Raw genomic sequence first — 144,179 nt, 5'->3', positions numbered from 1 at the left:
TGTGTGGAGTGTGTGTATGTATGTGGTGTGTGTGTGTATGTATGTGGTGTGTGTGTATGTGTGTGAGGTGTGTGTATGTGTGTGGGGTTGGTGTGGGGTGTGGGTGTGTGAGGGGGGTGTGGGTGTGTGAGGGGCGTGTGGGGTGAGATGGGTGTGTATGTACATTCACACATGAGCTCACACACTCAACTGTATACAGCGCTGACCTGCTTGGTGGGAGCAGAAAGGATTACAAGCCTAGGGTGTGCCCCACTGTCCTGCCCCAACCTAACTGGGCAGTGTTAAAGGATCCAGAAAGAGGTGTGACAGCCCCCTCTCTCCAGTTGCCCTCTGTAGCAAGGTTAACAAAGTATTCTGCCTAATACTTAGCTAGAAAGAATTCCTTCCCCCTCCCAAGCCTCCTCCCTTTTCTCTCTCTCCTCCCCTCCCTCCTCACTTTCTTCTTTACTTCATTTGTTTCCTTGCTTCCCTCCTTCCAATAATTTCTTAAAATTTTATTTTCTTATTTTTAATTAGATTTTTTATCTTTCACCCCTTTTCTGATTTTTCTTTTCTCTTCCTTCTAAACACCTTGCTTCTTTTATCATTTTTTCTTTCCCAATCCCCTTTGTTAATGTGTCATTCTTTTTAATTTTACTTTTATTAGTTTTAAACTTTTATGTACTCTCTGTATGCTTTGCTCCTTCTTTCTGTTGTTGCTGGGGCCATGCAGTAGCCTTTAACCAGCTTTTGCTCTATTTCTGCATCTCATTTGCTTTGTGCTATTGTTAAAACATCTTGTTTTCTTCTCTGTAAAGCGTCCTGGGGATTAAGCCCCCAAGAGCAGGCTGCTCTCTGGGAGGACCCTCACATGAAAGTGGAAGAGAGATCCGTTGCTACAGATGTGCAAATATTGGCACTGAAAACACAAGAAGTATGAAAAAATAAAAAGGACATCCAACTCCGTCAAGAGTTTCTAACTCTTCTATGACTGAACCTCAAGATGTCAAAGAGGAGGAAATGGCAGACAGAGATAAAAACATTAAGTTTTAAAATGGTCAGTGATTCAAAAGAGGACACAAATAAATGCCTAAATCAGTTAGGGCCTCAGATCCCCTTATAGGTGACTGTGAGCCACCATATGGTTGCTGGGAACTGAACTCAGGCCTCTGGAAGAGCAGCTGGTGCTCTTACCGCTGAGCCATCTCTGTGGCCCTGAACTAAGGAAGACAGTGGCAAGAGAAGACAGTCGTGGGTCTGGAGAGACGGCTCAGCCGTTAAGAGCATTTTCTGTTCTTGCAGAGGACCCATGTTGGTTCCCAGCACCCACATGACAGCCCACAAACATCTGTAACTCCACTTCCAGGAAGTCTAGTGCTGCTTCTGGCGGTCACAGGCACTGGGCATGCAGGTGGCACACATGTAAACATACATGCACACATGTAAACATACATGCACACAACTCATGCACTTAAATTCACTAGGAAGACTGACACAGAAGTGGGAGAGAGATTCATTTCGACAGATGTTCAAACATCTGCACGGAAACACAAGAAACAAAAAAAGAAGGCGTGGCGACTCCATCAAGAGCTTCTCACTCATTTGTAACTCTGAGGGCACAGCTGACAGAGCTGTAGAGCATGGGAGGTCACCATGGGTCCAGAGGCTAGCGGGGAGAGCCACGTGACTTGGAGAGTTGGGGGTCATGCTGGCCTGGGGGTCTGATGGTGCGGTGGGCTACGGGAGGGAAGCTTTTCTCTCTTCTAGTTCTCTCCAGGTTAGAGAGTAGTCAGTCACAGTGGTGAGGGTGCACAAAGAAGGAGGTAGGGAGGCAATCACCGCTGCATATCCAGGTCCTACGAAGAAGCAGCTGTCAGTCAGAAGTCCGCTGCTCCAGGGGGCATCGATGGTTTGAAAAACTGTTTTACCCCCAAAGAAATAATAATTTGATCAGCAAATGGGCAAATGCACTGAAGAGGCAGGTCTCAGAATAAGTATAAGTGGCTAACAAACACACTTGCAAAGGCGTTGGCCTTTAGTCATCAAGAAATACAAAACCCGAACCTCACTGAGATTCTTCCCACCTCCCTCAGACTGGCTATTGGCAAGAAAATAACAAAAGCAGCGAGAATGGGGGAGGGGTATTTAAATGAGTCTAGTAACCATGGAAATCAGTATGAAGGTTCCTCAAAAAAAACAAAAACCTAAAAATATAATCACCATATGATCAGCTATCCCACTCCTGACACATGGACAAAGGCACCAAACAATGTAGCGGAGATCCCTGCAGACCCTTGCTTCGTGTGGTTACACAGTCAGACTAAGTGTCGTCCAGAGGGGAATGTGTAGAGAAAACGTGGCACAAAGCAGCATTCGGCCATAAAGAGAATAAAAGCCTATCATCGGAGAAGACAATGGAGCTGCAGATCATCAAACTGAAAGAAATGATTGAGCTCCAAAAAGACAGAAACCATGTTTTCTCTAATATATGGAATCCAGAGTCTTCAAACAGATGGGGAGGTGCGGGGGGAGTGATGGGGGCAGAAGACAGTGTAGTGGCCGTGTGTATGAAGAGGCCAGGGCGAAATGCATGGCTTTTCCTGCCTACCTAAAAAAGGCCATGAAAGTAGAAGGTGGACTTTATTCTGAGGGGAGAAGGACCCAATTGTGGAGGATGACGCAGAGGGCTTGGAGTAAAGCTGTTCAAAACACAAAGAGACCCATTATCTTATTCAAGTAATATACTCTAATAGAAATCGAAGCTAATTTGTTTAAATTCTAGATTATATCATTTTGCTTTTCAGGACCTGATATTAGTGACTCCTGGTGTCAGTTTGCCTCCTCCTGTGTGGGACTTAAGTGACAGACACAGGAGAACGTCTACAAACCACCTTCAAACTCAGACTTTGAGTTTCGTGAATCAGAGCCACGGGTTTAAAGGAGAGCACTGGATCTTTTAGGGTGAGAGGAATCCAGCCTGAGTCTGATGTGGGGTTTCTTTGTGCCATTTAAGTGATGGGATAGTAGTCCTTTATGAAACAGAACATGAAGGACTTTGGCCAGATGTTGTCATTTTATCTGTCTATCCATCCATCCATCTGTCCATCCGTCCGTCCGTCTGTCTGTCCATCTGTCTGTCTATCTATCTATCTATTTTTGGTTTTTCAAGATAGGGTTTTGCTGTAGCTTTGGAGCCTGTTCTGGAACTAGCTCTGTAGACCAGGCTGGCCTCGAACTCACAGAGATCCGCCTGCCTCTGCCTCCTGAGTGCTGGGATGAAAGGTGTGCACCACAACCACCTGGCTTTGTAATTTTAATAATAATAATAACAATAATAGCAACCATAATAATTTATTTTGTGCGTCATAAATGTTATGAAGAGTCTGGGGACAGGAGAGATGGTTCAGCGGTGAAGAGCAGGTGCTTCAGAAGACTTGGGTTTGCTTTCCAGCACTCAGGTCAGGCAGCTCACAACCAAAGGTTGTTGTCCCTGTATGTACATACCATGCCCACATACACATGCAGGCATGCATGCACACACCCTCACACACATATGCATACACACACACTCGCACATTTAAAAATACAATAAATCTTAAAAGAGAGAGAGATTCTAGAACAGAGAGTGGTGATGCACCCCTTCAATCCCAGTCCTTGGGAGGAGGAGTTCAGGGTCAGCCTGGGACACATTCTGAGTTCCAGACCAGCCTGGCTACAATCTGTCAGTCTGTAGTGTCAATGGCTTTTTAGTTTACAGTCCTGCGGGAGTAGGTTTTAAAAGGTTACATCTAAAGTCTTAAAAAAGAAATCTAATCCATTCTAGGCCCCCAAAGCCTAGTTCTATAAACGTTATAAGGAAAAGCTCCATGAGAAATAGTAATCTAGCCCAAATCCTCAAATGAGGTCAGGACATCCTCAGGTTGTTCCTGTTCCCGCAGCCACGCAGAGAGCTCCTGAGAGAGTACTGTCCACCGGGGTCGATACCGCTCCTGAAGACTGTTAAGGATCACACACTTTAACTTAGATACCCTACCTCTAGAAACACGGTCCCAAGAAAGCCATCAGTTCCTCCAAGACTGCCGCCCCTTGCTATTTATAGCAGCATTGTTTGCACAGATGCGAAGGGATGGTGGCTGGGAGGTCCAATTACAGAGATTCTGACAAGACAAACGATGGAATGGTGAAGAGCCATGCAAATGTTATTTCAAAGAATACCTAATATTGTGGAAAACTACAATATAACCTTACTGGAGAAAAAGACATAAAACCACACACATACAAATATGTATATAATGAACTTTTAACTATGAATTTACATATTCATTTTAAAATGCTCTCAGAGAATCTGGAGAAAAGCAACCTCAAATTAAAATATGAAATAATCAAAATGTTAATAGCATGTGTCTCCCGGTAGCAGGATTATGCGCCCTTTAATGTTTTCTTTTTATTCATCTTTCTAATTTTTAGTAATGCTTATGTGTTACTAATGTAACCAGGAAAACGTCTATTTAAACCATACTAAAATATCACTTGAACTAGTCATTATCTAGAAAAAAAGATTATATTCAGAAAATAAAGATCGGAGACCAAGACGTCGCTGCCCTCGACCTACTGACACACTTACAGGGACAAGCAGGTGACCTGATTTGCTCTTTGCTCTTTTTTCCAATTCACGCCTCAGGGAGCTGACAAAGGCAAGCCAGAAGTCAAGGCTACTGGAACGTGTCCGGTGGTCCTGTCATTCTCCCCGTTCGGGGGCCAGGGACTGTTGGAAGAGGGTTATGCATATTGTAATTAATCCATATGGCGAGCCGTTTGAGGCTATTTCTCATATTATGTAGAAGAATAAATTAAAGAAGCGAGCACACTCCCGCACTCTCTCCCCACACCCAGTCCCGGCTCAGGACCACACAGCAGGGGGTACCCCTGAGTGCAGACTCTAGGCAGCTTTCCCGATGCTCTAAAGGGGGGCTCAGTGCTCCGCAGCCTCCCAAACCACACAGAAAGCAGGAATTGGAAGCAGAGATTACACAATCTTTGGCTTCCAGCAAAGAAATGTTCATGTTTTTCCACAGCAAACCCGATGCCCAGTTCCAACATCGGAAGGAGATTTTGTAGGAGGATCGGCGGTCTCCGGAGGAGCAGGTAGCTCTTTCCCGACTTCTCACCCCGTCGCTGTGGAGGCTTAGCTTGTGACAACCACGTGATCGGTGGGGCCGCAGAAGCCAGCATTTAAAGGAGGCCCAAAGGAAGGCACCCAGTTAGTGTCCCCACCTTTCTATCACTGCCCCTTAGTAACTCGTGTGTCAGGAACAGAAACCAGCTCACTGTTGCCTGGGCAGAAAAGGAATTTGTTGTTTAAATAACTGGGCAACTCAAGGAGCCATTGCTGGGTGCAGCCTGACCCGGGAGCCATTTTCAGTTGAGTTGCTTGTTTTCCTAATGCAAGATTACAGAGCTTGGTAAGCACGTGTTTTAAAACAGATTTCCCTCAGCGTGCAACTTTCTTCTCATTTTCTTATCTGGGCCCTTTGAAAAGCATGTTCTTAATGTTATAAAGTCCAACTAAATTGTTTTTCCTTTTAAATTTTGGACTTTACAAATTTTTAAGATTTTTTTTTTTTGCTCTGTGTGTGTGTGTGTGTGTGTGTGTGTGTGTGTGTTGTGTGTGTGTCCCTGAGGAGGACTTTGGATCCCCTTTAGCTAGAGTTACACTGTTAGCTGCCTACGCCTAGGAAGGAACCCTAACCTGACCCTCTGGAAGAGCAGATCCTATGACTGCACAAGCCAGTCAGGAGGGTTCCTCCATGGCCTCCTCTGCTTCAGTTCCTGCCTCCAGAGTTCCTCCTTACATTCTGCCTGGGCTTCTTTCAGGGTTGGACTGGGACCTGGAAGCTGTAAAACAAAATAAACCCTTTCTTCCCCAAGTTGGTTTTGGCAAGTGGTTTACTAGAGCCAGAGAAAACAAGCCAGCAGACATGTCTGGGAGAGCTCGACACTCCTGCACTTCCCACCTCAGCCGGGGCTACAGACCAGTGCCACGGTACCCAGCCAACATCATAAATATACCACTAGGAAATTAATGTGACCAAAATTAACTTTTCCCTCTTAACGTTTACACTGGAGTTAAAAATGGTGAGCGCCAGTGTGTCCTTACCTTTGTGTGGGTTTAAGGTTCACTGACCTCAGGTTAGCAAGTTTGTTTCAACTTGGAAAGCACTGAACAGCATTTCTCCCTCTGCTCTTATTTTTCTGGGGAAGTCTTTATCTTGCCCGTCTGTCTGTCTGTCTGTCTGTCTGTCTGTCTGTTCTTCTCTCCCTCCCTCCAGGATCTCACTATGTAGGCCTAACTGGCCTCAAATTTGCAGAGATCCACCTGTCTCTGCCTCTGAATGCTGGGATCAAGGGTGCGCACCCCCATGCCTGGCCTATGCCTGTAGCTTTGCCTGGTGTGGTATTCTAGGTTGGGCATTTTATTATTTTGTTTATTAATTATTTTCCCCTCCCTTGCATCATGCCACTCTCTCCTGGTCTGCAGACTGTCTGCTGTCAAAACTACAGAGGATTGCATCGGGTTCCCTTGTATCCACAGGGCCATGTCCTTTGTTGCATTGGGTTCCCTTGTATCCACAGGGCGATGTCCTTTGTTGCATTCGGTTCCCTTGTATCCAGATACAGGGCAATCTCCTTTGTTGTGCTGGGTTCCCTTGTATCCACAGGGCCATCTTTTTTTGATGCTTTTAAAACCCTGTCTTTGACTTTTGAGCCTCTGGTTATATTGTGTCTTATTTGAGAACTGGGCTTAAAGATTTGAGGCTATTGGAGTTCATTTCTCCTACACATTTGGGGTATGATGTGCCAGAATTTCTTTATCACCTCTCAATTCATTTTCTCCATTCCTTTTGGGCCTTTATAACATACATTGTGATTCACTGGATGGCACCTCTCTCTCTCTCTCTCTCTCTCTCTCTCTCTCTCTCTCTCTCTCTCTCTCTCCTCCCCCCCTGACCTTGAGCTGAGCTCCCTGTCTGTCTGTCTGCTCAGATACTACAACTCTGTATGGGCCCTCACTTCGATCATGTGGTCTCCAGCTCTAAAGTGTGGCTCTTTTGCAAGATCTGTTTCCTTGTTGAATTGCTCATTTTGGTAAGGCATTTCCTGATGTTTAGTTGTCTCTTATTTTCTAGCTTACTAGGTGTCTTTAAAGTTGAGTTTGTCGGGCAGTTTACACATTTCTGTTTCTCTGTGGATGGTGTTGTAGGTCCCTGATGTCTTATGATCCTTGCCTTCACACTGATGTCTGCTCATCTGAAGGAGCTAGCTTCCATGCCAAGATTTTTGTAGGTTCTGGGGACTCGAACTCCTCATGCTTGTGCAAGCAGGTGTCTTACCACCAGGTGTTCCATCACCCCAATTACGCCAATCTTTTGGAGACATTAGGACCTTATTTAAAATATTTTTATAGTACCTATTTCCATCACCACAGTATCCACTGAGATAAACATAAATATACAACTTAGAATTGTCTTTCTTCTTCCTTCTGTCCTGGGGATTACTCCCTGGGCAAGCACTCCGCTGGCTTTATAACTGGATAAATGGGTTGGCTTTCTCTAGAATGCTGGGTTTCTCTCCCTGTCTGCCTGGCACAAAGGCTTGCAGGCAACTTTACTTGAAAACATGGTTCTGAGGTCAGAATGAGGGACCAGACGGAGTAAAACAGAGAGGAAGGGAACTCAACCTAGACATGTCGGTGGGTTGGCCACAGACTGGCCTTGTGGAAGTTCCCACAGAGCGCCATGAGTTTTGGGGAATGTCCATCATGGGGAGAGCAGGGCACGTTTATTCTCAGTACACACACAACACTGGTCATGAGTGGCCCCAAGCTTAATTCTACATGGTTGAGGTGAACACTGTGCTGTAGTGTGGCCTGGTATGATTTCCAAAAGCCAAAAGGCAGGAAACATGAGACACAAACTCAAGCTGAGGTGAACCATTACTGAAGTTGATTATGATGAAGCCTGCAAAACCTTCACCAAATGAGAGACCTTTTGGGTGGCTGGAGGAGCAGGTGGGGCTGAAGGGATTTGAAGTGTATGAACCCATTTTAGTGAAACACCATGAAGAACCAGACAGAGGGCCTGGAGAGATTGCTCAGTGATTAAGAGCACCACCTGCTCTTCCAAAGGTCCTGGGTTCAATTCCCAGCAACCACATGGTGGCTCACAACCATCTGTAATGAGGTTTGGTGCCCTCTTCTGGCCTGCAGGCAGAGTACTGAGAATACTGTATACATAATAAATAAATAAATCTTTTTAAAAAAAGAAAAAAAAAAAAGAACCAGACCGGCTGCTATTATCCTCTTTGTCTTAGCCGGTTGTGGGGGGACACAGTTAGCAACTGTGATTTTGACCTCTGCCAGTCTTGGGTCTGAACCTGGGCTCTGCTCAAGGTGAGTTTTCAGTTTCCTGGGGAAACCACTTAGCTTCACTGAGCTTTGGGTTAGTTTTGTCTGAAAATTAAGACAGCGTAGCCATCTTAAGGAGCTGGGAAAAGCGTGCCAAATTCTCGGCCCACGACACTTGCTAGGACTAAGGAAATGAAGGTTTATATCCCTGAGATGACTCTGACGTCACAGCAGGGGTCACGGTGAAAGCATACCGTGGGAAGGGTTGGGTGGGGGAGCACAAGGTAGCACGGAAAGGGGCTAAGTTCTGGCACTTGAAGAAGAGCCAGCCAAGGGTGTGGGGTGCCATTACTTGTATCATTACCATGTGGGAACATGTGTGCAGGAGCTGGAGACATTTCTCTTTCCACCTGGTCACGCTGGGCCGGTTTTTCTTCCGCCCACTGGTCCCCACAGCTGTTTATAAAACAATCATTTGAAGACCTAATATTAATGATAATTGTTTGGCTAAAGGCTCAGGGTTTTTACTGGCTAGCTCTACATACAAATCAACCCATTTCTAATAATCTGTATATCACCATGTGCCCCGTGGCTTAACAGAATGTCCTGGCATCTTACTCCTCTGGCAGCTGTAGGTGTCTCTCCATCTCCATCTTCTTTCTCCCTGGATCTCTGATTGGACTTCCCACCTAGCTACATTCTGCCCTGTCTTAGGTCAAAGCAGCTTCTTTATTAACCAATGGTAACAAAAAGATATTCACAGCATATAGAGGGGCATCTCACACCATACAATGAAGTACATCTTTTTCCCAAATAAACTGAATAGAGGAACTTTGAGTTAGGTTTGGATATATGGAGTTGGTATGGTATAAGGGTTGGTCTGGGGGTCACAAAATTAGAGACTTGTTTGGGTCTGAGTTCAGTTTCAACTGAGCAGGTTGTCCCTGCCATTGAGTTACCCCGTGCCCAGTCTACAGTCCACCCCCCTCAGGCTACAGGGGAGCTGACCTCCTTGGTTAGCATGACTGAGGAGCTTACTCCCTTGTAGTTAGTATTCAACCCCTGAGACCTAGACTAACCTCCAAGCCAGTGCAAGTAGCTCACTGGACCAAGTCTATGATGCCATAGACTTCATTACAACTGACCAAGATTTTCATCTCTTGTTCATGCATACTAAAATGGTAACGATTTAGCCAACTTTTTTTCCACCAATTTTCTATTTTAAGCTACTTAAAATTGACACTTTTCTTTTATGTTGTTCAAAGAATTCTCTCAGATTCCTTAAGTTCTCATGAAGAAAATATGATTAAAGTCCACACATTGAATTGATGTTTGATGGAAATAAATCTATCTGGAAAGCAAATTTAAATTAGACACTCTGTGTCACATGTCTTTGGATATGTGTAACAATCGATCGGTAAACATACCTTGATTCCCCCCCTCCATGGGGAAAAATTCCAATTGAGTGGAATTTTCCAATTTGAAAATAGCTAGCTGGGAGTGTGATGGACCCCTTCGGAAGCTGAGGTGACAATGAAAGTCAAGACTGCACACGCTCATGCGTTCCCTAGGAAAAATAAACCTCCAATCTAAAGAGATGTGGGCGCTGCTGTGATTTCTTCAGATATAATATACCAGAGTGGAAAAGATGGTTTTCCTCAAGGAAACATTATATGTAAATTGAAGAAAAATGAGTATAAAAAGTGAGATTGATGTTTTTTCTTAACTCATGATTTTTCTCCTCTTTCTTCACAGTTTTATCGTGCAGCGATTTGATGTTGATGTCTTTAGGTCTGGGCCTGAGCACACTTGTTTTTCCTGTCACACTTGGGACATTAAATTGCTGTCTCTTCAGACACAGCCTGACCTGATGTGGTCCCTCATCCTTGGTCTGATGGCGTTGCCTGGAGTCCCCCACCCTGTCCTGTGACCTATTCTCTGTCCTGTGCACTTTCATTGGAACTCCACACTGCCTGAGAGGCATCCTTCTGTCTCCTTTCTTATTTCCTGGTTGTCTATTCCCCAAATTTCACAATTAATCACAGACCCACCTTGAAGAGTCCAAGTTCCTGACATGGGTTACCTTTGGGTGGAGGTGGATATTGCAGCTGTTGGACTGCTGAGATATAGGACAGAAATGAGAAATTCCCATCAAACTCCCTCCAGCAGACGTAATTCTGGACACCAGGATAAAATCAGCAAAGCTCCTCTAAGCAGTGATTAAATTTAACATCGTCGTTGAGCCGTTCCTGCCTGCCAGACGTTGTCCAGGTGGTATGAATATTGAGATGAATAATTTATTTCTTTTTTGCTTTGGTTCAGGAAGGATCTGAGGCAGATTGTGACAGAAACATATAAAATAAAAATCCAAGTGCAAGTGTGTAAAACTCAGAACAAGGGAATATAAATGAAATGGGTCAAGTCCAGATGGAAAGGAGAGCACAGATGCACAGCCAGTGGGAGCCACCATGATGGCTGCACTTGAGCCCTGTGTGGGACTCTCAGCATATTAGGTCACCTTGGGGAAGGGACACATAGTCAGGCACCAACTCCTTTGGTAGAAACAGACAGTCCACAGAGCTGCTTGGGAAAGAAAGATGGCTAAGGCATGGTTTCTAATAACTAGGAAACGGGAACTCTGAAGAAAGACAGGACCCTGTTAAAACCGTGCTGTGAGGGTGAGCCCCATGGGAAGAAAGTGGATGTGAATGCTACCTCAGACAGGACTGGAGAGGGCGTGCCAGAGACAGAAGGGCCCTGGCTACTGCCCCTAGCCACAGTGCACACAAAAAGTGCTTTGGATAGCTGCAAACGGAGTCTGAATTAGGAGACCACATTGTTTTCTCGGTACCACAAGTGACGCTAATTCTCGTAGTCAGCTGCCATGATCAGGGTTCAACTATATAGCTGCTTCGTGTGTGGAGCCGTGAACAGACACTGGAAACACAGGCTGGACCCTTGTGCTGTGGGGCAGTGAACAGGGACGCTGGAAACACAGGCTGGACCCGTGTGCCGTGGAGCCGTGAACAAGGACACTGGAAACACAGGCTGGACTTCTTGGTCGGAGGCAGTCTCTGATGTTTTTAAGCCTGAGGTGGCGAAGGGGGTTCCAGATCTCTCATGGGCTGCTTTAACCTTCCGGTTAGAGGATCAAAGCTGGAAGCAAGCGGCTGAGGACAGTGAAGCATCCAGGACGCCCTGTGGCACCATCCAATGTGAAGAGAATCTGGACTCAAGTCGGACAGTGCGCTGCTATGGGACATGGAACTGGGGGGTTGGGGGACAAGTACAACCCTGTTACTTAATTATCAACCACAGGTTTATTTTTCTGTGCTGTTCTTCCTGTCTCAGCAACCGTCACTCAGTCTCTGTTGTCTAAACCAATATGCAGCCTGGGGCCTGTGGATGAGAGGGTCCCCATTCGGCTCTCACAGGTCCACCTACGGGTGATGGTGCTATTTCCAAAAGCTGTGAGAGATCCTTGCTTGCGTTAACAGATAAACCCCTCACCTCATAGGCTAACACTATACATGAGTTTGAATTTATTCTAGGAAGTAACTATCAATGCCCACTGGATTCTTCTCATAAACAAAGAGAATACCATCACATTTCATTGTAGTTTATAAGTCCTGAGACTGGTCAGTGTTTACATACAAACACCAGCTATGTGGAGTCTGCCTTTGTGCTGACAGGCTTCGTGTAGCAATAGGCCGACATTTCATCTGGGGTCAGGCATGTTCACATGCAACCACATGCAACCCAGTCCAGCTATAAATCCAGCCCACTACACAATTTAAACATGCTTAGAATGTTGTGAAGCTGTGGGGAGTAGTTTTTAAAACTCCGTTGGGCAGTTTCCAGCTGGACTTCGTAGATGACGAGGTTGTGTTGCGAATGCCAGCAGGTTAGACATCCCCGAAAGTGCGCCATTTCACAGAACTGAGATGAACCAAGTGAGCCTACGCTAAGGATCCACTGTCTAACCTTCTAACAGGCAGCCAGACAGTCTTCTCTACACAAGACAATGCAGGCCCCAGAGTCTGTGAATGTGTTACCTCACACCATACCGCAGTGTTCATTTGATAAGAACACTGCTACAAAGTACCACCACAAAGTGGGTGACGTACATGAGACTCCGAAGTATTATCTGACTGCTCTAGGGACTTGAAGTCTAAAATCTAGGAGTTAGCAGCGTCAGCTCCTTCTGAGGGCTCCGAGTAAGGAACTCCACTTCCTGATGCTGGTGTGTAATAGGCATTGACTTCCTTCTGCACGTCTGTCTCTGGGCTTGTGTCTAAACTCCCCTTTCCTTAAGAACATCAGAGACACTTGCTCAGGGGCCACTTTATGATCTCATCCTAACTAACTGCGCCTGCAAAACCTATTGTGGAATAAGATCACAGTGTGCAGCGGGAGGGTGAGGAACTCACAGGGTCACGGTTCGACCCCAAACAATGACTTTGCGGGCATAATCAAAGCTAATAATTTTGAAGTGGGGTGGTTATCCTGGCTATAATGCCTAGGCTCAGTCCGGTCACACGCACTGTCTGTGGTCAGCCAGAGAAAGCCAGGGAGACAGCGACATCAGAGACAGGAAACACTGCTCTTGGCTTTGACAAGGAAAGAGGGTGCCAGCGTCTAAGGGCTGTTGGTGGGCTTAGAAGCTGGAAAAAGCAACAGAAAGATTCTTCTTTGGTGCCTCCCAGCCTGCCAATATCTCAGTTCCAGGAGGCCTGTGGCACACTTCTTATGTATTGTTCTAAGGCATCGAGTTTGTGGTTATTTGTTACAAAAGTAACAGGAAACTTATGAGTTACCTTCCAACCGCCAGCTCTAAAAACAAACCCTGTGCTCCCTCACCACAGTGCAGCACATTCCTCTGTTGGAAGCAACTCCACAGAACAATGTGTACCCTGAGCAGACACTAATCTGGACCAAGTCTTGTTAAGTGACAGGTTGAGTGGGAACTGGGATTGGTGAGTAAAATGAAAAAAAAGATTGTTTTCTTTTTTTAAAAAAATAAAGTGACAGGATGGGCCAGGTCTTCGTCGTGCCAGGTGAATGCTCTCCTTGTGCCCAGCTAAGCCAGCATGGGATGTCTTGCCAAGGAGCCACCCGCTCACACTCTCTAAGCTGGAAAGAGCTATCAGAGTGAGGGAAGGGTCAGAGGAGACAAAGGTCCAGCAAAGGCCCAAACGGGATGCCATGTGGAGTTTCTGTCAACATGAGAAGGCTGATACTCATGACAGAAAGAAGTTCGTCATGAGAAAGCCTCGCCAAGGGACTGCCATTTTTCTGTGATGCCAGCAGCCAGTTTCAGAGGCCTTCTCGCTCTCTAGAAGAACGGAACAGCACAGCCTGTGTTAGGTGGACGTTGGCTCCTATGAGAGGCTGCCTCTCTCTGTTTTTGCTCTGTGTTGCTTTAACATGTTTGATTTCTTTAAGCTGTTAAGCCCCAGCCTGGAAGTTCACAGATGTTCAGCTTTTCCCAGGTCTCAGGATGCAAACACACTGGTCCCACTGACACAGACTAGCTTTTCCTGTATCGATTCCGTCCCTGCGAGAACTGCAGCAGATAGAAGTGAATGTCTCAGGGGTCAGGTGTGTCACCTGGTTCACTGTCAGGGGAAGTCACTCCCTGCCAGTGGACCTGAAACCTGCTACTCTGCAAATTTGTTTGGTTTTTAGCCTCTCACCTTTCTGACTTCTGCTCACTGCCTGTCTTGAATTCTTTCTCAGTATCAAGATGTTACTAATGAGACCTGGTTGATACGAGTTTTGAGGTGACTGGTGAGAAAAGCATTTGTAAAAAGGGTGGAAGAAAAGATCCCCAGAAGCCAAACCTCAGGAGAGGAGGGAAGTGGATGGTGTTGTTATAGTACCCTCCTAGTACCAGGCCAAGCACCCGTGGGGTGTGTGTGTGTGGGGGGGGGTGTGTGGGTGTGTGTGTATGTGTGTGTTCGGTGTGCCTGTGGTATGTGTGTTGTTTGTATATGTGTGTGTGTGTGTGTGTAGTGTGTGTGTAGCATATGTGTGTGTATGTGTGGGGCTGTGTGATGTGTGCATGTGTGTAGTGTATGTATGTATGTATGTGTGTGTGGTGTGTGTAAATGTGTGTATGGTGTATACGGTTTGTGGGGGGTATGTATGTGTATATGTGATGTGTCTGTGGTGTGTGTGTGGTTTGTGTATATGTGTGTATAGTATATTGGGGTGTGTATGTAGCATATGGGTGAGTGTGGTATGTATGTATATATGTGGAGTGTGTGTGTGTGATTTGTGTATATGTGTGTGTGTGGTGTGTGTAGCATATGGGTGTGTGTGATGTGCATTGTGCATGTGTGTAGTGTATGTGTGTGGTGTATGTGGTGTGTGTAAATGTGCGTATGGTGTGTGGGTATGTGGTATGTGGTGTGTGTATGTATGTGTGTGTGTTGCATTATATGTATAAACCTGATGGATGTAGAGGCCAGAGATCAACCTCTGGAGTCAAACCATAGGAGCTATTCATCTTGGGTTTCAAGACACAGTATTTCACTGGCCTAGAACTCAGTGAGCAGCTAAGCTGACTGAGCAGCAAACCCCAGGGACCTGCCTGTCTCCATCCCCAGCCCGGGGATTACCAACGCATGTCACCATGCCTGGCATTTTACTATGTGTTCTGGGCATTGACCTCAGGCCCACATGCTCCTGCTGCAAGCATCTACCAGTCTCTGCTTCTGGTTTTAATGTCTGGAAAATGGGTGGTACAGGTGATTGTTGCTGATGTAGTTGATGAGACAGGCTCTCTACACATACCCGTGCCTATCCTGGAACTCACTCTACAGGCCAGGTTAGCCTCAAACTCACAGAAATCCTCCTGCCTCCAGAGTACTAGGATTAAAGGAGTGTGCTACCACCACCTACTCCGGACCAGCTTCCAACTCAATATCTTCCTGCCTCGGCCTCCTGAGAGTTGGGATTACAAGTGCATGACACGGTGCAGTTTTGTCAAGGGATGAGATGCTTGGGGGTCCCTGCTCAAGGTGTCTGCACAATTGTCAGAAGTTGCTGGGGCGTGGGCTTATCTGCTCTCAACACCACTATACCACGACAAAAACTTATCAAAAGCCGAGGTGATTGAAGGTGCCTGGTAGCCAGCTGCCTGCGCTGACCCCCAGGTGTGTCTGACATGCCCAGATCTGAAGTCTTTCCAGGTGAGTATTCAAAGCACAGGACCCAGAGGAGCCAATGTGCGAACAACGGTTTCGGATGTGCTGGAAACTGAATGGTGTTAGTCAGGAGCAGTCATCCAATCAGCACAGAGCACTGCCTTCTACCCATGGGTCCAAAGTTACCAGAGCTGTCTATTCTTCAAGAGAAACCAGAAGACAGGTTTTGAGGGAGGAGTAGAGCGGGCTTTTATGAAGTTATTAGAAACTAGAAATGTTTTGAGGTCCTGGGCCACGTATTGTGGCCTTGTCCTGTTTCTCCGCCAGGTGCAACTTCTGCACCTGTTCAGGCACCATGCGGCGTGTCGGGGGACAAGGATAGTCTTTGGGAGGATGAAGGACCCTTCTGGGGGCTTCTTCGCTCATGGGCACTGACCCCACTGTGATTCATTTCTGTTCCTGATCCTGTGCTGGCTGCCAAGGGACACAAAGACGCGTGACATCATCATCGTCTTTGAGACCTGCTGTGACTGACTCCACGAGACTCTGCATCTGAAAACTGGCAAGTAGTTGCTACTGGGGGAGGGAAGGGTAATCTTCTTCAGGGTTTCAAGACAGGGCCTGGGTATCTTCTCAAACACCCCAGGGGCAGAGAAGAAAACACCAGACTCTACATGGAAGCTGATGGGTGAAAGTGGGTGAACCTTGAAATAGTGAGAAGACTGGCAGATTCTCCACATAGCGCTGTAGACTTCGGGTAAGTTACTGACTGTCTCTGAGTTCCTGCAGCCCTTCTGTGAAGTGGTCTTGTCGAGGTGTCTGCACCCTAGGATTGCTGTGGAGCTATTTCCTCGCCGCTTTACCCTCCCAATTTCTTGTGCCTGTGTTTTTAAAACCCAGTGTCTATTAGTGCTGGCTGTCCGTCCAGTAGATGGAGCATGAGACGTGGTCACCTGATATGCTCTGGAGAGAGCCTGCCAAGTGCCCTGCCAGTTCCAGGATGAGGGGGCCGGCCGCATTGGGTGGGTATCAGGCCTCGGTGAGTTTCAGAGCTTACAGGGACGGAAGCCAAAACCGTGTGATAGATTTAACACTGGCGGGTGGAAAGCGGGATTGAGCAAGATGAGGGTCCTGCATGGGCCTCAGGCGCGATCCGGGCGGAGCAGGCAACGCGGCGCCACCTGCCGGTGGGATCAGACCATTGCCGCTATCCTGGCTCGCCCGCCGCAGCCCGAGGCCAGAGGGAATTTGGCAGTATTTGTTATCCTGAAAGACCTGACTCTGGGTTGTGGCGTGACTCTAAAAGACGCCAGATTCCAAAGCGGCCGAACTCAGTATTGTCTGAATTAGGACAGACATTCCGAAAATCCTTAAACACTAGGAAAAGTCAAAGAGGGTTTCCAAAGAGAATTTCCAAAGACGGTCAAGCCTACCCTTGCGGAGGTTGATGGGGGACTCGAAGGACACAGGACGAGTCCATCAGTGAATGACCGGAGACCGCAGGACCGGATCTCAGTGGTTGTGGGTGTTACTTCTCAAGAAAACGTCAGACATTCATTCATATGTCCAAACCAGTTTTTTTTTTTTTAAAGCCAATGACACAAGATACGAAATACTGTTTCTAAAGTGAGATATGTATTTTTTTTTTCTGATTATAAAGGTAACCTACTAACTGGCCGAGATGGTGCTCGGAGGTAGGAGGATCAGACGTTCAAGTCAGCCTCGGCTGTAGAGCAGTTAGAGCCTAGTCTGGGTTAGGTTGCACGAGACCAGGGTATAAACGCTCAAAAAACCACATTAACAGAGACTCGTCCTAGGAACCCTGCTAGGTGTTCACCGGGCGTTCACTCTCAGGCGGCTTTCTGGGGCCCGTTCTGCTCTGAGGCCAGCAGGTGGCAGCGCGCCGCTGCGGTAGGGGGACCAGGGAGGACGAGGCCTCGTCCCGTGCAGAGCTTCCACAGTTTTTTTTTTAACAATGATGTCAGCCAATCCCTTAGAGGCCTTTAAAGCCAAGCTTAGAAGCGGCCAACAAGATGTTATTCCCTGTGAGTTTCTGAGCCAGAAACGTGTTTGCTCCTGCAGTTGAACAGTCAGATGACTTCGGGGAAAGTTCACCTAGTTTCTGAGTCTTGCTTTCTCTCGTTCTCCCCTTCCTGTCTGTAGGTCAGCTTTGTCCTGGGGCAGCCTTTCCTCGTGTTACCAAGCAGCTGCAGCTGCTCCCTAGTCATTTAGCTCACTTTTCAGCTCCTAGTAACACACTTCCAGGGACCTGGATGGAATCCTTGGCTTCCTTCCTTCCTTCCTTCCTTCCTTCCTTCCTTCCTTCCTTCCTTCCTTCCTTCCTTCCTTCCTTTCTTCCTTACTTCGTTCTTTTTTCTTTTTTTAATGAGACAGGGTTTCTGTGTGGTCTGGCTGTCCTCAAACTCACTCTGTAGACCACAGGCTGGACTGGAACTCAGAGTTCCACCTGCCTCTGCCTCCTGAGCGGTTGGGGTTAAAGGCATGTGCCATCACTATCCAGCTCGCCTTTCTCAAAAAAAAAAAAAAAAAAAAAAACCATTCACAGAAGCCAAGTTAGCTGGGCATCTTGACTTGAGGTTCCTAGAACAGAGCTGGGCCATTTTCTATGGGTTTTGCCACCAAGGAGATCAAATTCTAGTCAAACCCGAAACAGCCTCAGCAGGAACACAAGATGGAGGAACCTCTGTCCTGTCTTGCTCTCTCACTCCCTCTTGGCCTCTTTCAAATCCACTGCCTCTTCTTCCATTAATTGTTGTGATAAGCATCTATGTACATACATGTATATTGTTAATTCTATGTATATTTTCAGGGCTGATCATTTGGTTGGATAAACAACCGGAGTGCTCTTCCCCGGGGGAAATTGCTCCTTCTGTCCACTCTCAGTACCCTTTAGTGGTCTGCGTTCCTTGTGCACGACTGAAGCCATCCCTTTCTACTCCAGTGTGTCCGTTGGTGTTGGCCTTGTCCAGCTCACGTTTGAATAGTCTTATGGGCGAGACTCAAGGGATGTAGCTTCTGACATTACTAGGTGTAGGTACACAGGTTCCCCATTTTTCCCGAGGTGCTATGCAGGGCTGTTCTGCTTCCTGGTTCCACTGCATCAGCTTGAGGGTGTAGCATAGAACTGCCCTCTCCTGTTATGATAATTTCACCTAGGCCCAAGGGTGTAGCTTAGAGAGAATTCTCCCTCTACTGTTACGGTAATTCCACCTGCAAGCAAGGTTCTCGCCGCAGGCAAGGTTCCCGGGTCAGCTTTTCTCTAAACCTGAACACGCCCACCTAGCTTCCTCTTTTCTCTGTTCAGCTGCTCTCCGACCTTGGGTGTGGATCCCTGACTTCTCCTTTCCCTTGATCCTGGTGGGGGCTGGTGTCCTTTTGCCCCACAGTATATATATCCGACTGATGCTTAATAAAGCTGCCATTTGCCACTTGCTCTTTGGCAGATGAGCCGGTCTCTTTGTGTATGTGTTGTCTGTTCAAACCCCTAGGACAGCCGTCCGTTCTCGAGTCAGGAAAAGCGCGCGCCTGTTTCGAGGTTCGGGTATCCACAGAAAAGTGCGGAAGCTTACAACTAGGAGACACCATGTCATAGCAAATTCCCTGATCCTGTGGTTCTCACAATCTTTCCACTCCTCTTCCATAGTGTTTGATGTGGTTGGGTGTGGGAGTGTTTGATGTGGTTGGGTGTGGGAGTGTTTGTAGCTGTATCGTGTGGGTCCACACTCATCCTGCATGTTGACTGGTGGTTGTTTTCTGTAACAATCTCTACTTAGTGCAAAGAGAAGTTCCCTGACGAGGACCGAGACGACATTTATCTGTGGGTATCGTTTGGTTAAGTGGCAGCTGTCAGTCCTCCAAGGTCCATGGCTTCACCAGCCCTGGGTAGTTGGTTGGGTTTCCAGGACCAAGCACGATGTCCATCTTGTTGACCAGGTCTTAAGTTAAATTGGAGAACTGGTGGTCACCACCACAGTGTGTGTGCCACTGCAGCAACCTTAGTGGTACCATGCCGTGCTGTCACGGGTCGGGTTCACAGACGTCACAGCTGGCTAGTGCTGCGGGTGACCTCCTCCTTTGGAAGCTTGCATGATGCCTTCTGGGACCATGAAAGCTGGTCCTCAGGGAGGGGGCATTCAGGTCAGTTCCAGTTCAGAAGCCTCTGGGCCCTGTGTCTGCAGTGCACGGTGTCTTTATCACTAGGGACTTCTCTTCTGCGTGTGGGGGAACCACGGGCACTAACAATAGCCTGTAATGTTTGGGGAGTCTAATGGACATCCCTGACCAACAACTCCAAAGAAGGTTTTTCATGCACGGTGTTGGAGTTCTTGTGAGTTGGTCTCTGGTCCTTGGAGGGAGCACCATCAGCCCAGATGAAAGTGCTGTGGGAGTGCCTTCCGCTCTGTCAGTCAATAGCCGCTGAAATACCAGCCCACTGGGGCATGGTATATTTCTCTTTAAAAGAAGAGCAGCAAACTTGGCTCGGCCTCTTGGTTCCGGCTCCTGCTCCAGCGACTAGGCTCCCTTCCTGACGGTTTATGGTGTATGTAAGTTTTACCCCCCAAAATAAATACCCCTTTAAAACATAACTGGTGTGGGATTGATTCGCCATTATGAAACAAATTTATTTAAGCTATATATGCATATTTTATGCAGCATTATGTGTATTATGGGTGTTTTCGGGTAGATAATTAATAGTATGATTGTTTAAGACTTTTCCAAACATCCTCGCTGTTACTTTACCCTCCTTTTGAATTTATCTCCCTTCCTCCTTAGCCCTTTCTCAAAGCAAATACTAGGACCCGGCACACTCAGTTGTCTGTCATAGGTGAGGAAAAGTCTCTTGTCCCAGGGGTGCGTCCAGTGTTGCCCTGAAGTGCATGGCTACGTTGGAATTGGTGGGTTCAAGTAGCTAAGGAGAATTGTTCTGCCTGGGTTTGGATGCTGGTAGCCCTGTGTGCACTGTCATCTTGACTCTGGTACCATGGTCTCTGGGAAACCCTGCTGTTTGCCAAGGAACCAGTGAAATCTAACTTGAAGTAGCTCCCTAGAAAACCCCTCTAGACCTGTTCACCAGCCCTTCCTCTTCACAGCCAGACCCTGAATCCCTTCTCCAAATTCTTGCAAACACCAGTGACGTCTCCCATTCCCCAAATGCAAGTTCTGTTTGTACACTTCGGTCCACCCCTCCTACCCCTGGCGTCCCCAGCCTGGAGCACTCCTGGCACACCGACCTCTGGCCACACTGGTAGACCGGCTCATTGACTCCATCCTCTTAGGAGTGCCCTGCCCTCCTCTCCTCTACTCAATGTCTCCTCCCTTTCTTCCTCCAAACGTACAGCAGCAGCCCAGAGGCCCATTCTGCTCATGCTTCCGGGCTGGCTTGACACCCCTGCCCTGAGTTCTCACACAGATGCCCATGCGCGGCTCTATGTACAGGATGTGGAGATGGTATATTCAACGTTCACCTTTGGCAGCGTGGGCCCCAGGCCCCAGGACTTACCACAATGCTGGAGCCAGCAGCCTTCTCCAAACCACGCAGGGGATGGCTCTGCCTGCACACGGTGGTGAGGAGCTACTACACATTTCCCCCTTCCTTCTTGGGCCTGTGACCTCTGTTGACCTTGGAGTCTGAGGTACTACCCAAGGTCAGGCTCCTCAGGACCCACAGAAGGACTCATGGGAGAGGTCCTGGGAGGAGGGGCGGGTGAAAGCTGCTTTGAGTTTTTCATGTACGAAACAATGATTAAATGATGTGATTCGGTCAATTAAACTCCAGAGAAAGGTCACTGCGGGAGGAACAAGAGCAAAACAAATCTTTTCCTTGACCCCAGAAAACTACTTCGGTGAGTAATCTCAATAGCCCTGACTTATTTACAAGATGACCTGGTCTATAGCAGGGACCCACTGGAGTCAGAGCATTTAAAATTACATCATAATGACAAACGAGAGTTAACTGTGATCCATGACCCTGTGAGTAGCGCAAGGTGTCTATAATATTAATATATGCTTAGGCTGTTAAGACTTCACAACGCCCTATAAGAAAGTCATCATTATCAGCCACGTTTTATAGATAAGGCCTGGTATCTCACTTAAGGCCGGGACACTACTGTAAGTAAAAGAAACCAGGAGCCAAGACTGATTTCTGCTCTTTCCTCGGGCCTCCCAAGCAAGCACGGGCATCATGCGTCTACCCATGGACCACCGAGACACATGCAATTGTAGAATCCAGATCACATAAGGAAATGAACCTCCGTGTGTGAGAATGTATGTTAGAGTGCAGGAAGACAAGTGGGGAGAAGGATCGCGGGAGGTGCATGGGAACAGTGTCGCTGAGCTAGAGCGGCGTTCCAGGGCTGACAAGAAGGCTCAATCAATGAGTGTAGCGCTTGCCACATAAGCGTGTGTACTGCGGCTCTGACCCTGAGAACCCATGCAGAAGCTGAGCAGCTGCGGTGGCCACTTTCGTCCAGTACGCAGGAAATAGAACTAGGAGTCCCCAGTGGACGCTGGCTAGCTCAGCCAGCTTGGGGAACTCTGGGTTTTACCTTGAAAACTAAAATGGAGAGCTGTTAAGAAACACGGACCTTCTCATGAGTATACACCATGTACATGCACATAACATATGCAGTAACACATACATACATACATACACACACACACACATAAAGAGAGAGAGAGAGAGAGAAAGAGAGAGAGAGAGAGAGAGAGAAACAGAAAAGCAGCAAAAGAAGCAGTGTGTATGTGTGGCGGGGGATAGCATTCCAGATGGGAGTAATATGTGCCAAAAACTGGAGGAGAGAGAGAGAAAGAGAATGCTTTTCCGGGAGGTTCTCACTGCGGTCCAGAACCTTGCCCTTGCCTCACCCCTTCTGGGTGGGATGCTATGCTATCCACAGATAGCTGGATCATGTCCGAGATTCTCAGCCACTGGCCGAGTTGACCCTTTCTGGGGATATTTAGGGGTGGGCAGTAGAAAGAGCGCTATCACCCGGGTCTGCCACAACATTGACAGCCTGGTTCTCTGGACTATCTTAAAATGCATGCTGCGGTTTTCCGATATTTTCCGTATGTCATGAAATTTATGAGTCTGATCTCCCAGAGCAGCCAGAGAGCTCAGAGGCACTTGGTGATGTATGTGAACGGCCCGGCTCCTCTGAGAAAGGATTCAATTGTGCCTCTTACCGTGTTAATCCTAAATCTTAGACTGAAACAAATAGAAAATGCAAATCTGTCTTCCTAGTTTAAGGGCTTTGCATTCTTTGGTAGTTTCAAAAACAATCAAGCAGAGAGAAAAACAAATTTTAGCAAACATATCTTATTATAAAGTGTAGCTGCTCCGGCGAATTAGAAAGGCAGCCAAGTCAGATACTTCCTTGTCAACCTTCCCTTCCAGCTGGCAAGCATTTAAAATAATATTTCAAAGAGGTTTAACATCCATGATTACATTGTTTGATTATTGCACTTTCTAGATAATGGTTTTTTGAAATTGTATCTTGCAGCTAAAAATTAAGCAGTGACTTCTGGGTATGCATGGCATTCTTTAATAAAATGAGACCCAATATAATATTCTCAGAGGCTGAGCAGTAATATAGAAGAGATTTACTGCCGTCCAAGTGAGTGAGATCACTGATCCTATAGGATTCATATTATTTTCTCAAGTTAAACTCCAGAGAATGCTGGGAATGGAATCGCAGGCCCCACTAATGTCTGGCAGGATCTCGGGTGGACTTCCCATTCCCATATGGATAACTGAAGAACTCCTATCTGTGCGCAGAAAGGATGTTCCAGGGGATAGCTGGGGGCAAAGCCGCTGTGTCCACTGGAGAAAACATGCCTCTGACATGTAAGGCAGTCGTACTACCATGTATGTAACGGCGGGCACATTTCACTACATGTTTATTCAAACCTGTGGGCTGCACCGCTCCAAGAGGAATCGTCCTGTATAGTGAGGACCTCGGGGGTTGGGAATGAGCCCACACAGGCTCACCACTTTCAACAGATGCCCTACCTGGTGAGGAATGCTTGTCAGATGGAAGATTCTGTACACCCGGGGAAGGCGCAGTCAAGCAGAGGATGGATTACCCCATTCTCAAGACTGCATAGTCTCTCAAGATCAGCACCCACCCCAGTTGTGATGAATGTGCTCCTGAACAGTCAACACGCAATGACCATGCACCCTTTCCCTGCCACGCAGCGGGTGCTGTGCTGCAGCTCTCTGATTGTGACCATGCACCCTTTCCTGTCACGCAGCAGGTGCAGTAGAAGGTGCAGCTCTGCAGTTCTCTGACTGTGACCATGCACCCTTCCCTGCCATGCAGCAGATGCAGCTCTCCCAGTTCTGTTCTCAAAGATCTTGAGTTTGGTCCCTTGTCTCTCAACAGGCTGTGCCCTTCCTTCAGATCCTGTGCAGATTTGCATCTCAATTCCAGTTTTGATCTGCGTCCTTCTTAGCTTAGACCCAGCCTTGCAGGGGACTCGCTCAGGCCCCAGCTACGTGGAGGCAAAATCTTAGGTCAGATGGGCTTTTCCATCTGGAGTATTTCTTTAATAAAAGCACTAACGGTGTGGTAGAAGGGAAAAACCTAGCTGGATTCCCACGGTGGCAATTTCACAGCAATGGCTGTACCTTGTGTGTACGTTAGAGCAGACGGAGCTAGTGGACGTAAGGCTGAGTCCTCACGGTGCTGGCCACGTGCTTACTCATCGGGTCACCTATGGCTGCTTACCTCAGTGACTTAGCACAGTGAAAACTACTGTGTTCTCTCCTAGCCCATCATGGATCCAGTCACTGATACCACACATGACTCCGATACCCAGAATCCTTTGTATCAGGAACACAGATGGAGGTACCAGGATGTGACAGACCTAACCGTGTGGTTTTTAGAGAATATGGAAGACTTTGGGACTGTGGACTAGAAAGTCAATTGAACACTGTAAGCAGGGGCGGGGTGTAGAGAGCCATATGGACTCTGGAAGCAGGGGTGGGGCATAGAGAGCCATGTGGACTGTGGAAGCAGGGGTGGGGCATAGAGAGCCATGTGGACTGTGGAAGCTGGGGTGGGGTGTAGAGTCACGTGGACTGTGAAAGTCCAGCTAGAGAGACTTCAGAGGGTAGCAGCATCAGCAACTGTGTTAGAGATCGAGACCATTCTTGCGATACTTTGGTAAAGACTGATTGTTTTCCGTCCTTGTCTGAAGAATTTTTCCTGAGGTTAAATTAAAAAGCAACAGATGATGTTCTTTGGTGGAGGACGTTTGAGGACAGCCTAACACTGACTGCGTCACATCATTAGTGGTCGCTCTTGTGCAGGTCTCCAGTGAGAGAGAGACAGTAGGAAAAAGGCAATGCAGCATATACAACTGGAAGGGAAGGAACAGCAGGAAATGTGGTGTGGGAGCCAAGGCCTGAGAGAGGAAAGTCAAGGCGAGAACTGACCTGCTCTAGAATGAAGGGGCGATGCCCTTGGGGAAAGATCCCACCCAGCTAACCGGTCTCACTGGAGTCTGTGGCCGTTGGAGCTCTGGCCTCTGGGTCATGAAGGAACACACGAGGTGTGGAACTTCCCCCACAGTTGAGGAGAGCCGCTGAGACCCTGTGGCAAAGGATTCCCTGCATAGAGGCCCCAAGGCCCCAAGGGCAGCTGTGAAAGTGAAGCCTGGAATGCACTGTAGACTCCAAGATGTGAGAGATGCCAGAACCCTGGGATGTCTACCAAGGGGAGCGTCAGATGGGGCAGAGCCAGCCCAGGAAGTGTGCTTGGGTAGAGAAATCGGCAGGGCGGAGCCACCTGGGCCTGGAGAAAGTCGCCTTGAGGGACTCAGTGAACCTGTGAGGTCATCCTTGTCTTTGCACCCAATAGCATCTTCTCATCTGAGTCTCCAGTGCTGGGAACAAGGGGAACTGGGGGCACGTGTCTTCACACACACGCGTTTGTGGGATGCTGGTACATGCCCAAACCCAACCCATTCTTTTTAAAAATTAAAATGTAATGACATCATTTCCTTCTTTCTTTACTGCTTGTACTCTCCCTCCTGCCCCTTCTCAAAATTATGGCCTTTGACCCCTTAAAACCCTGCACCCCTCTAGGGACCATGGCTGTCCTATTTGGACAACGGATCCTACAGAGAGGTAGGTACAGTGAAAACTGAAGCATCTGTTGTGGAAGGAGAGAAACACGGGAGGAGGGGGAGGGAGGAAGGGAAAAGAGAGGGAGGAAGGAAGAAGGAGCAGAAGAGAGAAAGGGAAGGAAAAAGGGATGGAGAGGAAGGGGGAACGGAAGGAGGGAGGGAGGGTGAATAAGTTCCCCTCTTTTTATTGACCTGATTTAAACCATACAGAGAACTACTTTCTGTTAGAGAAACTTTTGGACGGTAAACAGAATGTCACCATACTGAATCTGTGTCTGTGTCTGTGTGTGTGTGTGTGTGTGTGTGTGTATGTGTCTGTGTGTATGTGTGTGTGTCTGTGTGTATGTGTGTGTCTATATGTGTGTATGTGTGTGTGTCTGTGTGTGTGTGTGTCTGTGTGTGTGTGTCTGTGTGTGTGTGTGTCTGTGTGTGTGTCTGTGTATGTGTGTGTCTGTGTGTGTGTGTCTGTGTGTGTGTCTGTGTGTGTGTGTGTGTCTATGTGTGTGTGTGTATGTGTCTGAGTGTATGTGTGTGTCTGTGTGTATGTGTGTGTCTATATGTGTGTATGTGTGTGTCTGTGTGTGTCTATGTGTGTGTGTGTCTGTGTGTATATGTGTGTCTGTGTGTATATGTGTGTGTGTCTGTGTGTGTCTGTGTGTGTGTGTGTGTGCGTGTGTGTGACTGAACCACTCTGCTCTGAGTAGGAGGAGGTTACTCCGGCTACTTTGAGTACTAGCTACACACGATTTTCCTTTGGCGACTGTTCCGGTCTTGTGAGAATGATCTCCTCTTAATAAGGACACTTATCAGATTTATCACCCCTCCGTGGTCTCGTTAAAGATCTAAGAAGAATCCTATTTAAATGGATAGGACAATGGGAGCTTTTCAGCAGCGAGCACATTTTAATTAAGACAGGAGCATGAGACTGGTGCCCGCGGTGGTGGAGGAACTGGGTTAGAAGAGAGAAAGAGGAACAAGTAATCGATGTCAGCCACGGCTTCTGCTTTCGGAGAAAGATGTCTACTCTGAATGCAAAGTATAAAAACATAGTACGTGCATCCAAGCGACATGAGACCGTGAAACTCGCTCTCCTTGTGCTTTTTTATGGGACTGTCCTTTACGTCACAAGGCCCTGTTTCCTGCTTGGTGCAACCCAAGGTGAGTATGAGAGTGAACACGGAATCCTGGAGTAAGGCGGAGTAGCTTTACAGCGTTCTCAGCAGATACACCGTGCTCCCAGAGGAGATACACCGTGCTCCCAGAGAGGCTGCTCTGCAGGGTTCAGTACCCTTCTTGCTCAGGTAACCATAGCAAGAGCTGTTTGGAAGCCTCGGTGTTGTGTCCCACCTCTGGGGAAATTTCATTAAAAGAAGAAACATCCAGTGGGCCCTCCAACCTGACTGTAGAGTGAAATCATTTCGTGGGAAAATGCAGGTGGATGCGGCTGGGGTCTCCAGACCGAAGCGACACTTATAAACACCTTCTTTGTTTGTGGCATTATTTGCCTAAATAAATAAATAACCAGCAGCAGCAGCTTAGGTGCATTTTGGATGGCAATGGCACGTGAGAACTTGCCGAGCCTAAGCCAGAAGTATTTTCTCATTAAATTATACTCTGGAAAGCAATGCAGGGACAAGCTTGGAGTGGGATGAGGGTTGGCTTATGGGATATGTTCTGATTTTATGTCACCCTGGTGGTCAACAAATGTCATGCCAAGAACAGGTGAGAGCTAAATGAATCTCTTCTTGTGATGATTGTAACAAGACTGTACAATAGAACACAGTAAATATAACTCATGCTTATTAAGGCTCCCCGGTATTTGCCTCCAGTCGGAGCACTTAACGAGATGAGTAAACAATACTTGGTCTCCTGTGATTGCTAATTAAAATGCAATAAATTATAGAATCAATTTAAATTCTGGATCAGCTCTTCTGTGGGTTCAATAAGCCTCCCAAATTTTATTTTCCCTTTGAGGGTCCCTTTTCCGTGAGGTGGATTGTGTGTACCCCGCCTCTCTTTTGTTTGAGTTTTGATTGATCTGGCAGCTCCTCTCAGGCAAAATAACCAGTAGCAGAACACGTCCCAGGGGCCTGGCATATTTCCCCAGGTCCAGCATGGCAAGACTAGGAATGGCCACCTAAGTTGTTTGTGGCAGTGACTCTGGCAGGGAACCTAGAACAGTGCGCCAGCCTGTGTTTCCTGAAGTCTTCTCTGGTATCAGCAGGGACAATGGGCACAGCCAGGCCGGTGCTGCAGGCCTACAATTTCACCTGCTCAGAAGGCTGAGGCAGGAGGATCACAAGCCCAACCGCTTCCTGGGCTGCAGAGTGAGTTCAAGGCTATCTTGGGAAATTTAGGGAGGTGGTGATGTCTCAAAATAAAAAGAGGGCTCGGGATTGTAGCTGAATGATAGGGCACTTGCACAACATGGTCAAGACCTTGAGTCCAGTCCCTAGTGCTGTAAAAACAAAACAAAACAAGATGGGGAGGAGAGATGGGGAAGAGGGGTTGGGATGAACAAAACGCATTGTATAAAATTCTCAAACAAAATAAAATGAAAACAAGAGACTCAAAACAAAGAGAGCAGACATAGGGCTCAAGGCAGACCTGTCGGAGAAGCCCTAGAGGGAACGGATGCTTTAGTGTGTGTTTTGAAGTTATTTTAAGTCAAGGAAAAAAATATTCTAAGAATGAGTCTGGGAAGAGCAGCATCACCTTAACCAGGTGTAGCCAGACTCATTCCAGCTGTAAGGAAGAGAGAACAACTATGTACCTGCAATCCTAGCCCCAGGCAGCAAACGTCAGGGCCTGAAGCAGGAACCTGGAAGGTTCTGCTGATTGCTCCTGGTGAGAGAGAGAGAAACAGAGACAGAGACAGACAGAGACAAAAACAGAGAAATACAGAGACAGAAACAGAGACAGAGAGAGGCAGACAGAAACAGAGACAGAAGAACAGAGACACAGAGAGAGACAGAGAGACAGATAGAGACAAAGACAGAGAGACAGAGACACAGAGAGACAGAGACACAGAGAGACAGAGACAGAGAGACACACCCACGGAGAGTCTGCCTGTTGGTGTTTGCATGTGCACCGGCACACACATGGTTTTCTGTCAATACAGTTCATTTCTGCTTTCCTGCTGAGTGAAGCTGGAGGCCCAGACCAGGGGAGAACACGATTTAGGTTAGTCATGGAAGCCATCTGGAGCAACCAGTGTTGGAGATCAGCCTTGCGCTAGCCATGGTAGTCCCAACATCTGCCCCAGTGATCCTGGGCCCCAAGTATCACTTGGAAATATTTGACTGGATGAACACTTTGTTCCGGTTAGAGAGACTTGGATAAAGATGAAGGAAAATTAGTAAGAATTATTGATTTCATAATCTACTTATAACTCAGGGATTCAGAAGTCACCTTGGCACCTCTTTGTCTGTGCCTGTGTGTATGCATGTGCATGCCTGTGTATGTGCATGCGTGTATTTGTGTGTGTGCACATGTAGTTTGTGCCAGGGATGGTGGGGGTGGAACTTGAGGACTCGCACATGCCCAGTACATGCCCTAGGACTGAGCTGCAATCTTGATCCAGGCCATGTGCCCAGTGTTCCCTGAAGCCCAGCAGCTCAGTAAACCCCCAGACTGCGTCCTCTGACTTCCCAGGCCTAGTCCCCTTCCACTGGACATGGATCAGAACATATTTGGGGCTGTCCTGTCATCGAGACCACAGCCAAGCCCCACTCTGCTATGTAGCATTTAAGGTTTTATCTTAAAGTTGGTGATTACACTGCTGTACCACACATCAGAACCTTTACATTGAAAACCTAGAGCTGGAGAGAGGGCTCAGCAGTTAAGAGCTCTTGGTGCGGGAGAATTGTCTGTATTCTGTCAATCATGTTTTAAATAAATGCTGATTGCCCAGGCAGGAGGTATAGGCGGGAAAAACAGACAGGAAGTGGAAATGATGCAAGGAGAGCAGGAGAATTCTGGGGAGGAGGAAGTTGATTACTCGTACTCCTGCCCAGATCACCGAAGCAGCAGGATGTGAGCTGCCCCACTGAAAAAGGTACTGAGCCACATGGCTAACATAGATCAGAAAAATGGGTTAATCAAGATGTGAGAGTTAGCCAGTAAGAAGCCTGACCTAACGGACCAATCAGTTTTATAACTCATAGAGATCTTTGTGTGATTTTTCTCTGGGACTAAATAGCTGGGGGGCCGGGCAGGACAGAAACACAAACAAGCAGGCCCTTCATATTGCAAGCTCTGGCTGTTCTTCCACAGGGCCTGGGTTTGATTCCCAGCATCTGTAGCTCCAATTCCAGGACATCTGTCACCCTCTTCTGGCCTCCATAGGAACTACACATGTCTACACACATGCAGTAATGGATGTACATGCAAGTAGAATACCATACAACTAAGTTTAGAAGATTTAAAAAGAAAGCAACAGCAATTTAAAAAAAAACAACTTTATTCCTGTTTCTAGAAGGAGATTCTGGCTGTTTCTGCATTCAGCCCCTCTTGTAATGGCCACCAGCAGGACTTCAGCAAAGAAGGCACAAGCGAGGAGACAGGACTCCGGAGCTCTGTCAGATGGGCTGTCATACAGCCCCAGGGTCCTCTGCGTGGTAGATAGACACAGACAGCTGATGCCCTGGTGCCTCAGACCCTAGAGTCTCTCCCCAGGAAGCATTGCATCGTCTCAGGAGAAACTCAAGGGTGGACACCTCCACACTGACAAAGGAGGTGCGGGTACTTTAAGGTCATCCAGGTGGCGTGCCGTGGACTCCCCGGCCAGGCCTCAGCAGTCAGCCATCTGCCTCCCTCGGAGGGAGTGAGACTGTAGGTCAGAACACAGCAGTGAGCAGGAGAAGGAAATGATAAGGGGAGGGAGGAGTTTGAAAGCACTTCCAGAACCGCTTGCCTCAAGGCAGCTCTGTGTGCTTGGCACTGAGGAAGGTCACTAAGAGGTCCTCAGGAAGAAACCCAGGCTCCCTCAGCTGCACAGGTGTGGGGGACGGTGCTGTCAGGGAAGCCTGAGTTCTACAGCACACAGTTTAATAGAAAAATACCTTGTAGATATGTGATTCGCTTTTCAGGGGAATGCTCTGTTATTGCTGGGTTAGATAAATGAGGTACCACTACCTGCTTTGTTTAAGGGCATAGTGAAGCTTTGTTTAAGGGCATAGTGAGGTGTTTGATGAACTCACAGAGATCCACCTGCCTCTGTCTCCCGAGTGCTGAGATTAAAGGTGTGCACTATTGTGCCTGGCTACATCATTTTTTTTTTTTAAAAAAGAGTTTAGTGTTAAATTCTGGAGGTGGATAATGGAGCCATTCCTTGTATCTCATCAGACAGCCCCAACCCTCTCTGCACAAGCTAGCAGCTTCCTCCCAGACAGCTCTTTTGCCTTTGACAGTTTGAGCCAAGCCTAGTGCTGCTGTTGCAGTGATAACTGTGGTGAGGGGCTTCGGCCAGCACACGGATGTTAGCCATCTGAGGTCCTCGTCCTTCTCGCCCGCACACAGGACCAGCACACTGTCAGCATGTCAGCACCGTGTTCCAGAAGGTAGAGCGGTGCGGCAGGGGGTGCCCAGACCGGAGGTTTCTTAGGGTTTGAGTCTCTTGCCTACGTCTAATAGTAATTCTTCCTGCAAGCCGGGGACAGGAGACCATCTGATTGGTTAGAGAAGGGGTAGCTGTTCCCTCCTGAGGACAGAGACAGGACATTCTTCCTTTGAATTCTATTGTGCAAAGTGCCCCCTCCCCAATATAGTAGGAGAATTACTTTCTAATAAAACTTATACACACGACCAGACTGTGTTGATGGGACATAATTTTTAATACGCAGTGGCCTGGAATCTGACAGATCCTGGCAGCCTGGGTGCCCCTGTTTTAAAGAGCTGAATGTGGCTGACAGTCATCGCACTAACTCTCCCATCTATTAGTCAGCGCAAGGTTAGACAAATACATTCCCACCAGCACAAAACAGCAACCTTCCAAAATGTATGTCAGCGCTGTATTTACAGCCAAATCCAGTAGGAGCCCATGCTTCGTATGCTGCTCCCATTAATGAGACAAATGTCAGCATCCATAAGCTATTTTTTTGTTCCTGCTTATCAAATCTTTCAAAAAATTGATAACTAGTCTTTATAGATTGTGAAAGTCAGATATAACTCTGAATGCATTGCTGTACGGGACCCCAAGGGGTAAACTCATCACCTGAAAGCCATTTTACATGGACGATTTGACTTTCATGCGGAGTGTCATAATGCACCCTGGATGGAAATCGAAAATAAAATATCTGGACTCCAACCTTCCCCTTGGTGGGATTTATGATTCCCTCAGTACAATAATTTTCAAAATTGTATCCCTTAAGCTACAAGACTTGATATATTATTAACTGCTTGAATTGAAGAAGCTTTCCAATAGGCCGATGTGCTGTCTAGAGGCCCGGATTAATTTCTATGGAACGACAAGCTTATCTCAAAGTGTTTCTCGGTGATCTAAACTGCCGGCTCCATCTTCTCTCCAGAACAGTGTGGAGGGAGGGCTCGTGGCATCTCTGGTGGCTCCGGGACACACGGCTTTTATAGCAAAACTCTTCCAGGGTACGATGGCTATTGACCAGTTAGAAAACTGGCTGCGATCCTTCAGCGCACCCCAGAGAGACTAGCTGCCACCTGGGACCCCTACCTTTCTGTTGTCGGCCTTGCCTGGATTCAGTTTTGCACTGGTTGAACCAAGGTGCCTCACACAGGGAGAGTCAGCAGCTTCATTTCCATGGAGCTAGGAGGAGAACTGTTTTGTTTTAATTAACTTTAAACTCGATTATTTATTGTGTGTGAGTGCGCCCATGCACGTGGGGGCTGGTCTCTCATTAGGACTTGGGCTCACCCACTGGGCGAGGCTAGCTGACCAGCAATCACCAGGGACCTTCCTTCCTCTGCTTCCGACTCTCAGCAGGACAAACGCTTGCCCCCGTTCCCAGCTTTTCACACGGGTGCTGCAGCCCACATAGGTCCTCAGGTGTATGCAGGAAGCACTTACTCTCTGGGCCGTGTCCCAGCCTTTTCAACTTGATTTTAACCCCTGTTGCCAGATGGAGTCGGCTCCCACACCTGCTCTCCACTGCCCTTCTTTGCATATCACAAATCCCACACGTGAAAACTCAGCCATGACCAAGCAGGCGTAAAGAGCCACTTGACCCCGCTCCTTCTCAAAAAAGTCTTTCCTCTCCACCTGTGGCAAGATGGGATTGGAAATACATTCTTTTAGGAAGACATTTAAATGGACATATTAGCTGGCAGAGGTGTTGCTGGTCATTCTGATTCAGGGATGGCATTCAGAAACACAACTTCAGAGACCCAAAGGCACACTGGTGGAAAGCAATGTACCCTCTGTTCCCAGGATCCTGCAGAGGTGGCACCCTTTAGGATCAGTCACCGCACCGGAAACAGGAAACAGGAAGGAAGGATCCTGCGTTTGATGATGGGCCTGAGAAATTGTACATCAAATTAGCCACTGCCAGGTATGAAGGCAAAGGAAATGTTTCTATACTGATAACCGATACATTCTGTATGCATTTGCATGCATGTGTGTGTGTGTGTGTGTGTGTGTGTGTGTGTGTGTGTGTATGTGTGTGTGTGTATTTATATATAGTATATAATTATACCTAATCTCAGGTTTACGATGCCTAGGTCCACCCCTGGGTGGCACACGCCACCCTTCCCTAATCCGGGACTACCAACACTAGGCAATGCAATCATTGTCTACCTGTAAAGTTGATCGACTACAGGATTAAGCTTTTCAAATTTATAGTTTTCAATCTTTTAAAAGCATAAATCAGCACATGCATCTCCTCAGATCACTGCAGCAGAATGTGCTGAGCGTCTCGGCCAATCCTGGTCAAGTTCCTCTTTCCCAGCTACCGTGACGGAGTTCAAAAAGTTGAAACATTGAGCTTCTAAGTTTCCCCTTTTCCTCTTTGTCAGCCCTTTAATTATTTTAAAGAGTGTGTGCGTGCCAAGGACTTTATTTATCCAGTGAAAGTGAACTCACAGCTTAAAGACACATTGGGAATTAGTTACTTGAATTCTTTAATAAATAATTGAATAAGCAAATGTCTGGTACTGTAAGAACTATAGGACACCAATTTTCCAAGATAAAATCTGAAGTTATCACATAAGTAACCATCACTATTTTTTAGTCTAGATTTAAAATATTTCTATTCATTCTTCGAGAATTCTGTACAACATGTTTTGATCATAATCACCCCAGGTCCTCCCTGTAGCTCCTCTCAGAGTCCTGTCTATGTTCTTGCTCGTGGGGCCGTCCACTGGCACATGGCTGACCGGCCAGGACTCAGAGCCTTAGAGGAAACTGACTCTCCTTCACTGGAAACTATCAGCGGGCTAGGCTGCTCAGTTAGGTGTGGGGGTCGTGAACTCTGTCCCACTCTGTGATAGCGTATCAACTGGCTTGATCTGATAAAGAAACCAAGCTGCTTAGCTCACGAGCGCAAGGTCCTGTGGTCCTGTCCAGTCCAGACACTTCCCCCCATCTTCCCTGAGCTGTGGCTCTCACCGTCTCTCCACCCCCTCTTTTGAGATGCTCTCTGAGCCTTGGGGAGAGAGTATGATACAGATGGTCCATTGTACCTGAACCTTCCACAGTCACTTCTTGGCACTTTGGTGGTGAGTTTCCGCTTTAACCACCACCATTGCACAAAGGAATTAGAGCTGTACTAATCTGCAGGTAGAGAGATGGGAATTTAGCAGACAGTTTGCTACGACATCCAGTTATCAAATAATAGAATTGGCTCACTCCTGGGGCTTGTGAGCTCCTCATCCATGGGTTCCTGGCAAGATTTTCCTTGAAAGGAGTGTGCTTCCTCGTATGGAGTGGGCCTTCCCTCCGGTAGTGCCAGAAGGGGGCCGCCTGCCCCCAAAACATCTGTGCCCCTATTATACCCGTGGGCACGTCTTGCCATGATGGTCACTAACGTAACATTATCAAAGCCAGATAATGATCTTCTGCCCCTGAAGCCTGTGCAACACCCTCCAGCACTGTGAGAGCTAGCGAGCAGGGAGGAAGTCTCTTGGCCGACACCAGCTTGATTTCTCCATGTCCTGTGTCAATGTGTATGGCGTCTTCAGCATTAGACTCTTACCATAAAGACCTGGGAGGCAATCAAGAGCAAGCGCAATAGCCTACCTTGTTTGGGGGTCTTAGGAAGTAGCCATCTTTTCTAGAATGCCTTTCTCTCTGGGAGAGCTGTGGTCTGCCTGGCAGGACGGAGGCAGTGTAGGTATACTACATCTTCCTGGTGACTCACAGACAGAAAGAAGTTTACCAACTTATTATTAATCATAATTAATAATATAGTGAATTATCTCTAGTCTCCGGTGGTGCATGAGTCAAGACCCACCTTGCCCGATGCAGGGTAAGACTCACATCGTTCGCGGTAGGATAACTACTTTCTCTAAGCAGTACAGAATTTGGGCTTGGGCATGGTGCAGGGATTATAGAAGCCATCTCACACTAGTGCACCTTGAGTTACAGAGCCCAGGGAAAGAAACAACGACATGTAAAAAACTGGAAATGTCCAAGCCATACTATCTTCCTTTTGTTCTTGGAGCCAAGTTGTTACAAAACTTTGTAGTATGGAACTGAGGCCTGGTAACATAGCTCGGGTGGTTAAGGACTTGCTCTGTGCGCCTGAAGACCTGCATTTATCCCGGTCCTTCCACTGCGGGACAGCTTGCATTTCAAAAAGCCAGGAGCGCTTCTGCTCTCAGCGTCCCTTAGTTGCCTTTGGTAAGAGCCCCATGAGCTCTCCCCCTCACACACTGGCACATCGGCTGGTGTTGTTCAGGCCACCCCGCTGCCCAGGCATCACAAGTGAAACTTCCCTGTCATTTCGAGGACACAGTCTCACAGGAGAGTTTCTGGCCCTCCAGCTCTTACCATCTTTCTGTTTCTCATCCAAGATGTTCTCTGAGCCTTGAGTATAGGAGTCATCTTGTCAATCTATCCAGTGGGGTTGGGTACCCCATGGGGCTGGGCACCCCGTGATCACTTGTTCTCTGTATTTTGGGCAGTAGTGATTCTCTGTCATGGTCTAGTGCAAAAAGAAGCTTCTTTGGTAAAGGTTGGGAGGTACACGTCCCTGTAGGTAAGTGTGGCATGTGAATAGGGATAGCTCAGCATATGAATGCAGTTGGGGATTATACTAATTTAATAAATTAGTGGTACTAGGTTCTCCTCCAAGATCCTAGCCTGGGTAGTCAGCTAGGTTTAACCTACCAGGCATAATTTCCCTCCCGTTGAGTAGGCCTTAAAGCCTGCACAGACAACTGCTGGTTGCCACTAAGATATGGATGCCACTATTGCACCATTGGGGATCTGTCGCCATGCCAATCACTGTGTGGTGCGTAGGCTTCCCAGATGGGCAGCATTGTTGGGTGCTTCCTGCCCTTGTTAGCTTGCATTGCACCTTCTGGTTCTATGAACGCTAGTTCCCTGGGAAAAGGCTTCCAGCTCAGATTCAGCTCGGGTCCTTTGAGCCCTGGATCTGAAATGCACCGTTGTCTTCAGCAATGGAGACTTAGCTTCAAGCTCTGGGAGGCAACCAAGGGCAAGAGCAATAGCCTTTATTATGGGGAGGGGTTATAATAGGCTTTCCCAACAGTGGAGTCCCTTAATGGGTTATCCAATACCATGTGGTCAGCCTTGAAACCACGAAACACGGGATGGAGTCAGCAGGTTGTAGCTATGTATTTGTGATTATGTATTTATATTTGACAATTAGGGAAGAGGAGGTCAGGGGCTTGTGGGGAGGTATGAAGGTGGACATGGGAGCAGGGAATCAGAGGAAGGAAAGGGAATGGAGGGAAATGACCTAATTATATTTTAATTACACAGAAAAGCCAGGAGTGAAGATTCTCACTTATAACGGCAGCGCCGGGGAGGCACGACAGGAGGGTGCTGGGGGCCGGCTGGTCTTCCAACCCAGCCTTAGCCTAGCCTTGCTAAGTTCCAGGCTAGTGAGAAGCCTGCCTTTAAAACTTAAACAAAGAGACGGTGGAAACTCACGGAATGGCACTTGATGTTGTCCTTTGGTCGTGTGTGTGTGTGTGTGTGTGTGTGTGTGTGTGTGTGTGTGAACACCTGTGCACACACATGCATGGGAGTGTGTGTACACATGTACAAAGAACATGGCAACAAAATTTCTTTGATTGTTCAAAGGAAGGCCGCTCTTGCAGTGGATGGAAATCTCTGTATTCTCTCTGGGAAGACCTGGGCATGCTGCCCTGTTAGCTAGGAAGAGAATCAAGTTGGAGTCGGTAACTTTGGCTATCACACTGCCAATGTGTTTGTAGAGCATTTAGCTTATTGACCTAAATGTTCTCATCTTTAGGTAAGAAAAGGCAGTCTAATTAATTTACAATAAAAATCCTCCATTTCATAGAAGATAAAACTAATATCACCCAAACAGAACTGAACGTGTGATACGACGCAGTCCCCAGCAAGCAGCAGCCTTAAAAATGACAGAATCTGACCTTAATACGTGCGAACCTATCAAGATTCCATTGTCGACAAGGATATTTTTGATATTCTTCTCTGAGCTGAAATCACGTCATTTATATGCAAATGACCACATCCTCAGCAGCTGCTGAGTCCCAGCTGAAACCCAAGGACTTATTTGCACTTAATAAAACCTCATAAATAGGTTTTGCTTGTGAGTGTGCGTGGGGGAGCAGAAGCCCACAGCCGCCCTTTACAGTCACAAGCTCTGTTTTGTTTTGAAAGCAGACCGGCCACCCCTAACAGGATGCTTCTCAGTTGCCAAGAAACAAGATCCTTCCTGACTCAGGGAAAAAAAAAGCCCTCCCTGGAGGCAAGTGCTTCCCATCATCTCTGTAGGCCCATACATCTCTGGTCTTCTGGGGAGAAGAGGGGGCTTAATTCAGACTCCATGGCCAGCAGAGTTGCTGTCCAAGTGTCCAGGCCAGTGGAGGGTAAGAGTAGTCCATTGGGAAAGCCCTGGCCTGGCCGGTAGGAAGCTTGGCCCTTAGGAAACGGAGCGCTCCTCCTTTGGAAACTGGCTGTAGGAAGCAGCCCTGGGTGGGGACCATCGGTTTGCTCTGATTGCCCAAGCAAACTTCACACGAGGTCACCTAGTAGATTCCCCCTTTCCTGTCCTTTTGTTTGTGGTGCAGGAGATTGAGCCCAGGGGCCATCCTGTACACAAGCCTCTCTATTGTGTCTGTTCCCGAACAAAGCTAAAGAAGGAAGAAATGATTGTGCGGATTTGTGGTGCACGGGCACAAATTCTATCCTTTTCTACCAAACCTCCTTAAAACCACCTATGCTTCTACTCTGGGGTCACCAGAAACATCTCTTTAGGACACGTTTCTTAAAAGTGGAACAATATAAAATAGGTCATTATCTTTCACTCTTAGACGCACAACTCTGAGATACCCAGGAAGCAGTGATGGACACAGGCTCGTTCACTTGTATTTTTAAAGCAATGGCTGCTGACTTGGTAATAATGACCTGTTATCCTGGTCCAGGGAGAGGCTGTTTCTGGAAGCTTCACTTCTGTTGTGTGTGCAAATGACCCAGCAGAGATGGCTGTACTGTCTGATAACTGTGTGTCACCACTGAAGATTCTACTTAACAATACTATCGATACACTGTCATCGCTCGACAAAGAGGCAAATGACAATCAGTCAGAGGTATTTATAATTGCAAAAGCATCCAGGCAACATATTAATATGAAAAATAGAACACACATGCACGCGCATGCACACACCCCTCTCGCAAGGGAATTTAGAAGAGAAGGCTCTCTGCCCTGTAGATAAGGTACTCTTGTCTTATGTCCCTCAATCTTGGTTTCTTTAATTTGAAAATCAGATTGCGTCTGTCACAATAGGAGTGTTGTTTTAGGGTTTCTGTCGCTGCATTGAAGCACCATGATCAGAAAGCAAGGTGGGGAGGAAAGGGCTCATCTGGCTTCCACTTCCACATTGTAGTCCATCATTGAAGACAATCAGAACAGGACCACAAAAGGGCAGGAACCTGGAAGCAGGAGCTGATGCAGAAGCCATGGATGGGTGCTGCTTACTGACTTGCTCACCATGGCTTGCTCAGCCTGCTTTCTTATAGAACCCAGGGCCACCAGCCTCCACCCACCATGGGCTGGGCCCCCCTCCCATCAATCATCTCCTAGAAGCAATTCTCAATGGGGTTCCTGTCTTTCAAATGACTTCAGTTTGTGTCAAGTTGACATAAAGCTGGCCAGGACAAGTATCAAAAATTTGACAACAATATAGCTCATGTTTCTATATATGTAGATATATATAATGAATACTTTTGCCTGCATATAGGTGTATTGAGCCATAGCCTCAATCAGAGTTCACGAAGTTGAATGACATTACCCCTACTATATTTAAAATTTTGTATTATTTTCTTAACATTTTATTTGGTAAAATAGATGTCATGCTACTTTTCCTCAGCAGACATGACCAAATGTCTATTCACCCAGATACGGTACCATAACAGACTGAAGAAATCCTTCCCAAGTGCACCTTGGTGATCTGAGTGAGCGTGGATGCCCGGGACAGCGATATCACCAAACGCCCATGGCCCTGTATCCTTGGTATTCCCTGCACAACTATTCCTTGGGATGGTCTCCTCTTCCCAGCGGCTGGCTTGTCAGCCTTGGGGCTTTCTCATCTTCCTGAGCCCTGTATGATTCCTCAGCTTTCCGAATCTCAGCCTCCTTCCTCCTGCCAGGGTGTAGGGTTTCAATTCAGAGGATACAACTCCACAACACAGAACACAGAATTTACCATGTTAACCACTGTCTGAGGAAGGCTTTCTATAACCAAAGGGCACCTTGGGGGAAGAAAGGGTTTTTATCTTAGACTCTCAGGTCACACTCCATCAATGAGGGAAGTCAGGGCAGGAACCTGGGGGCAGGAACAGGAACAGAGACCATGAAGCAACTGCTTACTGGTTGCTCGCCAGGACTGACCACCCAGGGGTGGCACTGCCCACAGTGGACCGGACCCTCCCACATCAATCAAAGAAAAAGCACCACGGATTTGTCCACAGTCTAGTAGGGTTATTTTCTGATTTGAGATTCCCCCTTCTACAATGACTCTAGCTGGGGTCGGATTTATGTGAAGCTAGCAGGCATAGCCACTTTTAGGCATAGAGTTCAAGTCTTCTACAGCCGTCTCCAGAGCCTCTTCCGCCGGTAACACCCAAACTTTGTATCTGTGAGGCTGAGGCCCTCCCTCGTCCCTGTCCCTTCCCAAGCATTCTGCTCTCCAGTTCGGTGACCTGCCCACTCTAAATATCTCACGGGAGTTGATTCACACAGTGCTTGTCCATCTGTGGCTGGTTTTAATACTTAGCATAATACCCCCATGATTCACCCATGTTGTAAGTAAGGTGTTAAAAAAATTCCCTCCACTCATGTGTCCACACGCTTGCTTATCCTTCTGTCTACTGGTGGATGCTTGGGTTACTTCCTCCTCTGACTGTCTGACCAGTGACTGACCTGTGAGCTCAACTGTGCAGCTGTCTCTTCGAGAGTCTGCCTCTCATTCTCCTGGGTGCACATCCACAGGTAGAATTAACAAGTCTATGTTTGGTTTCTTGAGGAACTAGTGTTATGCCCAAATCTGCAAAGTCCCCCAAAATCCAACAAGGAGATCTAGTCCCGCATGTAAAAGCAAAGGGTCTTTATTTTATGCAAGTTTGCAAACTCGGTCTCTCCGCATGTCCAACATATTAGAATAAACATAGAGCCCCGAGCTCACTTAGAGTTGGGTTTTTAAAGTAGTAAAGGTGGGGGTGAGGGATTGCTAAGGTTCAGGACTCCTGATTGGCTGACATTTGTGTAGGGGTGTCCTGGTGAGTGTGTACTGGAGGGTGATCCTATCTACAACAGTTGGAATGTTAGGCATTTCCTTTAGATGGTCTGTTCTTGGGTGGTGCTTGGGTAATCTCAGTTTATGCTTCTTCCTGAAACCAGGTATTGCTTCGGGGTAAACTGAGGCTCTTACTGATGGCTGAGTCCTATACTGGCAGGTGATAATGGTTGGAAGAATTTCCTTTGGGTGGTCGGTTTCCATTTAGCTTCTCATGGCTCCCACACAGCACATTTCTACAGCACTGCTATTGTAAATCCCCATCCACAGCTCACAAAAGTTCTAGTTTCTCTGAGACAGACATGGCAGGTCATTCATATAAAACCCAGTTCTCGGGAAATTGAGACAGGAGGATTGCCTTGAGTTCAAGGCCAGTCTGGACCACAGAATGAGACTCTGTCAAAATAAATAAATAAATAAATAAATAAATAACTTTCTATATTCTTGCCAACATTTATTGTGTGTGTGTGTGTGTGTGTGTGTGTGTGTGTGTGTTCGCATATAGGCTAGAGGTCAATATTGGATGTGTTTCTTACTTTTTTATTTTTATTTTTTGAGATAGGGTCTCTCGCCGACCCCAAAGCGCTCACCATCCTTCTGGACTGACTTCCCCAGGGCTGGGATCACAGGCATGCACTACCATGCCTGCCTTCATGTGTGCTCTGGGGGTCTAGATCCAGCTCATCGTTTTCCTTCATTAGCTGAGCAGTCTCTCCAGCCCTCTTCATCTTTTCTTAAAAATTGTACAGTGGTCGTCCAAATGAGTATGACATGTTACATACTGGCTTTCTTTCTAATGCAGTAATGTATAAGAGAGTTTGCTTAATGAAAGTTTCACATTTGAAATTAATATCTTATCCATAGCTTAGATGCTAATAATCTGAGTGCATTTGCAACTATGGTAAAGGGTAATTGAGATGTTCACATGCAAGCAAAGTGCAATTTGCTTCTCAAGTTATTTATAATTCTAATTACATGGATTATACTTTATCTTTCTATATAGTGATACCTAAGAAGTTATAAAGCCCAAGACAAACGACTCACTGAAGTGCACATTTACCATAGCAAAGCTGACTATGGCCACCGGCCTCCTTCAGTTCCTACAGAACAAAAGGACTCCAGCCAGCTGATTGGGACCAGGAGGGCCCAAATATTCTCAACCCCAGTTTATGTTTTTCACTTAAGACTTCTAATGGGAGAAGCTGTCACTCAGCGAAGCTGGAGTTAATCCAACAAAAGCAGGTATCAGCAGGCACTTTATCTCATCCCCAAGAGAACAAAACAGTAGGACAGCAAATCTGACCTCTTGATGTGACGAACTCTTCTTTCTATCAGAAAGAGCGGTGTTGTTTTTATTTCTGTGGTGACTTCCCCCGGGACCTGAACAGAATACTCCCTAGCATCCTCAGAGAGTTAGTCCCCAACTCTTTTATCCCATCTCAGCCCGCCAGCAGTGTGACATCCACAATATAATATCCGTGTGTGAGAAATGACCCAGACTTACTAAGTTTAAGCATGATCTCTTAAGGAAATTCCCTTCAGAGTTTCTATTTTTGCATTCTTCCTTTCTTTTGGGGTTATTTAAGTACCATTTTGAGCACCTGGCCCACACTGGATTAATTAGGCCAATTAGCCTTCATATAGTAATTATGATTCTGATGACTTTAAATAACACCCTTTCCATAAAGACGCACCTTGAAAAGTGATGAGCTACTTCAGTCTGGCCATGCAGTGGCGCTAAGGGCACATGCATTCTGCAGGCTTCCTGCAGTGTGGCTTTGGCTTGGGTGATACTAGGAGGATGAAGCTTAATCAAGCTTAATCTAAGGTCGTCGCCTTCATTGGTTGATTTGAACCTACCATTGTTAAGAGCCACACGGGGCTGTTGGTGACCCTCAGCCTGTCTCGGGGACATCTCTCCGTCAACAGTAATTCTCACATCATAGACTCAGGCTGGCCTCGCCTAAGTGTGGACTCCCACCAGCCAGGACGCTGGGGTTGCTAGCTGTCTGTTCCTCTCTTTCAATAGCAGCCACGGTGTGATGAGCAGTTTCTGACTGTCAGACACTTACACTCCTTGTTCCTGGTTCTTGAGCAGCTCATTCCTAATTATTGGTTGAAATATTTGCTCTAGGAGCTGGAGCTGCAACCAGTTGAAATTCTTATCCTCATGGAACCAAACTAAAGGCAGTAAGTGACTTATCCAAGGCCCTTCCACATGCAGCTGTGGGCAACAGGCCTCTGCTCCCAAGTCTGACTTACGTAAGGCTGTAGCTCAGTTCACCCCACTGGCCTGCTCTGATTGGTCCATTGGAACTGGTCTTGAAACTACATTCAACTGTGTATGGGACAAGACTATCCAAAGAGTCAGGATCTTAAGAAAAATTAAGAGGCCCTTTAGGGTAAGGTTGGGAAATGCAGCTATTTCCCCTTTTAATAGTTAAAGTCTTTACCTTTTAATGTTAGGATTCCGATGGAAGTATAAAACCAGTGCAAAAACTCGATGTGTTGTGAAGGGAATTCATAAAACAGGATGCAGTCCTAGGCACCTCCCTTCTGTTTTTGTCAAACCCAGACATTTAGATTGGATGAAGACAATGCTCAAATGTCCACTGCGCACTGACAGTAGCGTGTTTCATGGTCTTCTATTCCACAAAACAATGAGCAGAGATGGTTCTGAGTCTGTGCAGTAGATTGCTGAGAACGGGGCATTTGGGTGACTGTGATTGTTGTTTTTCCATGGGGAGGGCTGTGATGGAGTGTTACTCTGTAGCTGAGTCTGGTCTGGAGCTCACCATGTAGCTCAGTCTGTCTTTGAGATTGTGGTGAGTCTCCTGCCTCCCTCGCCTCCTGAGTGCTGAGATTATAGGTGAGCAGGTGTATGAACTGATGACTTGACTGTTTCATGGTGTGGTGAAGGAGCAGGTTTTCACTGGAGATGTGAGGGAATGCCAGAGGCATCCGGAAGAGTGCAGAGCAGAGGGAGAAAGTAGCAGACTGAACGTGGCCATGAGAGGAGCCGGGGCAGAGCTGAGGGAAAATGAGGGAGAGCGGAGAGCAGGGGAGTTGGGAGACAGAGAGAGGAAGACAAGGACAGCACCAGCAAAAGGGGCATATCAGAAGTAGAATAGTTAAAAAGGGAGAATGAGAAGCCCATGAGCTGGGCGGAGTTAGAGTAAGGGAGGAGGCGAGAAGAGAAACTGGGGGGGCCTGGAAGTCAGCATGTGCTTTGGTAGGCCAGCAGGCCCCACAGATGGCCACCGTCCCTTCCACCACAAGGGAACTGGTTTCACAAGTTCCTGGGGAAGGCTGTCTTTGTCTAACTGCCAGGATTTGGGGGAATGGAGTTTCCTTTGGACCTGACACTAGCAGGTCTGGTCTGATTGTTGAGTTTTTGTAACAAACATCTGAAGTCTTTATGACTTTGAAGTCGTCAGAAAGGATCATACTAGGAATGTGAAAACGATACTTTCATGAATAACAATTTGATAATTGGTTCCAAAAGTGCAAATGTACAGCTGGGTGGCAAACGCACGTAAGCCCAGCATCTGGAGGCTGAAGCCGGACAACTAAGATCAGGGCTAGCACGGCCTGCTGTCTTAGCCTCTGCTGCTGTGAAGACACACCGTGACCAGGGTGACTCTCCTGTCACCCAGAAACATTTATCTGGGACTTGCTTACAGTTTCAGTGGCTTAGTCGATTATTGTCCTGGCAGGAAGCATGGCAGCCGTGAGCATGGTGGTCAGCAGGCATCGTGCTGGGAAAGCAGCTAAGAGCTATATCCTGATGGGCAAGCAGAGACAGACATAGAGACAGAGAGGCGACAGAGAGAATGCACCTGGTCTGACATTTTCAAACCCCAAAGCCCACTCCGAGTGGGGTCCACACCTACTCCCGTAAGGTCACAGCTTATAATCTTTTTTTTCCTAAGGTTCCAATTCTTTTTTTATATTTATTTATTTATTTATTTATTATGTATACAATATTCTGTCTGCGTATATGCCTGCATGCCAGAAGAGGGTGCCAGACCCCATTACAGATGGTTGTGAGCCACCACGTGGTTGTTGGGAACTGAACTCAGGACCTTTGGAAGAGCAGGCAGTGCTCTTAACCTCTGAGCCATCTCTCCAGCCCCACAGCTCCTAATCTTTATGATCCTTTCAAATAGCTCCACTACCTGGTGACTGAGCATTCAAACATATGAGTTTATGGGGCCATTCTTACTCAAACCACCATACCTCAAACACAAAAAGGTCATGTGCATTTCTGCAAAAGAAAAATAAAGTGGTATCTCTAGCAATGTCCACTAGCAACACTTACTATGTACAAATCTTGAGATAATTAAACACAAGCCAATAGGATGGACAGCAGATAAATCATATACAGGTCAATAGGATTGATATTGATAATGCACACCCACGAAAGTGCTGCATGAAAATGGTTATGTATATGAACACATTCATACTGTATTGCTAACTAAAGATTAAGTGCAACTTACATTACTGTGTGATGTGTCTCTTTGTGTGTGTGTGTGTGTGTGTGCGCGCGCGCGTGTATCTTCATGGGTTATGATTATCACTGAGCCCGAGATCAGGAGTGGTCTCACCTCCTCTGTACATTTCTGTATTGCCTGAAAATCCTTTTATTCTCTTTCATATCCACTTCCTACCTAGATTCCCCAACCCCCACCACACCCTTCCCACACATCCACTTGGACAACTCTGCCAAGGAGCCTCAGGCAGACCTTATGGTTTGTGTATACATCGCCCCCATGTCTTCCTTCTGGTCCCTCTGCCACCGGTTTGCCAAGAGGGGAGCTGCTTCACAGCAAGGCACACGGGCCCAGAAGCCACAGAACCAAGGGACCAACACTTTGAAACAGAGCTAAAATAAATTCTTCCTTCCTTAGCTGCTTTGTTAGTGACAAAAAAATCCCTATCATGGAAGGTGTAGAAAATGCAAAGCAAAAAGCAAACATTTCTCCCGTGTAGACTCCGAAGTCTTTGACGGATCCTAGGAGGCAAAAATTTCAAAAGACAAAGTTATTCGAAAGTGAAAAGTAGTGAAATGAACTTATTACACTGTGTCCTCACTATATATGAGAAATGAAATGAATATCATTTAAAATAAAAGAAACATGGCATTATAAAGCAAACAAAAATTAAGGCTAATTCCCGAAGGGTAGGGAACAGTTGATGGACAGTACAGGAAAATGAACAGGCAGAGCAAGTAATGAAATCAGCTGGGAAAACCTCAAAGTTTATATACTGAAAGTTCATAATTTTAAACTTAAGAATCTAATAATAACTGCTAATCCCTTTCTTTTTTTAAAGTTTAATTTGAGGATAAAGTAGAAGTTCAAGAGTAACTTTACTCAGCCATACTTTTTATAACATAGCTGTCAAATAGTAATGATTTGTGTTTAACTTTCAAACTTTCCTTTGACATAATATCACACACCTAATGAGAGGTCTAAAAGTCACACGTGACTGCATAGTGTGAGGAGAATGTGGTATAGTTCTGTGTCAAAGCGGACTTCGCTAAAGTAACGTGACGGCAGAAAGCATCAGAAAAACCATTTTCTTTCCCTTCCGGCTTACGCAGCAGAGAAGCTGCATAGTCACTGGGAGACGATCCCAGCGAGTCCTCTAAGAGTATTTTGCTGACATCTGGCTTCCAAGGTGGCAAGAGGTCTCAGTGGGGAAACGTGCTTGTCACACAAGCCTGGTGACCACTATTGACTCCTGGGACCCGCGGGGTGGGAAGAAATAAGGAGCTTCTTCCTGCACGCCCTCTGGCCTGCACATGCGCTGTGGCTTCCCCACGCCAATAACGCCCTCCATACAGCTAAAGGTGGCCGGCCGTATGTAAATGCATGGCACAGATGGGAACTCAGTATGAAAGTCTCGTTTGGTACATACTGAATCATTACAGAATTTCAAAGGAGAGAGGCACACAGGAAGAAAATGTATGTTCTGTAAGAAGTCACACCCTAAATGAAGAAAAGCAGAAACACAAGGCTCCAAAGTATAGCTGAACCTGGAAGCTGGCCAGCTCCTAACAGTATCCCCATAATTGTCCACAGCCTGTTCTTGTAAGACTTTTTTTTTTTTTTTTTGGCTTGTTTTTCGAGACAGGGTTTCTCTACGTAGTCCTGGCTGTCATGGAGCTTGCTCTGTAGGCCAGGCTGGTCTTGAACTCACAGAGATCCACCTGCCTCTGCCTCCCGAGTGCTGGGAGTAAAGGTGTGAGCCACCATGACCAGCTACATGCTTTTTCAGATGTCAGTAAGATGTCAGAATTTCTTTCGTCTTTTTCTTCTTTATCTCTGTCCCCACTGTTTTGTCAGTATTCGTTTCTGTAGTTTTCTGAGCTCTGTGTTTGACTTTTACACCCTTTCTAACACTGCAGGAATACTGGGAAAGGACTTTCAGAGTTTGAATTCACTTTCTGTGCAAATCTGACTCCACAAGACCGTGTTACCACAGCAGTAATGACTTTGTGTGTAATCATTGTTTGCGTACATAAAAATATAAAAGCTTAATAAATGAAATAAATGAAGACATGTCCTTTCTCACACTTGTGGGGAAGAAGACTTCCCCAGACCTTGGCTCCACGGACTTCAGCCTGTGTGATGGTGACTCATCAAATCAGGACTCTTAAGCTCCTGACATGGTACTTCAGAGGGCCGCACAAAAGCTCAGAGCTACCAAACATTGATATTACATAGTTCACTTCTGTCCAATTCCTTTATGAACACAATGAACGTCCTGACAGTCTTGACAGTCAAGTCTGTGTGGCTATCACAAATACACCTGAGTGTTCACTTGTGGAGAAACATACACTGCTATCATTTTATTGTGTGAAGTCACATCCTGCCATGTTTCTGTTTCGTAAATAAATCCTCTTCAAAATGTTAACTAAGTATATCATTTAAATTTCTTCAGATTATTTTTCCACAGTTATGTTTCAAGGGTTTTGGTACTTCTGTATTTTAGACCTTTGAGATTTGGATCTCTGGATTTCAGTGTCTGGGGCTAGGGAATTCAGGGTGGCATCTCTCCAGAGTTATGGCCTACACAGCCCCGTTACGCTGAGGTTGCAGGGACACCCCAGAACTATCACCTGGCCGTGCCGCTGTCCACGGAGGCATGTGTCTCGAAGGTGTTCAGGTGTGTCCTATAACAGCTCCTGTGACATTTGGTGACGAGTGAGTGGGACACTGAAAGGTCTACCCCAGCCATCCGAAAGTGGCACCTGACCCTTGACCTCTCACAGATCATGCCCGGTACTGCATCACTCCTGAGCTATTGGCACAGACAGACTCTGGGGGCTGCCCAGAGTAGACCCTTCCTCTCTGGGATGTACAGACTGACGCAGATGGCATTAATCTGTCAGGCTCTACACCACCCTGCTTGAAAATAAATCCAGAAGAAAGCGGCGAGCAAATCATTTTTCAGCACACAGTGCATCCTTCTCTTCTCCTCCGACCCCTCTACCTTCTGCACAGATCTACAGAACTGCAGTCTCTGGGAGAGGAGTAAATGGCTCTGACTCATCAGGGGTTCCAACTCTTCCGTCTCAAGTCTGAATCTTGGGTTTTGAAGCTTTTTGAATTAAGGATTCAAATGTTCCTCCTTCAGGACTACTGCATAGTCTACTGTCCTCAAAAAGGAGCAGCAGAGGTGAAAAACCAAACAGACACCTGACCAACCATGGTGGAGAATATGGGAAAGGGTACTGAAGGAGAAAGGAATGCCTGCTTTTAGCTACACTGATAAATCTACATTTTTAATATTTATAAGTAATTTGCAACTAGTTTCCTTTCCTAACAATATAGATTACAGGAGCCCAGGGTCTCCCTACCTTTCCTGTTCTGGTCTCTCCAGACTTGGACCTGCCGCAGCCTGCATGAGTCCCTCCTCCCACTCCGTCTCCACTCCGACTCCTCGGCCCCCTCTTTCTCCTTCTCACTGCCCCCTCCTACCTTCCCTCCCAGGCTATCTCCACTCCTTGTGTCACCCCACAATCCTGCAAAGAGCTCTCTATGGGGACCCCACAGCTGCCACACTTTCCTAGGACCCAGAGTGGACAGCATCAGAGAAGAGAGCACCCTCACAAAAGGGCAAGATACACCAGGAAACACTTCCCGCACCCGAACTCCAGATCCCCGGATGGATCATAAAAGCATGAACATGAACAGTCATGACAACAGGCCTTCCCCAGAATCCAACAGCCATATTGCCATAGGCCCTGAGAAACCAATTCAGCTGAAGCATAAGACATGGACTTCAACTTCATGTGAAAACACAAAAACCAGGGTTAGCTAAACCAATCCTGGATAAAAGAACTGGTGGAGGTGTCACCAGCCCAGATTTCCAGTTGTCCTACAGAGCAACAGTCAGAATTGTCAAGATCAGTAAAACAAAGACAGCTCGTGCTGGCAAGGGTGTGGGGAAAGAGGGGACCACTCAGCCATGGTTGGTGGGAGTGCAAATGTGTCCAGTCACGATGCAGATCAGTGTGGCGGTTCCTCGAGTGGCTTCTCCCTGACTCTGCCTGCTTTCCTCTTCTATCTGCTTGGAATTCCTACCTTGCTCTATTCTGCTAAGCCACTGGCTAAAACAGCTTTATTCATTAACCAATAAAAGCAACACATATACAGAAGGGCTTCCCACACCAGTCCGGACAGTCCACTGTGGGTGGTGCCATCCCTGGGCCTGGGTTGTATAAGGAAGCAGGTTGAACAAGCCATGATGTAGGTCAGTAAGCAGCATCCCTCACGGCTTCTACATCAGCTCCTTCCTCTAAGTTCCTGCCCTGTGTGAATTCCTGCCCTGATTTCCTCTAATAATGGTCTAAAATGTGGAAGTGTGAACTAAATAAATCCATTCTTCTACAAGTTGCTTTTGGACATCATGTTTCATGACAAAAATCACAACCCTAAGACGCTGTTGTATTCATCATAACTAGAAACTGGAAAGAGCCTAGATGTCCATCAACTGACAGATAATAAAAACGTGGATATTTACACAATGTTATTAAGAAAAATGAAAATTTCAAGTAAATGGATGAAGCTAGACAAAGTCATCCTGTGGTAATTCAGACTCCAGAAGACAAACGTTGTATTCTCCCCTTTGGTGTGATGTTAAGTTTTAAGTTCTTTATATGCGTGCTACAATCTGAATAACCAGAGGACCTAATGGGGCCCAGAGAAGAGGCTTCTTCCAAAGAAGGGGAATTAGGTGTTTTTTTTTTTAATGATAAAGGGGAAACTAGAATAGAGGGATTAAGCCAGGACTGGAAGAGAAAGGCAAAGGAGGGAATACGAGGAGAGAACTAAAGGGCATTTGAAAAACCATATGGAAACTTACTAATATAGAAGCTGTTTAAAATATGTGCATCTATGGAAGGAATCTATATGGGTCACCATATAATGGGAGAAAGAATTCCCTAACTAAACATCTTTGTCACCAAACATCCAGTGCTTGGAATGAATTACATATTGTTGGCCAAATGCATTCCATAGAACCTCCTATGTACTACAGGCTACTGCCAACGCTGTTGGTTGCTCTCTAAAATCTGATGGAAAGGCCCCATTGCTGAAGACAGCATTTACGCATGTCATTGAACATGGAGAAGTTGAGACAGGGCCTAACTGGAAGCTCTACCCCAATTGTTAGCATTCATGGTGTTGATAATCACCAATGTCTCCTAGCTATAAAGCCTGCAACCTGTAACAGTGACCTGCCTGTAAGGTGTACTGGGCAATAGTGGCACAAATCTTACGGGAGTAACCAACTACTGTCTGATTAGGGCTTACTCCATGTAAAGGAGTCCATTCCTGACAGTGCTAACATGACCGGGAACCATGGGCCTAGGGAAAACTCAATACTATTATCCTGCTAACAGAGCACAGCAGTAAGATGACTCCTGATGATGTCCTGCTATATTCACAGTGTCTTCCTCAGCCATCATCAGAGAAGATGGGAATGAACACAGAGACCCACACCTGGACGAGGTGCAGGGATGGAGAGATTCTGGAACATTCAGGCTTAAATGGCTTGTTGTTGTTGTTGTTTGTTTGTTTGTTTGTTTTTTCATCAAAACTTTTCTTAAGGATCAGGGATCTGTCCAGAAGAGAAGGTAGAAATATGTAAGAGTTAGAGGTAATGACTGGCGTTTCCAAGGAAACGGTGCCTTCTAGATACAGCATGACTGAGTACCCATGTGAATTCACTGAGACTGGCAGCAGTGAAGACGGACACAGGCTTAAGACCGATGGGTCCTAGCACTGAGAACACAGCACAGGTCTCACGCCTCACCAGGAAGTTATTTGTAACTGAAAGCTGCTTACACAGAGATCATCTCTCTCAGAGTACCACTGGGAGTGCTGATTACACTCCAGAGCAGGCCCTGTGGTCAGGATTTGTTGGCCAACATAAAAAGTACTCCATGTCTTTTTTTTTTAATATTTATTTATTTATTTATTATGTATACAATATTCTGTCTGTGTGTATGCCTGCAGGCCAGAAGAGGGCACCAGACCCTATTACAGATGATTGTGAGCCACCATGTGGTTGCTGGGAATTGAACTCAGGACCTTTGGAAGAGCAGGCAATGCTCTTAACCTCTGAGCCATCTCTCCAGCCCCAGTACGCCATGTTTTGCTTTTTAGAATTCTGTTTTCTTACATTTCGTTTTGGCATTTCTGTCTTATTGGTCTTTGACTTTTCTTAAAAGTTTTTGTTTTTGTGGTTTATTTTAAAAGAGAAAGCAGGGGGAGGATTGGAGCAAAGAGAGAGAAGGGGCACACAAAGTTGGGGGGTAGGAAGGTAAGGAGCTTCTGCAAGGAGCTGAGGGAGCAGGAGAGCATGAACAAAATGTGCTGTATAAAAAAACTTTAAATAAAAAGTACAAATTTCTTCATACACTATTGAAAGTGATTAATTTGTATAATTTTAGCTCAAATTATACACCCACTCCAAACCCTGGAACACAGCTAGTCTGGTCTGGTCTGTTTTTTACCTGACATTTGACACATTCACAGTTTTTGAGAAAACCCAGGTATGCTCTAGGTGACTGAGTAACACGTGGGCTCCCACAGCCTAATGTATAGTAGTTGTTCATTCTTTCCTGGATGAAAGTAAGACACTTCAAATAGCAATCAAGTACACTTGAATATGCAGATACTTACATGCAATATATGTCTGAACCTCAAAGCTGTAAACGCAGCTTGGGTTATAGACAAAATTGTGTCTAGAATTGACTTATTACAGTTCACCATCAGAAAACAATCCCTTCACACTTTTAAAAACAAGGGCAGAAGAGTTCATTTGACTTTTCAGACCATGTTTGTAAGTGTGAGCATTGAGATATCAGCCTTAGTATTAGGAACTAAAATTAGAAAAGTGTAGAAACAACCCGAGTTCCAGTGCTGGGCCTACTAGTTATTTGCCAAGAATTCAGGGGCAAATCATTCAGTGTTGGAAGGGCTCTTTCCCACCCACACGGAAGCCCTGAACTAGAGCTTCTGTGACATTTGTCGCACCGTTCAACTAGTCCCTTACTTAGAACTGTACCCACTGGTGAGAGAAATGATAAAAATATTTTTATAAGAGAAACTAAATTGAAAATTAGTTGTTTAAAAATTTTGGAATGCTATTTCAAATTAGAAAAAAATAGTAGTAAAATTATTTGGGCTTAAGGAAATGTTTCTGTGTTGGAGATGTAGCCCTAGTGGTACAGAACTTGGAAGGGCTCGAGGCTCTGGACTAAATCCCTAGGGTGTATGTAAGGTAAAGTTCTAATTTCTCACTGATAAAAGGCTTTCAGTTTCCAAACCGATCACTACAGAAGCTCACAAAACAAATCAAAGCACAGGAACACTGTCTGTGCAGTTCCTAAAGGGACAAAGCCATCTACTGTCATAAAGAGGTAACATCAACTATAACTAACTATAATTCCTTTATTATTAAAAATTATTATTTAATGTGTACTTTGCCTGCACATATGTCTGTGTACCTCATGCATACCTACAGAAGCCAGAAGAGGGCACTGGATCCCCTAGAACTGGAGTTATAGATGGCTGTCATCCACTGTGTGGGTGTTGGAAATTGAACCCAGGTCCTTTGGAAGAGCAGTCAGTGCACTTAAAGGCTGAGCCATCTCTCCAGTGCCCTAATTCCTTTTATTAAATAATAAAAAAAATCATAGCTGTAACATGTATGTACAAATGCAAGCTAATGCACGTTTTTCTAAATCATTTGGAATGAATGGTATGAGGTTTTTGTTTCTATTTGTTTGTTTGTTTGTTTTTGAGTTGGGGTTTCTCTGTGTAGCCGTGGCTGACCTGGAACTCACACTGTAGACCAGGCTTGTCTCTAACTCACGGAGATCCACCTGCCTCTGCCTCCTGAGAGCTGGGATTCAAGGTATGTACCACCACTGCCAGATGTTTCTGTGGGTTTTTGCTGAAGTGTGTAAGGATCTTTAAGGGATCTATTAGGCTAGGAGAAGGTTTTCAAACAGAAATAAAGATGACTCTTGTGAATTATCTGCTTTTATTATGGCAATTAAAATAGAACTCTGAAGCCCTCTAGAATTTGAGTACCCTCAAGTTTACCACCCGGCTGATGCATGAGTATTACAAACGTAATTACACAGTTGCTGAAGAATGCCTACTCTGAAAGACAATTAAATAGAGCTATGTCCTTATAAGTAGGAAACACAAGCAGGACACAGAGGCGCACACTTTTAATCCCAGCACCAGAAGGCAGAGGCAGGTGGATCTCTAAGTTCAAGGTCTGCCTGCTCTGTAGAGCAAGCCCCAGGACAGCCAGGACTACACAATGAGACCCTGCCTCCAAAGAACATAACAAAGTGGAAAACATACAGAAAATAGGAAGAGTCATCACTCTTGAGATGTCTTTTGGGTTGGATTTTCTAAAATGGCAATATCGCCTCCCTTCTTTCATGTAGGAGCTTCTTACACTTTAGTATGCACAAGGTCACCAGGAACCTTGCTAACATTCAGATTCCTTCCGAGGCCTGGACTGTTCATCTCTGGCTCCCAGTCTTAAAGCGTGTTTGCTTTGTTCCACTGACCACAGCCTAGATGAGATTCCTAGCTTGATGACCTTGCTTGATGCTCAGCCCCACTTGTACTTTCCCTAACGTCTTTCCTGGTACTTTTATACTCCCATACTGTCCTTAAATGCAGACACCAGTTAGCATCTGTAGCTCCACCGGTGACTATGACCCTATGACCCCAGGCTAGGGGTTCCTACTATGGCTGGTGAGGATATTTCCTAGAGACAGGCTCACAACAAAGACATGAGTCTACTAAGGAGTATATCACGTCAAAATTTAGAACAAGTTATTTATTTGGTTCTAGAATAGAATTTCTAGAATTATTTTGTATTTTATTTATGCTAATAATAACAATTTATATGTTGATCACATACACCAACTAACAGTTGATAAGGAGCATCTATGGGTAGTGAGATATGTTTGAGAGGACTAGAAGGTATAGAAGTGAGGTCTAGGAACAGTATTTTTATGCATCTATTGAAGGTTTGCTTCTCAAGTCCTTATGTAATTCAAAGGAATATTCCATTATCTCCTCCTACCCCACTGTTCAATAGGCCATTTTAAAGTGTTTTAAGAAAGTGTGTGTGTGTGTGTGGTGTGTGCACCCCAACAGCTACTACTCACTGGGCACAAACTAAGCCATCCACCTTTGATCTAAAAGCTTTTATGCAATGGCTACTTACTAAATTCTTTGTTTGTCAAGGTTTCTCTGTGTTACAGCCCTGGCTGTCCTGGAACTAGCTCTGTAGACCATGCTGACCTTGAACTCACAGAGATCTGCCTGCCTCTGCCTCCAGAGTCCCGGAATTAAGGGTGTGCACCATCACCACCCTGCTGCTCATTAAATTCTTAATACATACCTGTTAGGTGGATGCCATTATGCTAACAAGATGACAAATAACGCTCCTGAGGAACGTTTAAAACGAGGAAACGTTCGAAAATGTTTAACTCTCAAATGAAACTTTTTTAAGTGTATGGGTGTTTTGCCTGCATGTTTATCTCTACCGAATGTGTGCAGTGCCTGTGGAGGGCAGAAGAGGCTGTTGGATCCCTTGGAACTGGAGTTAGAGGTGGTTGTAAGGTCATGTGAGTGCTGGAAACCAAACCTCTGCAAGAGTAGCCAGGGCTCTTACCACTGAGTTGCATCCAGCTCCACACAGAGATTTTATTAGCAGCTCTAACATATGATTCATTCAATGAATAAACACAAACCTGGCTTGTAAGTAGGAATGTTTTGGGTGGTTACACATTTTATGGAAAGAACAGCAGTAATTGGTTTCCTATAAGGGGTTAGTATAAATAACCGGCTTTCTGTTGGCATTGCACACATTTAACACACCAACACTTGTTCAGGAAGCTTGTAAAATGACACACAGCTGTAACACTGTCAACTTGACATTGGTTTTTGTTACTTAAGATAAGAATTTAATGTGTGAGACTTCCCTAACTGATCTGATTATAAGTATCATTTGTGTCAGGAAGGGGAGGCACATGCCTTTAATCCCAGCATTCGGGAGTCAGAGGCAGGCCAGCCTGGTCTACAGAGCGAGTTCTAGGACATCCAGGGCTACAGAGAAACCCTGTCCCTAACCCTAACCCTCCACAAAAAAACAAAAACTAATCAAAACAAAAAAAAAAAAAAACCATTTGATGTGCTTACTTAACCTACAAGATTTCCTAGTCCCTCTACTGGAGGGAATCACTAGACCTGAGGTAAACCCAGGAATTTGTATATTTAATATCCTACACATACTTTGATGATAATGCATATTTGAGAAGCATTAGTCTACTGATTAAAGCTTGGGTTTCACTTTAAGGCCTTCACAGAATGGCATTGCTACAATCTAAACCTCTATAGCACTGACCTATTGTAAGACACATCTCCTCATTATTCCCCAAACAGATGCTTCCTCCTTGGCTCTGTGTTCAGGCTGTTACCTCCTTCTAGAGCATCCATTTCTTATATATTCCCTCAACAAAGTATCAGCCATTTTTTAAGGGTCAAGTTTTAACTTCTCTCTGAAGGTCACCTTAACTTCGCAGCCAGGACGGTATCCCACAGTTCTTAAAACCCGGATCACAGTCTGGTCCCTGGGTCTACAGCACAGCACCTATGGGGAAATTGTTGGAAATGAAAACTGCTTAGGAACACTCCCGACCTAAGTCAGAAACTCTGGGCACGCCACAGAGCACGCTGTCTGCAAGCCATCCCTCCAGTGAAGGCAATGCACTCTGTCTGCCACCTCTAAGGCACACCGCACCCTGTCTTCCTCTAGTGCATTGTCCTCTGTAGATACTGCAGCACGCACAACCCGAAGGTCATGCGACCCACCAGGAGCACTTTATTGCTGCCAGTTTTCCAACAGTTCAGATGACTGTTAGCATTTTTTAGCAACAGAGTATTTTTAAATTGAGATACCCACATGACTTTAAACCTATTAGTGCTACTGCGTACTTAACAGACTATAGCACAGTACAAGCATGACTTTTACAATCTGCAGGAAACAGCTCGCTTCACTGCGAGATTCACTCCATGCTAGGGGTCTTGGGCATGCCTGTACTTTATTACGTCTCTCACTGTCTCTGCTGGTGTGTAAACTCTGCAAGAGCAGAGACGGTGCCTTGTCCTTCGAAGGACCAAATACAGTGCTTTTTACTTAATAGATCACATTTGAATCAAACTGTTATCAAACAGGTTTTAGTGTGCCCTTTTTCATTTTAATGCATGTGAAGGACCTCTACAGGTTGTGCGTCATGGGTTCAGACACAGAGACCCTAGTCTTCAAGGCAGGCAGGAGACAGACTTCTCAGCTTTGCCCAGGTTTTTGATGGAGATCAGTACATATCCCTAATGTTGTTACCAATGGCAATAATCATTTCACTAACAAATTCCTCTTCTTTTCTTCTCTGGCCTCTCTATCTTTACGCTTAGAGACACATCATAGTTATAAAATTTCTTAAGTTATTTCAACTTCACCTGTTATTTATGCAGTAAATTAGAAACAACTCTAAACTCTGACTTCTCAATAAACAAACTTGAGAGAAAACTTATGGTCAGGAATAGAAACTATCTTTTGCCATGGTAAAGCAGGTAAACATGGCTGCAGAGATGGTGTGGCGTTTCAGTGCCTCCTGCTCTTGCGGAGAACCCAGGGCCAGTTCCCAGCACCCACATGACGGCTCACAGCCATCTGTGACTCCAGTCCCAGGGGATCCAGTGCATCCTCTGGCTTCTGTGAGCTCCTGCATTCACATGGTGCACATAAACTCATCTAGGATCACACATACACACATAAATAAATAAAATACCTTAAAACAAAGAAAATTAAACAATAATCCATACCAATTAACATATCATTTATTACTGGTCAAAATGGAATAACATTTTTAAAAGCTGGACTCTTGAAAGTCCAGAGAGAGACAGGACAGGACATGTGAGAAAGCGTTCGTGATACGCTGCTCACTGAGCAGACTCATTCGCAGGATTATGTCGCTCTCTCAGACACCTTTCTTAAGAAAATAAAAAACGAAACCTTGGTTTCTATTAAAATTGATTTAATAAAAATGACTTATAATGATAATTACCAGTTTGCTGAAACAAAACTATAAAACTGTAAAAGAAGTTACAACAGAAATAAAAATGTATCAGTTCATATATTGTGTTATAAGAAAGTCAAGAAATGGATCAAATTTAAGAGAAAAATTTTGAATGGTTGTCAATTATTTTTAAAAATAAAAAAGCATTCTTTGGGGATTAGACATGTTTATACTTTGCTTATTAACAAAATAATTCTTTCTTTTCTTTCTTTCTTTTTTTTTTTTTTTTTTTTTTTTTTTTTTTTTTTTAGAAAATATCCTTAAATATTCCCAGAAGAGCCTTCTTTTCTTCAGCTGCATCATCAGGATAATACTTACTGGAGGAAAAAAGCAAATGTAAAAATGATTTTTTTTGTAAGCCAGCTTATTTTAAAACACAGAGTAAGCAGCTAACACAGCAAACACACTCAGGACAATGCCTTTGTCTGTGGGTAAAAGTTCACAGGAGTCTGTGCACTGTAAAGGGTAAGGAACAAACCTCTTATTATTTCTTTAGATATAGTAGGAAGTAAAATACTCCATAAAAGCATGAGCAGGTTTCTAAGCGTGGACTCTCCACAGAGAAAGAAACTGCTGCAGAGATTCCCTCTTAAAAACAGTCAGCAGCAGCAGGGTGCTGGTGGTGCACGCCTGTAATCCCAGCGCTCGGGAGGCAGAGGCAGGCAGATCTCTGTGAGTTCGAGGCCAGCCTGGTCTACAAAAGCTAGTTCCAGGACAGGCTCCAAAGCTAGAGTAAACCCTATCTTGAAAAACCACAAAAAAAAAGAAGAAGAAGAAAAGGAAAGAAAGAAAGAAAGAAAAAGAGAAAGAAAGAAAGAAAGAAAGAAAGAAAGAAAGAAAGAAGGAAGGAAGGAAGGAAGGAAAGAAAGAAAGAAAGGAAAAAAGAAAGGGCCAGCAGTGAAGGCGCTGATCATATTCATTGCTACGGTGACACTGAGCTGCTGAGCTGTGAGACAGATGACTGGAACATCTCTAAGCTGGCTGATCTCATTTGTATTTCTCCAATGACACTACAGTTTATACTGTCAATAAAACACACTGCATTCAAATGAGTAAAAACAGCTTTATCAAATCCGTGCTTTACAGTTAAACAGCATAGGGTTTGAAGATGGTACTAAGAGTCTCAATTCTCTTCCATGCTTTTAGTAACAGAGGGTTTGGTCTCTGATCTTGGGTCTGGAGCACTGGCTCAATGGTTAACAGCATGCATTACTCTTCCAAAAGACCCGAACTCAACACCATCACCCACATCAGACAGCCCACAACTGCCTGTAACCCCAGCTCCAGAAGGACCTGACTCTTGCACTCACTAGTAGACACACACACACACACACACACACACACACACACACATCTTTAAAATGAATCAAACAATGCTGAATTTGTTTGTAAAAGTTTTTGCTGGTAAGGCCTTAAAGAGTTCTTACCTGAGATCAATTTCCTTTCTAGAGTCACTGTTTCCAATAAAAATATCCATTTCCTGAAAGTTGAGAGACTGTGGTGTTTTGTTAGAGCGGGTAAAGCTCACCCTCTCGATCACTGGTGAGAGAGTTGGCTGTCTTCTGTCTTGAAAATTGACCTATGTTTTAATGTAAAAAAATAATAAGCAAAGAGCACTCACTGACAGTTAAGCATTCAAACAAAAGCTAAAAACAAAATGCACATGGCTTACAAGGTTTGCACTTCCAGTTTGTAGAGGTAATTCTGCGACAGGAGATGGACCAGACTTGGACATGGCACAATCTAATAGATAAATATCTGGCTTTCCATGTGATGAAGCATAACTGAAAATTAAAATAAATTATCAATGAAATATGACAAGAAAAACAAACTGTTCTATATTAATAGTTACTCTGTGGAGAATATAAAGCTTATGTCTACTACAAAAGAGTTGATATTGTTTCCTATACTCATTGAGAACTAGTATATTTTCTTCTTTATTCTTCTTTTCTTCTTCCTCCTTCTTTTTGAGACAGGGTCTCAGTATGTAACTCTGGCTGTACTGGAACTCACTGTGTAGACCAGTCTGGCCTCAACTCATAGAGGTGTGCTGAGACCACACCTGGCTAATTTCTTTCCTTAAGAACAAACCCAGGTTACATATTCCAGACTAGATAGGAGTCCTAGTTTAAGAAGTAATCATCTAACTATATTACGTACGATTCAGGGTTTACTCATTTTCTATAACCTAGAAACCCGTAAGTCTTTTCTAAACTCCCAGTGTTTAACTTTATCCCCCTTTCTGTATTCTAGATTCATGCAGTTACCATCTTCCTTCATATAACTACATACTAGAATTCACAACATTTTATCAAATTCACACATTAGAATACATTTATTACTCATTACTATACACCATATATTAGCTAGGAGCTGGATACAAAGCCGTAAACAGTCACTGGTGAGGTGATCTAACACAGAAACAGACCATGTGAACATAAACATCACAGCTGGGGAAACAGTTCTGTAGGGAAAGTGTTTGGCTTGTAAGCACGCAGACCTGAATTTGAGTTCTAGAACTCAGGTAGAAACAGCTGCGTGACATGGTGCATGCTGAAACCCCAGGATTTGGGAAATGGAGACAGGAAGCCCCCTAGCCTAGTCTACTTGGAGATTCAGACCAGTGAGAGATCCTGTCTCAACAAACTTTTTGTTTTACTGCGTGTATGTGTGTGTGTATGAGTGTGTATGTGTGTATATGTGTGTGGGGTGCACGTGCACATTTGCACATGTGTAGGCACAAGTATGGAGGTCAAAGGACAAGGTGTGGAGTTGTCTCTCTCCTTTCAATATGTGGGTTTGGAAGATGGAACACAGTCGTCCAGCTTTGCGGCCAGTGCTCACCCAGCCAACCATCTCACAGGAGCATTTCTGAGATGCATGAGACGTCCACCTGTCAGCCCTTCCTTCTGCCGTCAGCCCCCCAGGGATATCTGTCTTATTGGCCACAACACCTCTGATGGTCCTACCCTCACTCTGTATTTGCTGTTAGAATAACTAATTCTTTTAAGAGTAAACTGAATGTCTGCACCAGCAGTCAGGGGGGAGCCACTGGAAACTCCCGAGCTGAGTCTGGTCTACAGAGATCACTGTGGTACTTTGATGGAAGCGATGCCAAGGGCATTCATTTCTTTGCGTTAGATGCCAAAATTTAAAAATTGCAAACTGTCACATAAATGTCACATTCCTGACTTCCCTTGAAGAATCACGATATCTGCCAAGACTAAACCTGTATTTCATAGACAGCAATAACAGCCAGATCTTAACAGTGTCTTCCCCTTATTGGGATAGTCCATGGCTCATCCTGGTTCCCCAAATCCTGCAGGCCCCTGAGTCTGTGAATCTTGTCCTGCTAGATCTCCTCCTTATTACAGCACCCAAGCCCTCACACTTAACAATGTCAGCCTTACTTCTATGGCCACACAAACACACCTCAATGACCCTCATGCATGGCCTGTCTTTTTAAGACCTATGACCTTTTGTTTAAAATTTTAAACCTAGTATGTCTATTTGTCTCTTTCCCACTTGTTTTAGAAACTATGAAATTTCTGGATTCCACACCAGAGACCATGATTCAGGAGGTCTGATGTGGGAGAACTCACACTTCTGATAAGCGTTCCCAGGTGATTTTGATGAGAGTGGCTGACAAGAGCACTGTGAGAGAAAAACCTCTAACGTTAACAATGTTTACGTCGGTTAACACGTTAATGCTTCTCTGACATCTAAAGAGCTAAACCCCATCTCCAGTTCTGTTTCAAGAGAGTATAAAGTTCTAAGATTTATAGACCAAAGTTCTGAAGCTTGCCTGTTTGAGATTTCTCTTTGGAATTTGTTGCTTGACTTTTGGAAGGGTAGCTTACTTCCCCAGGGACTCGAATCACAAGTGTCTCCAAATCCTACAAGAAGAGAGAAACTTTAGAAACACAATGCGAGTTGACAGCTAATGGAAGCGTGGTACACGTTCTGCAAGGGCTCTCTCTACCCAGGATGGCTAAGAAGGACGAGGTCAGTGGGCAAGGCGCTTCCTATACAGGGATGAGGCTTGCATTCAGCGTTCACAGCTTCCACATAACATCTGTGCCTGAGATGACTGGCCACAAATATGTCGGTGAAGCCATAATGAAAAAAAGAAAAGAAATTAAAAGAAGGAAAGTAATGGGTTCCTCATTTGCTTTTGATTGCTGTGATAAATGCCATGACCAAAAGCAACTTGGGGAGGAAGGGGGTTAACTTCAGCTTATAATTTATCATCATGGAGGACATCAGAGCAGGAAATGGGAGACCACACGGGGGGGGGGGGAGCGCTGCTTAAGGGGTTGCTGCCTATGACTTATTCAGTTTGCTTTCACCTTCTCGGGGATGGTACTGCCCACAGGATGACCTTCCCACATATCAGTTGAGGCTCCCTCTTCCTGGATGACGCTAGTCTGTGTAAAGTTGACAAAACACTAGCCAGCACAATGACTGATCCTCAATAATCAAAACTGATTTATATAGAGACTATAAATGCAAGAAAAGCTAAGAAAATGAAACTATGAAGCACATAAGTTAGTTTATTAGCCACTATGTTAAAAAACCTAAAGCCATCACTATTTAGTCATGTTTTAAAATTCAAGTATATGACAAACGGAAACTTATTCAGTATTTTCAATGGTCTGCATGTAATTAAGTATTCTACACATGGGGAAAAGGTATTCACTGGAAGTGGTTTCCCAGCAACAGCCTTACGCCTTCACAGGTCAGCATACACCGACTTCTAGCCTGCAGGACACATCCAGTCTTGAGTTAGGGATGTAAGAAATACACTCAGTGGCCACATCACACATTTCCAGGCCTATTCTGTGTAGCTGAACAAGTTCTGATGTTCCTGAGAAAAGTCTGCGCTCTTTAGGATTCCAAGACAATCACATCTGAATTCTCGCTGGCTCCTGAGGCTGTTGCTCTTCTCCGATTGTCTAGACAGTCGCAGATGGAGCATATCGAGAATCAACCATGGGAGGAAGAACGCTCCACAGGCTGAGGAACTGGCTTCTTCTCTCTGCCCCCATGGGAAGAGCATCACCATTTTTGCTTCTAGTCACATAACTACTAAGAATTTCAATGATCTGTTTTAGCAAATTTGTCTATATCAAATAAGTTAAGTCTCATGACTGTGGATTTATGTATGATTTAAATGCACCTTCTGATAAAGCACTAGCCCTTTTTTCTTACTTCTCAATTATTTATGCCTGAAAAGTGAGCATTTCCACCAGAAGCCAAGGCTATTTTCTTTTCTTGCAAGCAGAAAAATATTCTTAAAATCATAATACTTTTTTATTCCACAGAGTAGTGGGCCCTGTGTGAACTCAGAAGGAAGGCCAGAGTAGGCCATTTTATGAGGAAAAGCTTAATAAACAGAACAGATTTAAAGAGAACATTTAAGAAAAGACAGGAGGGCAGGAGAGATGGTTCAGTGGTTAAGGGCACTGGCTGCTCCTCCAGAGGACCTGGGTTTTAGTCTCAGCAGCCACACGGCTGCTCATTCCATCAGTAACCCAAGTCCAGGGGATCAAATGCCCTCTTCTGGTGTCTATGGGCACTGCATGTATGTACACAGCATATACGCAAAATACTTATTTATACATATAAGGTAAAATAATAAAACACATTTTAAAAAGAGAGGGAAAACGGCAGAAGAGCCCATTTTACTTTCCATAACCTCACAAGGAACAACCTCGGCCTCTGCCCTCAGGGAAACACTCTGTGGAAGACACACTTCCCTTTTTAGTTTTGATAAAAAATTATAACCTTACTTAAATAAACACATACAAAAAGGCAAGAAAAAGGAGTCTCAGGGACCACATTAACATATACAAAGAATTTCTAATGAAATGACTTTATGAAAAGAGCGGTTTTACCTGATACAGCTGTCTTCTCGGCCTTGGCTGAAAAGCTCATAACTTCTACTAAGCTTTCATCATCAAAGTCATCCCAAACTTCATTTCCCAACTCAAAGTTCACATCCAAGACTTCAGAACACTTGCTTTCACCCATAACACTGTGGTTTCCAGATGTGTTAGCGTGCCTGCTGAACATCACTGTTTGAGGAGTCCTTTCATTTGAAGTTATACAAGAGTTCCATCTGAGAAAATCTGTGATGTGTGTACAAGAGTGTAGGCACTTGTTAAACCACACAAGCAGCATTTTGAACTGATATGTGATACATCTTTCAACTGCTATGCAGGGGTCTTGAGCCCCAATTTTCAAACTCACATGTTGTCAAGCACAGACGGATATTTCGTTCAGACAGTGCTAGTTACTGGATTACATGAACTGATAGGTCCACTAAACTTCATTTTTAATCAATTAATTTTTGCATCATTATTATTGTGTATGTGTGTGATCTGCGCTTGAGGCTGCACATGTCGAGTACACTGGTAGAGAGCAGAGCATCACTGTGTGGGGCCAGTTCTCTCCTTCTACCTTTACGTGGATCCTGGGGTTGAACTCGGGTCTCTAGACTTGCCACCACAATCTCCCATGGGTTAATGGGTTTTAATTCCTACAGTAAACAGCTTGGTGGCAGCACATGCTACAGTATTTTCCTGTACAGAAAATGCTAAGGATACCAGTAACAGTAACATACAGTAGATTAGAAAGTTTTAGATTTTCAGTACTATCATCTTTTTTTATAACATGATTTATTTGGTGAGAATTTATCTTAAATTAACATAAAATGTTTAGTATTTTCTTAGTACTTTAACAGTGTTTGAAAGATCTCTGAGAATGTAACAAGAACTCCTCGACCATCCCATCCTTATCTTCATCTGTTCACACCCACTTCTGTAAGGTGTGCTACAACTGCAGTTCATGTTGACGCACACAGCATGAGCCACATAAGAACAGAAACGGCATTAAATGCCATGGAAGTGCAGTGAAGAGGACATTAGAGTCAGAGCCACTGAAGATCAAACCATGAGAAGGAGCAGCACACTCTCTCGGCTGATGAGGCTGCAGCTGTGGAGCAGGCACAATATTCTCTGAGGTGAGCAGTGCAGAGAGGACAAGGGGCGGGGCGGCGGGAGAGGCGAGAGAGGCAGGACCTAGGAGTCTTCAGAATTTCTGGAGCACAAAGCGAGAGAAAGGAATTGCACAGGCAGGCACGTGCCAGATCATGCCAGTCACGTGACACATGAAGCGGCTTTCTTATCAGCACAAGACAACTGCTGAAGATGCTCCTCTGAGGAGGTTATGTAATCAGACACCTGGAGTATTATTTATGGACTGGAGGATAGGGAGATGCAGCATGGGAAATACAAGAAAGTTAGTGAAATAAGGAGAGGCCCTGAGCATTTACATCTAGGATTAGTAAACACTGTAGCAGAGGGACAGAGAGGAAGTGCATGACACAGATGTGCAGGTCGTGGTGCTGAGGCACACATCGAGCAGGAGAGTCAGAGTCACCCTTTACCTCTCTTTCTCAGAGCATGCCCTGATCTGAGGGGAGAAGGGATGGAATGCAGCACAGAAGGACCAGAGGGCAGTGGAGGAACCGCTAACTTTCAGGCAGCTATAGCCAGGAGTGTGGTTGTAGGCATGAATTTGTACTTAGAAAAAGACAGACTTAGCAATCACCAAGAGTTAGCTGGTGATTTCAGACATGGCTTAGGAGGATCTGTGTAGACATTTTTGCAGTAAAAAGAATATAGAGAGAGGAAGGAGGACGTGGGGAGAAGCATGAAGCAGAGGAGGGGAGACAGGGACAAGAGAAGGATAGATGGATCCAAGTAGAACATCAACCGGCAAGAAGAAAAGTCCAACAAGAGTCTGAAAAGAAGTCAATAGGATGGCTTCACTGGAACCCAGGGAGAAGCTTTCCAAAGGAAGGAACAGAAGTGTGAAATCTCTCAGAGAAGAATTCATGGAACTGAGCACCTGAGTCACTAAATGGTCCAAAGGAAGAGCAATTTCAAAGTAAGGATGAAGAACCCAAAGTTTGGTGAGTGAGAAATGACAAGATGGAAGAAATGAGTGTGAATTTCTCTCATGCTCTTTAATTTGACAAGAAAGCAAGACACACAGGGAGCACATGGGATGCTGACTCCTCCTCCTCATCATCATCATCACCATCATCATCTCTCTGGCATGCTAAACTGCCCATCAGTAGAAGCGCCCCTCCTTTTCCGTAGGGAAAACAGCTTCTGTCACTCTAGGCGATCCTGATGAAGTCACCAATCACGATTCCCTGCTTTTCCTGGGGCAACAGAAACAGAATGACCACTCCCCAGCTATAGAGATTTATATTACTCAAAACAGACTGGTCAGAGTAATTTCAGGTCTGCACACCTACAAGTGCAAAGTACCTTTCTCTATGAGAGTGTTAAACTGGGAAGATGGAAATCTGGAAGGACTTACTGTGTGAGAACGCCTATGTAACAAGTGAAGTCAATTAACACAGCTAAAAGACTGAGAGAAAGTCTCTGGGACAGTCTGAGTACCTGGGGCTGGAAGGTTAAAGCCTGAGGCCGACTGGGACCTCCAGTTAAATGGAGATAACCAGTTGTGTGGAAGTCCCTTTGTGTAGAATTTCAGATCACTTATTATCACAAAGGTCATGCATGATTAGCTAGAGGGAAACTTGTTACAGCTGAAGATGAAAAGCCTTAGGCATATTTATATTCTACAAGGAAAAGGACAACAGAGAGCAGATAGTGAACCGGGTGTGGGACGCACACCTGTAATTCAGCACCTGGGAGGCACAGGCAAAAGAATAACAAATTAGCAGGTGGTAAGCATAGTGAGTTCTAAGCCAGACGGGGTGTACAGAGAGACCTTGTCTCAAAAAATAAACCAAAACCAAAAGGTAGACAATGCAAATACTGGATAGAGGCGAGAATAAGTGACCTTCTAAATTCCCAGAGAAAGCAAGATTAGACAGAATTCACATTAAGCCTTGAATAGAAGAAAAAATAATTCTTCTTTTAAGACAACAGAGGGTTAATGAGAGATGCAAAATCAGAGAAATCCATCAGCTGGGAGAGGTGGGGTGAGATGGTAGGAAGTAGAAAGAGTTCATATACTATAAGTTCAACACTCAATTTTCTACTGATAACTAAAAGTCAATTTCATTTTCTAGAAATGGCATTGGACTGGGAATCAGGAGATGTGGAATCTATTTCTGGCCCTGCCATTAATTAGGTGTGTGATTTTGGGCGAGTCATTTAATCTCTTAGAATCTTGGCTTCCTTTACTGTAAAATGAGAAACTGCACAAAGGTCCCTTCCAAATTAAATTTTATGATTCAAAATGCTTTCTCATATAATTTCTAATACTTTTTCCTTTTTCTCTTTGTGAAACTGGAATACAGATAATAAAATTGTCATGTTTTTCTTAAAACACTCCCAATACTTAGAATGTTTTGACAATAAAGACTGACATATGGGAAGTATAACAAACAGACTTAATTGCCACCATTAAGAACAGCAGATACTACTTCAGGAGCTTTGTAGCATTATCTCATTTAATCCTGAAACATCTGAAATAATCGGGGAAGAGACTTGAGATGAAGGACCTAAGTACACTAAGAGGGGCTGCAGTGAATGGCAGAATTAGAATGCAGACCCAGAACGACTGTCTAGGTCCTGTCAGCCTGCATATGGCTCCTTCCTTAAAATGAGAGGGGGAGGGAAGATGAGAGAGAGAGAAAGACAAAGTGGCTCGTTCAGTAAAACCAGAACACGGTTATTGTTGGGGTTAAAGTTTCCAGTCAAGGCTTTTATATCATAATATAAATTAGAGTTTGAGTAATGAGTAGAAAAAAGTGGGAAACAATAGACAGAAGACGCAGCCGGGGGGGGGGGGGAGATAAGCTGTGCACAGGAGAGAACTGCAGCAGTGTAAGAAAGGAACAAGTCAGAGGGCCAATGGAGGCCACGATGCCATCAGTGTTAGCGGACCTCTATGCCTCTCAGATCACATATCCAGTTACTTATCACTGTGACACACTGTGATGGAACCCAGGATGTCAGCAACACCGAGCAAGCCCTGCTCCACTGAGCTGCACATGCAGCTGCCCAGGGCCTTAAACTGTGACCAAAGGAAACAAAGTAACAGAATGAAGCCGGTGCCAGACATGAGGACATGAGAGTGTGCTCAGGAAATCCAAAGCTCACAGTCATTTATATTGAGATACAGCCTCTTGAACAAATCACTCACAGGTTAGGGCTAGTTCTCATCTTTCAATATATCACACCATTAACAGAATGAACCAGGGAAATAACACTAATGACATAGGGATCCAACATAATAGTGCTGAAGAATTCCTATGTATTGTTGCATTTTTAATGATAAGACACAGATAAAAGCAAATCTAGATCACTAAACTTTTGTGCCTCTCAAACTAGCAATCATCTCATTTTACCTAGAGATTGTAAAAATCATAGACTTAGGAATGGAGGACATACTAATAGTCAGCCATCTTGATACTTTCATTTCATTCATTCATTCATTCATTCATTCATTCATAGTTTCTGTTTTCGAGACAGTGTTTCTCTGTGTAGCCCTGGCTGTCCTAGAACTCACTCTGTAGACCAGGCTGCCCTTGAACTTAGAGATCCACCTGCCTCTGCCTCCTGGGTGCTGGGAATAAAGGCTGTGCCACCTGTCATGATACCTTCATTTTAATATTATTTACATTTTGTGTGTGTGTGTGTGTGTGAGAGAGATTGCATACATGCCCTTGTGTGTATGTGGAGGTCAAAGGACAGCATGCAGGAGTGAAATCTCTTCCCACCTAGTGACCTCTGGAGAACAGGTTATCAGAAACAAACACTTTATCCACTAAGCCGCCTCACTGGCTCCCAATACTTTCCTCTTAAAGATGAGAATAAGACCCCAAAAGGTTAAACAATTTCCCCCAGGTCACACAACTATTTTATGAAACTGGACTAATTTTACAGCCATTATTTAAATTTCTAAAAATATGTAAAGTAGTAATTCATCGGTTAGAGCCCTTGTTCACACAAGGCTTCCTGATTCCCCCAGTTGTCCCTCACATTGTTTTCAGATAACCAGTCAGCACTTCGTAGGGAAGATACCGAAAAGTCTTTGATACACAGCAAGACAATTGGAAATAACCTAAGATTTTGAAATTGGTTCAAAAATACAAGAAAAAACTGTTGTCAGTTGATATTCATAATTTTTTTAGATGCTGGGTTTTTGTTTAAATGACTTGTTAACCTTAGTAATATCAAACTCCCACACAAGTCAATAGCAACAGTAATTTACCTTTGCCATGATATTCAGATGGTTCCTGTGGAACTTCTCCATAGACTTCACACTCACTCCATGTTTCTGACATTGGCAACTCTGGGATGTTTAAAGATCCTGACCTTTATGATGATAAACAAAACCACAGAGAAGAAGGATGATGAAGCTGACCTTGGAAACTAGACACTCCTATAAATAAAAAGAGCATGGTCTACTAGTTTGACGATTCTGGGAAATTCATTACTGTCTCCACCAAACCTCAAACTGCCCTGAACTCCTGTCTCCTCCTGCCTTATATTCCTCTCTCTGTGTACCCTATAAAGATTTGTCACTTGTACTGTCTTAATAAAACGCTGATTTGCCAGTAGCCAGGCAGAAAGTATAGGTGGGGCGACGAGAACAGGAGAATTCTTAGAAGAGGAAAGGCTGAGTCTGCAGACACAGAGAAAGCAAGATGTGACTGCCTCCCTGATAAAAGGTACCAAGCCATGTGGCTAACACAGACAAGAATTATGTGTTAACGTAGGATATAAGAGTTAATAAGAAACCTGAGCTACTAGACCAACCAGTTTATAATTAATGTAGGCCTCTGTGTGTTTTTTGGGGGGACTGAACGACTATGGGACTAGGTGGGAGAGAAAACCTCTTTCAACATCTCTGCCTACCTATATAGCTTCTGTCTCCACCTCCCTAGTACTGGGATTAAAGCTGCGGGATCCCACATGCTGGGATCACCTTTGTGTAAGCTCTTTCTCTTTCAGACAGATTCAATCTCTTATAGCCCAGGGTAGCCTTGAACTAACAGAGATCCCTCTGCCTCTGTCTCCTGAGTCCTAGAATTAAAGTGTGTTTCACCACTGCCTGACCTATAGTAGCCTATGATGGAAGAGGCTGATATGTCATCATCTTTACGTGCCCCAGTAGATACCTTCCATCATTGTGCAGTCTTTAAAAATCTAATGATAAGGTTGTTCTCAGTTAGATAACTGAAGTCTAGACATCTAGAAATGGTGCTGAATCTAGACTTCTGATTGGTTGGCTCTTGCTCCATATTGGTTGCTAAATAAACAGAATGTTATCTTTGCAGATAGGATAGTGCTATCCTCCTCCTATCTGAGAGACAGAATAAGTCTTGTTGGCTGGAGGGAGGGGAATCACTTTCTTCAGTGAGGTAGCTACTGATAAGTTGCCTATGCGCCAGCAAACAATCTCCCACAAATGCTTATGCAAAGAATTCTAATTAATCTCAGTGGATCACACACAGCAAAGACATGAAAGCAGGAGGGTGTGCAGGAAAGAAGTGTTTCAGCAGAGAAGGAAAGAGGGTAAGACAGGGAATAGAGTGAAGGAACTAAAATTTACTATGTACAAGTATTAAACTGTAAAGAATAAAAAATTGGTTTATAATGCAGAAAAGAATATTCTGAATAGGATAAGATGAGTAGGAAATTATATATAAAATATTCTCTTCTCTGACTCATGATATAAGAAAAGAACAATAAATTATCATCTGAAGTCCTCTGCTTATTAATTGGGAGGTGTGCATTTTTATTAAGAAAATGAGATAAACATTATGTATTGAAGTATACAATTATAATCTCAGCACCTGAGGGGTTAAGACAATAGGATTATTAATTCAAAACCAGGCTAGACTATATAATGAATTCAATCCAAGCCAGGGCTACAAACCAAGATGTCTCAAAACATCAATCAGTAAATAGGTACTAAAAATAGCATAAGAAAATTATTTTATGAGCTAGGTTGTCATGAAGGTCAAAAGATATATTGCACAGGCAAAATCTCAAATTAGAATGTATTTTTCAAGCCTAAGGTGTTATTAGTATGGAATGAGCACCTGCAGGGAAAGATTAGGCTTTCCTTGTAAAACACAGTATCTCCTGTCTCAAAGAACCAGATGAGGACATAGGGATGGGTAGTTTCCTAGGGAAGAGGGCACTCAAAGAATGGCAACATATGAGATACTGAAACCCTTAGAGTAGTATTGCTTTATAATGAAATTAAATGATTACTGTGATTTTCATTGAACAGTCAGTGACTAACTTCCCCTGAATAAGTGGCTATCTGGAGGAGCAACAGTTAAATGAACATTTTATCTTAGATATTAACATTGGCTTTGTACCTTGATATACTGGAAAGGGAAGGTCTTGGAGTAAAACCAAACTCCTTAAGGTCCACATTTTGAGATTTGTTCATCTGTATCTGTTGATAAAAAAGCACCTTTCCAAGTTCAACTATCACTTTCACAAATAAACCAAACAGTAAAGATAGTACTGGTGAGTAAGGCCCAGAAATCAATAAACTAGGAGAGTGTTGGGCTAGTTCTCAACTCAAATATTCTTCTCAGGCCCTTCTTTTTTTTATTTATTTTTGACATGGAGAATGGTTTGTTGTAATTTTTACTGTCTTCCCTTTTTAATTGATTTTTATTGAGCTCTACATTTTTCTCTGCTCCCCTCCCTGCCTCTCCCCTCCCTCCTTCAACCCTCCCCCAAGGTCCCCATGCTCCCAATTTATTCAGGAGATCTTCTCTTTTTCTACTTCCCATGTAGATTAGATCTATGTAAGTCTCTCCTAGTGTCCTCATTGTTGTCTAAGTTCTCTGGGATTGTGGTTTGTAGGCTGGTTTTCTTTGCTTTATGTTTAAAATCCACCTATGAGTGAGTACATGTGATAATTGTCTTTCTGGGTCTGGGTTATCTCACTCAAAATAATGTTTTCTAGCTCCATCCATTTTCCTGCAAAATTCAAGCTGTCATTTTTTTCTGCTGTGTAGTACTCCATTGTGTAAATGTACCACATTTTCCCTATCCATTCTTCGATCAAGGGGCATTTAGGTTGTTTCCAGGTTCTGGTTATGACAAACAAAGCTTCTATGAATATAGCTGAGCACATGTCCTTGTGACATTATTGAGCATCCTTTGGCTATAATACCCAAAAGTGGTATTGCTGGGTCTTGAGGAAGGTTGTTTCCTAATTTTCTGAGAAATTGCCACACTGACATCCAAAGGGGTTGTACCAGCTTGCATTCCCACCAGCAATGTAGAAATGTTTCCTTTTACCTCACAACTTCTCCAGCATAAGTTATCATCAGTGTTTTTGATCTTGACCACTCTTACAGGTGTAAGATGGAATCTCAGAGTTGTTTTGATTTGCATTTCTCTGATGACTAAGGATGTTGAACATTTCCTTAAGTGTCTTTCAGCCATTTTAGATTCCTCCTTTGAGAGTTCTATGTTTAGGTTTGTACTCCATTTTTTATTGGATTATGTGATCTTTTGGTGTCCAATTTCTTGAATTCTTTGTACATTTTGGAGATCAGACCTCTGTCTGATGTGGAGTTAGTGAAGATCTTTTTCCATTCTGTAGGCTGTCATTTTGTCTTGTTGACTGTGTCCTTTGCTTTACAGAAGCTTTTCAGTTTCAAGAGGTTCCATTTACTAATTGTTTCTCTCAGTGTCTGTGTTGCTGGGGTTATACTTAGGAAGTAATATCCTGTGCCAATGCGTTCAAGTGTATTTCCCACTTTCTCTTCTATAAGGTTCACAGTGTGGCTGGCTTTATGTTGAGGTCTTTGAACCATCTGGACTTGAGTTTTGTGCATGGTGACAGATATGGATCTATTTTTATTCTCCTACATGTTGATATTCAGTTATCCCAGCACCACTTGTTAGTGCTGTTAAATATGCTTAAATATGCTTTAAGCACTTGTTAAATATGCTTTCTTTTTTTTCCATTTGATATTTTTTGCTTCTTTGTCAAAATTCAGGTGTTCAAAGATGTGTGGATTGATATCTGGGTCTTCTATTCGGTTCCATTGGTCCTCCTGTCCATTCTTATGCCAGTACCAAGCTATTTTCAGTACTGTAGCTTTGTAGTAGAGTTTAAAGTCAGGGATTGTGATGCCTTCAGAAGTTCTTTTATTGCCTAGGATTGTTTTGGCTATCCTGGGTTTTTTGCTTTTCCATATGAAGTTGAGTACCATTCTTTCGAGGTCTGTGAAGGATTTTGCTGGGCACTGAATCCGTAGATTACTTTTGGTAAGATTGCCATTTTTACGATGTTAATTCTGCCCACCCTAAAGCATGGGAGATCTTTTCACTTTCTGGTGTCTTCTTCAATTTCTTTCTTCAAAGATTTAAAGCTCTTGTCATACAAGTCTTCCACTTGTTTGGTGGATTTCTCAAATATTCTTCTCAGGCCCTTCTTAAATATAGACAGTTTTCATGGTTTTTGTTTTGCTTTTGTTTTTCGCTTATTTTAAGATGACCTTCTCTTCTTGCTCTACATGTGATATTTTCAGAAAAAGATCTTTTGACTTCCATGACTTAAATTATTATCTCACTTTGGATGACTCTCAAGTCTGTATTTCTACTTCAGTTTCCCTTCTGATTTCCAGTTAGCCAGCTTCCTCTAGGACACCTCTAGTGGGTATCTCATTTCTTGTGGCAGTGGCACTGGGAACTGAATGCAGGATTCCAAGGAGAAGCCCCCCACAGGTGCATGCATTTCAACACTTGGTCCCCAGCTGGCGGCACTGACTGGGAAGATTTACCAAGTATGGCCTTACTGGAGGAACAGGCCACTAGAGGTAGCTTTTAAAGAATTTAAAGATTTAAAGAATCCTACCATTTCAAATTACTCTTTTCTCTCTGCTTCATGCTTGCAGTTCAAGCTGTGAGCCCCTAGCTCCAGCCACCATGCCTACTGCTCTATAAACCCAAATAAACTCTTTTGTAAGAGTTTGTTGTTTTACCATATCAAAAGAAAAGAAACAGAAACTTATACAATTCTCTAGCTAGACTAAACCACTGAGCACGTTACTATCCCAGCCCACTATCTAGTGTCTCTTAAACTCAATCTATTCTGCCTTTGTTCCCCCAAACTTGATTTCCCCTTTACTCTCGCTTTCCCAGAGGGGCCCAACTTTCCTCCCAGTAAATCAGCCAGAAAGCTGATCATTGGTTTTGACTACTCTTCCATCTCACCCCTCAAACCAATTTACCTCAAACCAATGTACCTCTCACCATTGCCTACCTCCACTAACTTAGATTACCATCAGTTTGCTTCAATAATTACAAAACAACCTATTGGCTTTCCATGTTCCTATTTTTTTAATCTTCTAATCCTTTCTCTTTATTACAACCAGAATGTCCTTTACAAAACCCAACTCTAATCAGGCCATTGATTAAAGCACTTTAATGTTTCTAAATAATTTGAGGATGTAAAATAAATCTCTAAAATAACAAAATGGTTTGCATGATCGAATTCCTATTTACTTCTTCAGCCTTAATGCTCACTATCTAAAATTAATTTCCAGACATACTATATTATTTCAGCTACTTGGAAGATCTCTCTGCCACCACCAAATACTCCAGAACTTTAAAATTTAGTCTATAGGTCTCCATCACTATTGTGGTGCCCGTTCTGTATCCTTGGATTATTGTTTCAGCCTCAGTCACATCTATGAGGAGCCTTTCCTGGCTCATCAGCCATGTCCTGAACACACTTTTTACCTAAAGTCACGTGCCTTATGCTTCCTTCACAGAAGCACTCACTATACTAGGGGAAAGGCCTATTTGCTTATTTGTATTCTTTATTCAATAGAAACTCAGTGAGGACAGAGACTACGTCTGCCCTACTTGCCACTATAAACTTGGTTCTTTAAAAGATGGGAAGAAACAAGAGTATGGAAGAAATGCAGGAATGAAGGTGGGGAAAAGGAAAGAACGGAGGGAGAGAAAACTTAAATTATTTTGCTTTTTAATTTTTTGAGACAGGGTCTTTCCGTGTAGCCTTGGCTGTCCTGAAACTCACTGTGTAACCAGACTGGCCTCAAACTCAGAGATCCACCTGCCTCTGCCTCCCGAGTGCCGGGATTAAAGATGTGCACCACCAGCACCCAGGTCACAAAACTCTTCTTAGAAGACATAGTGATCACTTTACATCTCATCATTATTTCCCAGTCTTCCCTTTATTTAGCCTCACTGAACTGTCATTGTATGAAGCCTACACAAGGACTCCTCCAGGATGTGATGACTTGGGCTTAAAGGAAGTCTACCCATGACGCCCTACCGAGCAGGAGACGCTCATTCTCTCATCACCGGGAGGAAGGCTCTTTCTTGTTCATTCACATACTTAAGGCCAAGAGTCCAAATTAACTTCAGAATTTCCAGTCCATTCCAGTTTGAAGCCAAGACAGGGCAAGACTGTCGAGTTCCAACCATAAATCAAGCTCAGATTTCTCTTCCTAGACTAAGGTGAGGAAAGGGCTGGACAGATATCTTCCAAAAGTAGATTTATAGATTGATTATAATTATGAGATTCCTAGTCAAGCCTACTGTAAATAACTTCCCAAAACACCTCCGATTATCCACCTACCTTACTGATTGCATTCATTTAAGTGCAGAACAAAGGACAGATGCCATTAAAGCTAACCTTGAGTCGTTTTACTGGGGGAAGAGAAGAGACAGCATCTCTGCTTTTTAAGTCAGACAAATAGGAAGACATTGCTGACTCTTTAACTTCTGCCTTTTGTGGAACTCCAATTTTACCTATTAAAAGAGATTGTAGATTATCTTCTTTTGTTTTTGTTTTTAAGTAAGGCAGGATTTTGTTATGCAGCCCATTCTGGTCTTCAACTCACAGCCCTCCTGCCTCCGCCTCCCAAGTATCGGACAATAGATTTGACCAATATGGTCAGTGCGATTTTAGAATTTTTGTCTTACATTTTTGGTAGTATGAAAAAAAACTAAATGTCTTTGAAACATGAAATTTAATGTCTACTTTTCCCATGTTGTTCTCCCTACCACATAGGAAAACTCTTTGGAGAGTTTTAAGTAGGAATGGTATAAATATCATATCTAGAAAATTAATGTATCATTATTATTAACTCAAGATGTTTATTTTTAATTCATTTTATCCTTAATTATAAATGTGTGTATGTGTGCACATGAGTGCAGGTGCCCTTGGATGTCAGAAGAGGGTATCAGAGCCTCTGGAACTGAAGTTGTAGATAGCAGTAGGTGATGAGAAATGAACTCGTCCTTTGTAAGAGCAGGAAGTAACCACTGAATCATTTCTCCACTCCATATTCACTACAAACATTTCGATTCTGAAAAAATCTTAGCAGAACTCACAGCAGTCATGTGCACATGTATGTTTACTTTTACAGTGATGATTGCATTCTCGGTTCCCAGGTTTTTTGCAGGTAGCCATTCCTAAATTAATGTAAGAAAAATGCATTTGTTATTACATATACTCTTACAAATTTAATACAAATACTTTAAGTTTATTCTTTTCTCTAGGTAGTAGCAAGAATACAACTTTCATACTTCCTCACATATTAACACACACAGTTTAAACAGGATATTTCTGATAACACACTCTGTCTGCTTTCAGTCCCATTCCAGTTTTTCATATGGAGCATCTAGCCACCCACAGCTGCTTTCATTTTTCTCCAATATAAGTACAACCGATGCAGCAGAATATTGGCAACAAGTTTTATCCTCGTGGAAGTAAGAATGAAGATAGGGATTTAAAACTTTGTTCCATACTCAAGGCTGAGCATTTGAAAACCAGCAAATCTCACAGCACTGAGGTGGCATACTGACTAATTAGTAGACAGGACATTATAAATATTTTTGAGTTATAAGTAAGTGATTTAGAGGCACAAAATTTGCTACAAGAATTCAAAGAAAGAAAAGATCACTTCCAGATTGGTGACTCTAAACTGTAACAAACATATCCAAATATAAAATTTATTGAAATATAATATATGTATATGATATCCACTGATATGTGGGCTTTCTGGTTTCTCGCTGTGTTAACAGCACTAGGGATTGAGCCCATGGCTGTGGATGCTAAACAGGCACTCTATTGCCTGCGCTGGTCTTGAACTCCTAAGCCACCTGCCTCAGTTCCCCAAGCAGAGTTACAGGCCTGCCACATTTGCTATGCTTTAAAGACATTTTTCTTGATCTTGGTTCTGACTAGTAACACTGGGAAAGGGAGACTATTTTAATTGTCCTCATAGAATAGACGGGATCTGGACATGGGAAGGGGACAAGGGGAAGATATTCCAGACAGAGGCCACGGTACTCAAAGGCAGCAAACCACATGTGGTGAGAACTAATGCCTGCTTTTACTGGAACACAAATTTTATTTATTTTATTTTTTTTGTACTTCAATTTTTATTTGAGTATTGACAAAACAACAACAATAACAAAACAGGACAAAATGGTAAGAAAACAAGATCATAGCTGGATATATATGTATGGATTTTGGTTTCTTCTGAGAACAAAGATAATCCTTTAGGAATGTATTATTCTCAGGTCACTATATTGAGTTGCTTACACAGGGGAATGAAAACCCTTCATGTAATAAACTTTGAATCCAAAGTCCTATTCTCAGTTGTAGTATTTCTGACTCATTTGCCACATTAAAATAAACCCTAAACATTTCAACTCAGAATTATTTTTTGTTAGTTTGTTTATTTTTTTTGAGATAAGGTCTCTGTCTGCAGTCCTGGCTGTCCTCAAAACTCACAGAGATCCGCCTGCCTCTGCCTCCCAAGTGCTGGGATTAAAGGCGTGTGCCACCACCACCTAGCTCCCAACCAGAATTTTTATGAACAAAAAAGAATCTTAACACCCATTCAGTTGCATTGTACAATCTCAAAATCTAAATTCAGGAAAATTGAAAATGACTCATAAAAGGCACTGAAGTTGGCAAACCCAGCAGTGTAGTTTTCAATTGGGATTAAGCACAGCAAGTGTCTACAGACCACTACTGGCTGTGTGCAGGCTGGTGTGCCAGAGAGTAAGGTGGCTTTACACTCTCGGGGCTAGTGACAAGAAAAGTAAGCGTAAGCAACTGACCAGGTGGACAGTTTAAACTGCAGTGCAATGCTCTTAAACGAATCCTAAAGTATGAGATCTATTTGTCATATAATCATGTTCAATGAAGTCTCAGGAAAAATATTAAGACTAGGAAACTTCTACATTACTTAATTATCATTACACTGACAACTAAGTAAAAGCATACGGAAGTTCTGAGAAATAAAAATTGCTTTTTCAGTTATTGCTGGTACGTTCTCTATGATTATGACATGACTCCCAGTGGCTTTAATTTTTCACTCCCACAAGAAAAGTTTTTAATCTAGCAATGTTTTGAGAACTGCTACTGAAGTTTGAGATAGTCAAGAACCCTTTATTTCCCTGCCCCCTGCTTTCTCACTGTTGGAACAACTAGGATTAAGTGACAAGCACACGTTTTTGCCATTGCCTATCAGAAAGCTGATACCAGTCAAAGAATGAGACAATACAATCTTTCTCAGAAAGTGGGTGTACATACAGGGACTGCAGACCTGCTGCTAACACTGTGGTAGCCAGCCCCACTTGAAGCAACATCTCACTTGCCTAGCAGCTGCTTTTGTATCTTTGCTCTATTCCAAAACCAGGAGTTTCCTTTTGAAAAGTCAGCATCATTACTACAGCCACACTTTCAAATAACTTGGATCTGAGTTTGCGGAACACAAATTTCAATTGACCTAGAAATACCGAACAGCTCTGAGGACCTTCCCAACCTTCCTCGGCCTTTTCATTCTCAATGTTGTTTAGTCGTTGTCAAGTCATGAAACAACTAGGTACTTGTATCCGTAGCAGCCTGGGATTAATGGATGAGGCTTCTCACTACAAAGGCAGATGTCTGGTCTCTGAAGACCAAGAAGGTCAGTATGCTAGGCATTGTTATGGTCTGGGTATAAAGTCTCCCGAAGGCTCCCGTATTGGTCCCTGATTGCTGAGTACAACCACTGCAATGTGATTGATGCCTGCAGGCCCCTACTTTCCCCAGTGAACTAATCCAACGTCATTATGGGAGGCAGGGGTCTAGCTCTACAAACTTGCTGGAGGAATGACTGTGAAGGGCCTATCTCATCCCTAGCTCCCATTTGTGTCTTTCTTGCTCCATATGCCATCAGGTGGGCAGCACTGTTCTACCACACCCTTACCCCATGGTGTGCTACCTCACTGCAAGGCACAAAATCACTGCGGCTGGCCCTGTGCACTAAAACCACTAAGCTGAAAGAAATCTTCCTCTGTGAAGCTGTTCCGGGTGTCACCGCGATGGAGTCTGTCTCTTGTCTGTGACAGACAGCTGACAGCCAGAGCATTCACTGCTGTGCAGGACCCAGTCAGGTCACAGATGCCACAGGGAGTGACTCACACTGCCTGCAGTTCTGGCTCCAAGAAGATTCAACACCTCCAGCCTCACGTGCACATCCCCAAACATAATGATATACGCTTCTCTAAAACCAGAAATGTGCTGCCTAGCTGAATGTAAATTCAATCAAATTCACAGCAAAGGACAACCACCACACACTGCTGCTGATAAAGTCATAATAATAATAATAATAAAAGTAACAAATCCCTGGCATCTGAAAGTAGGTAATTACACCGAAGTGTTCTCGACTAAACCTGACTTTGAAAATACAAACAACACTCAGATAAAGTCTTTCTGTGACCACAGTGGGAGACAGGTAAGATGTCTGAAATTAGAGATAAGAAAGAAGCACAAAAATAACGGAACATCCCCATCTTCTGGCTAATGCAGATGACTATTAACTTTAAAAATATACTTTCAAAAAACAGGCGTTAAGACCGGGTGTGGTGGCGCACACTTTTATTCCCATTACTTGGGAGGCAGAGGCAGGCAAAGCTCTGTGAGTTCAAGGCCAGCATGGTCTACAAAGCATGTTCCAGGAAACCGGGGCTACATAGAAAACCTTGTCTTGAAAAACAAAACAAGTGTGTGTATGTGTAGTCAGCAGGTTCTTTCCTGTCATGTGGGTCCTCAGGCATGGCAGCAAGCACTCTTACCCATTGAGCCATCTCTCCTGACCCTCATGGTCTTTTGAATGCTGTGATTATGCCTCATTAATAGATTTTCTTTCATCTTTCATCTGTCCTAACAGGAAGTGTTTGTTTTTTTTGTTTTGTTTGTTTTTTTTTTTTTGGATGGGCAGACTTATACCTTATGGTAGGTCTCAAATTTTTTCTCTACTTTTTCCTCCGATTTTTTTGTTCTCTCTTTTTAGAACACTTACTAGACTGTAAGCTCCTAGGTTGTCTCTTTGTCTATTTCCTTGGTCTCTGTTTTGCTTTCACTTAGACTGTACTTTGCTTCCACTGTGTGCCTCTAATCATAGCTCTGACTTCTTTGCGCCTGTTCTTGTTCTTTTCATTTACGGCCTATTCTACGAGGTTGCTATTTTAATATTAAGTCTGCTACATTCTGGGATTATCCTATTGCTCTTTCATCTTTTGTTTACTCTGGGATTTCGTCCTCAGCTATCATCCTCCTGCATATCCACTGCGCATGTGAGAACCTAACCCATAGCAGATGCAGGGTCCGTGCTCAAACTGTGGGCTTAACACATAGACAACAGGGGAGAGTGATCTCCGTAGTCCACTTCCGGAGCCTTGTCTATCAGTTGTTCCACCTCCTGAATTACATTAGCCGTGTTGATTCTCTCCCCAAAGGTTCATTTAATTCACTTAGAGAAAGATGCGATGACCACGAGGAAATGCCTTAAAATTTTTTTTTCATAAATCAAGACGTTTGCAAGCTGCATTTTGTAATACTGCCACAAGATGGTGCACCAGGTCAATGTATGCACCTGTGATCCCCTCAGCAGAAATTAACTGGGTCTAGAAGCCTGACAGAAATTCCGTGAGCTCCCCAGTATTTAGGGCAGGTTTGAAGGTCTTGTCAGGAGTGAGGAGATTATGCTCCATCTACGGATAAAGCAATCTTGTAGATATCTGTTAAGCCCTATTGACTGGTGATATAATTTGCTTTATGTTCATTTGCTGTGTTTTAGTGCGAGAAGCCTCTCTAGATATGAGAGTGAGTTATTGAAGTCTCCTACTGTTATTGTGTCAGGACCGATGTGACCTTTGATGTTGTTATTGTTTATTTCATGGAACTGTGGGCTCCAAGACCAAGTACATAATATTTGCAATGGTTAAATCCTCTTGGTGAATGGTTCCCTTTATTAATATGTGGTTAATATTTTTCTGAGTAGTTTTGAAGTCTTCTTATCAAATGGGAATTATTAAGTCAGCCTGTTTGTGGTTTCTATTTGTTTGATAAGTTTATTTCTAATCTTTGACTCTAAATATTTAGTTGTCTTTTCTAGTTATGTGAGTTTCTTGGGAGACAAGGGATAACTGGATCTTCTTTTGTTTTGTTTTGTATCTATTTAGTCTTTGTGATAGCTAATCTTGGCTGTCAACTTGACATTCCTGAGACGAGAGATTCTCAATTGAGGAATTGTCTCTATCTGAGTGGACTGTGGGAGTGCCAGTGGGGACATTTTCTTGACTGCCAATTAATATGATAGGGCCCATCCCACTGTGGGCTTAGACAGGTGGGTCTGAGCTATATAAAAAAAGACAGCTGAGTGGTAATCTAGGAGACAAGCCAGTAATCAGAGTTTCTCCACAACCTTTGCTTTAGTTCCTGTCTACAGGTTCCTGTCTCAAGTTTCTGCTTGCTTCCCCTAGATGATGGCCCATAACATGTAAATTGACTGCTTTTGGTTGGCTTTTATCACAGCAACAGGAAGCAAAGGAGGATAGGCTGTGTCTTTTCATTGGTAAGTGAAGGATATTTTCATTCAAGGTGCTGATGATAGTTTCCACTGTCTTATTTTGATTCTTTCATTTCTATAATTTAAATTTTTTATTTATGTGCACTGGTGTTTCACCTGCAAGTATATCTGTGTGACGGTGTCAGGTACACTGGAACTGGAGTCACAGATAGTTGGGAGCTGCCATGTGGGTGCTGGGAATTGAACCCAGGTCCTCTGGAAGAGCAGTCAGTGCTCCTAACCAAAGAGTCATCTCTCCAGCCCTACAAGTTACTTTAAAGACTTCAAATTAGTGAAGGGTTTACTATTATTGATGAATTTATTGGTTGTTGCTATTACTAATGAGTCTATTATTGCTATTATTAGTGAGCCTATTGTTGCTATTACTGATTAGTCTATTATTGCTATTACTAATGAGTCTATTATTACTGATGAGTCTATTGTTATTACTAATGAGTCTATTGTTGCTATTACTAATGAGTCTATTGTTATTACTGATGAGTCTATTGTTGCTATTACTGATGAGTCTATTATTGTTATTACTAATGAATATATTGTTGTTATTACTAATGAGTCTATTGGGTGTCACTCTTGTTTGTTGATTTATTGGTAACTCTTCTTTCTCTTCTGGTAACACTGGATGCTTGATAATTTGCTGTGTTAGACAATATTCATTCCCTCCCAGCTTCCCAGTGCTCATCTGTGGTAAGTGTATTCTTTCCTATGTTCTAGTGGGTGACATTGTCCTTCTTATTTCTCTGTATATATTGTTCTTTTAAGGATTTTCTGTATTTCTGACTTAGCATGAATTGCTTTAGCTTGTGTTTGTCTTGAAATATCCCCATTCCTCCTCAATGAGAACAGAGTACTTTGGTGAGTATAACAGTCTTGACAGTTGATATTTACTTCCAGGGCTTGAAAGGTATCATTTATGTTTCCTAACTAGGGGTTGCTGAAGACAGATATAAATGCTATTCTGATCTCTTTGCCTCTGTGCCCACCCCCTTACAGCTTTTAATATTGTTTGTTTTTTACTTTTGACATCTTGACTATGATAAATCATAGGAAGGTTCTTTTCTGATCAAATCTATTTGGGGTTCCAAATGCTTCCTTTGTTTAAGCATCTATTTCTTTTTGTAGGCTTAAATTCTCACCCATGATTTCATTAACAGATTGTCTAAATTATTTATGACATCATATATCCTGAGAATTCTAAAGTTTGGTCTCCTGAATGTATTGCATGTTCCATACAAGTTTTTGGTCATGTTCATTAATTTCCCCACTCTACATATGCCTATATGTTACAGTTCCAGCCTTGCTCTCCATCCCTGTATGTTATATTCCAGCTGTGTTCTCCATCCCTGTATGTTATTATTCCAGCCGTGTTCTCCATCCCTGTATGTTACTATTACAGCCGTGTTCTCCATCCCTGTATGTTATGTTCCAGCCGTGTTCTCCATCCCTGTATGTTATGTTCCAGCCTTGTCTTCCATCCCTGTATGTTATGTTCCAGCCGTGTTCTCCATCCCTGTATATTATGTTCCAGCCGTGTTCTCCATCCCTGTATGTTACTGTTCCAGCCGTGTTCTCCATCCCTGAAGCTGCTCTTTGGTTTCTGTCTGCTGTTGATGTTGTTGTTTTTTTCTTTCACTTCCAGAACTTGGGTTTTTTGTTTTTAAGCATCTCAATTTCTGTGGTATTTCCCATAATTTCCTCCATGTTTTAAAAGTTTCTGCAATGTTATTGATTCTTTTACCTACTTTTTGATAACTTTGTTGTCTAAGTGTTAAACTTATTTTAACATTCTTGGCCAGGTCCTAAATTCAATACCTTATCTGTTTGAGTCCCGTAGTCACTGACCTTTAGTTCTTCATCTCCCTTGTCTGGTACTGAGAGGCCAATCAGCTTGTAGGGTGTTAGGATGGAAAGCCATCTCACATTTTTACATTTTCTTTGTTTTGCTCTGCATATCTTCTGGAGTATATATGTCCTCCTGTTTGCAGTCTCCCCTTCTGTTTTTAACGTGACTATTCCTGGTTGACTGTCTTCACTTGGACGTATGTTCAGGAGAACTGACTGCAGCTAACAGTTGTGATGTTTGCTGCGGTCCCAGTGTTAGCTCAGGGCTGCCCACTGGGACGCAGCACCAAGTCCCACTGCAGACTCCTGTGATTCACGTAGCGGCCCCTGTCGTGGTGCAGTCAAACAACTGCTGAAATGACTAACTGAGAGCGGGAAGGGACCAGAGAGCTTGCATACCTAGGTCACAGCAAGATGACAGACACAGTCCTGAGATGGCTGCGAGACAGTAATTTGAACACTGACGAAGTAATGGATGGCATTAACTTTTATGTGTAAAAGATAGCTTTAAAAATCGTTACTATTTACAAATTTTTAGTGAAACATTTACATGGGAATGGTGTGCTATCTGATATTGGCTTCAGATTACAAACATTTACATGTGAATGGTGCACTATCTGGTATTGGTTTCAGATTACAAAGGTGAAAACTGAAACAAGGAATTAGGTACACAGTAAAAGCTATGAGTTGATTCTTGTTTAAGGTGGCTATTGAATATCTAGGAGTTTATTACACACTTTATGCATGTTTAAAATTACTCCTGATAAAAAACTAAATTTATTTTCACTCTGGTCTGCTTCCAGACCAAGAAGTCCGAGGAAGCATCACCACACATCATCATCCTCCCCAGAGAATAGCCCAAAAGGTGAAATACACATGAAAAAGGATAATATATATAAAGACTAACCAAATAACTTGTTGCCCAACTAACATCTCAATTGAAAAATATTAACCGTAAGAGATAATTCCTACTATATGTTATTAGTATAACGTTTTATTATTTGAAGCCTAATATGTAATTCCAGAAACCAACAGTTGAGTTAAAGTATCCTGCAGTACACTCCTCCAGGCCATACTGATGTTATAGAAAGAAGAAATTAATAATGCTGTTTACCTTTACTGCACAGTGCTGCAGCAGCTCTATTTGAGTGCTTGGGATGAGAAATATCTGTTTCTAACCTTCCTTGCATAACTGTTTGATTTACACACCTCCTGGGGCCTAAATAAAAGACTGTAAATTTCTTCTGAATATCAAGGCCAACTGGAAAGAGAAAAAGATGCAAGCAAATGCTTATTAAAATCATATTAAGTCTTTCCGTGAGGTTATTTATTTCAATTTACATCCCTTATTATTGTAGCACTAGAGGTAAGAAGTACAGAAAATTTAAGTATTTTTGGAAAGATTAAAATATGATAATGAAAATAGGTACATTTATCTTAATAATATTTTTTAAAATTCTATAATTGAAATTTAATTATATTAGAAAACAAAGGTCTTTAAGTGAATAAAGAAAATTGAATTATGTTATCTAAGTATATAAAATTTCCCTTAATGTTTATTTACAGTAAGTATATTATTTTTATTATTTTTCTGTATTGGCTAGCATAAAGGAAATAATATTAAATGCTGTCACATTTTTGTATTGACATCTTCAATAAGTCGATTAACTTACCATAATCAGAACTAATTAGATTAATGCTAAGATCTTCAGATATAAAAGCTCTCTTCACATCAATTTTTTTAGCCCAATGTCCACTTTTTAACAAAACAGAATCCCTGAAAAACAGTAATGTAAACTTTAACACTATCCAAACTCTAAATGAACTAATCTACTGATTTCAAGGACAAGGTCTTCCCCAGACAGGTCTGCAAGAGTAGTAAACGACTACTGAGAACTTTCACCAGATTGTGAGGAGGAAGAACAAAGTCTCAGTGGAGATTCGTTTGTTTGTTTGCTGTGCACTCCTCAAACAGAATGACCTGGAAGTGTGGATTCTCTCGCATGCTCCCCCTTCCACCAGCTGGGATGACAGGCATAAGCTACACCTGACAATAGAGCTAGTTGTTTAACAGTAGTTGATCCCAAGCTGCACCGACTCATTTGAGGCCAAACAAAAATACACAGCTGTTATTAATAAGACACGAGTTGCTTCTTTAATGTGATTGTGCGTAAGTTATATTTATTTGTGAGAAACAATTTCAACAATCTTTTAAATTGAATTTGAAATAGTTTGTATCTAAGACTGACACAGACAAGAAGAAATTACTGAGCTTAATTCATTCTCATAGTCCCCGGATTAAGGGTTTGTACAAAGTGTGTTCTCTCTAAGGGTGCGAGGCTGGTTGTGGGGGAGCAGGGACTGAAAAGAGCATCCTCCTGCTCAGCCCCTTAGAAATCTTCATGGATCCTCCTGCACCCTGACAGCTAGTAGATTCCAGTCGTAGAGGCTCTGCCATTCCTAATTTAGCACTGTAGCGATACCGTGAGTTCAGGCAGGGCCAATCTGGACTTTATTATCAACTAGCTACCTGAGTTTCTTCCTCTATAAAATGTGAATTATGATAGCACCTATCTCATACAAATATTAAGTAAATCACTATTTGTGGCCTACTAAGTACTAAAAAAGGACTAGCAATGACTGAAACTGACATCTTGAGAATTTACTTATGGCATTGTGAGGGAAAAATAATATCTAGAAAACACTGAAGTAAAAATTACAAAAGGCACACCAGAAGAACTAGGTCTAATATCTAGAAAACGCTGAAGTAAAATTACAAAAGGCACACCAGAGGAACTAGGTATAATATCTAGAAAACGCTGAAGTAAAATTACAAAAGGCACACCAGAAGAACTAGGTCTAATATCTAGAAAACGCTGAAGTAAAATTACAAAAGGCACACCAGAAGAACTAGGTCTAATGAGGGATTGTCCTGATGTGGCTGGTCTGAACGCCTGCATCCTACAGTGGAGTTCCAGGAGCTGTTTACATGTTAATCTGGAGATAGAATCTACAGATAGAGATTATATTCTGAGTTAAGTAGAAGACTGTATTCAAAGAGGAGCAAGGCCATAAAAAGAAGAACAGCAAATCAGAAAGGCCCCAGAGGGCATCTATCTCTTGTTACCAATCCTTCCATGGTGACAGATTTTATAATTTCTTCATCTAGTTCTAAATAGAGACCTAAAGTTAATGTTAACCCTCCTCAACAGACAAGTGGAACACTTGCCATTCTTATATCAGGGAACTGTAATTTAGTTGATTATGTGATGATCTAATTATTGTATCTCACAGTAAAAGTTTCATGTACAATAAAAATAAAATCGAGCATTTCATAATCACTCACATGATTTTGTGCTTAAGAACGACCTGATTATCTGCATCGCCTATGATTAAGGTAGCGTAGTGAGTGTCTGGCGCTGTTCTCTTGGTCTGCAGCTGTTCAAAGTTTCTTAACACAACAGTCACCAGTATCTCCGCCTTGGTGTCGCTGTATCTAGAAATCTTCAAAAAAAAAATTAACAAGTATAAAAAACTTTAAAATAATCTTATTATTCATACCCAGCTTCAATTTTAGCCATGGAAGGCTTTACTTTTAAGGAGACAGAATATTTAAGAAAGAGAATATTCACCTGCTCCACTTCAAGTTCATACTTGGGTAGATACATCACAGCTTCTTTTATCTGGGTTCCGAAAGGCGGAAGTCTACTTAAAATCTAAACATATTTATATCATTATATTTTTACCACAAACACTTAAAACTCTTATTGAAATATTTCTTAAAACTCACAGGCTTAATCAGGTTTGTCACCCCAAACACCTGCAATTGAAATGCTTACAATGAAGAAGAAAATATCTGTGTGTGTGATGTATATGGTCATGAATGTAGCATCAAAAGTCTGTGCAAGCGTGAGAAGAGCAGAGGTCAACACTGGATATCGCTTCACTGCTCACCACCTTTGGCTTCAGGAGGCCTGGTGCCTACTGATTTCTCCAGACACATGACCTGCAAGATCAGACTGTCCTGTTTCCACCTCCTAGCGCTGGAGTTACAGGTGTGTGCCCCTAGGTCCAGTTTCTGACATGGTAGCTGAGCTCTGAACTTGGATCTTCAGGCCTGTGTACATGTACTTCTCTGACAGAGTCATCACCCAAACAAATAATTTTAATAGAAATAAAGACATACACAGTGGGGTTTGGAATTTAAATAGAATCCAGTAACATTAGGAACAGAGAGTACTACATACCAGTTCAATTTCTCTTGCATTTGCTTCTTCTATTTTTTTAAAGGAAGTCAAACCTGCATTTACCATGGTATTTGACAATGATATGCCTGTGGAAAATTAACCAAAGAGTAATTTTAAGCCATTTTAATGAAATAGAAACTTCAGCAACTACATGAATAAAATCTTTTTTAGCTAGGTATGTACTCAGTGGTAGAGCACTTTCCTAGAATATACAAGACACTAGCGTCAATCCCCAGGGCTGCAAAAATTAATTGTTAAGTAATCCCTTTAAAAACATTCAGTCAAGACCTATCCTGGGTACATGATCCTGGGTGCATGACCTGGCTTTTCGGAGCCCTTTTCCTGTGGTGAGATACCTTGCTCAGCTTTGATATGGGGGGAGAGGCTTGATCCTGCCTCTACCTGGTCTACAGACTTTATTCGCTCCCCAAGGGAGCCCTTACCTCCACTGAGGAGTGGATGGGGGGGGGGATGGGAGGATATAGGGAGGGGCAGGGGAAGAGGAGGGAGGTGTTATTATGCAAAATTTAAAAAAATTAAATAAAAAATGTTTTTAAAACATTCAGTCAAATATCTAACAGCTGTGTTTTGTGTACTGTTGAGTGTGTCCTCCAAAGGACCATGTGCTGAAGTTACGGTTTATGTTCCTGCATTCAGAATCAAGTGTCAACTCTGCTTCTGGAGCTGAATTCTCTTAACTGTATAACTTGACCTAGCCTGAGCGCCTCCATCTTTTTCCTGTTCCTTGCTCTTACTGTGTATTTTTCGGACACATTTCCTGAAACCTCCTCCATAAATCAGGATGCCTCAGAGTCAGAGAACTGTCTGTTTCTGCCAATGTGATAGGGTTAGGGCATGCACCACAATGCCCCGCTCTTCGGTTGGTTCTGAGACAGGGGTCTCACGAATTAATAGTCCAGGCCGTCCTTAAGCTTACTTAGAACCAGTGCTGGCCTTGAACTCCTGTGTCTTGAATGCCGTGGCTATAGGAGTGCACCAGCACACCCAGCTTCCATTATATAATTTCCAAGTTTAGTCTTCCCAAGACACATATAAAATCACAAAACTAATGAGGCTGTCAATCTTGGAATAATAACTCTTTTTAAAATATTACTTATTTAGGAAGTAGGGTCACAAAGTCAAGGTAAGAAACTGGGAAACAACAGAATTCTTCAGTCTGATCCAGCTTTTATAACAAGCACATTGTAGCATTTTACAGCGCACCCTACACTGGGTTCTAACAGAAAGTCAGGAGTAACCTCCTGTCTGCAGAAATGCTAAGATGGACACTAATATCCTGCTGTTACTGAAAACAGAAAAAAAATCAAATAAATGGTATAATTTTCTAGATTACACAAGACCTGGGTTTGATCTTGAAAGTATCACTAAGGACACAGTAAATTATTACTCAGAAGTGAGAGATAATGTCATATATTACCTAATCATTAAAACAAAGTGAACTGTCAATAGAAGAACAAGATTAGATTTCTCATGTATTTTTGCATTTAATTAGTTCTTTCCTCCCTCTCTCTCTCTCTCTCTCTCTCTCTCTCTCTCTCTCTTTCTCTCTCTCTCTCTCTCTCTCTGTTTTACAAAACAGGGTTTTTCTGTGTAGCTCTGTCTGTCCTGGAACTCACTTTGTAGACCAGGCTGGCCTTGAACTCAGAGATGTGCCTGCCTGTGCTGGGATTAAAGGGTGCACCACTGCTGCCCAGCAGAATTGACTGTTTTGCATTCGTTTATTTACTTGTATGTGTGTGTGAAACACAGAGGTGGGGGCAGAGGAGCAGGCTCTCTCTTTGCACCATGAGGTCTGGAAGACATACTCAGGTCGCCAGGCTTGGGAGCAAGCACCTTTACCCGCAGAACCATCTCACCAGCTCTCAGTGGTAATCATTTAAGCAAGAACAAATAACATTCTAGTTTTCAAATATAAGTACAGTACTTTATACAGGCATGTTTTCCTTAAGTTCTATAACCATCATAAAATAATATTAATAGTAAAATATAGAAGAAACTGTAGACAATGACAAACAGCCTGTTTGTCTTGAGTACCTACCGATTTTATCCAGCTGTTTAGATACATGTCGAGAGTTTTCCCAAAGCTTACACTTGAAGCATTTAGCTAAAATCACACTGTTTAAAAGCACAGCAAACTTCTTTTCCTGGGAAGCTACAGAATCTGACAACCCTAAAAAAAATTTTCCAATATTAAATATACTATATTAATTTACTGAGAAAAATTAAAATCCATTAATGATCTAACATACATCTTACAATTCGTGAGCCACTTCTGAAAATCTTCGAGGTATCTTGTGTCAAAGTAAAATCTTGTATAGGAATGCATCCTAGCTGAGCCTGGATGAGACTGGGGAGAACACATTTCATTACTTCCTTTGAAAGGTTACTGCACCTAGGACTCTGCATGACTGACTGAAGCGTTCCCTAGGACTTCGCTCTGCTTTGATTTGCATGGTGCTATGAGATTCTGTTTATGTCACTACATTGGAGGGCACTTTTGACTTCCCTTTCCCAACCTCACAAAATTCAGTTCTTGTTATCGTCTCAAACTTTTTATTCAGCCAATTTCTCACTGTCTCAAAAATTTCAAAGTATTTAGCAAAAACTGGATGGAGTACTGGATGAGGCGTTTTCAACGCTGCAGGACTGTCCTTGTGAAGCCATCCACAGACACACAAATGTAGGATATGAGTAAAATTAATGGCGTAAACTACTTCTCAAGTAAAATTTACATTTAATAACAGTACTTCATTAATAAGTAGAACACTTTCAAGATCATGTTTTCCTGCTGGAAACCATATCAAACCGGCAACAGTAAAGCGGGGGGTGGGGGGGTGGAGGGGATTTCTGAGCTTGAGGCCAGTCAGGTCTACATAGCAAGTCTCAAGATGTCCAGGGCTACACAGAGAGACTCTGCCTCAGAAGAAAAATTTAAACAGTAATGTAATAGGAGTTTACTTTTCTGCGTTGTCTTCAGTAGGAGGAGAAATCTCACACTCTCTAGCAAGGTGGTACCTCTGCCATTTCAAGTCATGGAGGCGCAAGGCAATTAAGTAACAACCACCAATTCCAGAGCTCCAGTTGTGGCTTACTTTCCCTCACAGCCACATGCCTGGCCAAGTCACTGCTTATCAGAATGTCATTTCATTTGTGTTATAAACAAGATTGGGCCATATGATTTCTAAGATCTCTGAAGCTGTTTGAAATGTTGCAGAAATACAGCTAATAATCCACATTAACTTCAGTTCCAAGCCATAGATCTGCATGAATAATCGCAGGGAGAAGGTTGTTTTATGAATATCTGGGAGATAAAATTGACTAAGAGGTTGAAAAATACCTAAGAAAGAATAACCTCCTGTAGCTAAAGAAGAAAAAATTCCCGAGTTAACTGGCTTCACTAAGTAAAGTTAAAAAATCATTTTACTGGCCAGGCATGGTGGTATACACCTTTTATTCTAGCACTTGGAAGGCTGAGGCAGGCAGCTCTCTGTAGGTACAAGACCAATCTAGTCTAAATAGCAAGTTCCAGGACAGTCAAGGCTACACAGAGAGACTCAGTCTTAAAAAGAAAAGCCAAAGACAAACAAAAAAAACTTTTTACTTTGAATACATCATTTAAATCAAAATACCTAGGTGTCAGTGCCTAAATACCCAGGAAATCACTTTTAATAGCAGAAAAGTAAATCTCTTCATTTGTAATTACTAACAGGGCAAAAGGCAGAGGTCACAGCGCACCTTAGTTACAAACTCCACATCTCAACAGAAGGGTCATCCAGTCAGCCATACACCATGCACTACTTTTCTCTCCTAGAATCCCATTCCCATTGAGTCGGCTGTGCTAGCTGTGTTCTGATGTTGCCAATTATCCTCACACATGCTTCACGCATGCTCACTGGAAGATCCTGGTGAATATAAGCACACTGTCCTTCTACTGTCTACTTTCCCTCAGTAGAACAGACTGTCAGCAAGCGATTTGTCTAATTATGTTTTTTTCTTTCATTTCTTTCTTTACATCTCTGCCTTTCTTCCCCTTCTTTTCTCTCCCTTCTCTTCTCTTCCATAATAGTGGGGCTGAGGGTAGGGCCTTGGCATACCTAGGCAAGCACTCTACCACTCAGTTACATCCCTAGACTCACAATTTATTTTAACTGAAGTCTGAATGTTCTTGGAAATTAAATTCACATATAAATTCTGACTCCTTATTTTTTCTACAAACACATTATTTTTTAAAATAAAGAAAAGAAAATACATTTTAAAACGGAAGAAGCTGGGCGTGGTAGCTCCTACCAGCAATCCTGGCACATAGGAGGCTGTAAAGTGAAGTTTCTGTCCTGCCCAGCCCCACAGTCATTCAGTCCCAAAGAAACACACAGAGGCTTATAAAAATTATAAACTGTTTGGCCTATTAGTTCAGGCATTATTAATTAGCTCTTGCAACCTAAATTAACCCTACTGGTTTTAAGTGTTTTACATTGGATTGGATGTTTTTATATTGTATACAAATTTTGTATATTGATATAAATTTGAGATTAATTTGTTAGAACATACTGTACATATATTTCTACTCTTGTTCAAAGCATTGTACCTATATATCTCATTTAACAATGTAATGCAAATTCCTAGTCTTTCAAAGTTATTATTACCAACTGTTTGGGATAATAAGGAAATGCAGGTTAGTAATTAGTCACCAATTATAATTGAACTTACAGTCATATTAGGTATGTTTTCAAGGCCAAACAAAGATATATTTTAGATAGATAGGTTATCTTCAAATACTTCAGAGATCTACAGAATATGGCATTTAAGATGTTTTAATAACCTAGGTTCCTTTTTTTTTTTAATGACAATGAGACATGTCTGCTCCTGGCAGCACCAATCTACGTCAGTTAAGATAATGGGCATGAAAGATGGAATTTACTCTCTTTGTGATAAAAGTAAGCCACTGGGCAAGAAGATGCCCATGCCTCAACTATTGACAGTATGCTGTCCTAATTAGACAAGCAGGACACAAAAGAAAGTGACTGTTAAACATTGTCAAGACAAGGAGGGATAGCCCTTCAGAATATCCTGTTTCACAGAAACATCTGTTGAATATGCAAGGCCTGTAGGCTGAAGATGGAGATTCCCCAACATTGCAGAGGAACTTTGGGTAACTGCCCAGGCGGCCAGATGTTTCTGTCATTACTTCACATGTTTTGGAAGTTGCTTGCTTGCAGTTCCTGCTTACTCAGTTAACATTTAATCCCAGCCTTACAGACTAGGTTATGGTGGCACACATCTCTAATCCCAGTAGCCACTCTAGTTTACCACAGAAACAAGTGGTAGTGGTGCACGCCCTTAATCCCAGAACCAGAGAGGACTATAAAACGGAAGAGACAGCTCTCCAGTCTCAGTCTCATATGAGATTCCTGGAGGCAGAATTGCCATTTCGAACTGGGGTAGAGGTAAGAGCCAGTGGCTGGCTGTTTTGCTTTTGTGACCTTAAGGTTGAACCCCAATTTCTGTCTCTGAGTTTTTATTAACTGTGCTACGTTAGGCTATGGTAGAAAACTGAGTTTTGAGACCAGCTGGAACTATTGGAGACATTGTCTCAAAAAAAGGGGGGAGGGGAGAGGAGAAAAGCCCTCACACATATGAAATATGAACGGGTATTCAGTATTTTAGGATGCTAAAAAATTTTCATTACCAATTTACTTTCATCTCTCTTGTTTTGATTCTCCCTTCCATTGGAAATCTGTAAATAAAACAGATGGAGAGCTTTTATTATTTAACTAAATAGAACCTCTGAAGCTTTATCCAGTCTGTGTAATTTCCATACCTGATCGTGATCCGGTTCGGGTCCTTGTTTAAAGTGTTCAGTGCTCTCTTCTCGCTCGTCCTCAGCTGCACATCTAGGAACTCACTGCAGCTGGCTATCATCGAAATCTACGGTTTAAGCATTTGTCAATTTAACAAATTACATTTTAAACTTTTTTCTTAGCCCCTTTCTCTGAATTTCCTTATTTTTCATGCTGCCCTGGGGCACCCTAGGTTTATTCATTAACAAAGCAGAATTTAAAAGACGGCTTTATATATCTTACCTCTTCAAGAATTCAACCACTACCAAGGACTTAGAAGCTTCTAAATGCTAGACATTAGCATAGAATGTGAGCAGCATCAGGATGGCATCCATCAGATTACAACACTGAACAAGATCAACCGTGTCCTACGCGGGGCAGAGGGAGGACGCAGAGCGGGCTGCTCTTCTCACGGCTGCTCTGCATCCTCCCGTAGCCGGAAAACCGCCATCCCGATAATTTAGTGATGGAAAGAGGTTTAACATGTGAAGAGATTCGGATTTGTAGACTGGTTCTGGGAGATGGGACTACGTGCTCTAAACCTCACACACAATAAAATCACCCAGATGGTGCTGACCTGAATATTTGTTAATCTTGACTCTTCTTAGAGAAGAATAATATTTACCCAGAAATACAAACCTTTTACTTCATCAAAGCTTGTTCACATGACTCTAAACAATAAATAAATTTCTTACTGTGCAGTCTTTAACATAATAACCTTATTGTGGTAACTAACTGATAATTAAATAACCTTATTGTGGTAACTAATTGATAATTAAAATAGAAAAGCATGGCTTAAAATTGAGAATAAGTATTTTCCTCTACCAGTCCTTTCCTTTATGCTCATGTCTCCAGCAGATGGGAGGACCCAGCAGAATGCCCACAGAATGCCCGAGGTCTGCTCTCTACTGGAGCAGCACACCTGGTCCTGCTGAATTGTAAGCACAATCTATTTCTTGGGCTCTTTCTCCTGGGCCATCACAACACCACTCAATCTTCACTGGTATTGTTGTACTCAGGCAGATGACTGCAGACAAGGGCACCACAGCAGTGCGCTGTCCTGCTATCATTCACAGCCATTCACTCACGGCAGATTTGCTAATGTGCCCTGTGAGACTCTCATAAGTCTTTATCACACACTACATGTGGAAGGCACTCCTGAGGTAATGGTCATTACCAAGTCAATTTTAAGTTGCAAAATAGTAGCGACACTTATTTGTATATAAATTTTCTTAACTTTGATAAGAAACACAAATGACAATATAATGTATTCTGAGGCATTATATTCATTAACTCAGGATCAAAGGGAGAAATAACCATTTAAATCATTTTTCCTTTATGCTCATTCAGTTTTAAACTATAGGAGATATACAAATCAGTTGTCTCTCCAATATTACTTTTATTCTACAATTATTAATTTCTAATGAAAACTTACTAAATCTGATAAAGTTTCCTTTCCACTGATTGTACAAAACTTCTTCACTGTCTCGAATGTAATATAATACCAAGCCATTAGTCTTCCTGCCTCTGTTAGAAAAGACAGAAAGACAAACATTTTCACATTAACTGAACAACTTGCTTTTTAAGAAATCAGTTGTTGTAGGGAGCTGCTTATTTGTCCCGGCTGCCCAGAACCAAAATAATTACACAGAAACTGTATTAATTAAATCACTGCTTAACCCATTAGCTCTAGCTTCTTATTGACTAACTCTTAATTAATGGGTTATTAATTTAACCCATTTCTATTAATCTGTGTATCGCCACACGGCTGTGGCTAAAGTTCCATCTGGCTCTGATGGGGCTCTCCCAGCATTCAGTTTAGTTTTCCCCACCTAGTTCTGTTTCCCTATAGCTCTGCTTTAGGCCCAAAGCAGTTTCTTTATTTATCAATGGTAATCACAGCATACAGAGGGAAATCCCACATCAATCAGTTAAATAAGTATTTCCTTAACACATACTTAATGGGTGCTGTGTGCTTGTAATCACCCCTGTGTTGCATGAATTTTAATTAGTATTAATAATAAAAACTCGGAGTCAGCTATTAAGGGGTAAAAGCTGAAAGATCAGAGAAGCAGAGCGGCCTGCCACTGTAGTTCTTGCCTCTACTAATGCTCAGACCGAAGGGGTGATCCTGTCCTCAGGTGACCTCCTCAGACTGCTTTGAGCTCCTGTCTCCTTCCACCTAATATTCCTCTTTCTCTGCCCAGCCATCTCACTCCTGTCTCCACCTCCCTAGTGCTGGGATTAAAGGCGTGGGATTCCAAGGGCTGGGATCACTCTTGTGTGAGCTCTGTTTCTCTTTTACACTATTCTATTTCATGCAGCCCAGGGTGGCCTTGAACTCACAAGATCCCTCTGCCTCTGTTTCTCGAATGCTGGGATTAAAGGTGTGCGTGTCATCACTACCTGACCTCGATGGCATCTAGTGGCTTAGTTCTGCACTCTGATCTTCAGGCAATCTTTATTTGTTATAGCATAAACAAAATATCACTACACCCCTGAGCAAAGATACCCTCAAAATGTAGAAAACACAATCTATGAACCTTATAGGTTGACTGAAGATATAACCACAGGTAAGACAGAGAACAAAATTCAGGTCAGTATGGAATAACCTAATAGGAAATAAGAGTTTTAAGCAGGATTTTAAAAGTGACTAATATGACCTGGCAGAGAGGAAACAAAGCCATTATCTTAGGGAGAATCAAGATTTATCAAACCTGAGAAATGAAGACGACTGACTATCTGTAGCTACTTTAGAAAGGGCTATGGCTTGATGATCATCATGAGTTCTGGTCAGCTGGCCTGGCATGAGTCTCCATTTAGTACATGGCAGAAGATCATGCGCACGTTTCTTAATATACTGGAGTAACAAAAGTACATACCTCAAAACTTGTTTGTAGTGCCTAATGCTTAGTAAATGTTGCCTAATCTTTAAAATTAAGAAATGATAGATAATAGGCTAGAGGGGCCAAAAGAAGCTTTTATGGCTACTTAAAAGAGTTTGGAATTTGGATCAGATTTGTAAAATAACAGGACTACTTACAATTCTTGAGCAATATTTTTAGTTAAATTGGAGTTTCAAAATTAATTGTTTTGGAAATAAACAGTAGAGAGGTTAGAAGGAGAGGGATGAATGCAGCAGGGAAGAGGAACTGATAGAATGAAATTCACTTCAGAGGCCACCAAATCCAATTATTAGTTGTCCAGAAGATCTAAAGAATCCACTCCTTACAAATATACGCAGAACAGATCTGAGAAAAGCAAAGTGGAATACGTCGTTTCAAGACAATGGTTGGTAGTATATGTGAGTCACAGGTTTTCTTCAGAAGGGATTTTTTGGCATGTCAACAGAGTGACATTCTGTTTATGTTTTGCTTTCATTGGCTAATGAATAAAGAAACTGCTTTGGGCCTGATAGGGCAGAACTTAGGTAGGTGGAGAAGACATAATTGAATGTTAGGAAGAACAGCAGAGTCAGAGAGACACCATGGATCTTCTGCCTGAGACAGACACTAATTAGACTCTTGCTGGTAAGCCACAGTCATGTGGCGATACACAGATTAATAGAAATGGGTTAAATTAAGGTGTAAGAATTAGCCAATAAGAAACTAGAGCCAATGGCCCAGCAGTGTTTATTTCTTTTTTTTTCTTTATTGATATTTATTGAGCTCTACATTTTTCTCTGCTCCCCTCCCTGCCTCTCCCCTCCCTCCTTCAATCCTCTCCCAAGGTCCCCACGCTCCCAATTTACTCAAGAGATCTTGTCTTTTTATACTTTCTACTTCCCATGTAGATTAGATCTATGTAAGTCTCTCCTAGTGTCCTCATTGTTGTCTAAGTTCTCTGGGATTGTGGTTTGTAGGCTGGCTTTCTTTGCTTTATGTTTAAAACCCACCTATGAGTAAGTACATGTGATAATTGTCTTTCTGGGTCTGGGTTACCTCACTCAAAATAATGTTTTCTAGCTCCATCCATTTTCCTGCAAAATACAAGCTGTCGTTATTTTTTCCCCCCGCTGTGTAGCACTCCATTGTGTAAATGTATCACATTTTCCTTATCCATTCTTCGATCGAGGGGCATTTAGGTTGTTTCCAGGTTCTGACTATGATAAACAAAGCTGCTATGAACATGGTTGAGCACATGTCCTTGTGGCACGATTGAGCATCCTTTGGATATATACCCAAAAGTGGTATTGCTGGGTCTTGAGGAAGATTGTTTCCTAATTTTCTGAGAAATCGCCACACTGACATCCAAAGGGGTTGTACCAGCTTGCATTCCCACCAGCAATGGAGGAGAGTTCCCTTTCCCCACAACCTCTCCAGCATAACTTGTCATCAGTGTTTTTGATCTTGACCATTCTTACAGGTGTAAGATGGAATCTCAGAGTTGTTTTGATTTGCATTTCTGTGATGACTAAGAATGCTGAACATTTCCTTAAGTGTCTTTCAGCCATTTTAGATTTCTCTGTTGAGAGTTCTCTATTTAGGTCTGTACTCCATTTTTTTTTTATTGGATTATGTGATCTTTTGATGACTAATTTCTTGAGTTCTTTGTATATTTTGGAGATCAGACCTCTGTCTGATATAGGGTTGGTAAAGATCTTTTCCCATTTTGTAGGCTGTCGTTTTGTTTTGTTGATCATGTCCTTTGCTTTACAGAAGCTTTTCAGTTTCAGGAGGTCCCATTTATTAATTGTTTCAGTGTCTGTGCTGCCGGGATTATATTTAGGAAGTGGTTCCCTGTGCCAATGTGTTCAAGTATACTTCCCACTTTCTCTTCTATGAAGTTCAGTGTGACTGGCTTCATGTTGAAGTCTTTGATCCACTTGGACTTGAGTTTTGTACATGGTGATAGATATGGGTCTATTTTTATTCTTCTACATGTTGATATACAGTTATGCCAGCACCACTTGTTAAATATGCTTTCTTTTTTCCATTTGATATTTTTTGCTTCTTTATCAAATATCAGGTGTTCGAAGATGTGTGGATTGATATCTGGGTCTTCTATTTGGTTCCATTGGTCCTCCTGTCCATTCTTATGCCAGTACCAGGCTGTTTTCAGTACTGTAGCTCTGTAGTAGAGTTTGAAGTCAGGGATTTTGATGCTTCCAGAAGTTCTTTTATTGCCCAGGATTGTTTTGGCTATCCTGGGTTTTTTGCTTTTCCAAATTAAGTTGAGTACAGTTCTTTCGAGGTCTGTGAAGGATTTTGCTGGGCATTGCATTGAATCTGTAGATTGCTTTCGGTAGGATTGTTATTTTTACTACATTAATTCTATCTACTCAGTAAATTGTCATTTTTACTATATTAATTCTATCTACCCAAGAACATGGGAGGTCTTTACACTCGTATCTTCTTCAATTTCTTTCTTAAAAGATTTAAAGTTCTTGTCATACAAGTCTTCTACTTGTTTGGTTAGAGTTACTCTGAGATATTTTACAATATTTGTGGCTATTGTGAAGGGTGTTGATTCTCTGATTTCTTCCCCAACCCTTTTATCACCTGTGTAAAGGAGGGCTACTGATTTTTTGAGTTATTCTTGGATCCTGCTACATTGTTGAAAGTGTTAATGAGTTGTAGAAGTTTCTTGGTAGAATTTTTGAGATCACTTATATAAACTATCATATCATCAGCAAACAGTGAGGGTATGACTTCTTCTTTTCCATTTTGTATCCCCTTAATCTCCCTTTGGTGTCTTATTGCTCTAGCTAGGAACTCAAGAACTACAATGAATAGATATGGAGAGAGTGGATAACTTTATCTTGTTTCTGATTTCAGTGGAATCGCTGGGAGTTTCTCTCCATGTAGTTTGATGTTCCTTGTATCCCTGCTCTCTCCAAGACCTTTATCATGAAGGGATGTTGTATTTTGTCAAATTTTTTTTTTGGCATCTAATGAAATGATCATGTGGTTTTTATTTTTCAGCTTGTTTATCTGGTGGATTACGTTGACAGATTTTCGTATGTTGAGCCATCCCTGCATCTGTGGGATGAAGCCAACTTGGTCATGGTAGATGACGGTTCTGATGTGTTCTTGGATTCGATTTGCTAGTATTTTATTTAGTATTTTTACATCAATGTTTATGAGTGAGATTGGTCTGTAATTCTCTTTCTTAGTATTGTCTTTCTGTGGCTTGGGTATCAGGGTAATTGTAGCCTCATAAAAAGAGTTTAGCAATGTTCCCTCTGTTTCTATTATGTGGAATAATTTGAGGAGTATTGGTATTAGTTTCTCTTTGAAAGTCTTGTAGAATTCTGACCAAGCAGTGTTTTAATGTATACAGTTTCTGTGTGGCTATTTCGGGTGTAAGCTAGCCGGGTGGCCGGGACAAACAAAGGGCCCCTCTCCCTTGTAACAGAAAGGTTTAAAACACAAGGCTGAGATTTGGCAGCAAACTGTTTTAAACTCTAACTTTACACTGACTATAAATGAAGAATGACACAAACTCCACATTTCTAGGAAATGGCCACAAATATGAAAAATATTCATTAAAAATAGAAGGATAAACACCAAAAGTCAATAGATTCTAAATTTTATAAAAATTCATACACTTTTCCTTACAATGATTAATTTGAATAATAAAAATACTCAGTATTTTCATCCAAAGTCAGTTCTATATCTAAATCCTAAAAACTGTGAAACACTTCCCCTCTTATTCTTTTCCTTAAATGCTAAACAAAACTAAGCTAAGAACAAAAGAGAAAGGCTGAGAGGAGACTGAGAGAGTGGGAGAGAGCTCAGGAACACATGGTGTCTTGGCACACTGAAGGCTTTAAACCGAAAAACAATCTGTGCAAGAAGGACTTGTAATATTCCCATAAAATAAGCCATGACACCCTGGAACCTCTCCCTTTTCAAATATTGAAAGTCTTTCTTTTCCATAATTTAACTATTTTTATAAGAAAATAAAATTTTGTACATATAGAAACATTTTGTAACATACAACAGTCTCAGATCTGAGGTATTTTAAGGCTGTGTGTAAGTGTTGCATGGGGTGACATCATGAGCCGTGCAAAAATACATGTGTGTCTTTAGAAGCAAGGCTGCAGTGAACTCACACAGTGCACCTTAGGCAAGCACTGCCAGAAGCAGAGAGGTCCTGTCTTGTGCCTGCAGGACAAAGGACGTGCAGAGGAGTGAGAAAGGCTGGAGCTTACTGTGTTTCCCAGCATGGGGCACAGAGCTCACAGACCCTTTGTCAACAATCTGTGATGGGAAAGGTGATGCCACTTTCCTGCATGTGGAACCTAAGTGGGCACTCAGATAATCCATGGCTGTGCACTCAAGGGCAGAGGTATTTATTAGTTATAACTGGCCTACAGACTTTAAATCATCAGCTGAGAGTCACCAGAATCAGTGAGATCAACCCTGTGTCAAGAAGTTGTAGTTTCAAAAGGGACTTACATGAACTGACGCCTTACAGCTAAAAATAATGATAGTCTATTTACTGTTGTCTAAATTTTAGTCTTAGCAAGCATTAAACTCGATGATATCATAAGGAAAAATACCTGTTGGTTTGAAATAAGCATCTTCATCCATCTTTATTAAGTCTAGTGATGATAAATCTTTCAGATTCTTCAAACACAATTCTGTTTAATTATAGAAAACACATTTTAAGTTTTGTAAAATAAGGAAGACATGAAAACAGAATTTACTATTAAATATGTGTGCTACAGCATAATGGCTCTGGAAGAGCTGGAATCTTTTAAAAAGAAAAAAAACCTTGAAATATATATGTAAGAAAAACTCTGTTGTAATTCTTAGAGGCTACTGATCAAGAAGCATAATCATTTAGGAAGCAGCCACTGTCCATTCTGAGACTTAAGGCAGACCTCCAAGGGAACTGTCAGAAAACACTACGCCCAGCATCCTTCGACACGAAGGAGACTGAGACATCTCAGAACGGTTACCCTAACATCCCACACAGAGTCACAGAGCAGCTCTGTCCTCAGAGTTGTTCACAGAACCTTCATTCCATACTCCACGTCTGGGGGAAGAGACTTCACACAAAGAGGCCAAGAAGAGTCTAAGCACTCAGGGCAGGGCATGTTCTCCCATGCTTATCAACATGGATGACGGCTGTTTACTCAGTCATGTGACATCACAGATGTCCACTTCTTTCATGAGACAGCAAGAGAGGACAATTTCCCCCAGGTCTGGAGGTCTTCATTTTCAGAGGCTCCCATGACATGTAAAACTTTGATTAAAAAATTTATTATGTTTCAACTTTTGTTATAGGAAAATTGTCCATGGGTTTTGCAATGAATGAGAAATAAAAACTATTTTCCTCTCCTATAGCAGTATCTTTTTATTAATGTATACAATACATATTCCTCTATACAGACAACTCACTGAATCAACTGATAAAGGAAAATAAGGTAAATATTAATAGTAATTGTGCTAACTTAACAGAAAATTAAACACTGAAGTTATCAGAGCTGAGCAAGACACAATTATACCTATCTGTTTTCTTATGTGCAATTATCATTGTCATTAATGTATTATTTAATTTTAAATTTTCAATTACAAAATGATGCCGGAGAATAACAGAACTATTTAATAAATACTTTCATAGCAGCATGATAAGTACACGTGACTACTACCATGTTAAATGCCATATGTGCTCTTCTCTACTGCTGAGACAGGGTCTCACCACGCAGGCCTGTCTGTCTGGAGCTCACACCTCCTGTCCTCCTCCTGCATCTTTGAGCACTAGGACTACAAGTATACGCACCACACCCAGTAACGTAGTTATTCTTCAAGGGAGGCAATTTATTACTTTATCCTTATCTCTGCATTTTATTTTCTATATACAAATATTCAGAGACCAAATTAAAGTTAATATTTTAGTAGATCAAAAATTCATTGTTTTTACTGAAAGTCTCAATACAATGAAGACACATTAAAGATAGATAATGAAATATTAAAGTTAAATTTCAAAAAGTTGAAATTTTAAAAGGAAATATTGCACAGATTTGGATGAAAACCCCACAATAAATCTAGAATTATATTTTAAATGAAAAAATTAAGGTTAGAAAGGAAAATAAAATGTTTATTAGCAATGCTTTCAGAGATCAGGATCATTTTAAAGATAAAACCCAAATAAGCCAAGTTAATATTTTATATTATATATAAATATATATATATGGGCAGATATTCTAACAGAATTATTCAATAAATATATAAAAGCTACACATGCCAAGTTTGTGATGAAAAACAAATAATTCAACATTTTTTATCCTGATAAGTTTACTTATAAAAGTAATTTACATATCTGTATTTCTTTAGTAACTGACATTTTTCCTAAGAATTTATATAACATATAGAGATAATGGAAGGAAATATATCTAACCTTGTAATTTTGCTTCGATTCCATCTTTGTTCAATCCAGATACAAAACCTGTGTATGTCATGAAAATTTATTTTAAAAAATGAAATATATTTAATTAATCTTTTAGGTTCAATTTAAACTTCATATAAAGAAGAACATCTACTTTCATATAAACTAATCATAATCTAACGAGCTCAGAGTTCAGCTCATAGAACACAACCACTATTTTGAAATCTTTTCAATATCAACTGGTATATTTTGTTTTTTAAACTATATTAAGTAATCAGAAATACAATATTTCAACAAAAACATGTAGAGTCAGTATTAAAGATTTATTTTTTATTATTTTTAATTATGTGCTTGTGTATTTGTGTGGGGGTAAGTACACTTGAGGCAGGTGTACATAGTCAAAATTTGGAAATGATCTAATTTCCATCTACAAAACAGTTGACTGGACTGTGAGATATTGATACAACTGGGGTTATAATAACAAAATTATTACCAAGAGACTCAATTATATGAAGCAATCTCATGAATACTATGAATTTAAGGAAACTGGGCAGTGGTGGATTGTGCCTTTAATCCCAGCACTCAGGAGGCAGAGGCAGGTGGATTTCTATGAGTTTGAGGCTGGTCTGGTCTACAAAGCGAGTTAAGGACAGTCAGAGCTGTGTTACATGGAGAAACTCTATCTTGAAAAAGAAAAAAAGGGAAGGAAGAAAAGAAGAAAGGAAGGAAGGCAGGCAGGAAGAAAAATCAAATACTCTATATACTGAGCTGGACTGTGACTATGTCAGTGCCTGTGTCTATGTGTGTATATTTAATTGACTTGTGCCCTTTCCTGTGATGATGCGCTACAGAAATCACTATAAAATGAAGCGCTCGTGAGAAGAAGGAAGTGCAGATGAGACACAGATGAGAAGACCTAAGGTAAGCCCTGCAGGGCTATGGGAACACAGTGCTCTCAGCCACTGCTCACAACTATGCAACCTATTAAGGACAGCAACTTAGCAACAGCTATTGCATTTTAAAATGCATGTACCCGCTGATCTAGAAACTTCATTTCCAAGAATTCAGCATGCAAATGAATTTTCACATGTAAAAATGCATTGTTGATAAATAGCAGATAAGTTTAAGATGAACTTGTTCACCAACTAGAATGGCTTAGAAATGACACATGGGGCTGTTGAGAGCTCAGAGGGTCTGAGTTTATTCCCAGCACCCATGTCAGCAGCTCAAACTGCCTGTAACTCTAGCTCCAGGGGATCAAACGTCCTCTTCTGGGCTTTGTGGGCACCTGCACTCAGGTGCATACCCAACCCACGCCCCATACCAAACATAAAAATAATATACAGCTAAAATGGAATGTTATTACCTATTTTTAAAAGCTTCCAAGTCATTGTGGAAGTTCCTCAAAAAGGGGGAGATGGGCCAGAGAAATATCCCTTCAGACAGGAAAGCTTGTTAGCTGGGCAGTGGTGGCACACACCTTCAATCCCAGCACCTGGGAGGCAGAGGCAGGAGGATCTCTGTAAATTCAAGGTCAGCCTGGTCTACAGAGCGAGTTAAAGGACAACCAGGGCTACACAGGGAAACAGAAACAAACTAAAACAACAACAACAAAAGGCTTGCTGTTCAGTCGTGAGTACTAGAATTCGGATCCCAGTATCTACAGGACAAGCTGAGCATCCCACATAAGCCCATAAACACAGTCCCAAGGGGGTGGGGCAGGAGGATGATTGGGCTGCCTATCTTCCAACCCAGCTGAGACAACGTGAGCTGCAGGTTCAGCTAGAGAGAGTAGCAGAGGAGGACATCGGAGGCTCTCTTCTACCTGGAGCACTCACCCCACCCACCTGTACATGTGCACTCACACAGACACAAATACACAAAAATATGTAAGTAGAAGCAGCAAATCTTTAGGTATTTATTTAAGAAACAAGTAGAGAGTTAGATTATGACCCAGTTTTACCACTCCTAGGTAATACACAAAGGACTCAGCCAACATAATACACAGAGACACATGCTAATCCATGTACATTGCTGTGTTCATCACAACAGAAAGAAATGGAAAGTTCATCAACAGATGAATGGATAAAGAAAGTATAGTAATCTATACACTGCATTTTTTCACCCATAAAGAGAAATGAAATCATGACATTTGCAGGAAAATGAATGGAACTGAAGACACTATGTTAAGTGAAATAAGCCAAGCTCAGAAAGCCCAAGACTACATTTTATATCATGCACGTGCGTATCTACCCAGATTTGAGTATGTATGTGTGATGAAGGTAGACGATGAGAAGGAGAGCTCTTAGGATGGTGGAGAAGGTGGTGGATCAGGTGACATCTCGGCACCAGGTGGAGATGGAGACAGGGAGGGCAGTGGGCGGGAAGAAGAGTAAGAAAGCTCAATGGCAGAAAAGCGTGACGATGTCACAGAGAAGCCCCACTCTATACGCTGGTCTAAAGCCAACTGATCAGAAAGCCTCCAAGACACATGGGGACTAGAAAGAGCAGTGCAGAGTAAGCTCACAGATGACGGCAGTGGCTCACAGCTCCAAATGTTGAGCAGCTAAGGCAGTAGATTTCTGTGATTCGCAGTTTGCCAGGTTACAGAGCAAGAACTTATCTCTTTAAAAATGTTCGTAAGAATTTTGATACTCTTGCCTTCAAAAGTTGAATTCTTTAATCCTTCCTGTCATGTGGCCAGGAATAATAACTTGTTTTAAATAAGTGATAATGTGTGACCATGGCTACAAATAAGGAAATGCAGTTTTTATTTAGCCAGACTGTCTTGTATTATTCATCTTGCAGGAAGAGAGCAACAGCAAAAGTCCACATTGAAACAACTAAGCCTCCAACCAAGAGCTACAAGATACAGTCTTCTTGGGTGAGAGTCCTCAGGCCCTGCACAGCCTTCAGACAACTGCAGCCTTGACAGACGTGTTGAGGACACTGGCTGACACTTGGCTTCATAGACCCCACAAGATAAAATTCTGGCTGTTCCTTAAAGTCATGTTTTAAGTAATTTGTTGAAAAACTAGTACAATGGACATGGCTTGCATTAAAAAATGGAAAATAAAATTATACCTTATTTGCTTTGTGTTTTTAAAATTGAAAAATTAACAGTCACAAATTTAGAACAAGAGAGCAGCTAAATGATAAACATGAAAAAGATTCAAAACTTAAAACTTTAACTTATTTTAAATTAGTTTAGGTACTTAAGGTTTTTTTTTCATTGGGTCCATTTTTAACAGCGTTCATTTTAAAACATTAAAAACATTATAAAACACAGAGCAGACAGTGTGTTCCCATTTTCGTCCACTCTCGCCTCTAAACACATTGATGACTGGTAACTATTTTTCCTTATTATTTTTGCTTACTATTTTTGCTTATTAATTTCTGTAATCTATTCTCTAACAATATAAATAAGAACCCAGTTAGTTTGAAAAATATCACTGAATTTCTAGGTCAAAGTAACGAACCGTAATGAGATGGGTTTTTCAGAGCTCTGATGTACAGGAGGGTGGACCGGATCCAGTCCAGAGCAATGTTCACGTCTGTGATGGTGTGCAGCACTATCTCTGCATTTAAATGCTCAATAAGATGTCTGTGCAAACTAATGGGGGAGAGACTCTGCATTACTAATGTGAATTTCAAAAACATAAAACTTACTTTTTAAACTTTAATAATATATAATATATGTGAGTTGCTACTTTAATAATTCATGAAAAGTAATTTTAAAAAGTATAGGAGGAAATCCTAAAAAGTTCAACATCTGTAATGAGATCTGGGGCCCTCTTCTGGCCAGCAAGCATACAGACAGAACACTGTATACATAATAAATAAATAAATCTTTAAAAAAAACCCTGAGATTTCTCCTTACTTCATAGTTCTAGAAGATACATTTTTGTATAAGAAGTCAGCACGGTGATAGTAGTGTGGTTGTGGATTATATCCGATTTTCCCCAAAGAGGCCCATTGACTACATACTGAAAACAGTCCCAGACATTCATATTCTCTCATTATAAAACAAAGTTTACATGTGAAAATATTTCTCTTATTAAAAGTGAGTAATTACAAATTTAATACTCTTAAGTTATAATAGAATGATAATTAGCAAGACTTTATGACCTTTTAGAACTTTATAAAAAAGATATGTACTATTGTGTGCTAAAAACCAACACCAAATAAAACTATGTTGTCAATAAATAAATCTATTTAATTCTTTAAATGACATGCTTTATAGTTAAATAGTTAAGATTATTTCAAGAAAACAGCCTTAGAAAACTCCCCAACCAAATTCCATCCCATATAGTAAAGGAAACAACAACCCATTAGTTTAATTCTCTCTGAACTGTTCTTTGTTACCTGCTCTCTACGGTGTCGTTACACGCTAACATCTGAACGTACTTCTCTCTTGTGCTTAACCGGGTCATAATAACTGCAGTAGCTGTCGTGTCAAACTGGAATAGTAGCCAAAGCACAGAGATCAGCAAAGACTAGAACACAGTACAGGGCCATCCTTTCCTCAGAGCTTATATTTCACACGGAATAGTTCCTGGTCTTAAATAGCAGGCCAAAAGGACTAAAATCTGCTTCTGAATTTTAATATTTACAAAAAGTTTAATTAAAAAACTCTCCCAAGAGTATTACTGCAAATTCCACTTTTGTTTCAATGTAATATAATTTTGACAATGTTAATGTCAAATCTTGTAAACTGAAATAAAAACTCAAGATTTAGTATAGTTTCCATATTTGCTGACGAGTTTTGTGTCACTTGACACAAGCTAAAGTTATCTGAGAGTTGGGCACCTCCATTAGGAAAATGCCTCCGTAAGACTGGGCCATAGGCAACCTGCAGGGCATTTTCTTATTTAGTGATTAATGTGGGAGGGTCTAGCTTATTGTGAGGGGCACCATCCTGGGGTTGTGGATCTTTGTGAGTTCAAGGCCAGCCTGATATACAAGAGCAAGTTCCAGGCCCGGCTCTAAAACTACAGAGAAACCCTGTCTGGGGGGAAAAAAAATTCCTTTATCAGTACACTCACTCACACATCCACCTACATTCAGAGAATGGTTTAGGGGGCTGAAGAGATGGCTCAGAGGTTGAGAGCACTGGCTGCTCTTCCTGAGGTCCTGAGTTAAATTCCCAGCAACCACATGGGTGGTTCACAACCATTGATAAAGAGTTCTGAAGCCCTCTTCTAGCCTGCAGGCAGAACACTGTATACATAATAAATAAATAAACCTTAAAAAAAAACCCAGAAAGTAGAAAAAGACAGATCTCCTGAGTAAATTGGGATCATGGGGACCTTAGGAGAAGGATGAAGGGGAGGGGAGTAGCAGGGAGGGGAGCAGAGAAAAATGTAGAGCTCAATAAAAATCAATAAAAAAAAAAATAACTGCTGGCTTGGTTTGCAAACACCTTAGCAGTGACTGAGAGGGAAACAAAGGCCCAGAAAAAGGCTCCTTTACAAGTGAGGGAAGGCAGTGATAATCACTACTACAAAACAGAGAGTAGTTCAGACAGAGTCGGAATAGCAAGAGTACTTAAACTCTTCTAATCTCAGTTAGTGAGTCTTGTTTATTCCTCCATTAAAGCTGATTTTTAAATAACATTATTTAAAAAATGTAAATTAAAAACACACAACCCCCCTTCTTTGCTATATTTAGAATGTTAAAAAGAGAAAGTGATTACCCCTTACCTGAGGTCTGCCGGCTCTCCCAATCATCTGCAGAATGTCTGTCTCACTGTACTCCTCAAACATGCCTCCAATGTAGTGCATCGTAGACTTTATAACTACCAGGTGAGCCGGCAAGTTCACTCCCATGGCAAGAGTACTGGTGGTAACTATCAGATTGGAGAATAATCAAGCGATATAATTTTATTATCCTAGGAAGGTGTTTCTTTTTTTAATATTTATTTATTTATTATGTATATAATATTCTTGTCTGTGTGTCTGCTTGCAGGCCAGAAGAGGGCACCAGATCCCATTACAGATGGTTGTGAGCCACCATGTGGTTGCTGGGAATTGAACTCAGGACCTTTGGAAGAGCAGGCATTGAGCCATCTTTCCAGCCCCAAGGTGTTTCTTATAAAAGATATACTGATATAAATGGAATAAAAACTAAATTTAGAAAAAGGAATATAGGACTTTATAATCTAAAATAATAATTTACCCTAAAAATAAAATAGCTAATAAGATCTTTTCAAATTGCACCACATTCAATTAAATAATAAGAATTAACCTTTCCAAGGAGGTTAGTGTGATACCTGCATTCACAGCTCGTTTTCAGTTCTTGGAAGAAATTCATCAGAACACTTAAGCTTTTCCTCTTAAAAATAACTTTTCAAAACATTTTAATATATGCAAGAGATATGTTTTACTTACAAAGAACTGGGAGATCTCCAGAAGTAAACAGTTCTTCAACCAGTTTCCTATCTGATAGCTCCAACCCGGCATGGTGATAGCCGACACCATACACCACGACATCTGCAGCAGGAACACACCCGTCAGCCACTGCTCCCACTTCACACCATCCCAGCACAGTGACAGCCGACACCATATACCACGGCATCTGCAGCAGGAACACACCCGTCAGCACTGCGCCCACTTCACACCCATCCCAGCACAGTGACAGCCAACACCATACACCATGACATCTGCAGCAGGAACACACCCGTCAGCCACTGCTCCCACTTCACACCATCCCAGCACAGTGACAGCCGACACCATACACCACGACATCTGCAGCAGGAACACACCCGTCAGCCACTGCTCCCACTTCACACCATCCCAGCACAGTGACAGCTGACACCATACACCATGACATCTGCTGCAGGAACACACCCATCAGCCACTGCTCCCACTTCACACCATCCTAGCACAGTGACAGCCGACACCATACACCACGACATCTGCAGCAGGAACACACCCGTCAGCCACTGCTCCCACTTCACACCATCCCAGCACAGTGACAGCTGACACCATACACCATGACATCTGCAGCAGGAACACACCCATCAGCCACTGCTCCCACTTCACACCATCCTAGCACAGTGACAGCCGACACCATACACCACGACATCTGCAGCAGGAACACACCCGTCAGCACTGCGCCCACTTCACACCATCCCAGCACAGTGATAGCCGACACCATACACCATGACATCTGCAGCAGGAACACACCCGTCAGCACTGCGCCCGCTTTGCCAGCACTGCCCCGTCTATCTATATTTAAACATGCTATTCTGTTATCTCTAGGTTGGAGGTATTGTTCTGTGGTAGAATGTTTAGCCTGAAATGCCTGAGGGCTCCAAGTTCAGTTTCCAGAACAAAAAAAAAGAAAATTGCCTTTAAACCTACCTTTGAGTTTTGAATCCCTTATAGAATATGCAGACTTCTGTAACCTTTTAAAATATAAAATTAATAAATTATTCCCTGTAACATTAGAAAAATTTGAAATAGTCTATTATTTTAAAAATAAAAGCTGGGCAGTGGTGGTGCACACCTTTAATCCCAGCACTCGGGAGGCAGAGGCAGGAGGATCTCTGTGAGTTTGAGACCAGCCTGATCTACAAGAACTAGTTCCAGGACAGGCTCCAAAGCTACAGAGAAACCCTATCTCAAACAAACAAACAAACAAATAAATAAAAATAAAAATAAATAACTTTCATAATGCCATCATCTGAAAGCTATCTTAAAAAAAAACAAACAAAAAGCCACAAGTTCTGACAAGTTTTATTAGAGGAAAACTTTATCCATATACTTTATATGAGTTTGTCCTAGCACGCTTCCAATAGTAAGAGAATGCCCTGAGTACTGGCAGCTACTCTATAGCAGTGAAAAGTATTGAAAGCTATCTTTAAAAGGCAGGGACCATCTCAAGGAGAAGTGGGAAAAGGGGAGGTTAGAAGTGTGGGGGGAGAATAGAAACAAAACACACTATATAAAATGCCCTAATGAATACATACCAACAGTGAAAGCATAGAAAATGTAGCTTTCCTATTCAGAATGTATTAGCTCTTAATATTTAAACTCACTTCTAAACCAAAAATTTAGAAACAAATTCTCTCATTTTCCCACATTTGAAAAAAACCAATGTAAATGATTACTATGTGCATGGGATCAGAACCAGAAAGTTACCCCATAATTTGTCTAATAATGCTTGAAAGAAATAAGAGGCTTCAAGCCAGTCTTGGTGAGAACTGTGGGATGTCTTTCTGTACATTGTGAATATGTGTTGCCCTCATTAGATGATAAATTAAGTTTCCTTGGCCTATGGCAAGGCAGGATAGAACCAGGTGGAAAATCCTGTCAGAGATACGGGAGAAGAAGGGTGGAGTCTGAGAGATGCCAGCCATCTGCAGAGGAAGCAAGACATGCAGAAAATGAGATAACAAGTCACGAATCATGTGGCAAAACACAGATTAAAAAAAATAAGGGTTAATTGTAAGAGTTAACTAATAATAAGCCTGAGCCATCAGCCAAGAATTTAAAAGTAATATTGAGCCTCTGAGTGGTTATTTGGGAACTGGTGGGGGAGCAACCTCCAATCACAACAGAAGATGGAGGCAGAAGGACTGCAAGTACAAGCAGTGCCTGTGCTGCAAAATAAAAGCAAAGCTAGGGCTGGGGAGGCTGTCAGCAATAAAGCCCATTCAGCTTTCGCAGGCTCTACTTCAATTCCTAGTGTCAAAGGGATGGGAAAAGGGCAACTTTTAAAGCTACTACATCATTAGCAAGTAAAATAAAAAGAAACCGACATAACTTTTACTGCATTGCATGCATCTCCCTGCCAATGGCATATATCCATAAGGACATTTCTAAATGTAAAGAAAACTAAAGGGTAGGAGGAAGTACTTAAAGAGGTTTGATAATTTTGGAAAGGAATTCTAGGTACTCTCAAGGATGTAGACGGTTGGTAAGCTTGGTTTTTGAACACATCTAAGAAACCCCATGTTGTTTTCTATTTCCTTACTTCAGATATGAAACTATGAGGTACGATTTTCTCAGTCATGATTTTCCATTCACAATGGAACAAAGAGCAGGCAAGACATGCCGTGTTACTAGTGACATGAACTGCACTACACACAGGATCTGTAGAAACGCTGTCGTATGTGACTATCAAATTATTATAAGGTAGTTTATACTCATACTGAGACTGGTTAAGATACTGAAGCTAACTGATCCCAAGATGCTGATACACGCCGTAATTACAGCATTCAGGAGGCTAAGGCAAGACTGCAAATTTGAGGCCAGCCAGGGCTACATAGTCCGACTCTGTTTCCAAAATAAAATAAAACAAACAAATGAAGCTGGAAGACTGAGCACATAACCCCTGACAGCCTGCTTGCTTTTGTGAACAAAGCCCTGGGAGTCATCTCCAGTGCTGAAAATAGTCTCGTGCAAAAAAAGAAAGAAAAGAGAAAGCTTTATAAACTGAAGTTGAGAGAGACAGGCCCGACGGCTCGACAGAGGTGGAAGTGGAGTGTGTGATTTATGTCTGTGTCTCTAATGTCACACTCCTTCCAATTCTGGCACTTCACTGCTGAAAAATTTCAAAGCTGAAAACAGGAATAAAGATTAAATGTGGTGGGAGAGAGAAGAAAAGAGTCAAGGAAACTTTCCTTAAGTAATGAGGTCAGAGGAGGAAACGGGAAGAGGAACTAAAGTACTGCGCATGCTCCTGTTCGAGACACTGCGTGCAGTGACAGGGAGGTCTGTGCCCCAGCACTAAGGGAGCCCACAGCCTGCACATTTCAATCTCCCTGGTGAATTCAGCTAAGGACACAGCAGGAAGTATTTGCCTGAGAGGACAGCATTTATGCTAATGAGTCTCCCATAGAACAAGAATTCCACACATCTTCCAAAACTGCTTTCAGAATCAGCCTTTGGACAAGGAGGCGAGGTTCTTAGTGGCCACATCTTACTTCTGACTACAGGGGACAGCACAATTGAACACGGTGTGCAGCAAAGGGCTCCAAAACTACTTACGACTACCTACCGCCTCTTTTCCTTAGACCTGTGCTTTTGGTGTTAATTCTCCTTTTACATTTTCTCGCCCCATCTGTAAAGCCACTACTATTTTTACTGTGCGGATCAGAATCCTGGGCTTGAAGATATCAAGCACCCTGCCCAAGGTACTCTCATCTCCCCTAAGTGATCCCCAGAAGTCCTCCCACTTCCGAGAACAAATTAAAGTACAAACCTGAGTTTCTGTCCCATGGAGATAATAAATTTAGCATCTTTTACAAGAACAGAAGCAGCCTGCTGCACACCTTTCCTTGTTGCACAAAACTGGAAATAAATTAGTGAATTTTCTATCAATCAGGTTAAAAACTGAATATCACACACAAAACCAGCAACTAATAATCCATACCACAAGTGTGGGCTTCTGATCGGAGTAAGTCCGTATAACACTGTAAACTTTATAGTTGAGGGCTAAGTCAAACTTAAATTCAGTTTGGTTACTGCCACAGGGAAAGCCCAGGACCACTTTCTGAAGTTTCACAGGTCTGTGGCTCTCATCCATTTTCAGACACACAGCAGGCCTCTCACCATCCGAAAGCCACTCTGCGATCTGGGAAAAAACAGAAGCCTGCGCATTACATTCTATTTTCTAGAAAGTTCTATAGCTAAAAAGTTAGATCACTTTAAAGTCAAGGTCTAAAAATACTTAATCAAATCATTGCTTGTCAACATTACATTTTTCCCTGCTACTACTTTATAGATATGTTAGTAAATGCTACCACCAAGAACAGTGTTTCAAGATCATAAACACTCCACATGGCGAAGTTCTGACAAGTTGTTAGTTTTTTGCTTTACCTTCCCCTATAAGAGCCCAAAGTAGAATTAAAATCAATTTGGTCATAAAAATCAAAGTTCCCGTGGCACCATAAGCACTGGTAATTGTTCAGAACTATCCGTAAACATGACTGAAACCTTTGAACTTCCTTAAATACTAGCAAAATCATAGCAGAGCTACCACCCAAAATATGTTGTTCTTCTAATGAAAGAACAAATAAGCCTTTTAAAAAATAAACAATTAATAAAAACAATTCATTTCAATAATTAGTAAAAACAATTCATTTTAATTAATCTATTATCTATTATTTGTGTGTGTTGTCTGCCTAAGGGGGCCAGAAGAAGGAGCTGGAGTCAGTGAGGGTCCTACCCTGAGTGCTGCAACTGAACTGAGGTCCTCTGAAGATCAGGAAATGCTCTCAACCTCTGACCCACTACTCCAAACCCCAAATAAACTCTTGAGAGATGATAGTGCCAGAAATGCATTCACACCCATTATTAGAATTACTAATCAGCTCCTGAATCTGGGGTATGAGGTCCACATCCTTCCATACTCTAGTTAGTAACTGGGCTCCATGTCTTGCCATGAAACTGGCTCTTGCTGGGGAAAGGTTTCTTGTACAGGCAGAAATATAGAAATAGTTGCAAGATTATTATGAGACAGAATCTGAACACACAGGAATGTGCAGTTCTGGAGAAGTGGGTGGCCAAGGATAAAGATTATTATTTTAGAGGAAAATTGAGAGAAAGGACAAGAAAAACAAAATGAAACTGGTGTGGGAGGTCCTTCTGTCTATGTGTTGCTTTTATTGGTTAATGAACAAAGATACTGGCTTAGTCTGATAGGGTAGAACAGAGCTAGGCAGGGAGAACAAAACTGAATGCTGGGAGAAAGTAGGCAGAGTCAGAGAGAAGCCATGGAGCCCGCTGAAGTCAGATGGAACTTTAGCCGGTAAGGTACAACCACATGGTGATACACAGATTACTAGAAATGGGTTAAATTAAGATGTAAGAGTTAGCCAACAAGAAGCTAGAGCTAACGGGCTAGGCAGTGTTTTATATAATATAGTTTCTGTGTGATTATTTCGGGAGTCTGAACAGTTGGGAAATAAACAAGTGGCCTCTTCCTTATTACATGAAAGCAGTGTTCACAGAACCAGTGATTACCACAATGAAGAAAGTTTTAAGAAAAGAATGTGATGGTATTTTTATAAGAATTGCTATAAACCAATAAAAAAAAAAACGGTACCTCAAGGTGAAAAAAGGTAAAGGGTATCACAGATTTGGTTTTAATGTAGTTGGCACTGATTTTTTTTTAACTGAGCGAAGTATATTAATATTGCCAACTACATTAAAACCAAGTCTGTGATAAAAAATAAAACCTACTGCAAGGTGACTATGTCATTGTGAATGCTGTCCCTAGAGAAGAGGGACATTGGTCTTACAGAGGAAGTCCTGTTAGAAAGGGTGAATCTAGTTAGGTTTGGTGCTGCAGGTCCAAAATCCCAGCGATTTGTGTGGCGGTGGTAGGAAAAATATAAAATTTAAGGCCTGCCTGAACTACAGGGTGAGACAATGTACTGAGAAAGAATGCAGGGGATGTACACCAGGGCAGAGTACTTCCCTGGCATCCTTGAGGCTGGAGGTTCAGACAAAAGAGCAAGTCTGACCCCAAATCTCTTTGGCTCACTAGGAGCCATTTGTCACGTTATGAAGTAGCCAGGAGGGCAGTCAGCAGGCTGAACAAATGAGGTCGCTCAATCTTAAACCCCTATAGATTTCAGAGACCAGAGAAGCAGAGCTGTAAGCCACTAGATAGACCTTTTACCTCTACTAATGCTCAGATCAAAGGGGCAATCCTAAGACTACCTAGACTGCACTGTGTCTCCACCAAACCGCAGACTCCACACTCCAGTGAGTCCCTGTCACTTCCCTTTATATTCCTCTTTCCACTCACCCATATCACTCCTGTCTCCACCTCCCTAGTGCCAGGATTAAAGGTGTATGACTCCCAAACATGGGATTAAAGTTGTGTGGCACCACTGCCTGGCGTCTAGTGTCTTAGCTTTGCACTCTGATCTTCAGACCAAGCTTTGTTTATTAAAATACAAAGAAAATATCACTGCAATTTATTAAGTGACTGACTGAAATTTCCATCTCCTCTGAGATACTGAAACGTGAAGCAAGTGAAGACTGTGACTTACATCCTCAGCATTGGGAATGGTTGCAGACACAGTGACAAATCTCATAGGGACAGGGCTGGCATTCTGTAAAGCCCTAGATGAAGACTGGACAGTTTTCATTCTGCTAACAACAACCTCAAGAGTTGGACCACGGTTTTCATCTTTTATAATATGCACCTAGGTAAGAAATCAAGAGGGAATCATTAGATATAAACCAAAAATTTAATTAGTCAATCAAAATATTCAATATTAATTTTTTCCTTGAAAAAATACATATTTTCCAATTTGAAGAACTAAAACATTATTTTACTGAAAATATTATTTCTTTCTATCCATTTTAAATAACATTCTATATTTATACCGAAAGTGAAGGCATTCACTACCTCATCAATGAGAAACAGTCGAACCAGCTGAACTAAAGAGTTGTCTCTCCACTTCCTGGTCATGCTGTCCCACTTCTCCTACAGGAAAAAACACAAGCACTTTATTCTAACAAGGAATTACAAGTATTGTTTAAGACACTGATAAATTTTATCAGACATATTACAAACAAGGAGAACATTTCAGTTGATTCCTTAAAATTTCCCCCAAAGAGTCGTGGATTAATAATTACTGAAGTGATTTTAAGAGTCCTAAAATGCAAGGTCTTCAGTCTTTGAAATAATCACAAGTCAAGATCTAACTACGCGATCCACACTTGATGTGTGCGGGTGCTTTGTTTGCACTTATGTCTGTACAGCATGTGCATGTAGTGCCTGTGAAGACCAGAAAATGACACTGGGCCTCCTGAGAGGAGAAGAGAGGAGAGGAGAGGAGAGGAGAGAAGAGGGTGCTGGGAATCAAGCTCTGGTCCTCCAAAAGAGCAACCAAGGCTCCTACCCAGGGAACACCTCCCCAACCCATTGATTACATATATTAAAGTCCTGTCAAGGTCTTACTTCTACAACAACTTGGGCAAATGAATATAAGGTTATCCACAACTACAAACTGGCTATTTACTCAGTGCTCACAGATGTGATCATTTCTCTTCCATGTTTTATCTATGGATATTCTCTCCATATCTTGGATAATAGTACTTTTATGGTAATTTGTCTACATTGCAAATACATGCTTGTACTTGGAATTTTCTTTTAACAATTTTTTTAATGAAGACAAACAAATTTATTTTCAAGTAAATAATTAAACAAATAATACTTACTGGAGTCGTCATAATTATATGGGTATGTTGAATCTCAAACAGGTCATCCATTACTGTATCTCCAGTAAGTTCTTTACAATTCAAGCCTATTGATCCAAATTTTTCTTTCCAGTCATCAAACCGCTGACTACAAAGGGCTTTTATTGGTGCCACTAAAATAATACATTTATTTTGAACACCAGGGCAAGTTTAAAATTGTTTTCTCAAGATCTAGTTAATAAAATTAGTCTATAAATAAGAATGTATTTATTATTGCTGTGTAATATTGATAAAGTAACAAACACAGTAAGCTAAAACGTAATCACCAAGAAGAGCTAAGATTGAAACAGAAGTGGTCACTCAGGCAATCTAAAGATGGGGAGAGATGGACAAGTGATTATTGCTTTTTCCTATGAAGCCTTCTGTGATCAGTCACTTCTTTAAACTGGGTACATACACTATTTTGGGGAGTCTTATGAAATATACACCCAAAAGAGGAGAACAAATGTTTCTATACAAAACTCAACAATTGAGAAATAAATGATTATTTGCTCATTTTGACTGTCCTCTTTCTTAAAATGTAAAGTTCAAATTCTCAACTCAAATATTATTTTTCATATACAACTCTGAGAAAGGTGCTTCAAATTTAATATAACCGATGAAGCCAATTGTGGCATGTTCTTATTAAAATGTACAGAGGGCCAGGGCTACAACTCAGTGGTAGAGCTCTTACCTAGCACATGCAAGGCCCTCCCCAAGCTCAGCGTCTACACCAGAAACAGCAGCAGAGAAAGACCCTGTAGGCACTAAGCACTTGTCTGTAGGTTCATTCAGAGTACCACAAACACAGAAATTCGTAACACTTCTTAATGTATGAGCTACCAAGCTACCAAATGATAATCTCTACGCTCTGAATTGACTTCGTTTCTGCTTCACTCTTTGATCATAACTAATCAACATTTTATAGCACATACTCACTGTAAACAATCTTCATGTTGAGCCACGGCAATGGAACTTCCATTAACAACCTAGTTATTGCAAGTTCAAACACTACAGTTTTCCCAGAGCCAGTGGGGGCACAAATCACAAAATTCCTATCTGTGTAAAGAAGCTAAGAGAGACAACAGACAACAGATTATTAATATATAGAATTTTTATTTACATTCTCAATGTTCTGGAAAGCACGCTTTAAGATGAGGACCATTGCTTCACCTATGCTCACCTCCACAACTGCTAAGTGTGGTCCTGCGCTGGACACTTTACCCTCAAAACAACATACTCTGCCATAGCATACTATTTTGTTAAAATAAATGCTGGGCCTAAGAGAAAACCACTCCTTTACCCTTAAAAGAAATTATAATAATCTTAGCAAATACAAGCCAGTCCACCTATGTGACTCACATGCACTCATTTAACAAGGATTTCTAATCTCCTAAAATGTGCTAGTAATAGAATGTGCTGGTGACTATTCCCTCTCCTCAGAGACTCACAGTGAGAAGAGAAGATACATAAATAATTATAAAATACTTACATCATCAAAGGCTTTGGATTGTATATAGTTGAAGTAGGGGAATTCTTTGAATATACTCCTAAATTTTGCCGCTTAGAATAACATTAAGGAGTTAAATATTTCAGAATTTAGAAATGTTTACTCAGTTTTAATGTTATTGACCTTATCCACTGAGAATGTTTTAACAATTGCTGTTTTGGCATCTTAAGAATTAATGGAAGGGAGCTGGAGAGATGACTGGGTGGTTAAGAACACTTGCAGAGAAGTTGGGTTCAATTTCTAGCACCGACATAGTGGTTCACAGCCAAAGTTCAAGCTACACAGAACCTGACGCATTCTCCTGACCATTGTCAGGCACTGGGCACACATGTGGTACAACATGCACACATGCAGGCAAAACACACATACAAATAAAATACGATTTTTTTAAAGTTAAAAAAAGGAATGGGAATTATTCTACTCTGCTTCCACATTCCTTATTCTAAACATACCTGATATAAGGAATACAGTTTGAGAGTTAGCTATGATGGAGACATGCCTGTTAGAGCTATTTTTGGTCTGTTTCTTGTCCTGACTAAAACACTTAATTTTTATGTTGTTTTTAATGTTCAAATTTTCATTTATTAACTGATTTTGACTGCATTTCATTAATAGGGGTGATTCTGGTTAACCTTGAATCTCTGCATTTTTATATTATTTGTGTTGTTTGATTTAATTATAATTATCAGCATATTTGCTCAGAAAAATGAACTTGGATTGTTACAAAGTTTAAAAATATTAACAGGACAATAAATAATTATCCCATCTCCAAGGTGAGGCACTACTGCCAGATTCAGGATATTTTAATGGCACTCTTTGTATCAAGTTGCAGCTGGTCAACTACATTTATTGGCACTATATACAGATGCTTTACTAGATGTAGGACACCACAGAAAAGGAGTTTCTACGAGTGAGGCCTTTAGGACGACTGTGGTAGGAACAGCGGCTCACTAGTTAAGAGTATTGTCGCTTTTGCGGAGAGCCCGAATTCTGTCCTTGCACCAAAATCATGTGACTCCCAAACACCTGTGACTCAGTTCCAGGGGATCCATTGCCTTCTTTTGACCTCTATGGACATCTTCACGCAGGTAGTCCGTATATAGACAAGCAGGTATATATACATAACATACACACAAATGAAAATATAAAACCTTTAAAACATATATTTGAAAGAACAAACAGTTGTCTAAAAAGTATTTTTATGAGGGATTTAAATACTCGTGGGTTGCTGCAGTAATGCTTTTAAAACAGATTATATGATTTTTCTGTCTAAATTCTCCCTTTCCCTCCAAGAAAATGGCACAAGGCCCTTCATCCCATCTCCCACCAGCCCTTACTGCTCTGCTTTCCGAGCCTCTTCTTCTGATTTCATACTCATCTCCTGCACTCTCCGAAGCATCAGCTTCACGCCTCCATGACATCATCAGCCTCACACTGCCATGACATCAGCCTCATGCCTCCATGACATCATCAGGCTCACACTGCCATGACATCAGCCTCAGACCTCCATGACATCATCAGCCTCACACTGCCATGACATCAGCCTCATGTCTGCCCTGACATCATCAGCCTCACACCTGCCCTGACATCCTCCTCTGCCCCATGCCTCATTCTTCTCCCAACTTCCTTTTTTCTTCCATCTTATTGCTCACTTCTCGCCATGTTAGGTGTGTCCTGTTTGTTTTATTAAATTCTGTATCTTCAACCTTCAATTCCAGCAGTCTCAATTTAATTCTTTTCCCACTCTACTTTTTTTTTTCCCCACAGAACTCATCACCCTCTAAAATATCACATGACATTTTACACAGGTCTATTGTTCAGGCTCATCTCTCCCCACTGTTAGAATAGTAACTCAAGGACAAAGATTTACTCTCTTTTCTGAATGGCCGTATCCCACAAGTCCAGAACAATGCCTAACAATGTATGTTTGCACTTATTAAACTAAATGGTTAATTTCTAAATCTTCATTTTACTTCCTGCATGCTATAATATATACAGACAACACAAATGACAACACATACAAACACAAATGAAAATAAAAACTTTAAAAAACATATTTGAAAATATGTGACAAAAATCCCCACAAAATTTAGAGTTAGTCCATCAGCATTCTAAAGAATCACATTTTCCTGCAAGGAAGTTTTTCCATATAAAATATTTATTTATAACAAGCCTATGAGTGGCCAATCATGCTGGTTTTTCTCTCATTAAGTAGGTCTGCATCAATTTACATTCACAAAAGCAAATCTTTGATTTGGAGTACAGGAAGACTCAGTCTCGCAGTGCATAATAAACCTCAGTCATTAACTGCAGCATCTCTCATCATGGTGGGCACTCACCATCACATTTCTCTGTTGTTGCCGCACTACTGCAGTTACTGCTACACTGGGGATATCCACAACTGAGCTGGCCGTACAGCCACCAGAGCAATCTCACCAAGAGCAACATACTGAGAAAGAACTGCATATACACAAGTCTAAGCAACCCACAAACTCTTCTGTCTTTTACTTTGAATGCATACTTTTAAATAATGAAGTAGAGCAGATCACTGGACCTGGTAGTATGTGAAGCTGGAAATAAGCAGTGAATACAAATGCAGAGAGCAGTCGCTGTCTGCAGCACTGCTTCAGTGTGCTGCTTTAACACGAAAACTCTTTAAAACTTGTCAAAGGACAGTATTAAATATGAGCACGTCTCTAACAAAAGAAGAACTTCCCACCACTGAGATAATCAGAAAATATTTTAATTACACTTTTGAGATATAATTTTTTCCCTTCCCTCTTATCCCTCCAAACACTTTCATAAACACCCCGTCCCCAGCCTCCTTCAATCCATGGCCTCTTTTTCACCATCATTACATGCATATATGTGTATATACACTATAAATTTCTAAAAACTACCTGTATAGATTCAACGCAATGCCCATCAAAATCCCAGCAAAATTCTTCAAAGACCTCGAAAGAACAATACTCAATTTCATTTGGAAAAGCAAAAAACCCAGGGTAGCCAAAACAATCCTGGGCAATAAAAGAACTTCTGGAGGCATCACAATCCCTGACTTCAAACTCTACTACAGAGCTACAGTACTGAAAACAGCCTGGTATTGGCATAAAAACAGACAGGAGGACCAATGGAACCGAATCAAAGACCCGGATATTAATCCACATATCTTCGAACATCTGATATTTGATAAAGAAGCAAAAAATATCAAATGGAAAAAAAGAAAGCATATTTAACAAGTGGTGCTGGCATAACTGAATATCAACATGTAGAAGAATGAAAATAGACCCATATCTATCATCATGCACAAAACTCAAGTCCAAATGGATCAAAGACCTCAACATAAAGCCAGGTACACTGAACCTATATAGAAGAGAAAGTGGGAAGTAAACTTGAATGCATTGGCACAGGGAACCACTTCCTAAATATAACCCCAGCAGCACAGATACTGAGAGAAACAATTAATAAATGGGACCTCCTGAAACTGAAAAGCTTCTGTAAAGCAAAGGACATGGTCAACAAGACAAAATGACAGCCTACAGAATGGGAAATGATCTTTACCAACCCTATATCAGACAGAGGTCTGATCTCCAAAACATACAAAGAACTCAAGAAATTGGACACCAAAAGATCACATAATCCAATAAAAAAAAATGGAGTACAGACCTAAATAGAGAACTCTCAACAGAGAAATCTAAAACGGCTGAAAGACACTTAAGGAAATGTTCAACATCCTTAGTCATCAGAGAAATGTAAATCAAAACAACTCTGAGATTCCATCTTATACCTGTCAGAATGACCAAGATCAAAAACACTGATGACAACTCATGCTGGAGAAGTTGTGGGGTAAAGGGAACACTTCTGCATTGCTGGTGGGGATGCAAGCTGGTACAACCCCTTTGGATGTCAGTATGGCGATTTCTCAGAAAATTAGGAAACAATCTTCCTCAAGACCCAGCAATACCACTTTTGGGTATATATCCAAAGGATGCTCAATCGTGCCACAAGGACATGTGCTCAACCATGTTCATAGCAGCTTTGTTTGTCACAGCCAGAACCTGGAAACAACCTAAATGCCCCTTGACCAAAGAATGGATAAGGAAAATGTGATACATTTACACAATGGAGTGCTACACAGTGGGGGAAAAAATAACGACAGCTTGAATTTTGCAGGAAAATGGATGGAGCTAGAAAACATTCTTTTGAGTGAGGTAACCCAGACCCAGAAAGACAATTATCACATGTACTTACTCATAGGTGGATTTTAAACATAAAGCAAAGAAAACCAGCCTACAAACCACAATCCCAGAGAACCTAGACAACAATGAGGACACTAGGAGAGACTTACATAGATCTAATCTACATGGGAAGTAGAAAGTATAAAAAGACAAGATCTCTTGAGTAAATTGGGAGCGTGGGGACCTTGGGGGAGGATTGAAAGGGGAGGGGAATAGCAGGGAGGGGAGCAGAGAAAAATGTAGAGCTCAATAAATATCAATTAAAAAATGTTAAGACAAAAAATAAATAAACACTGCCTGCTCCACCTGTATAATGTTAATTGTGTATATGTCTTCAGGGTTGTTGGCACTGAACAAACAATTGGTGTGTTCCCCCTCCCTACTTTCCTCAGTTGCCTACTGTTCTTCATGTAGGGTTAGGCTTCTTGGATTTTTCCATCCATGTTGCCACGTTTGTTGGTGGCATCCTTGTTCAGTTCATGTCTGGGTAGCCATGCTGCCCAAACTTTCTGAGTACAGTTACTAGGAGCCACACTCTGACAGGAAACTCTTATAAGCTTTCTGCTCCTCTTCTGCAATACTCTGAGCCCTAAGTGTGGGAGTGTTTTGTAGATGTAGTCATTGGGACTGAACCCCACTACTCTGCAATTTGTTTGGTTGTGGTTTTCTGTAATAGTCTCTGTCTGCTGCAAAGAGAAGTTTCTGTGGTAATGCTTTGTTTGTTAATCTAACAAATACAGCTTGCCTGAGATCAGAGTGCAGAGCTAAGCTGCTAGTTAGCCACAGCGGCCAGGGCAGTGGTGGCATACACCTTTAATTCCAACACTCAGGAGGCAGAGACAGATGGATCTCTGTGAGTTCAAGGTCACCTTGGGCTACACAAGATTGATCCAGTCTGAAAGAGAAACAGAGCCAGGTGGTGAAGGCTCACACCTTTAATCCCAGCACTAAGAAGGTAGAGACATGAAGTAATATGGCTGGGCAGAGAGAGGCTATAGGGCAGGAGGAGACAGGAGCTCAGGATTTTGCCCCCTTTGGTCTGAGGATTTGATAGAGGCAAAAGGTCTCTTAGTGGCTGCTTCTTTACTTCTCTGATCTTTCAGCGTTTTCCCTGATATCTGACTCTGGGTTTTTATTATTAAGACCAAACAGAATTCACACTACAAGCTTCCCTGTTAAGGGTGAGGACTACAAGTATCTGTAGGTAAAGTTTAGAATGCTCGCAGGGATCGTGCTGCTTTGGTAAAGTGATGGCTGTAGGTTCTCCCCTGAGATCCATGACTTCACTGAGTTGTGAGCTAGGTTTCCAGGATCAGCATGAATTCTCTCTCACTGAGCAAGCAGGTCTTCAGTCCATTAGAGCTGCTGGTTACCACAAGGCATATGAGCCACACTGCACCCTTGTGGTCATTGTGCTGTGCTGGTTGTTGATGTGGTGCATGGGGTCACAGCTGATCGGTTGGTTGCTCCCTCTTTTGGAAGTTTGCATGGTGTTTTCTGGTACTATGAAAGCTAGTCCTCAGAGATGGGATATTTAGGACTAACTAGATAATAGTTAACTGCCTACTACGAAAGTATTTATGTTCCCCTTCTACTGATGCAAATACATATGTGTGTCTTAGTTAGGGTTTCTATTTCTTTGAAGAGACACCATCACCACAGCAACTCTTATAAAGAAAAAACAATTGGGGCTGGCTTGCAGTTTCAGAGGTTCAGTCCACTATTATTATAGTGGGACATGACGGCATGTAGGCAGACATGGTGCTGGAGCTAAGAGTCCTTACATTTCGATTCAGAAACAACAGGAAGTGGTCTGTGACATGGGGAGTAGCTTGAGTATAGGAGACCTCAAAGCCCCCCACTATAGTGACACACTTCCTCCAACAAAGCCATATCTTGTAATAGTGCCTCTCACTTTGGGGGCTATTTTCTTTCAATCTACCACAATGTGGCACCCCAGAAGCTGACTTCAGGTGCTTTTGTTCTTAGCTCTCTACTTCATATATTGAGGCAGGTTCTCTTACTAAAGCCGGAGCTTGCGCTTTAGGCTGTTCTAGCTGGTCAGCTTGCTCTGGTGATTCTTTCTCCACCTTTCCAGTTCCACGACAGGCTACCATGCCAAACCAGCTTTTACTTGATTCTGAGATTTGCTCTCTGTTTGTGGGATTGTGTAGGAAGGATTAGGAGGTGTTGGAGGAGGTGTGTCACTGGGGTGGGCTCTGGCCATTCTTAGGCGCTTGCTTTCTCTCTCTCTCTCTCTCTCTCTCTCTCTCTCTCTCTCTCTCTCTCTCTGCTTTCCATATGCTAATCAAGATGTGAGCTCTCAGATGCTTTGCCACTCTGCCCTACTGTGATTGATTCTTAGCCTTCTGAAACTGGAAGCCCAATTAAATGCTTTCTTTTATAAATTGCTTTGGTTGTGGAGTTTTTTCACAGCAGTAGAAAAGTAACAAAGGCACTGCTCAATATCTGAAATTTACTTTCTGCTTTTCAGGTGTAAAGGGGATACTACCACCAGAATAATCTGAATGCACTCAGGCATTAGAAATGCCCAAGCATGCAAACTTGATCGAATGCAACCTCCAAATGAGGTTGGATTCCTCTAAAACAGCAAAATTGTCCTCAAAGCCATAAAACGTCCATTTGCTTTAAGTTTCCCTATTTGATTTAACCCAATATCTCTATTCTTGTCCCACCATCTAATGTAAGCAAATTTCTGTGTTTAAATTGTCAAACTGAAAACAGTTCTCTGACTGGACCAGCCTGCACACTACACTTGGAGCAGCACTGATTAGCATGCAATGTATCTCTTACATGGCCCAAAATATTTACTCTTTCATCTTTTTCTATGCTAAGCAAATGAACACACAGGAGTACAATGAAACAAAATATTTTAAATATACAATTTCATAAATGTAAAGTAGCTATTTTAAAATAAAGGATACGGATTTCTGTAACAGCCTTCAAGGAACTTAGGCTACTTGGAGTTATACCTAAAACCAAAAGATATCCCATATTTATATGGATATTTTTAACCATTTCCATAAAACAACTCCAATAAAATTTGTATAACTTTTACTAAGTAAGTTAAAATATTAAGATATAGCTATAAAATAATGCAAATTAGGTTACATTTTCACAAAAAGCAACTGAATAAGCAATTACCTTGAACGTCGTGAGGTTGGGATGCAACGGAAAAGGCCGGCACTTCGAATATGTTTTCTCCAGTTTCAGAACCAGGAAACTCATCCTTTGCTTTCACTTTATTTGTGGAATACTGAAGTTTCTGCTTATTATTGCTGCAGTTCCACGAATTCTTCTTGTTTATTTTTGTTTGGGTAAGTTTCCCTGGGCTAACATGAGAATCCAAGTTTGTATTTTCATAAGCACAATCACATTCATGTATTTTGCCATATGTTCTAAATAACCTGAAAAAAATCCACGTTTTCTGCTTCTAACATTTGCTTACAAACTAGCACAAAATATTCTCTTAAAATGTCTGTAACTACAATTTATCACTGATTTATGTGTCTTTATTTTCCTAAAACTCATCTAAGATTTTGTGACAGCTTGTCTCTAAGATGGATCCAGTGATCCTTGTCTCTTAGTCACAGGCGTTATGGTCTACAAGCTGAGTCACTGAGTCAGAACTGATGATGACACAGGATAACAATCTAGTACGTAATACTGTAAGTACTCTCTGTCAGTGGTTCTCAGTCTTCCCAGTGCTGCAACCTTTAATGCAGATATTCACGTTGTGGTGGCCCTAAACATATTATTTTCATTGTTACTTCATAACAACAATTTGACCATTATGAATCGTAATGTAAATACCTGTGTTTTCCAATGGCCTTAGGCCACTCCTATGAAAGGGTCATTGACTCACAGGTTGAGAACCTTCCATTTTTATATATTGCCTTCAGCCATATTTATTTTCACTTTTTACCCTTAGGTTGGTCTTTAGGTTATGAAACAGGATTTTGTCTTTAACACAGTCTCGTGTGTCTATGTTTCCTCTGGAGAAATCCCCAGCTATGACCAGACATAGAAGATGCCTGTTATCTACATATTGAAAGGGTATTCTGACAAGCAAAACTTGTCGTTTGTAAAGCATATGATAACTATCAATCATGCCATTTGTGCCAGAAGATGCTGATACATATATGCATAAGTATAGTTCCTGGTCAACCACATCTGTACTGAATACCCAAGAAGTAAACTTAGTATATTTATTCTTATCTTTTTATTTAAAGAATTTTTGAGATGTTTAAAATTTTTATGTGTGCAGGTACCTTGCCTATATTCATGTGTGTGTGGGGTGTGTGTGTGTGTGTGTGTGTGTGTGTGTGCATTGCCCATGGAGGTCAGAAGAAATAACCTATGATTAAGGTTACAGATGGTTGATAGCTACCATATGGGTGCTGGGAGTTGAACTTGGGTCCTCTGAAAGGGCAGTCAGTGTTCTGACCCACTGAGCCACCCCTCTAGCTCCATGAGCTAAGTATATTAACAAACCAAACTCTCCAAATATTGTGGGGGTCTGAGTGAGAAATGCCCCCCCTAGGCTCTGGTACTGGAACATTAGTTCCCAGCTGGTGGTGCTGCCTGGGGAGGTTGAGATGATGCAGCCACCTCAGCCACCACCAGGTTTCTCTTTCTATTTTGTGCTTGTATCTGAAGATGTTTCGCTCTGGGTTTCCTGACCTGCTCTCCTGCTGCCTGCTGTTGTACTCCCTGCCATGACACACTCTTATTCTTCTGGAACTAGAGGTCAAACACTCTTTCTTATGAAAGTTGCCTTGGTCACGGTTCTTTATTACAGCAACAATGTTGTGGGAGTAACTTCCGCTGCCTCAACCAATAGTCGCTGAAATACGAGCCCACAGTGCAGCGGGGAGCGACTTCCGCTCCATCAGCCAATAGCTGCTGAAATACCAGCCCAGTGGGGTGTGGTATATTTCTCTTTTAAAAAGAGAAACAGATCCGGATCAGGCTCTCTTGGTTCCGGCTCTTGGTTCTGGTGCTTGCTCCCGGCTCCTGCTACAGGCTCCTGCTCCCAGCTCCTGCTCCTGCAACTAGGCTCCCTTCCTGACGGTTTATGGTGTATGTAAGTTTTACCCCCCAAAATAAATAACCCCTTAAAACATAACTGGTGTGGGATTGATTCGCTGATACAACAAAAAATAACTAATACACACATCCAATATTTCTCTGTAAAATTCTTCAAAACAAGGAGACACCATCTTTATATCTATTCTTTGTTATCTAACTGATCAAAATAATTTGCTCATGTTAGCCTTAACATGAAGTAAATATCAATGTTCCTAAGGCAATACTCACAACTTACAGAAATTGTCTAAAGATTAAGAAAAGAATGAAATAATATTGATCCCCTATTGTCAAAAGTAAATTTAGCCAAAGTACTTTGAAATATGTACTTAGTCAAATTTCTTTTTTGTTTTTTCTCAAAGTTTTTCATTATTTTTTTCATACTTAGCCAGGTGATGGTGGCATATAAACCTAGTCCCAGCACTCAGGAGGCAGAGCCTGACAGAACTTTGAATTCGAAGCCAGGCTCTACACAATACAATGAAAGCCAGTGTCAAAAAAACAATAAAAAATTTCATACAAAAAAATCTATAAGGAGTAAATCCAAAGGAGCACTATACAGACAGACTTTTTAAAATTTTTTACTTAGTCTTGATATATATTTCTTGTGTGTAAGAAAAAAACCTAAATCTTTCAAAAATCTACACAAAAATTTAGAATAAACTTTGTAAAATTTCATACTCAACTGCTGAGACAGAAAATTCAAACATGTAGGTGACAAGCAGAATCCACTATAAGGTGATTCTGGGGATGGGAAGGAACTTATGCCACAGGTGACTGCACACACTGCGCTGTTACTGTTAAAATCAACAACTGGAACCAGACAACCTGGACTCAAGCACAAAGATCAGTTATTCTCTAACTGAATGATCTTAAAGTTATTATGAGTTTGAAATAAGCTTTAATAAAGTATATGGGCATCGTTTAGACTCCAGTTACCAATACTCTATGGAGCTCTCTAGTCCCCTGAAAATCTCACTCCATGAGTTCTTCACGTCTTCAAGTTCACTGATACTTTATTTCCTCCACAGTCTTAAAAAACATGGCTATGCCTTGAAAACTTCTTGCTTCTTAAGATTTCTTTGAGGAAACCCTTAGTTCTTTTACTTCTCGGGTACTTGAAAACTGGGACGTTTCCTTTATTACAATCTAGATCATTAGTCCACTCCAACAACAACTGTGTCTATGTTAGGCATAAATTCCAGTATCCTTAACATTTGACATGTATCAGTCAATGGTTACTTTAGAATCCTTTTCCTCTTTCTTCTCTCTCTCTCTCTCTCTCTCTCTCTCTCTCTCTCTCTCTCTCTCTCTTTCTCTCTCTCATTTTGAGACAGGGTTTTTCTCTGTAACTTTGGAGCCTGTCCTGGAACTCACTCTGTAGACCAGGCTACAGAGATCTGCCTGCCTCTGCCTCCCGAGTGCTGGGATTAAAGGTGTGCCACGACTTCTTGTTGCTATCTTAATGGCTGCCTTTCTGACTGGGGTGAGAAAAATCTCAATGTAGTTTTGTTTGCAATTCTCTGATGGCTAGTAATGCATACTTTTTCTGTTTATTAACCATTTGTACTTCTTTAAAACTACTCATTTCTTTAGCCCGTTTGTTGAATGGATTGTTCCAATCCAATTGGATTGAGTTCTTTATATGTTCTAGCTATTAATTCTATCAAGTATATAGCTAGTGAAAATTTTCCATTCTGTAAACTGCATCTTTTGGTTGTTTCCTCTGTAACAATTATATTAACATTAATCTCAGAGCAACTGGACTTTTCAGAAAGTTTATACTTTTGCTATCATAAAGTGTTTTTCCTACCTTTTCCATTAATAGTTTCAGAGTCTAACATTAAAGTCTTGGTCCTTTTGGAGGTGGATTTCATAGGTAGTGAGAGATAGTTCCATTCTTTCATAGGTGGATATCCTATGTCACTGAGTCCATACATGCAATGTGTTAAATTTACAGACTGTACACAACTGGGCTTTACTTCTGCTCTTTTGTCCTTGCCTTGACTTTGGTTTTGGTGTCAGGGAAACACTGGCTTTGTTAAGAGTTTGGCAGCATCCTTCCCCTTCTATTTTATGACCTAGCTTAGTTCATAACACCAGAACTAACTAGTACTGGTGTTAGCTCTTTTTAAAAGTCTGGTAGAATTCAGCCGTGACTCAAGCTGGGCCCGAACTCTCTTCAAATGGTTTTATTTATTACTGTTTCAATATCATTGCATTTATAGACCTGTTTGTCTCATTGTGTTTTAACTTTGGTAGATTAGATTCATCCAGAAATTCATCCATTTCTTTTATATTTTCCAGGTTATTGGAATATGAGTTTTTAAGGTATATTCTAATTATTTTTGGAATTCTAGTTGTATCTGTGGTAATATTCCTTTTTCAATGTCCATTTTTATTAATTTGGGATTCTCCTTTTTCCTTTCAGCTAGTTTGACTAGGGACTTTTATATTTTCTTATTTTAAGAACTACCTCTAACTGATGCTAAACAATGTTGCTGCTTATTCCTATTTCCTTAACTTCTGCCCTGATATTTCTCCCCACTTATCAATGCTGACTTTGGCTTGCTTTTCCAAAGCCCTAGGGTTCATCACTGTTCACCTGAAATCTGGCTTTCATTTGTTTCTTTCTGAGATATGGTCTCACTGTGTAGCCCTGGTTGGCCTAGAGTTGCCCTGTAGATCAAGCAGGCCTGGAACATGTGCTGATTCTCGTGCCTTTGCCTCCGAGTCTGACGTCACAGGCATGTCCCCTCACCTGAGCTATCTCTCCTTCTGCTTGGTTTGTTTTACTTGGCATCTAAAGCACAAGCCTCCTCTGATGGCCACTTCCGCTACATTAGACAGGCTTGGGTGCACTGTGTTTCACGTCACTCTATTTTAAGAATACTTTGTTTCCATTTGATTCAAGAATGTTTTGCATGTTGCTCAGTGTCCATGAGTTTGTGTACGTTCTTTAGTTTCTTTTTTTCATGCCTCAGACTACTTTTTATTTTCAACTACATGATTTCACGCAGCAATTCTTCTAAATAGTGACATAAAATAGATTTCCTTGTGTATAAATAACTTCCATACTCTCCACAGAGTCAATGCTCAAAGGTGCTAGAACACATCACTCCTACAGTGTTCTTGTATCCAACAAAGTCAATGAACAATATATAAATACTTAAGTCCAATATTAAAAGCTCAGGCACTTGACTAACTTTAATAAGGTTTCTTAAACTATTTCAATAGATCTAAAATGCATATATATATGCACATATATATATATATATATATATATATATATATATATATACTTTTTAAAGAAAGATTATTCTCAACTTTTCTATAAAAATAAGTTTGATGGTTTGGTCCATCTAACTTCACTACAAGTATGAACTGTTAGTATATAGTAAGGATGCTAAGAAGAAGAAATTTCCAAAATCAAGAGAGACCAAGAGCAAAGTAGAACAAAATTGCCCTGCTAAAGTAAATTTTTTTCTGTTTTCAAGTTGTTTTTCTTATGTATGTTAGTTAAAAGCAGTAGGACGCTAACACATGTGAGATCACACAATATACATATGTGGTCTCTGTCTCTGGTTTGTCATGTTACTTTTAACCTATTCATCCACTGATTTGGGTCAGTTTCTCGTTCTTTAGTTTCCTTTACTTTGGTCTGTAGTGTTAGCCTATTGTGGTCAGATAGAACATAAGAAATTATTTCAGTTTTCATACATCTGTCCTATCACAGAAAATGTTCCATGGCTGCTGACAATGTGTACTCAGCCGAGTTTGGATGGAATTTCTGCAGATGTTTGGAGGCTTTGATCTCTGATGCCACTTACTTCATGTTGTTTTAACTAAGTCTCTACGGTTCTAGTTTATTGATAAAGACTGGGGAGCAGAGGCAGAGAAGACCCAGCTGCTTCCTTCCTTCCTCCGCCATCGTCCCACAGCTCCTGAAGGCAGGAACTTCGGTCCTCAAGAGTGGACTCCAGGCCTGTAATGTCAGCACATACACTATGCTGCCGCTGTCTTTCTCACTCACCTCCTATTGAATGTAATTCCATTCAGCGTACACCTAATCCTCACCTTTGCTCAGGAGATCGTGTAACTATTAGTTACCTTTTCTTGAATGATGGTGTCCCCTCTCCTCCATCCTCTGCAACATTAGGTGATTCTGAATCACTGGGACCATTCTTAGCAGGTGGATTCTTAGTGCCCATGTGGTCTTTATATTTCTGAGATGAGCCATACACCAGCTTGCCAGGAAAACGGGATGACAGAAATAAGTCATCGTTACTTGCTCCTCCTAAATTTAGGGAATCTTTACCCACATTATATGGAAAATGGAATTTTTGTGTTGGTGAAATACAATTTTTGTCTTCATTAATGATCTTCAAATTTGATGTTATCATTTTTGGTATCTTTTCTTGGCCTACAAGAAAAGAAATATACTAATTACTAATTATTATATATTCCATGTTCTTTGTGAAAAGAAATTTTCTAAATAATGACAGAAAATCTCAATTAAAAGTTTCTAAAGGAGGCCAGTGACATGACTTAGCAGGTAAAGAATCTGCTGTCAAGCCTGAAAACCTGCATTCTGGTCCCAGGACCCACATAGTGGAAGGAAGAAATTGACTTCTATAATTTATCCTCTGACCTCACAAACACTGTGGCAGTAGCTCCCATATACACAGACACTAAATAAACATAACAAAGTTCAAATTTTTCTAAAGAACTTACTAGATAAACACAAGAATCGAAAGACTCAGTACAATAGTAAGATAATCTGTACACTGTAGTCATAAAATAAAGATGCTTATTTCTGGAGGCAGACAGACCTCATCTACACAGTGAGTTTCAGGCTAGCTAAGGCTACACAGTGAGCCCAGCATAAAAAATAATTATACAAATTCATATGTAAACACATATAAATTACGAGTCATATTAAAACATTAAAGTGTTGAATATTATCATATAAGAAATATACATTATATGAACGTGCTTGTTTAGGGGAGAAATTTTTTGTAGTATATGTTATGTTCTATTTGAGTGTGTCAGTAGCAGTACACACAAGCGTGTGACAGTGTGTGATACTCTATGTAAGTGTTAGCACCAATACACACAAGCGTGTGAGTGTTGTGCTCTATGTGAGTGTGTTTATTAGCAGCAGTACACACAGCCTGTGACTGTGTGATGTACTCTATGTGAGTGTGTCAACAACATTACAAACAAGTGTGTGACAGTGTGATGTGCTCTATGTGAGTGTGTTTACAGAAGTGAATGCTCTAGATCCTGAGATTTGATGGACACGTGAAAAAAGGAATTAATACTTTAATATGCTAGTAGATTTTTTTATACTGACATCAACTACACAAGTTTGGCTTCACAAAAAACATGATAATTTACCTAACAGTTTATGACTTTCAATTTCTTCCTCTAACGCTTGAATATCTGGGATTTCTGAAATCAGTGGAGCTGGAGGGAGAAACCAATCCATTGATTTCCCCTTAACTGGAAAGCTACATAGAAAACAAAATGTGAATATATGTTAATAAAGACAGGCTATCAAAAACCACTTATTTATTAAACATGACTCAAATACAAACTTGGTGCGGGAGAATGGTCTCTATTCTGTCAATTATATTTTAAATAAATGCTGATTGGCTGGTAACCAGGCAGGAAGTATAGGTAAAAAAAAAAAAAAAGACAGGAAGTAGAGGTAGAGCAATGAGAACAGGAGAATTCTGGGAAGAAGGATGCTCTTTCTGCAGTCCTGCCTAGACCACAGAAGCAGGATGTGAGCTGCCCTGCTGAAAAAGGTACTGTGCCATGTGGCTAACATAGATAAAAAAAATAATGGGTTAATATAAATTACAAGAGTTAATAAGCAGGGGCTGGAGAGATGGCTCAGTGATTAAGAGCATTGCCTGCTCTTCCAAAGGTCCTAAGTTCAATTCCCGGTAACCACATGGTAGCTCACAACCATCTGTAATGAGGTCTGGTGCCCTCTTCTGGTCTGCAGACATACATACAGACAGAATATTGTATACATAATAAATAAATAAATAAATAAATAAATAAATAAATATTTTTTTAAAAAGAGTTAATAAGAAGCCTGAGCTGATGGGCCAATCAGTTTACCATTAATGTAGACTCTCTGTGTGATTTTCTTTGGGTCTTACCAGCTGTGGGAATCAGGCAGGACAGAAACACCAACAAGCAGGCCTTCATGTTATACAAGCTCTTGTAAATAAGTTTTCTGTCATGGTTTTGCTTTGCCCCTGTATGGCAATGCTCTCATCTTGTCCCTGTGTCACAGGACTGACACACATGGCTGTGTGAGGACACTAGCTAAATGGGAGCTGGACCCCGCTCCACTGCCCCTCACTCAGCTTCAGCAGACAACCACTTGTGACATACCTCACCGATAATTACAGGAAATCAGCACGTAAATGTCACCATTACTATATTCTAGATTAATCCCATAACTATGAAACATCGGAAGCCCCTAAAGTCATAAAACTGAAAAGAACACATTGGATGACCTTCTTTCAGGCACACTTACTTTCCAGCTTCATCTGCGCTACTGAGAAAGAAATTATCCAGGGAGGGGAAGCAGCTGTTTGACTTCGGCATTGCTGAACACCAGATTCTGTCTGAAATCTACGAGATACAAGAAAAGGTAGGGTTACAGGGATGTAAAAGTGATTTCTAGACAGGTAATTGAGAATCACTAATTTCCCAGAATGCTTTCTAAATACAGCCACACACAACTCTTTAGCTCTGTCTTCTGTAAATTCTTTGAAAATGCCTCAACATGAAACACATTATTCTCTGTCCATTCCTGTTTCACCGTGTGTTCCTCTTTATACTGCACAAACGCCTGTCTGTTCCTGTGTTTCCCCGTGTTCCTCTTTATACTGCACAAATGCCTGTCTGTTCCCGTGTTTCCCACATGTTCCTTCTTTATACTGCACTAATGCCTGTCTGTTCCTGTGTTTCCCCGTGTTCCTTTCTTTACTGTACGAATGCCTGTCTGTTCCCGTGTTTCCCATATGTTCCTTCTTTATACTGCACTAATGCCTGTCTGTTCCTGTGCTTCCCCGTGTTCCTTTCTTTACTGTACGAATGCCTGTCCATTCCTGTGTTTCCCCATGTGTTCCTCTTTATACTGCATGAAAGCTCAGAAAGTATACTCTTCACCTGACAAGTTCTGACGCGTCCTCCAGTGTGTGGGTCCCCACTGTTTAAACCACACACTGCTCACTTTCATTTCAGCTGTCTCCCCCACTACACATCGAAACTGATCTCATTTTTCTAAATCCTGAAACATAATGGCATGTTCTATAGGTCAAAACATGAAATTGGATACATAAATCATAAAACATAAATTATATTTCCATTTCTTATGAGATAGTCAATAACTTGTCCTCAGTACAGAAACTAAAATTTTAAAAACTACATGAATACCTTCTCATGGCAAAAGTTCATTTCATGTTAGAAAATATGTCACCAAGATTGAGAGTTCTCTAATGAAGACATAAATCACATGTAGGAGGAACATAGGAGGAAGACTATTTCCAGTGCAGATCTTGACAAGACACCACAGGAGAGAGGTTCAATTCTGCACATACTTTAGGATGGTTCTCAGTGAACCAGAACACTGTGTGTTGTTCATTGTTTTAGTTATCTGGATTATATTTATTTATTTTTCTGCTCTTCTCAATGTATTAATCACTCAGTCACTGTCAGAGGTTGTGGAAATACACAGCATGTGACAACTGATAATCCAGCTGTCAGCCCACCAGAGGAGTGAGTCTGGCGGAGGTTAACCCCGTCTAGGCCAGGTCTAGAGGACCTATCAACCCTGGAAACTGTTGCCCACTTTTGCTAAAGCAGTTTGGTGTCTCTCCAGTACCATGCATTTTCATATGATATGTATATGTAATCTCATGATTGCATCTCAGTCTTACGGGCACATATGTCTGTGGGTGGTCAGGAAGATGACTTTTCATTTAGCTATATAATTGTGGTATATAGACTATGTGCTGGCATGTGCTTCATAATAGATCTATTTGTCCTACAAGGACTATAGCTACTTCAAAACCTGCCTGTAACTGCCGCAGGAGACAGACACCCCACCCCGGAACCTTGTAAACCACGAGCCTCATGGCAAAATACACAATAATAGGAAAGAGTTCATTTAAGATGTAAGAATTAGTTAATAAGCCTGAGCTAATAGGCAAGTAGTGTTTTAATTAATATAGTTTCTGTGTGATTATTTTGGGTCTGGGCGGCAGGGAATGAATGAACAGCCTCCACACTACAAACTCCCTGTCGCTTAACCTAGGAATGTGCTTCTGACCAATGAGAGGAAACTCTTGTAATTTTTTATTGCTTCAGGGCTCCTGTAAGGAGACAAATTTTGAAGCTAGGAGAAGAACTAGGGGGAAAAACTCTAGGAGTAATTAGAAGTAGGATGGGAGAATTAGAATAGTAACAGAACAAAAAAGAAACTGATAAGGAAAAGCAGTACTGAGAGAGAGAGGTCGCCCTCATATAGCCTAAGAAAAAAGTTCTTTTCACCTGTTGTAGCGTCCAATCTGAACCCTGAAGAGAGTCTTTGGGCTGGACCCCAAAGCTCTTGGTAACTCACCAACAAAAAGGAAAACAAAACATAAAACAAGTAAACACGATTCTATAAACATCTAAAACACCATCTTGACTGCATGATAACACGCCTAGGAAAACAGCAGAAAGAACGAGAGTCATCCTGAAACACACTAACAAACCTTTACACCCACTTATGCAAACAATTTCAGAACCTGAAGACAGTTATTTGAAAACCCTATGCTAACCAACTTTGTATTTATTGTCCAAGAAACTGCAATGTTTCCCGTCTAGTGTCAGAACTGTATTTTAATCAACAAAAGGTTTATTAAACCCCATCAAACCAGGTTTACATGGCTCTGCTACCTCAGAGTTTAAGTGGAAAATCTCATTACTATCATGTATGATCAAATTCTTTCTTCTAAAAGAAAATAAGACAACAAGACATATTAAAACTAATTTTAAATATTAAACTATATAAAAAGACCTCCTAAATACACAAAAAATACTGTCACAAGATTTTTTTTCTAGCTCTAGTACAAAGTAACAGCAAACTTATTTTAGTACATAATAAAAACACCATATATTAACACACACATACATTAACATATATATTATTTCTGAAGCACTCTGATAACATTTTTATCTAAAATTTCCCAACCCTCTCTCCTGCATTATTTTTCTTTGTAACATTCCTCTATAATTGGAACCGTGTATTTAGTTATCTTTCCGCAAAGCAATGAAAGGACTTTTTTCTTAATGTGTTTCAGTAACCTAACACAGTTCCTGACATAGAGTATATAATCAATAAAAATTCATTGTGGAATGCATGTACTAGCAATCAACTTATAAAATAAGACAATTTCAGTTAACTAATTACCCCCAATTAATATTAATCTTAAATTTTTGAATTTTTCTTCTAGTTCAAGTCTCATGCAGTCCCACCATTAAGTCTCTAAAAAGACAGTGAATTTGGAACTTCCATCATGTGAATAAATCATTTTTAAAAAACATAGTATCTAAAATAAACCCTGCCATTTTGACGTAAGTTGATAAATATTTAATTAACGTTTCAGGGTTAGATTCAGATACTCTAAATTACCACAAAGTTCTTATTTCAGATTTAGGCATGGTGGTGGGAGTGTAAAATCCAGCCCTGGGAAGGTGGAGGCAGAAGCATCAGCCTAAGGCCGGTCTCAGCGGAGGTCAGCCTGGGCCACAACAAGAAGAAACAAGTTTCCCCACAAAATAAGAGTCCCAAACGCAGTAAGTAATCACCTCAAGTACTTTACAGTTCCTAGTTTTTTGCTTGTAGAAATTAACACATTTTTCTCTAATTCTATTGGCAACTTTAATATCGCATTCTCTGTAATCTTTCACCGAGTGTATAAAATTACCAGGTTGTGGGTTTCTTATAAATTGTACATTTAAAAACGTACTTAGACGTGGGTGGCTCACGACGGCGATGCCAACAGGAGAGGCTGAAGCAGGTGTAAGGGATGCACAGGGAACTCCGGGATAGCCTAGGCTAGACCTGGGGTCCCTGTTTCAAACAATAAACAGATGCTTAGTTCAGAAGGGCTCGAGTCCTCACGTGATTACTGACGGAGCACAGACCCGGGTGACGGAGCCCCGCAAACGCCCCCAGCGAATCTGACGGGGGCTGAGGTGGGAATGGACCCTGTGCACGCGGGAACCCCTCGGCCCGGGACAGCTCGGCCGCCTCAGGCCTCTCTCTGACAGGAATGTCGAGCGCGCTCACCCGCCCGCCCAGCAGAGGGCGCCCGGCGGAGCTGCCCACGCCCCCTCCCCGCCCACGCGCCCTCCCCACTCACCCACGCCCTTCTCGCCCACGCCCCCTGCTCACCCACACGCCCTCCCCACTCACCCACGCCCCCCGCTCACCCACGCGCCCCTCCCGACTCACCCAAGCGCCCCCTCACCCCGGCCGGTCGCGCACCCGTTCCCTACGCCCGAGGTCCGCCAGGCCCAGGCCGCAGCGCCGAGTGCCGATCCACCGGCTCCTCCAACGACCCCCAAGTCGGCTCAGTCAAACGCCAAGGAATGGATTGGCGGCGCCGCTCCAGCTCCCAGCGTTTGCAACCGTTCCTGGCTGCAGGGACTGAGTGCAGGACAGGGCACCCAGGGCTCTGCTAACCATTCTCACGACCTAAAAAGGACCTTAAGTGTCTCGTTTAAAATGACAATCAGTAGGTCACCATTACTGACAACTTTAGTTCAGAAATAAATGTTGTTATAAGTCGCAGTGCAGCCGGGTGGTGGTGGTACACGCCTTTACTCCCAGCACTCAGGAGACAGAGTCAGACACAGCTCTGTGAGTTCGAAGACAGGCTGGTCTAAAGAGACGAATGAAGTCAAGAATGGCGTGTTCTTAAACAACAAATTCAAATTACAAATGTAAGTTACCTTTTTAAACGTCTTTAGCAGAGTTGTTCTGTGACGACTGGCCGGCATATTTTAATAGGAAAACTTGTAGCTGGTAAAATAGCGATTCAATGATCCCTTTCTCCCAGAGATGTTTAGATTAAAAAAAAAAAAATTCCACCTCTGTCCACTAGGCCCCACATAATTCTTCTGACTTACTCTTTTCTTTTTTTTTCCTTTGCGAGTCTACTGCCTAATAGCTATGTAACCTATAACCTTTGGGGAAAAAAACTGAACTTCAAATCTTAATTTGTCATCCTCAATGGTATTAATTCCTAATTTATAAATGCTCAATAATATCAATTTCTTTCAATTCTCCTGGACTATAAAAATCAATCCTTGTAACTTGCGAAACCTATGATTTCATAACATAAGCTAATAAATGGACTATTTAACTTTTATTTTGTTGTTGTTGTGAGTTTTGTTTGTTTTTTTCCAAGACCGCATCTCTCTGTGCAGCCCTGGCTGTACTAGCACTTGCTCTGTAGACCAGGCTGGCTTCGAACTCAGAGATCCACCCGCCTCTGCCTCTCGAGTGCTGGGATTAAAGGCATGTGCCATCACGCCTGGCCTAACTATTTCTGGCTCCATAAACAGTTCATAGTAGAAAAGCTGAATTACCATTCCTTTCATAGCATTTGTTTGTTTGTTCATTTGTATTTTAAGATGAAAACAATACATGTATGTTCATGCAGTTCCCTCAGAGGCTAGAAAGTGACTTCCCCTTGAGCTGGAGTTGGATTGTGGGTCTCCTGAAGGAGTGTGGGTGGTAGCCCTGAGCTCTGGCCCTCTGAAAGAACATCTCTCTAGCAGCCAGATGCATTGGGTTAATGAAGGCAAGGGTCTTAGCAAAAGAAGGATACATTTGTTACGGACCAAATGTTTACTAATCTTCTAACTTGCAAAAATTCAAATGTTGAAATCTAATTCCCAATGTGATGGTATTTAGAGGTGAGACCTTTGAGGAATAATTAGTTAGAAGTGGAGCTTTAGTGAATAAGAACAGTGGCCTTGTAGGAGATCAGAAAGGTTGGTGGATACGGGACACGTGCCTGTGTTACCTAAAGCTGGGGAGCTGAGGCAGGGTTCACTTTACGGCCAGCCTGCCCTGCATTAGACCCTGTCTACCAAACAAACCAAGCAGATACATGGAGAGTCAGAGGAAGTCTCTCACCTAAAGCTAAATCTATCAGCGTGTGGCCTTAGATGTCACGGATCTTGGAAATGAGAGCATTAACCTGTTTAAGACATATCCATTCTGTGGAAATTTGTTAAAACAGCCCGAACTAAGACATTGTCAAAAATTATGGAACTCAGCAGCAGAAGGGTGCAGAGAAGTTTTCTGTCAGTGCACACAGCAGCAAATGGCTAATATGATCCTTTAAAATAAACTTTCAGTCATTTAAGAGGCCAGGTGGTGGTGCCGTATGCCTTTAATCCCAGTACTGGGGAGGCAGAGGCAGGAGAAACTCTGTGAGTTCAAGGCTAACCTGGTCTACAGAGTGAGATCCGGGACAGCCATGGCTACACAGAAAAATCCTGTCTCAAAAAGCCTAAAAGGATGCAGTATTCTATAGAACCTTACCTTTTCAAAAAAATAATGCAAATATGAAAACTTTAATGTTTAGAAATACCAAGCTAGTGCAGAGTTAATACAAATCCAAGTGGGATGGCTTTGTTTTTAGTTATCTTACTCCTGGAGCTTTAGCTTTACAAAGTACCAACACTGTAACAATCTTTTGAATGAAAAGAGAATCAACGCTGGCAAAGGCAGGCTTGTCTCCAAAGTGGGCTCCAGGCCAGCCAGAACTATACAGCAACACCGTGTCTCAAAGGAAGAAAGATAGGGCTGAAGAGACGGCTCAGTGGTTAAGTCCTTCTGAGGACCTGGGTTTAATTCCCAACCCCTGCATCGTGGCTTAAAACTGTCTGTAACCCCAGTTCCAGGAATCTAGCATTTTATTATAGACATATACACAGGTAAAAAACAAACACAAAATAAATTCTTAAAACAAAGCAAAGCAAAACAAAGAAGTTACTTTGCCTCTTGTAAGCTACACTACTGAGTTTAAACATTTCATCCAGAGGTAGGTTAGAAAATATCTTGATATAAATATTTGGTCATCAAAGCCGGTCAGTGGTAGCGCACACCTTTAATCCCAGAACTCAGGAGGCAGAGGCAGGTAGATCCCAGTTCAAGGCCAGTCTGGTCTACAGAGCAAACTCCAGTGCAGTCAGGGCTACACAGAGAAACCTTGCCTTTAAATACCAAAAAAAAAAAATGTTATTGACTATCTATCATATTACCTGAAATTGCCTTTAGCTCTTCTTTCTACACTCCACTCTATTTCCCTCAAACAGACACTGACATTGGTTTTTGGTGTTTAATAGTACAATTTTAAAAAGTATTTGTTAGCCAGACAGTGATTGGCGCACAACTTTAATCCCAGCATTCAGAAAACAGAGGCAGGTGGATCTCTGTGAGTTCTAGGCCAGCCTGGTCTACAGAACAAGTTCCAGGACAGGCCCGAAAACTACAGAGAAACCCTCTCTCAAAGAAACAAAACAAAACAAAAAAAGTTTAAAAACTTTGAAGATATTTCCACTGTATTTGCAGCATCTACTGTCAGGGTAGATTTAAATAAAGTATACAAAGTATTTTTTCTTTTGATTTTGCTCCTGAGTGGCAGCTTTGCCACCTCATGCACAGATCACATAAAACATGTATGTGACACAGCAGTCTCAGAGCCGCTCTGACATTTGTTAATATTTTATTTCCCACCACCAACCATCAGTCACCATATGCTTTGAGTTTTTCTTCCATGAAGATTGCTTTGCACTCCGTGTGGTCATGGTTTCTCGGCCTCTTCGCCAAGGCTATGATCATAGAGCTGCTGGGAAGTTTGACTCCAAGAGGTAGGAACTATGATGCAAATGGGGGAATGCACACCTCTGCAGATCAGACACAAAGCTGGACACCCTTTCCCAGCCCCAAAGCCATCTTAAGGCCTCACTTACAAGCATTTCTCTCTGGTGGAGTCTGTCTCCTAACTGATACGATCGCTCAGAACATCCTTAATCTATTTTCATTTCTGGGTTCTAAAATGGAGCAAAAACTTAAGCCAAATAAATAATTTAAGCCCCTTCATTATACTGCAAATTCTATAATAATCAATTTCTTTAAGATTTAAAACTGAGGACCTGGGGAGACAGCTCAGTGGTAAGGAGCACTAGTTCCTCTTTCAAAGGACTCAGCACCCATGGGCTAGCTCACAACTGTCCAGTATTCCAATTCAGAGAATCCTATGCCCTTTTCTGGTCTCTGCTGAAACCAGGCATGTACATGATATATAGGCATACATAGAGACACAAAGCCCATACACAAAAAATAGTAAAATAAAATTATTGTAAAGACTAAAAAGAGTAGTGATCCAGAGGACTCACGTTGTTTATTTGGCCGCAGCTCTGCTTTTGCTGCTCCTCTTGAGCAAAACTTGACAGGTGGTTCCAAGAGTTCAGCCTTCTACTTCGGGTGAGTCGTCCCACGAGGACTGTTGACAAACTACCGTGGGAAATTAGGCAAGCTAGACAGCCCAGGACTTAAAGGATATCTAAAACACAGACCGGGAGGATGAAGTCCAGCAGTGTATAACCCAGAGAAGAAAAGACTCAGGAAATAGCTGGTTTCTTTCAGATGTTCCAGGGACTCTTGGAGCGGTGTATTTATGCTTAGTTTTTAGCCATGTTTTCATAGGCATGGCTTCTGAAAGCAGACCCAGAATCACTGAGTCAAAACCAGTGCTGAATGAGAAATAGATTCCAGCCCGGAAGAGTAGTGAACAAGGCCAATTTTTGTATTGTAAAATTTATGAGTAAATAATTTATGTACCTCAAACTGTATCCATTTAAAAATACAACTCGCTGAGTTATAACAGCTGCATCTACTCAAGAAGTCACCGTCTTGACAGAGCATCTCCAGGACCCTGAGGTCCTCCTTCCTGAAGTCAACTGGCCCTGTCTGCCCTGCGCCCAGAGCAACCACGGACCTGCTCTTTATCCTTAAGGGGCATTTCCTGTTCTCTATCAGTGGAATCTGCATCTCGGGTCTGGTTTCTTTCATTCTGCCTAATCCTCTTCAGTTTCATCCCTATTGGTTGTCTGCCAGCATCTTATGTCTTTGGATGGCTGCCGTTCTGTGTGGTTCATTTACTATGTTGACCGGTACAGTCATCATATGGGATGGCTGCGGTTGTTTTGTTCATTTACCACTGTAGACCGGTACAGCCCTCATATGGGATGACTGTGTTCTGTGTTGTTCATTTACCACTGTAGACAAGTACAGCCCTTGTGTGGATCACTACAGAGTGTTTGTCCATTCACCATTGGCTGTGTTTCCAGTTTTGGCTTATTATGAATAAAACTGTAAGGGATTTTAAAAAATTTTTTGCTACATTTTTATTATTCTGTGCATGTGCAGGTGGGGAGGGAAGAACACATGTGTGAAGGTCAGAGAAGAGCTTGCAGGGGTCTGTTCTCTCCTTCCACTGTGTGAGTCTCAGGGATTAAACTCAGGTAAGTCAGGCTTGAGGGCGGGTGTCCTCGCCCACCAGTCATCCCTCCAGCCCCTCGGTAAAAGCATTTATATGATAAGCCATATGTTTTCATGTTTCTTGTGTATGTATGGGAGAAGAATGGATGATTGTACAGGAGTGTGTGCTTCACTCTTTAGGAAAGTTCTACGTTGTTTTCCAAAGTGGCCATATCGTTTCTTATTCCTGCCCCAAGTGGAAAATGTCCCATTAATTTTCAGTCGTGTGGTGGTTTGAATAAGAATGGCCCCCACGGGCTCATATGTTTGCATGCTTACCCCTAGTTGGTAAACTGAGGATTAGGAGGCACAGCTTTGTTGGAGGAGGTATTGCCAGGGATGGGTTTCCAGGTTTCCAGAGCTCACACCAGCCCCAGGATCAGGGATGTGGTAGATCTGCTGCCCGTGGGTCAGGATGTAAAGTTACTGTTCCAACACCAGGCCTTCCTGCCTATATGACACCATGCTACCACCCACCGTGGTGATAATGAACCGAGCCCCTGAAGCTAAGCACTCCCCCAATTAAATGCTTTCTTCTGTAAGAGTCGCCTTGGTCATGGTGTGTCTACACAGCAACAGAACGGTAACTAAGACAAACTAAGAACATTGCTTAGTGTCAAGCTTTCTCATTTTGCCCTTTTCTTTCTTTTTTCTTTCCTTTCTCCTTCTTTTTTGTTTTTGTTTGTTTGTCTGTTTTTCTTTTGTTTTGTTTTTCAAGACAGAGTTTCTCTGTGTGACAGCCCTAACTGTCCTGGAAGTTGCTTTGTAGACCAGGCTGTTTCCAGTGGTTAGAATGGCATCTTTCCATGTCTTAGTTAATTAATGAAATTAAAGATATTTCCACTTACTCAACATGCCCTTAAGAGCTGCTGGTGAGTTGTGATCTTGTTGAGTCTTTATTCTGAACACCACTCAGCCCTTTGATACAGGATTACGATAGAGAA

At 42.2% G+C, this 144,179-nt stretch overlaps 1 protein-coding gene and 1 long non-coding RNA gene across 3 annotated transcripts; one reads left to right on the top strand and one right to left on the bottom strand.

Annotated features, from left to right (window-relative positions):
* Positions 1–57,091: 57,091 nt before the first annotated feature.
* Hfm1 (helicase for meiosis 1) lies at positions 57,092–138,194 on the bottom strand. Of its 2 annotated transcripts, none has more exons than XM_085691531.2 (40): positions 138,146–138,194; positions 137,642–137,745; positions 134,158–134,255; positions 132,999–133,111; positions 131,709–132,021; positions 125,655–125,842; positions 125,435–125,482; positions 118,234–118,304; positions 117,681–117,813; positions 116,724–116,875; positions 115,909–115,986; positions 115,547–115,702; positions 112,918–113,118; positions 112,747–112,835; positions 109,902–109,945; positions 108,927–109,028; positions 108,240–108,385; positions 106,903–106,997; positions 106,017–106,150; positions 102,550–102,597; positions 100,706–100,786; positions 94,634–94,725; positions 93,180–93,286; positions 93,048–93,095; positions 89,611–89,708; positions 89,400–89,531; positions 87,341–87,426; positions 86,726–86,809; positions 86,440–86,597; positions 84,767–84,870; positions 84,208–84,354; positions 75,718–75,798; positions 75,017–75,132; positions 70,701–70,780; positions 68,579–68,682; positions 63,211–63,444; positions 61,119–61,209; positions 58,986–59,097; positions 58,741–58,892; positions 57,092–57,630 (listed from the first exon to the last, which is right to left on the bottom strand). In XM_085691531.2, exons 3-40 carry the CDS (start codon positions 134,226–134,228, stop codon positions 57,561–57,563), a joined length of 4,359 nt encoding a protein of 1,452 aa, XP_085547657.2. In that variant the 5' UTR covers positions 134,229–134,255; positions 137,642–137,745; positions 138,146–138,194; the 3' UTR covers positions 57,092–57,560. The 2 variants fall into 2 exon arrangements, with proteins under 2 accessions (XP_085547657.2, XP_085547656.2); XM_085691530.2 differs by having other exon boundaries at positions 138,130–138,183.
* LOC146893735 (uncharacterized) lies at positions 94,025–106,020 on the top strand. Its single transcript, XR_015002608.2, has 3 exons — positions 94,025–94,136; positions 103,389–103,458; positions 105,346–106,020. It is a non-coding gene; the product is annotated as an uncharacterized LOC146893735 (long non-coding RNA).
* Positions 138,195–144,179: the final 5,985 nt, after the last annotated feature.

The sequence above is a fragment of the Myodes glareolus genome, chromosome 8, assembly GCF_982192425.1.
Source record: "Myodes glareolus chromosome 8, mMyoGla1.1, whole genome shotgun sequence".
NCBI lineage: Eukaryota > Metazoa > Chordata > Mammalia > Rodentia > Cricetidae > Myodes > Myodes glareolus.
The sequence above is the reverse complement of the archived record's forward strand: the minus strand, read 5'-3'. Positions and strand labels throughout refer to the sequence as shown.

Coding starts and splice junctions, on each gene's coding strand:
- Hfm1 (XM_085691531.2), bottom strand. CDS start 134,228: ATGCCGAAGTCAAACAGCTGCTTCCCCTCCCTGGATAATTTCTTTCTC. Junction 132,022..132,998: donor TGAAAGTCATAAACTGTTAG/GTAAATTATCAT, acceptor CTTTTCTTGTAG/GCCAAGAAAAGATACCAAAA. Junction 61,210..63,210: donor CGAGAAGACAGCTGTATCAG/GTAAAACCGCTC, acceptor CTCTTCTTGTAG/GATTTGGAGACACTTGTGAT.